The 144,179-nt window shown below is 35.8% G+C and overlaps 2 protein-coding genes across 6 annotated transcripts; one reads left to right on the forward strand and one right to left on the reverse strand.

Annotated features, from left to right (window-relative positions):
* Nucleotides 1-23,770: 23,770 nt before the first annotated feature.
* LOC145690759 (uncharacterized) lies at nucleotides 23,771-99,367 on the reverse strand. 5 transcript variants are annotated; one of them, XR_014132272.1, is made up of 5 exons: nucleotides 66,204-67,157; nucleotides 65,696-65,819; nucleotides 64,545-65,091; nucleotides 63,691-64,011; nucleotides 57,950-58,086 (listed from the first exon to the last, which is right to left on the reverse strand). XR_014132272.1 is itself a non-coding variant. In XM_081765977.1 (2 exons), the coding sequence occupies exons 1-2, from the start codon at nucleotides 99,204-99,206 to the stop codon at nucleotides 23,821-23,823; spliced, it is 1,014 nt and encodes a 337-aa protein (XP_081622103.1). In that variant the 5' UTR covers nucleotides 99,207-99,367; the 3' UTR covers nucleotides 23,771-23,820. The 5 variants fall into 5 exon arrangements, 3 of the variants coding, with proteins under 3 accessions (XP_081622103.1, XP_081622105.1, XP_081622106.1); XR_014132271.1 differs by lacking the exon at nucleotides 66,204-67,157 and having other exon boundaries at nucleotides 65,614-66,176; XM_081765977.1 differs by lacking the exons at nucleotides 57,950-58,086; nucleotides 63,691-64,011; nucleotides 64,545-65,091; nucleotides 65,696-65,819; nucleotides 66,204-67,157 and adding exons at nucleotides 23,771-24,674; nucleotides 99,047-99,367.
* A 6,198-nt stretch (nucleotides 99,368-105,565) lies between these two features.
* Nucleotides 105,566-106,207, forward strand: LOC145689605 (uncharacterized). Its single transcript, XM_081763788.1, has one exon. It carries the CDS (start codon nucleotides 105,566-105,568, stop codon nucleotides 106,205-106,207), a length of 642 nt encoding a protein of 213 aa, XP_081619914.1.
* The last annotated feature ends 37,972 nt before the right edge of the window (nucleotides 106,208-144,179 follow it).

Raw genomic sequence — 144,179 nt, forward strand, 5'->3', positions numbered from 1 at the left:
TTATTATTCTTGGTTACTATGATAAAATAAAATTGTCTTAGTTTTATACTTTTCAGTGCACTGTTTAGTTCCTTCTTAACTCTCCATTTTTCAGATCTTCATTGTTGAGTCTGCTCCCTATGCTGAATAACAGTTCATTGTTGTGCTTCACTCCTCCTCTCTTTTTTTATTAGAGGTCTTGGGCACGCTTTGTATAAGTTCACTATTATATAATTGTGATTCTTAAAATTCAGTTGCATACGGCGATATTTCTGAATTTTGACGTGTTTACCACGCAACTACTTCAGTTTCTTTTGTACACTTTAACTAGCTGCAGATATGTTGTGTATCTTTTTTAGTCTTTTCATTTTACAGCTGGACTTTCTTCATAGGTTTCGTTTACACTGACCACGGTTCTAATGACCACCCAAGCCATCGGCTTTGGTTTTTGTTCCCAAGGGACGCCACACTAGCGTTTATGGACTCGCACTATTTTTTACTGTTCTTCGAAACACTTGTTTATCTTTCACACAAACCTTTTGACTTTTGGATTCTCACCGTAATTATGTATTGTTATATTGTCCTTTTCATTAAACTAGTTGTTTTAATGTTATTTACAAATTTTCTAGCTAAACAAATGACAGCGCCGCCTGGTGACAGCGAGAGTATTTTGCTTCTGCTTTTCTTCTTTCTACAACCCTTAGTTTGAATTTCTTTTAAAGTTTATGTGATTTTAAACAAGTACACATTTGAATTCATTTACAACTATACTTTTACATATTTTTGCTGACATTACAAGTACTAACAATCGGATGACATTTAAAAGTTTAGCTACAAATACCTGTATTTCCAAAATCCGTCGTGGTTGTCTGCTCATCATGAGAGGCACTCACAACCCTCCCTCCAGGTACTGTTTAGAAGTAAATACAAACTTAGGAAGGCAATTTGGAAAAGGTTCCAAGAAAGGTTTATGTTAATTAGAATTTTCTAGAGATATCAGTACTTCCAAAAATAATTGTTGTGCTTATATTTAATTATTGTATATAAAACAAAGCAAGAAAGCGTCACTTTGGAAAGGCTGGCTGACTGGGCAGATCAACCAACGCTATCTTAGCGTCATGCGACGTTTTTTTTTTGTATTTTTTCTTTTTTTTTACTTTTGGACAGGGTTTCTGCAACGAAGTGGACACTGAAACTTGACACCTCGTTGAGACTGTGGCCAACTGTTAGAAATATAGCTAACAGGGGTGTGTTTTGTTCCCATACTAAAAGAGATGAGATCTTTTTTAAAATTTCTTGACCAAATGAATTTTAAATGGTTATAAACACTGCATAGCAGTGAGTTCAACAAACTCTAAGTTTGGCGTCTTTCTCTGCAATTTTGGGATTTCTGTAATTTTGTGGATATCTTTGTAGCTACATTCAGCCATAACCAGAAAAGCAATACCTTTTTTTATTATTATTTTCAAAAGAAAAGATAAATGTATCTTAATAACTATAAAGACTTCTACTAGAAAATGTAAAAGAATACAAAACTAAATTAATAAAATAAAATAAATCAGATATAAGCTAGCATCTATATAATTAAGGACTTAAGTACTTTTGTATATAAAGTAAATTTTAACATCTTCCTAATTGGTCCCTTACAATACCCCCCTTTTATATTTTGAATATCTTACACTTAAGAATTAAAAATATAAGCAAATTTACTTATTTAGGTATGTATGACAATGAAACAATTACCTACTTTAAGAAATACATTATGATGAATAAAAACATGGTCGTAAAAATATAAGTGCTAATATTGAATATATGTTACTCTAACTTTCATTATGATATCTACTATAAATTTACTCAAGTTATGTACAATTTAACTTCGTTACTCTTTCGTTTCTCTCTCTTTTTTTTTACTCTCTGCTATTATAAGGCTTTAGCAAATAAGTATACGGACCAGAATCGTGTACGGACCAGAATATAGTAGAAGGAACTTTTTACTAATTCCTGAGAGTGCATCTGACTTGGGAAAAGTTCTGCAAAGTACAAGATCTCCCTCCTTGTATTCTACAGTTTTATGCTTCTTGTTGAAATATTGTGCTCTGTTCTTTGCATTTTTCTTTAGGTTTTTCCTTGCTACTTCGACGTAATATTCTTTTGGTAAGCATTTCTCTAGTTCTGGTATGCCAAATAACTTTGCCACTTTTGATGGTGACACTCCCATGTGGACTTCGTACGGGGCTAGACCCGTACTCAAATGTTTTGACATATTTATACATCTCTCCACATGAGATATATACTTAGGCCATTGTTTTTGTTTCTCATGGCAATATTTTCGTAACATTCGTACAGTATTCTTTACTGCAGTTTCTGCTATCTCTCCCTGTGGGTAGTATGGTGTACTCATGACATGACGCAGATTTAAATTCTGCATTTCCCTTTTCCAGGTCGCCGAATTAAACTGTGAAGCACGATCTGATAACACTACCTCTGCATTTGGGCATAATTTTAAGAACTCCTTCAGCTTTCTGATTGCTGTATCGCTGGTGGCCTTCTTACAAGGATAAAGACCTACTAGTTTTGAGAAAGCATCAAGGACTACAACAATATATTGCATTCCCCCTATTCCTCGTACCACGGGCCCGCAAAAGTCAATTGCAATGAGGATCCCTGGCTGCTTTGGAATTATTGACTGCATTTCTCCAGTTGTATAACAGCTGGGTGCATTCGCTTTCTGACATATATCACAGCTCTTGCAATATTTCCGCACTGCTCGTTTCATTTTAGGCCAAACATAGTTTTCTACTAATAACGGATACAGTTTGCTAGCGCTAAAGTGACCACCTTGGTCATGATAGTACTCTAGTATAGGAGTTACAAGCACCTCGGGTATGCAAATCCTAGTTCCCATGTTATCCTTCTTACATAGTTTTCCATTAATCAAATGATATGAATGGAATTTACTGCTCACCTTTTGGGTTTGTGAGCCTTGTGAGAGCTGTGTCTTAATGTTCCCATAATACGGGTCTGATGTCTGAAGTTCTGGTAACACAGCTATCAGTTTTCGGAGTTCACATGGAACAGCATCAGTTAGCGTTGCTATGGTCTCCTGAAGTACAGGTTGTCTATCAATTTCCACATCAACGCTGCAGCTTTTCGGATAGCGGGAAAAATAATCCGCTAAATTATCTTTTGATCTGATATATTCGAATTCAAAACTGAAACATGACAAGGCGAGTGCCCATCTTATCAAACGCTCGCTGGTAAGCCTACACAGTAGGATAAACTTCAGTGAGTGGTGATCGGAACGTATTTTGAATTTCGATCCTAGAAGGTAGTGTCTAAATTTCGACACCCCATCAATAAGACTAAGAAATTCCCGTTCCGTTACTGTGTACCGACGTTGTACTTCATTGAATGTTTTTGATGTCATTGCTATTATTCTAATGTTCTTTTCGTCATCGAGTTGATACAATATCGAGGCCGAGCCGACCTTGCTAGCATCCACTTCTAAAATATAGGGTCGATCCAAAAGTGGCTTTTTAAGCACTACTTCATTTTGAAACACTTCTTGTATTTTTTCTAGTGCTCTTTGATGAATTGGCTCCCACTTAAATCTTACCCCTTTTTTCAACAACTGGAAAAGAGGGTGGAGAATTTCCGCGTACTTGTAACAGAACGCCCTATAAAAGTTCAAATATCCAAGCATTTGTCTGAGGTTTTTCACGTTCTTCGGGGGCTTTAATTCTAATACACGCTTTATTTTTGCTGGATCTTTGCTTATCCCTTCACTCGAAAGCTGGTAACCTAGAATTTTAACACTAGTTCTCGCAAATTTACATTTTCGAAGTCGCAATGTTAAGCCTCCGTTCTTAAAAATAGTTAGAATTTTATCTAAATGCCTTATATGATCTTCAAAAGTCATGCTATTTATTACAATATCATCAACATAAGTATTACAGAAACCTCTCGTTCCAGTGCCCAATAATTTGTCAAGTGCCCTTACACATGATGCCAAACTAGTTTTAGTACCATATGGTAATCTTGTGAAACAGTATGAAATACCTTCATACAAGAATCCTAAGAGTTTCTGTTGATCTTCTTTTACTAAAATTTGTACAAAACATTCAGTTGCATCAATGACAGAGAAAAAGTTCTTACCACTCATGTCTTGGAGGATTTGAAGGGGTGGGATTGGTTGATCGCTTTCTGCTTTTATTACAGTAGATAACCTCCTCGCATCCAAACAAAGACGTACCTTATTTGTGCCTGCCTTTTGAACAATTACAAGGGGATGGATCCAATCTGTAGCCTGTTTCCTTATTATACCCCATGTTTCCCATCTAGATATTTCACCTGCAACTTGATCTCTAAACCTGAGGGGAACTGGGTACATCTTACTTTTAAGGGGTGTGTCACTCACTAATTCAAATTCATGTATGTAGTTTTTGATTAAACCAGGCCGCTCATCAAGAATATCAATGTGCTTTAATAACACGTCCAACAGCATTTCTTTCTGCTCTCTATTTAGATCCTGATAGGAGTTAACATGTTGTCTTATATCCTCTTCCGTGGCTTTAGTAATAACACGTGACCAGTCAATTTGAACTGATGCACGTGAACTGTCACCGGCATTTCGACAAGAAGCTAGCGCACCTACGCCTTGATTCAGGATTGGCCTTCCATTTGCCCTCTCCTTACTTATGTCTACATTACATGCCTCTATTGTGACGTCATGCAAATCTGATAATGAGAACTCTCTATTCCTCATTGCAACAATGCTATCGCCTACAGTTTCCTGTTCTCTTTCTTCTTCTTCTAAGCTTCTTAAAACTAACTCTACTTGGTTTACCTCTATACTCCTAAAAGGTACCTCAGTATACACCGGTTTTCTAAATATCACCTGCTCATTATAATAGTCAATATTGGCACCACATTCTCGAAAGAACTGTGATCCTAGTATGATATTTCTGTTTAGATGTGAGATGATGAGCGCTACTGTGTTGTACACGTGAGTGTCTGTTCCTACCGTGATATCCAGCATCGTTTGACCTATCACATTGGCAGGTTTGCTTCCAAATGCAGCTGACACACGAATATTAGAGATCTTTAGAAATGGTGGTTCTCTTTCATTGCATTCTTTGATCTCTCTCCAAAAAGATTCGCTTAGTGCCGATACCGATGCTCCTGTGTCACACAATACTATTATTTCCCTGTTAAAAATATTTAGCATTATTTCTGGTAAAGTGATAATATTATTTGAAAGAGTAGGTTCATTACTCGTGTCAAGTAGGTTATCGAACATAGACTCTATATTACAAAGCTTATCTTTTCCCATAACAGATTTCCCATTTCTTAACAATAGGGTGTAATTTTCGCTTTTATTCTCTGCATGGCCTATGCTAAAGTATGTTTTTTCTTTTTATGTATTTACACTGGGCACACTCATTACTAACCTCTGATATATCTTTAACCATTGTTTCAGCTTCATTCTTTGGAATGTGTACACACTGGGCAATGGGATGAGACTTTCTGTAGTTTACTATCCTCACTTCCGGTGTTTCCCCAGTGTGTGTATACCGCTCTCAGGCGACACGTTCTGAGTTTGAAACACTGGAAGTTGTTGTACTTCCTGGATCATGCATATTGAGGTGGCCCTCTTCAAACTCTGTTTTGTATTTCGTGATCCCGTGACCTGTTTCTGGGTGGTGGTCTATTATTCGAACGACCTTGTCCTCTCCTGCCAAAACCTCGTCCCTGGCGACGGTACTGTCCTCTTTCCCTATTGTTATCACTTCGTGAACCGTTACCCCCACTCTCGTCCCTCTGTGAGGCCGGATTTCTTTCACTTCTTGCGTTTCTTCCTTCCCTATTTTCATAAGCATTTCTTGGGGAAGCAGAACTCTCACTTTCCAAAGTATTTATAAAACCTTTCTTATTGGAGGGATTGTTAACTTCCCTTTCTCTCTGGGTACTTTGTATTTCAGTAACCAACGCAAGCATATCATTTGTATTTTTCGGGCGTGCCGCAATTAAAACCCTACCTATCCAAACTGGGAGCTGTCTCGCTAAAATTTTAACTAAAACCGCGTCTTCAATTGGGGGTTCAAGCGTGGCATTCTGGTGCAAAACTTTCAACAAAAATTCAGTTGGTGATTTGTGTAACCTTGGGTCAAATCTCTGTGTCAAGATATTAGCTCTCAATGTTGCTAATCTGTCCTTGTTAAGGTATGTTTCCTTGAATTTTCTTATGAAATCCTGATATGAATTTATATCGTTCCGGATAACTTTGAACCACTGTAAACTGCTACTTCTTAACGACCGACCTATGAAAGCAAGCTTTTGGCTATCTGGTACTCCGGTCAACTCAAAGTATGAGTCAAGATCTGCCAAATAGCTTGACGTTTGGGATTCATCTTCACTCCCCGTGTATATGGGTAGAGTTAGATCTTTATGCAGGAAAGCAGATTTTATGGCATTTAGCTCAGCCAAACTACCACAATCACCTGTCTCATTGTGCGTGACACGAGTTGTCTGACAGGGTACGCTGCTAGCGTTCTCGCCACAATTTCCTGAGTCTCCGGGTTCGATTAAGACCATTTCGTGTGACTGACTGTTTTGTGCAGAATAGACCGATAATTTTTCAATAACCAATTTCTCAGTTTCCCGAGATAAACGAGATTGAATGCCGTTCAGTGAGGCCTCAACGTGCGTATAAAGCTTTTCAACAGAATTATCTGTTCGCTCCACTACAGACCGTAATTGGCGATCTACCTCACTATTACAATTTTCTAGCTGTTCCCTTACTTCATCCCTCAGTGTTTGAGTGCAATTCTTACTTTCGTGTACCTCCTCTCTCAAAGTATCTAGTTCAGCTTCTAGTTGTAATTGTACTTGTGACGTAACCTTTTCTTCTACCCGACCTACTTCACTGCAAATCTCATCTATTCGTGAATTTAAGGTAACGCATGCTTGTTCCAAACGATTATTTATTGCGTTATTTTCCCGCCTAAATTCCTCAACCAATTTAGTGTAACTTTGCTTTTGTGACTCTTGCAAGCTTTTAGTAACCTCGTCTAGTCTATTTTCAAGTTTAGTATTATTTACCTCTAGTTTTGCCTCCAGACTCTCTTTTAAACCTTGAGTGGTTGGCTCTAATTTAGCCTCGAATGACCGCTGGAATTCATTCATTACTCTAAGGATCTGTTCTAATCCGATATTTTGACTATTTCCGTCAACATTTTGCGTAACTGTCCTATTTTCTGCGCTCTCTTCTACGTTAAGGTCCTGTCCCCTAAAGTTATTTTCTACAAATTCGTCCATCATTTCTCTTTTTAGCATTAATCTAGTTTTTACCATAACAAGTAAATAGTTCCACTTTGATTTCACTAATAGCTATGTTGAAGATTCTCTTAATACTCTCACTAATGCTAAATTTGGTTTGGTGAGTTCTTCATTCCCCCCTTCTATCTCGATCCCTCTTCTATTTCAAACACCTAGTAACTTTATACAAAGTTAGCTACAAGAAACACACACACCTAAAAAAAAATAACGTACTAAACTTATTTTCCCTACCATCCAGAGAAAGATTTTTGTATAGCTTTCTGAATTTTCATTCCCCCCTTATTTTCTTGCTGCCTGTGTAAGACTGATCAGAGCATGTAAAACAAAACACACAAACTATATGGCCACTATAAAACACAAGGAAAACTAGCACTGTAACCAAAAAATGTATCAAAACAGAACAATTATCTATTGGAAGTTGGACTGGGACTGAAAGCTATAGCGCCTCAATATATATATCCACTCAGTCTAACGCACTTTTTTTTTTTTTTTTTTTTGAGGGGGGGTCCAATGTTCTCCGAAATTAAGATACGCTGTAGCTCAGAAACAATAACTGTTGCCGTTAGTTATAATTTTTTTTTCAAGAAACGCATCTATGCATCAAATTTTACCTTGAGCAAGTTTAGAGTATGTGCTGAGAAAGAAGAAACAGTTAGCCTCATACTCTGGGCGGTATTTTGTCTAAATAACTCTTTGCATACTTCTAAACAAGCCAAAGGTGTTTTGCATCACGCTATGGGCGCCAAAGTTGTATAGTTGCAGGACTATCTCCAGAAGAGGGGGTGCTATTACAGCGTAGGAACCATTTGCTTTGCCCACTACCTGCAAACAATGGGTTCATTAATTTGAGTCTGCTACCCCTCACAGACTTGCTTGGTTGGTACCAGGCCTCGAACCCATGACCCGTGAACCAAGCTATGATACATAGATGCTAGTTAAACAATACCTGCAAGGAAACAACAGGAGATCCTCCCCGACAAACATATATATGCAAACATATAAAACATAAGAAAAGTTTGGACTTACCATACAGCTTTGTTGGAAACACAGGTGTATGTAAGTTGAACACAAATTAATAATACTTATTATTTAGGTAGACCATTTTAATATGCATTTAGCCTTCTCACTAGAAACACCACACTAGAAACACTACACATTGCAATAACACTTTTATCCAACAACTACCACTTTTATTATTCTTGGTTACTATGATAAAATAAAATTGTCTTAGTTTTATACTTTTCAGTGCACTGTTTAGTTCCTTCTTAACTCTCCATTTTTCAGATCTTCATTGTTGAGTCTGCTCCCTATGCTGAATAACAGTTCATTGTTGTGCTTCATTCCTCCTCTCTTTTTTTATTAGAGGTCTTGGGCACGCTTTGTATAAGTTCACTATTATATAATTGTGATTCTTAAAATTATCAGTTGCATACGGCGATATTTCTGAATTTTGACGTGTTTACCACGCAACTACTTCAGTTTCTTTTGTACACTTTAACTAGCTGCAGATATGTTGTGTATCTTTTTTAGTCTTTTCATTTTACAGCTGGACTTTCTTCATAGGTTTCGTTTACACTGACCACGGTTCTAATGACCACCCAAGCCATCGGCTTTGGTTTTTGTTCCCAAGGGACGCCACACTAGCGTTTATGGACTCGCACTATTTTTTACTGTTCTTCGAAACACTTGTTTATCTTTCACACAAACCTTTTGACTTTTGGATTCTCACCGTAATTATGTATTGTTATATTGTCCTTTTCATTAAACTAGTTGTTTTAATGTTATTTACAAATTTTCTAGCTAAACAAATGACAGCGCCGCCTGGTGACAGCGAGAGTATTTTGCTTCTGCTTTTCTTCTTTCTACAACCCTTAGTTTGAATTTCTTTTAAAGTTTATGTGATTTTAAACAAGTACACATTTGAATTCATTTACAACTATACTTTTACATATTTTTGCTGACATTACAAGTACTAACAATCGGATGACATTTAAAAGTTTAGCTACAAATACCTGTATTTCCAAAATCCGTCGTGGTTGTCTGCTCATCATGAGAGGCACTCACAACCCTCCCTCCAGGTACTGTTTAGAAGTAAATACAAACTTAGGAAGGCAATTTGGAAAAGGTTCCAAGAAAGGTTTATGTTAATTAGAATTTTCTAGAGATATCAGTACTTCCAAAAATAATTGTTGTGCTTATATTTAATTATTGTATATAAAACAAAGCAAGAAAGCGTCACTTTGGAAAGGCTGGCTGACTGGGCAGATCAACCAACGCTATCTTAGCGTCATGCGACGTTTTTTTTGTATTTTTTTCTTTTTTTTTTTTACTTTTGGACAGGGTTTCTGCAACGAAGTGGACACTGAAACTTGACACCTCGTTGAGACTGTGGCCAACTGTTAGAAATATAGCTAACAGGGGTGTGTTTTGTTCCCATACTAAAAGAGATGAGATCTTTTTTAAAATTTCTTGACCAAATGAATTTTAAATGGTTATAAACACTGCATAGCAGTGAGTTCAACAAACTCTAAGTTTGGCGTCTTTCTCTGCAATTTTGGGATTTCTGTAATTTTGTGGATATCTTTGTAGCTACATTCAGCCATAACCAGAAAAGCAATACCTTTTTTTATTATTATTTTCAAAAGAAAAGATAAATGTATCTTAATAACTATAAAGACTTCTACTAGAAAATGTAAAAGAATACAAAACTAAATTAATAAAATAAAATAAATCAGATATAAGCTAGCATCTATATAATTAAGGACTTAAGTACTTTTGTATATAAAGTAAATTTTAACATCTTCCTAATTGGTCCCTTACACATGGTATAATGCATTTCGAATGAATGAAGGAACAAAGTTACAAGAAATGGAAAATTTAACATTTTTTAAAGTCTTTACTTCGAAAACGTGCTCACATATCACGTCTCATCATGTAGATGCTTCGAAAAGACTTAAATGATCATATTGCCATTTATAACAATTGTTATTTCAAACCGTTTTAGGGATACCAAACACATGAATAGTAATTGTTATACTGCTTAAAATAACTTCTCAGTAACACTAGTTGTACCCCTTAGCCTTAGGCCTGATGTACACAAAACCACGCTTAATTAAAAGTTCTAATTAAACCGTAGTTACATTTCACTTGTTTCAGTTTGACCACCGGCCACCTCAAACTTGATCCATACCATATAGCTATATGCAATTATTCAAGGACTTACGGTACAGTTAGTAATATACATCGTGTTGATTTTTGGTTTCTTTTAGTTTAACGTTCCACGGATATGCTAGGGCGGCAAAGGAGATGCGGAGCTACTGATTATAGTAGAATTCGAACCACTTAGGTCGTTCAACTATAGCCCCACCGGAAATCGAATTCGGGACCACGTGAACCGAAGTCAAGCATGCTAACCGCTAGACCAAATGGAAGTCCTCACATTGTGTTGATTTAAATCATTGAGTAAGATTCGAAGATTAAAAAGTAGTGTGTGTGCGCTCCGAAAGTGGCGGATTTGAACTATCTGTAGCCCAAATATATATAGAAATGAATTCTTTGGCAACTTATGACTGATACTAATGAAATAAAGTTAACATGGACTGGAAAATGTGCTGGACATATTGCAAGAAATTATGATTGATGGACGAAAACAATTCTAGACTGGATACCGCGGGATAAAAGTAGCCTAGGAAACGTCCTTATACAAGAAGGTTTGACGAAATCAATAATAACTGGCGAGTAACCTGAACAAGAATTGCTCAAGATAGATAGTTCAGAAACAGAATGGAGAAGACTTGGAAAGACCTTGATTGATAATGGTTGATTATGATTTTATCAGTGGCGGACGGTGGTTTGTGGTTTCGGGTGTTACAGTACGAACGATCGGAGACAGAAGATATAAAGTTGACTCATTGACTAATCAGCATAAATTTAGATGCAAATGCCATGTGACATGTTAAATTAAATAAAAATCTGTTTTTAAAAAATAAAAAATGCAGAACATTTAATCCGATTAATCATCTTATTTGATTAGTAAGTTCATTCTTCTCTCTTTGATTGGAACAAATCTGCCTAATACATGCTGTTTGAACTCTAGTATTCTTATTGTCGGGTCTTTTTCGATGGAAAACATAACCAATGGTGATAACCTTTCTTGGGACATTCAATTTCTTGAAAGTGTCAATTCTTTTTGATGTGAAAAAGAACTTTTCTTCTTTTACTGACGCCATAGGTACAGTTAGTATTAATTGCAGAAGCTTTGTAGATTCACTAAATATTTTTTCTAGATTTTTGTGAACAATTCATTCTAGCAAACTCAGTCCCTGGCAGTGATCCGAATTCCTCTTCAGTGTAGACTGAAGAGAGTTCGTAGCAAAGATTAATGTTATTAAAAAAATGTACATTGAACACGCTTTATTAACAATTTAGCTAGGAAAATTTCAAATAAATTGTGGAAATGCACCTAGTGCATACAACATTACTGCCATAAGATGTCCTGTAAACTTAAACCGTTTTTTTTTTTTCGAACACTCTCCTGAATTGCACTTTGCTTGTTTTGTCTAAGCCTTAATTGTGTTTTTCCTCAGTTGAAAGCTGGGCATTTTTTTTTTTTTTTTTTTTGTAAGTTATTTACAGAAGTCATGATATGCAGTTCATTCAGAATTTGTAGGTTATGTACAGAATTAAAGCACACACACTGAAATTAAATCTAATAACTAATAACCAAAACAGCTGATACAAAAGAGATACTGGTATATGAATTGCGAATATCATATATTCATCCATAGGGCTGTCAACTGACCGGCTTTTCATTGGCCTGGCCGGAAAAATTGACGTTATTTTGATTAAAGAAGGTGACGGGTACAAACTTCTCACCAGCCCCTTTATAACCGTTTTTTTTTTTTTTTTTTTTTCAAATTTGTATCTAGTTCGAAGTATAGATATTGAAAGTAGCTGTCATTCTGTAAACTCAAAACTGTTATCTTTCACCATGTATCAACGATTAATATATTTTGTTCACCTGTTGAGAAAATTTTAGAGAGATGACAGGGACTGTATCAGGGAAATTTTGAAATTTACTTTCAAGGAATTTTATACATTTATTAAGAGTGGAAAAGGACTTCTTAAAGCAATTTCCTATATTTGAAGTAGAGACTATATGTTTAAAGAGTGAATTTCATTTTCCAAATCCAAAATTGTCACGTAAAGATTATTATACTTTTGTTCATCTGTTTCGATAATTTTAAAGGAATGGCAGTTACTGGTAAATACAATAAATTGATCAATGCCGATTGATCAATTTCAGTTTCTCATTTATAGCACAGTGTATCTATTAAGGTTATTAGTGAATGTTCTAAGGACATACAGAATATATGTGTTAATGCACTTTCGTTCACGATAGTACATTTCCTTTCCATGGATAGGTCCGAACAGAGATACTTCACGCTGAGACCTATATCACAGAGAATTTTGAGGAAGTGTCGGTTCTTTTTATTTTACAGAGTTGGCAACCCTATTCATATATATAAACACACACACACACACACACACAAACACACACACACTTGTGCGTAAAAGAAAAAAAAACTACATTCCAAATCATCCCTCTTGGTTGTTACGCAATGCACGATGACCACAATATACTTCCACATGAGGCGAAACAATGTTTATAAATGTCATACGTTCTGGAAAGCAACCTTGAAACCCGCCAGACATAGGAACAACATGTTAGCTGGGACGGGTCCAAAGTATTTGAGGAAGGTCCAATACGTCTACGTAATAACGAACCTGTCTTTTACTGTACCCGAAAAGATAAGTAATTCTTAATTACTGTCACCTATATTTTTAGAAAAAATGATAGAACGATTATTTCTATAAGAAAAGAAAGAGTACATGATGAGGCGTAAAGTAAAATATTTAGCTTACATCAATCATTTCTCTGTTAAACAAGTATAGTTAGTTAAGAAAGTCTACAAATGCTAGTCGAGTTTCGAAATTTTGAGGAGGTCCGGACCTGGTGGACCCTCCTCGTGGCTACGCCTCTGAGCATTGCTAACTAGTCCCAAATTCAATGTGGCGTTCCCAACCATACAGTTCTATCAAGAGTATAAAATATACTTATTTTATAAAAGAAATATGTATATACTAAAATACTATCCACAGCGGGGGGGGGGGAGATTCTGCATATTGACTTATTAATATTTGGTTCACAAATTACTGTAGAAGAAATTTTCATTATTTATATAAGCTAAGAATTAACTTCTAAATGCGGATCTACTTTCATTTGATTTCTGCTCTACTATATATTTTCTTTTTTATTTTGTAATTCTGCTATCACTTTTTTTAAATTGTCATTATATTGATTTGCTTCAGTATTAGTACCGTAATATAAAATATGAATGCATAAAAACAAAATCCATTTGTTAACTGCTAGTGAAATAAAATTTAGAAATCTTATTTAGCGCGAAAAACCTTCTCGTTCACTGAAAACCGTGCTGTGTTGCAGAAGCACTGCAACGACCAGACCCTTTAACTTCTGAGATAGGGCAAAGGAGACTTAACATTTGCTCCAATTCCCGCGCTGAAGGAATCTGGTCGTTGCATGCTCGCTGCAACACAATATAAATTACAGACTCTGTGACGGATTATTTTTCGCTTTTTAAAACGGATTAACGAAACGGACAGTTAGAAAAGTAAAAAAAATATGTTATTTAAAGTATATATGGGAGTATTAGAAAGTATTTTTTCTGTTCTTTACTACTATTGCTAATAATATTTTTTTTCGTGAAATATTTCGGTCGTTGCGCAACGCTGCAACACTAACATTAGCCGCCACTGGATTTTATTATATCTGGACCTCAGAGCTAAATTAAACAAAGTAATAATTTCGTAATTTTACAGAAGCGAAAAACCGGTTCCTTAAGTAAGACCTATAGTACTGTTTCTCAAACTATACTAAGTAGCAGGGTTGGCTGGTTTAAACCAAGGTGGTTTAAACCATGGTTTAAACCAGCTGGTTTTTTTTTTAAAAAAACCAACTGGTTTAAACCAAAAAAAAAAAAAAAATGTTCGTAAAAGTGTAAGTGTTTGTAAAATCTTGATGAACACACATTTGTGGGTTATCACGTTTCACTCCCGTATATTATTCGTATTATATTCAGACCTAAATTCCCCATTCATTACTCAAAAAGATTATACTACAAAAGCAACTTTTTTTTTTTTTTTTTTTACAAGTTTATAAATGTTTATTTTGTGATTTTTTTTTTGTAGTTGTTATTATTGTTATGTAATTGCAATCGAAGAAAAATTCTAAATATTGTTTCGTTTCAATGTTTACTATTGATAAAATACATCGAAAATGCCGTACTTTTTGTGTGTTTGGGGGGGTGTCATACAGACCCCACGAGAGGCATTTAGTGAAATAAGTATCTTTGATATCTATTTATGTATAAATGAGTCTGAGCCAAAGTGGACTCAAATAATTCGTATCTTTATTCACTTTTCTTATTGATATGCAGATTAAGTCGGTATATTTCTTTAATTTGGACCAATAAAAGTCGTTGTTAACTAACTCGAACTAAATTAGTTCTTCTGTACTCCGTCGTACTTTGAAATTGTTCATATGTAATTCTGTGTAATGGTTTCACTTGTGCAACTGTTTATCTTTTTGTCCTTCTGAAATGACTCTTGACAGTTATATTAAGAAGCATGTAAAGATCAGTACAACGTATTTTTTTTATCAGGATTCCTTCGTGAGTGAGTCGGCAGACGTATCGCATTTGTGGCCAATAAGTCCTGGTTCCGAGTTCAAATGGAGGACAATTTCTCTCGGATGTAACTCGAGAAGCGATTTTTGTTCCGCTTTAAGCTTATGTGACCCCTTCCAGCATAACCCGGTTGTTGCATAATAACATCAAGGCGAAACAAACTTATTTATGTCCATATATGATATGAATATATAGAGCAAATCATTTAAACCATAAAAACCTGGTTTAAACCAAAAAAACCTGGTTTAAACAAAAAAAACGGTTTTTTGGTTTTTTTAATAAAAACCATGGTTTTTGCCAACCCTGCTAAGTAGTTACAAAGTAATAGGATGCCTTTAGACTTACATTATTACACAACTCAGTAAGTACGCCAGAAATTTTTACTTGGGGGGATGTTCAAAATAAAAGGGGGGGTGCTCTCAGAATAGTGATCTACATTTTTAAACAAACTCAAATAAAACAGTATGTTTTGTTACGCAACTATTGCAATACTACTATTACTACTACTACTACTACTACTACTACTACTACTACTACTACTACTAATAATAATAATAATAATAATAATAATAATAATAATAATAATAATAATAATATTGAACCTACTCTTAGCAGTAGTAGGTTCAATAAAGGAAGTTCTCACATTTGAGCATTTATTATTAAACTAAGTAATACAGTGAAACCTCTCAAAACGGACATCGGTGGAACACGATTATTTGTCCGTAAATGAGAGTGTCCCTAAAAGAAAGGGTTCTCTCTTATGACACCACACCACATATATTTATGGCATGGAAGAATATTGAGTGCGTCTAAGAATAGTGTGTCCACTATTGAGAGATGCCCGTTAAGAGAGGTTTCACTGTACTAGGAATTAACCACCACTAATTACATACGAATTGATTACATACTAATTATTGTAATCATTTTGCGAAATTCTGCCATTATTTCAATTTATTCACTCTCAGCAAGTTTTAATGGGCGATTTTTTTTTAATACGAGGCGCATCCAGAAAGTAAGATTCCCACGCGTCCCATAGCTAGGAAACCGTATGTTGCGCGAAGCGACAGCATGTATGTGAGAGAGTAAGGTCCTAACATGGCGCATGCGCCAGCAGAACTTCCCTAATCCTCTCAGTAGCTACGTGGCAGTGATTGAAGTTTGGCGTTCCTATTCCAGCTCCCGCCGCGTGTAAACTGCGAGCAGTGATCAAGTTTTTGAATGCACAGGGCATAGCACCGATTGAAATCCATCGTCAGCTGTATCGTTGCAAAAATGTCAATGCTGACCCTGTGCGCCTTGCTTTGTGCTCTATAGTCAGTTGATTCAACACAAAACTTCTTGATCAACAGGCACTCCGTAACAGTGGTGTGCAATAAGGAGCGGTAAATCTGCAGGAACTGCTTGCTCATGTCGTTAGGCCCATGAACCTGGCACAGCTAACGATGGATTTCGGTTGGTGCTATGTCAAGTGCATTCAAAAACTTTATCACTGCTCGCACTTCACACGCTGCGGGAGCTGGAATAGGAACGTCCACCTTCAACCACTGCCACGATGCTACTGAGAGCACTAGGGAAGTTCTGCTAGTGCATGTGTCATTATAGGACCTTAATCTCTCACGTACACGTAGTCGCTTCGCGCAACATACCGTTTCCTAGCTATGGGACGCGTGGGAAACTTACTTTCTGGATGCGTCACGTATTAATTGGGAACAAATTCCCTTGTCCCATGCTGAAATCACATTCGTTTAGTAATTAGTACTGTACATAGTTGCAATTTCATTATTATAATGTTCTAACCCTGTTATTAACGTTAATTGTTGTGATATTATTTGATCTCTTAATCTTCGCTACTGCCCCTTCCTGGCTACGTTATTGGCTCTGAATATATTTCATAATAAAATTATTCATTGATTTAATTGTTTTCCAGAAATCCAGTTTTTCAATTTACAAATATTTTGAATCTTTCTGTTTCGTCTTTTTTTTTTAATGCATCGTAATTTTAATAATCCGCTCAATGAATTGACGTGATTAAAAATGTACTTTACAAAAAATTAAGCTAGCGACAAATGCATTCCTAAATAACACTAGACTCAGTCTACAATATAATATAATTCTTACTTCGATCGATCTCTTCATTTCTAAAAATGATCTCTTCATTTCAATCCGAATAATTCAATGTACCAGACTAGTTTTCAGGAAGAGAAAGGTATGTACACATATTAAACATACTATAATAATATTTTCTAGTACTGTATATTTTTATGATTACTCTATATGCATTATTTATAAGTAGCTGTCATGCCACTGCTTATTAAAATTTTACAATCAAGTAATACTAGAAATCCTATTCTAAAAATACACCAATCACACATGTTTTCTGTTAAGTTGGCCACTTTTCGATGGAACTGATGGTGGCCAACATAGACAGGTTTCACTGTATCAGTAAATAATGAGTTAAATGCATGCAACTACTAGACCTAAATATTCATAATGGAAAAAGATTTGTCATACATATAGTTTATTCACTAAGCTTCACAATGGAAAATGGACTTACTTCTTTGCAGTCAGTGACGTCAGTCTTCATGAAGAGAAGCAGGAATTACTTGAATGGTTTTCTTCTTGCTTTCCTGTTAGCAAAATCCTTTACTAACTCCCATACATCCATTTTTTTAGCTTCGTCCTCATTCATTGAGAGCAGTGCTAGATTATTTAGATTATTTTCATATATATAAAAGTGAAAGACACTACCTTTCTGACTGAATAACCCTTGAACCACCCGATCGATCTCAATCAAATTTTCAACATGGATGAGGTTCGGACCTGAGATGGTTTTATAATTTCACTTTGACGGTGCAACTTAGGGGATGGGTGAGAGATTTAAATATGATCAAAAATGACCGATATTAGTGTAGAATACAGTTTTCGGGTTCGCTGAGATGAACAGTGACACTTCCAATGCCGTTTAAATCGAAATTCAGCCCCGCAACTTGAGGGAAAGGGGAGATTATATATATATAACCTAGTAACTTTTGAACCACGAAATCAATCTCAATCAGACTTTCAACATGAGGTTCAGCCCTGGGATGATTTTTATAATTTTACTTTGATGTATAACTTAGGGGAGAGGAGGGGAAGATATTTAAAAATGATAAAAGATGACCGATATTAATGTCGAATCCAAAGTTGTCGGGGTCATTGAGACGAACAGTGACATTTCCGATGCCGTTTAAATCCGAATTCAGCTCTTTATGTGCAAAATGAAAGTATTCTCCACGTGCGAAAAACAGGTATTCTGCCAGTGAACAATAAAACCAGCTTAAATCATTCATTTAACAAATTAGCCCTATATTTTACGTCAATATTTTCTTCACTTTAAAATTGTATGTATCAGTAGCATCTTCTCTGGATGTGCAAGTCGTGTGTTAACGCCCAACTAAACATAAAGAAAAGAGCATTTTAATTTAATTAAATGGATCGTCAGAACTAGGTTCTTTTTATTTTCATCGAGACAAAATCAACTGCTGAAGTGTGGAAAACATACAAGTGCAACGCGATTTCCGGCGTGTTTCGAGGAGGCACCTCTGCGAGTAACTCGTTGGTAACGCTTTGGCTGCGTTTCCACTGCTTTACAAGGTTCATATTGCGCATGCGCTTCGTGTTTCTCACCTCGTGCTTCTGTGATCCAAGGCGTTGTTTAGAAAGTCAACGTGTTTAGAAGCGTTGCCAAGTCTGTAGATTTATCTGTGGATATAAAGATTTTTTCATAACAATACGGAATACATTCTTCTTTGGGGGGAGGGGATATGATCTATGCACTTTTTTTATTGTTAAACACATCGTTCAATTCATAAGTTAAGAGTACAATCAACTTCTTGCTAAAAATGCATGCAAAGAACACGGTGAAAAGAAACATTTTTTCTCTCGATCCAATAAAGTTGTGTTCGAAGAGTCAGTGGACGCAAAAAATAATAAATAAATAAATAAATAAAAGCCTGAACGTTGAGCTACAGAATGGTTTTCCATTCTGCCTTTTTCTTTCCCTAATTTTCATTTACTTTCTCGTTAGTGGGTCATCCTCAAGATTTACAGTTTTCGGCCCCCTATTACTGCTTTCGAGTGCTTTAAAATCCTAATTTTATAAAGAAGTAATCGAGAGGTTTCTACGCAAAAAAGAAAAAAAAAAAAAGACACGAGCTGGAATTCAAGTAATTTTAAGTAAACAATTGCTTGTTTTTGATTTTCATTTTCATATTTTGAGGGTATATTTACTTATATAATTATTGTAATTAAATGTATTCCTTACGTAATAACATCCACCTTGATTCATCTTTAAAATTTGCAGACTAAATTGTTAGAAGAAAATTGCTATTTATAGGTTGGCGGAACTAGGACATTTTGCTGGGGATGGACATGGCCCATTACTTCCGAAAATTGCGAGAACTTCCAGATAAAGACTATATTCAAGAAATCGATAGGTGGGCAAAGTATAGTCACTATTAAATACTCGTATGACGAATGTAAATGCCAATAGAATAGTTATGTGTAAATTGAGGTAAACTTATCACACTATTTTCAATCAGTAAAAAAAATGTAGGTGGGCCCATCTTTGCTTCTGGGGAGAGGGGGTCTCCTCTGGTTTCGCCTATGGTTGTGAGAAGTAATATATTTCTCCCTTCTTTGGCAACGCCCTAACATCCACGTCAGAAGACGCCACTGGTATGTATGTATAGTGTATCCTATTCTATGTTTCCTAAAATAAAATTAGACATTATAAAATACATCTTAAAATGTGTACAATATTCTTATTCCTGAACTTCTTTCAATTTTTAAAACGTACGTATAATATAATACAAATTTTTAAAGTACTGGCCTGTACTAAAAGGTAAGAAAATATTAATAAGAGTGGGTTTTAGTATAAAAAGTTTTTTTATTTTTTTTATTTAAAGATGTAGGTAGGGCAAGAAGTGAGTATTCATGGAACTCCGACCTATCCAGCTTTTTTGTTATCTCGGCTGCCCTTCCACTACATTAGTCCGGAGTCCACTGTAATATAATAATAATATAAATACTAAGTCATCTTATTATACTAATCATTTAGAGTATGCGCCTTTGGCGTGGAAGACCCAAGTTCGATTCTCGATGGAGCTCATGTGGTTTGAGACCCACGTTAAGTTTTACATACCCTTGGTGCTGAAGAGACGCTATTCAAATCTATCACCAACTATATTGAAAATGAACTATTTCAGTTTTATGTCTCAGGTTATGCTATGAAGGCAAAAAGGAGACGGTAATAATAAGAATGAATTGATCTGATTTTCTGTTTGGCGTTCCTTTCAGCAGCGAGGCTATATGAGACGTGAACCTACTGCTTACCTAGGATCTCAACGACACGAACTTCCACCAGCAATCGAAGCTGGGTCTTCCGTGAGAATGAGTGAAATGAAGAAAGTAGAAGGAAACGGGAAAAACCCGAGAAAACTCACGCACACGGTGTTTGCTCACCATAAAGCCCAGTTAACATAAACTGGGTTTGAACCAGGGGCCCTAAGCAGCAGTGGTGAACGCTCTACCACTGAACCACCCTGCCCCCTTCAACTATGTTAATCACAGAAACGGTTGTTAAATGATTAAATGACACTAGAGCTCCTCGTGGCTATATGGACAGCATACGCGCCTCTTTGGCGTAGGTAACCTGGATTCGATTCTGCGCGGGAACACATGTAGTTCGGATCCCATACTAAGCTGTAGGTCCACATCTCACAGCCTCGCTACTGAACAGGACGCTACACTCAATTCCATTTACTCAATATACCACGTTCCAAGTTATTTTGGAACGCTTCTGGTGTATTAAGACAATTATATAGAAGAATAAGAAAATCTAGAGGTAAAAGCAACTAGTCGTAAGTCTAAAAACTCCTTCAAATGTAGTAATTGATTTCACACAGAGAGCGTGTTATAGTTCTTCAGTAATCAGTGCTTGAAACAGAGCTGCGAACATCTAAAGCATTGGTACGCTTCCTACAATAAATGAAAGCATCTATCATCGGGATCCTATCAGTTCTTGCCTTCTATCCCCATTTAAATGAGATTCTTAGTTGTTGTTGTAAAAAACTTACTTCAATACAATTATTGGAATTTACATAAAACTATACTTTCTTTATGACATTACCTTTTTAACATCTTTTAAATATTATGAAAGGTCCAAGATTGGTTAGTACTACTTGTATGTCTATTCAGTGCTGCTTTAATTCTAACAGATATATTTCTTTCGTTGCATGCTATTATACACACATACTCGCACGAACACAGAGATCTGTTATATTCCACTGTTTAGCAAATTGTGTATAAAGGAACTGAACTTTTATAGACTGTTCTGAAAAGCCTATATTGCGAATAACTTTTTGTCTTTTATTTCAGTGAATAACTTAGCCATGAAGAACATTGCAAATTTAGAAGTTATGACAGATACTATTGTTACATAAGTGTGTCACATCAAAAAAAGAAGAAAAAAAAGTATATATGGACCTGTGCTCGAAACTGGATAATTTCGGACTTACAGAATTCCGAATATATGAAATAAGTGAACTTTAAAAAAGTTCATTGCTCCACTACTATGGGACCTATCGCAGTCAGGTCAAGACATCATTGAGGAACTGCCATGTAAACTATCCAAATATTCATCTTTCAGAACCTCCGGTATTTGCAGAATCAGTTTTTAGAGAGGCTGTTTGGGAGTACTTGATCACTCTCCACCTACCTCTCTAAATATTGGTGTGCAAGTACTGGAGCATTCTTAAACATTGATATTTGGATAGTTCACATACCAGTTACTCAGTGATGTCTTGACCCGACTACGATAGGCCCCATAGTAGTGCAGCTATGAACTTTCACGTATTATTTCATTATTTCACGTATTCGGAATCCTATAACTCCGAAACTATCCACTTTTGAGCACGGGTCCATATAAACTTTTTTTCTCATTTTGGTGTGAGGAAAATGTTTCCAAATATAATGTGACACATTTATGTAACACTCTGTATATAAAATGCTATTAAACTAATAATGGTTTTCGGACCTTTTCTTACAGCGTATAAACCAGAAATAGAAATACAGTTTATGAAGTCACTCAGGTTTTTATCAAGCAGTCGAATTTTTAAGTATAAGTTCATTTATTAGCATTCTGCAGACACTACTATCTGACTGACTTTCTAAAATTTCAGTTTTATTCATTTTCTTTAACTTTTAAAAATAAATAAAATAAAATGGCGGGTGAAAGTACCGAAGATCCATATATATTTCTTTTTCGTTTTATCGTTATACTAGAATGGGCAACCACTTCCGATTTTCATTAGAAGTCTGATATCGTGCAAGTCGTGCCTCGTCGACTTCTCCCACCATTTTTAAGTATTACATAACAATTCCTTTTCCCGATTTCAATACCACAATTTATTTCTTCTTTTTCTATATATGCATATGTTGTTGGATTACTATAAATCCCTGCATTGAATTAGTTTTTAAGGTGTATTAATAAAAATAAGCAACTAAACCGGTTATTTTTCAAACTTACCGTGATTTCTCATGAATGTTAATAAATAATTTTTTCAAAACATAAAAGTTGATTCTATATATACAGCATCTCCATATATCCTGTAAATTTTTGAGTAAAGTCCTTTAGAAACGTGGATTTAAACTGATGGAGTATATTATTATTAGCAAAGAACAGAGACACTGGATTCCTCACCGCAATCCACCACCATTTTTAGAACACCCGATATATATGTATATATCGCTGGTGACGATCTTAAAAAAAATATTAAAATACACTAAAAATTATATTCAAAAATATACTTAATGTTCAAGATCATAGTTTCTATCTCCTACTAGATACTTAAAATTCTTTTAAATCCGCACAATAATTAAAATCAACTCATTTCCTGAAAAATTCCTTTAGTAATATCCATCAAAAATCAAGACTAACCTTCAGTAAGATAAATACTAACTTATTATTACTATCTTTTTGAACTCGGAAAAGAAATGGTTATCCGATACTCTACTCCCAAAAATGGTGGACGAAATCAAAGGAACACGATCTCCTCGGAATGGGACTCTAATGACAGACAGGAGTGAATTCGATTACTTGGCCTTAAACCGAGTAATTAACTTACGACATTTGAAAGATAGGAGTTAAACGTAACGATACAACCCAGAAGGAATACTGAAGAAGATTATATAGGCTATAAAAGTTACATTAAAGATAATTTGCAAAGTAGTGGGGTATATAAGATTTCTGTCCATAACAGGAAATTCATACAGGAAATTCATCAGCATTTAGAAGAGAACACAAACTGAATTCCGATCATAGTTCTCTTTTCTCGAAATGTAGGAGTCATGACAACGATTTAGATATAGCAATACCAAAAATCGAACATAAATGTATAACTATTGTGCGCACCATAGGTGTATTTATTGCATACTATTTCAAGGATTTTTTATTCTTAAGATTAAGAGTGCTTTTACTTATAGTGTCTCTTACACCTCTATATGCTGTTTTTATCCCACCAGAAGAAGAATTCTCAAAGAACAGGAAACGTAGTTTGGGAAACTTTGAAGAAAGGGATAGTAAGAGATGTTTCTGCTTATTTACTTCTTGTAAAGGCTTAAGGTAACTTTCAATAATAATGATATGGTAAAACGATTACCTATTTATTACGTCATGCTTGTATACATAGAACGCAAGTCACTCAGTACTAGTCGCGCTCTCGTTTCGCCTTCGTTTTCTTCGACTTCCCTCGTTTTCAATAGATGTCTGTAGTATTGCTAGAAGCATTTCACGTTGTTTATTTTGCACTTCAAGCACATTTAGTAACTTCTGCTCGAAACTGTCCAATTTGGCACTGTTTTTCTCTAAAAACGACATTATTGCATTAAAAGTTCGGCTAGGTTTATACAATGATTCACTACCAATTGTTATAGGTCCTGTGTCACTAGATGGTGCGACATCATCATTGACACAAGTATCCGACTTCGTTGTGCACACTGCAACCGACAGAGGCTGATCTGTTACTGGTGGAACACTACGAATAGGTTCACACGTGATTGGGTTCGTAATAGGCAAGGGGATTGGATTGACAGCAAATAACAAAAACGGTGCCGGAGCATTTGTCGTTTGTTTTTCTAATACACTGGGTGTTGGGGATATATTTGATTTATGTTTCGCAGACAACATTAGCACTTCATTCATGGAGTCATAGTACTTTGGAGGCCGCCGGATTTTAGCTCCTTTTCTGCCTTGCTCTTGCAAGAATCTTACGTATGAACTCTCAAGTGTTCGCCATCTTTGATAACACTGTTTGCCAGCTTCCTTTATGTTAGAACATGGTAACGGAGTCCCCAGATTACACATTTCTTCTGCTACCATTTCCCATAATTTGATCTTTGGTCTATTTTTACTGTTCAGCAATTTCTGAAATTTATCTTGTTTCACCACATCGATCAGTACATCCGTGGAATCTTTACCATTCCTAGCTGTTTGTTCCCAAAATTTCTCTAACACCAAAGCTGTTGCTTCATCAAAGGAGTCAGAGATAGATCCTGCAGAAGAATAAATAAATGAATAAATTAGTCTGAACTATTTACGATTTGAATTTCATATTTATTACAATAAAATTGTTAACGACGGTACATTGACTTACCGTGTTATCAATAACTAAAATAACAAAGACAAATAGATCAGTCAGAAGAAAGAACGTTACGATAGAGATTCGAAACAATCCAGGATTTATCAATAAACAACTTTGCCATCATGTACAGTGATAAATTAAGGTCTATTCAATTTTGTATCAAACTATTCGATCTTAAAAAAAAATGTATGTGTACCAGAAATGGTCATATTAAGGACTATTCTTGTATCTTTTATACAATGACTGTTAGCTTGTATGAGAGCACTATGGAAGTTCAATTGTTTGATAGCCCGTTCCTTGTTTTGTATAGGGATGACCAGAACCGGTTCCTGGCGGAACCGGTTTTCGGGTCTGAACGGATCCGGTTCTGGAACCGGTTTTTCGGATCCAGGTCTAGAACCGGTTTTTCGGATCCAGGTCTGGAACTGGTTCTGAAAACAAAACCGGTTCCGCTGGAACCGAAACTTTGTGACCATCCCTACGCTAAACCCGAGCTGCTGGCAAGCTGTGAACAGTATGCCACATGAAATGGTGGAAGCGACAGACAGGCGCCCAGGCGGCGGCAGCTTGTCTCATTTGGCTAAATAAACTGGGTAACTGGCAAACTCATTGGTTAAACAGGCAAACTGGCCAACTCATTTGGCTAAACACCCACTGGTGGACCAATTTTTTTTTTCTGGGGGCACAAGCGGGTCTGGGCGGGGAAGGCACAAGCGCATGGTCCTCTTTGCATTATTTTTGAAGGTGAACTTTATGCCTCATTTACGGGTATTTGGGGCTTTTGGATCCAGGTCTGGAACCGGTTCCTAAGATCCGGTTCTAGAACCGGGTTTTCAGATCCAGATCTGGAACCGGTTCTTAAGATCCGGTTCTGGAACCGGGTTTTCGGATCCAGGTCTGGAACCGGTTCTGAAAACCGGATCTCCGACCGCCGGAACCGGAACTTTGTGGCCATCCCTAGTTTTGTAGGCTTCTTGAGCAGAGTCAGCTGTGAATTAATTGAAAACTCGATATTATTTTGTATTCGAGAGATCCGCAACTGCACCAGTAAAGGACACTTGATTCTGACAAGAGGAAGTCCAATATTCATAGAAAACAAGCCAATCACAGTCAGGGCCGGATCTACCATATGTGCAACACGTGCATTTGCACGAGGCGGCAAACTCTGTCATAACTATATTGTTTAAAACAAATATTTCTTGTTGGAAACAGACTTCATCAAGTTGGTATTTAAATTTACTAAGCTGACCTAATATTTGGATACTACATTCATAAATCACGTTTCAGTCGCATTAGTCACATGGACAGTGCTAAGGCAAATGGCCAAACAATTCCCAGCATGAATTTCATGAATTGCATGATTGTTGTCAAATTCAAGTACTTCTTTCCTGCTGATATACGTGCTGTCAGCGACGAACAGATAGAAAGATTCGACCAAGACATAATGGCAATGGACAAAAGGTACCAGGGACGATGAGATCCTTCAATAGTTTTTTTTTTTAATTTCTTTTTTAAGAGAAAGCAATAATTCTTACAAAAGAAGGAAGTAGTGTACGTAGGTGTTCGTAAAATCTTGAACACATTTGTGGGTTATCACGTTTCACTCCCGTATATTATTCGTATTATATTCAGACCTAAATTCCCCATTCAGTACTCAAAGAGATTATGCTACAAAAAGCAAAATTTGTTCTTTTTATAACTTTATGAATATTTCTTTTGTGATTTTTTTATAGTTTGTTATTATTGTTATGCAATTGCAATCAAAGAAAAATTCTAAATATTGTTTCGTTTAATTAATGTTTACTGTTGGTAAAATACATCGAAGTGCCGTACTTTTTGGGGGGAGGACGAGAGGGTCAAACAAAACCCCATTAGAGGCATTTATTGAAATCAGAACTATCTTTGGTATCTATTTATGTATAAATGGGTCTGAATCAAAGTGAATTCAAATAATTCGTATTTTTATTCACTTTCCTTACTGATATGCAAATTAAGTCGTTGTGTTTCTTTAACTTGACAAATAAAAGTCGTAGTGAAATAACTTGGACTAAATTAGTTCTTCTGCACTCTGCAGTATTTTGAAATTGTCCATATGTAATTCTGTATAATGGTTTCACTTGTGCAACTGTTTATTTTTTTGTCCTTCTGAAATGGCTCTTGACAATTATATTAACAAGTATGTAAAGATCAGTACGATGTATTTTTATCAGGAGTCCTTCGTGAGTGAGTCGGCAGACGTATCGCCAGTTAATCCTGGTTTCGAGTTCAAATAGAGGACAATTTCTCTCGAATGTAAGCCGAGAAGAGGTTTGGATTTCGCTTTAAGCTTATGTAATCCCTTCCAGCGTAACTCGATTGTTGTATAATATCAAGGCGAAACAAACTTATTTCTGTCCATACGTGATGTAAATACATATAACAGTTAGCAAATCATTTAAACAACAACAACAACAACAAAAAACCTGGTTTAAACCAAACACCGGATTTAAACCAAAAAAATCTGTTTTTTTTTTCAATAAAAACCATGCTTTTTGCCAACCCTGATTTGTATTATTGTTTATTGTAAATTGTATTGTATTCTATTCTATGTCCGTGCTTGTGGTAATGAAGCATTTTTTTTTAAAGCATAGATATATAAATATATTTATTTCTCTTAAAATAATAGTGCGATTTTTCTGAAATTTTTATTGAGTATTAATCAAGCTTTCTTTGGTTTAATTCTTCTTATTATTATTCGTAAGGGAACAAAAGCTAGGGTTATGAAATACGCGAGAAAGGGAAATTTTCCGAAAGTCTCTCTGTAGCAGGAAAACTATAGGTGATGGAGAAAAACTGAATGCATATTCGAATTTAGCGCACACAGTTCCTTCAAGATCAAGTTTTTTCTCTTATGTTACAAAAACCTTGTTAACTAGTGTTATTATTTATTAAAAAAAAAAAAAAAAGAAAGAAAGAAAGAAAAAAGACATAACGAGATTGTATTTGTAGTGTTTAGCCTTTTCTGTGTGCTGTGAGAAGTCAACATGGGGCTGTAGGTCAACTTCATTTCTTTTTGATTTCAATTTGCAGTGTCGGCGAGAAATTGATACGGTACGTTTGACATAACAACATTCTCATGTGTTTTTATTATTTCACTTTGTATCGTGATGCATAAAGAAGTCCAGTAATATATATATATATTATGTGTGTATAAGTGTTTATATGTGTGGGTGTATGAGGTTCAAACTTATTTCCCTACAAACATGAGGCATTTTATACGTTTTCGTCGACGCTATAACTCGTTTTATTAATAGTTTATTATTATTATTATTCAGTGAAATACATTTTCATTAAATAAAATTATGATGAGGTAGCATATTTAAAGTTGTGGCTTTTAAGACCTGTTCTTTCTGGAGAAAAGGGAATGGGGCGGCAAATGACGCCATTGCACGGGGCGACAAATTACCGAGGGCCAGCCCTGATCACAATTTATTAACGAGTAAATCATTGCCCCATACATCTAAGTAATTGTAAATAAGAAACTTGTACAAAATAATCTTATATAAGGACACTGAACAACAATATCGGATTAACGAAATGAAAACTATTCCTACATGAAAATTACATGAATTGCTACCTTTGCATTAACTTCGATATCACAATAGGAATTTGAAACTGTACATCATTTCTCTATTTATTTTCCTTCTCATAGTATTCCGACGTTATTTGGATGTAAGGACACTAGGTAATACATACTTCTTTGGCCACCGTCTATCCTTTAGCTTACTCGGTTTTGGCCACATTAAAGTCTACTTAAACATGTTAAGGATTTTTTAAAATCTTTTTTCATTTTATTGGCCTGTGGAGGACTGAGTTCTTGATTTTCAGCTGAGTAGATTGGTTAAACTAACATTTCTTCCCCCAGGGATACCAGATGCATACAATTATCTTAATTTTGTTCAGAGTTTCCACCAGGGCGTCATTTGGGAAGAACAGGGGGCAATATATATTGTCGTATATTTCACATACATTTATACATATATTGAAACTAAATAATTTTAATCAACTGTTTAGTAATATACTAATGAAAATTGTGAATTGGGTGTGAATATACTAATGAAAAATTGTGAAATTTTCATTTTGAGAGCTTTGAAAAAGTAAACTGTGCTAAGCAATTGCAAAACAAGTAATAATTCATTATGAATTAATGAATATTAATTTAAACACTTGTCTTTATTTAACATATGCCTGTTTCACTTTTTAGAAAATACTTGTAAAATGTCAGATGAATTTCGAAACTATAAATAAAACCAACTTTGTGCTTGAAAAAAGTATTTGCAAGCCAATAACGTATTAAATGAAATAAAATTGTTCTGAAGATCCATGCCTCAATTTGACAGAATTTTATATTATCTTCCTTTACTTAAATGACGCCAATATTAAGACGAACCTAATAGTAGCTATCTGTCTTTCAGTTTATAATGAATCTGTACCTTATGTTCGTTAATGAACACCAGAAATGCTTGAAAAATATTTGCAGAAAAACAGTTTTTCTTATTAATTTCTCGATTAAGTCTTATTCTGTATTGATGAAACTTTTTTTTTAATCGAATACTGAATCTGATTGACAAATAGTAATACCGGTACGTATATAAATGGGGTATCCGCCAGAATGTGTGCGGAAAATATAAAATTTAAGTAAGCAGAGTAATCAAAATTCCATAATGTATTTAAACATGTTATTTCAATATTTATTTTGCAGAGTTGACAAAAAAAAAAAACTATGGAAACATTCATTCATATATTGGACATGAGATTCGAACTTGGAACCTCTCTGCTAAGAAGCATGTCTATTAGTGGTTACGTCGTTACTTTCGGTGCTAACATTTATTACAGTGTTTTATTACGAGACTAATGAAGAAATAATCCCAAATTCCAGTAAGCAACTGATAAATACTGGTAACTGTATATGTGTGTAAAACTGACGTCAGAGGACATAATTAATTATTCTGATCTTATCAATCAAATCTTAGTCCTTACAACTCCTTACTCATAAACTCAGCAAGAACTTGCTTAGACCTTTAACACCGAGAATAATAAGTCATAACAACAACAACAACAACAATAATAATAATAATAATAATAATAATAATAATAATAATAATAATAATAATAATACACCCTCCATTCCAAAAGAAACCGAAATTTTGAAAACAAATAGTACCACTAGTGCCATCTGTTGTAATATTTTACCGGTAGATGGCGTAGTCCCTCATTGACAACTGGTATAAATGTCATGACATTTGGATGCACGGCAACAAAGTTATTGCGTTTCAACTGTCAGTGTGTTGTGTACATCGGTCGGAAAATGAGTTTCAAACAACGAGCTGCAATTGAGTTTTGTGTTAAACTGGGTAAAACCTTTAGTGAAACGCACCAAATGTTACAAAATGCATATGGTGATGAGTGTCTATCCCGTACGCAAGTTTACGAGTGGTTCAGGCGATTCAAATCGGGTAGAGAGACGCTGGATGATGACGAAAGATCAGGCCGTCCCAGAACCGGATTATCGGAAGAAAACATCGAAAAAGTGCGTGAATTCATCAAACATAACAAACATAACATAACTTGGGCGTCATGAAGCGTTTGCTGGCAAGAATTCGTCGTATTCGGCCCGAATATTGCGAAATCGGCAGTTGGACTCTTTTGGACGATAATGCACCATCACATCGTTCGCGACTTGTAACTGAATTTTTGGTCAAAAATCACATTATTCGGTTGCATCATCCGCCCTATTCACCAGATCTCGCTCCGTGCGATTTCTATCTGTTCCCGAAACTGCATTTGGCGATGAAAGGAAAGTGGCACGCATCGATTGATGCCATTGAGAAGGCGACGACCGCCGTCCTAAAGACCATTCCAATAAAGGACATGGAGAAGTCGTTTGACAACTTGTTGGTGCGTGCAAATATGTGTATCGATGCAGAAGGGGAATACATTGATTAATAAAAATGATTTGCTCCAAAATGTACATTGCTTTTTGTTTTTTTAAAACGTTCGGTTTCTTTTGGAATGGAGGGTGTAATAATAATAATAAAATCTTTTATATAATAACTGATACTATGTGTCAGGTATAAGCGTCTTTCGAGTATGTTTCCATATTAGATCTAGAATAAAAACTTTTCTAAACCCAACTTAAATTTTGCCAGAAGGCAGTAGGAAAATTAATTATTAGCTTTGCCCTGCTTGAATCTAAATCGGAAACAGTTTCAATGTTATTATTTAAAATATTTTCCTGCAAAATATTTACCTGCAAATTACTTGTAGCCATAACGGTCATGTACCCTAAAGTAACCCTCCACCGTGGCGTATAAACAAGTACTTTTTTAGGTACCAAGAGTCGATTGTCAAAGAAACAGGGTTGAGTTGATTTTGAGTTTAACGTCTTTCAGCAGCGAGGTTATATGAGACAGGGCCTACTGGTTAACGTGAAATCCGAACCACATAAGCTCACGCCGGGAATCGAACCCACGTCTCCACACGAAAGACACGTACGCTAACAGCTTAGCCAGGAAGGAGCTCCAAATATACATGGTATATGAAAGGATTTTTAATGGGACCCCTATTGCACACGCACCACAAATGAGTACTTAAACATTACTCTTTTTGTGAAGTAATAGATTTTACCAATAAAATTTCAATTTTTACGCACGACTCATTTCAATCTATTCCCAAAATTTTGCAACTAGGTGAGGAATTATAACGAGCACATTAAGAATATGGATGCATATTGGTACGAAACTTCAACATTACGTTTGCTTGTGGAAATAGTATACTGTTTCTTTGAAAAATGATTAAATCCCTCTTGTATATATTAGATGGTAACTACAAATATATAAAGTAATAAGCAAATAAAATAATTTCATACATATATTATTGTTATACAGATTGTAGAATTGGTTTAGCCTATATATATTTTCACAAGTTGTTAAAGAAGAGCATTGTATACTATTTGATCTAAATATTCTATCTATTATATACTGAGTTTTATACAATTTTGTACAAATGTACATGTAATATGGTCTACAGAGTGATTAATCAATCTAATCTAATCCTCACTTTTATTTTATTGACGACTGCCTACCAAGCCAAAGGACAAAAAGCCCAACCACAGAATTACGTTTCGATGGACTATTGTGAGCGTATTCCTGCCTTTTTGCAATGCATTTTGAACAACTATGAACTCAAAATTCGATTTGGATCACCGTCTCTAGGAATTACGCTTCATCAAGCCAAAAAACCTCAACAAATTATCTCATCTCTAAGTTTTGATTCAAATTTACAAATGGTGAGACCAACTAAAATACAATAGCTGAATAGTCAACTTCCATCACCTTCTTATAAGTTGACTATATTACACGCTCCAATTAGTATACCCACGCAAACACAAAAAGTAGGTCTCTTTCAGATGTGCTATGGAACGTATGGCGCGTTGTTGTATCTTCACATATAAACAATCTGTAATTGTGAGAAAAATATCCACCAACCCGTGCTAGGTGGTAAATACAAGCTGTCATTCGATCTACCGCGCGTCTGGATAGGGCAACGCAGGAGGTTGCATGCGATAGCGCGAGTGTATGGTCCATGGGGAGCAGGAATGTTACCAAGGCTGGGTATGCGTACAAAGGGAGATTTCTCAGTTTCAATATATGCAAATACGGGTATTGTTCCCATGGTAAAAAGTAGTACCAGTGTTTTTGTCCGAGTAAGGTACTAACTGGAACATTTGTGAACTTCCCTTTTTTTCTTTAAAAATCAAAATCTTTCTTTTCGGTATAAAAATTACTGACCATGCGAACAATGCAATCTTTTGAGCTTCAATGTATCCTTTAAATTTCTTTTTCTAACGGGTCATTCCATATAAATTCAACACTGATTTAAACTCACCATCTCAGATTTTAATGAAATTTGGTACATAGATGCCCTCGAGATAGACTAAGAAATATACCAAATTTCAGCTTCATATATCGAGCGTTATTGAAGATAGGGCTATGTAAAGTTTGGAAAAAATGCCCAAAAAAGCATGTTCAATGTATTTTAAAATTGGAATTGCAGCTCTTCTAATTGAGCTAGCGAGCTGGTTGAGGTGTCATTTTACAGCATTTTCCATGCCCTTTCCTGTGATAAACACCCATATAGGCTAATCTAAATTTTTATTATCAAAATCAAAATTTTACTTCAAATTTTTTTTTTAAAAAGTACATATTTTAAAATTTTGAAATTAATTCCATGAATAGATACTATTGTTGTAAAGCACCTAGCAAAATATGAATTTGGGATGATAATGGGTTCATTGTTTAAAAATTTAAAACTAATACTTATTTTTCAAAAATACTCTGTACGTAGGGTAATAACACAAGAATACCAACTAGGGATGATTCCATACCGGGACCAAGTATCCGGGGAGTATCTCATCGCACGGAATCTGTTTTACAATTTCTTATTTTTATACTTGGTTGGCAACACTCACAAACTGGGGTTCTTGGAAGAGGAATATGTCCGAAGTATATTTTCTCTAGTGACGAATTATGTTTATGCCACGTTTCATGGATATACATCCAGTGGTACAGAAACCGCCAGCCTCGTTGTATTTACAATTCGTTGGTAACACTGACGAAATGGGTAGGTTTGGGTACAAAGTGATATTATCAAACCCTTGCCCGAGTCACGTTCTAGCAATGAGCCAAACAGGAACATGATGGGCTCAGGGCCTTACGCGTCATGCATTGTAACATTTATTTTTACTTCTGTTGAATATACCATACACAGGGTCACAAACAGCAACAAACAGGCCCCTTATAGGGTCAGGTTGCGGGTTTGCCCGTTATTTGAAAACGGTTTCGTATTTCTCAAGGCAAGAGCTTTCAGACGATATATAGATTTTCCCCAGGTACTTGGTCCCGGCATGGAATCATCCCTAGTAAGTTTTACACTTTTGTGAAAATAAAAATGACCACTAATCTGAAGAAAGAGTACAGATGATTTCATAGTAAAACTTTTCAATAAATAATAGGACATGCTTATCACTTGAAATTTGAAAAAGCCATATTTGTTCGACATACATCACTTTCAAGGAGAACACAACTTCTTCCATCGGGAGCTATAGGATTCACATTTGTCAGAACGTCCACTACAGACATCCACAGAACAACAGCGTGGAATGATGGAAATGGCCAGGTGGATGAAGGAAAGTTATTTTTACTTCATCAAGTTCTTTATTTTTCTGTAAAACATATCCGAACCACCAATTTCCCTCATAGAAAGCGGTAGCATAGGCTGATATGTCTTCTAATCAGGGTTGGCAAAAACCATGGTTTTTATTGAAAAAAAAACAAAAAACCTGTTTTTTTGTTTAAACCCGTTTTTTTTTTTTTTTGGTTTAAACCTGTTTTTTTTATTATTATTATTATTTAATTTGCTGTCTGTATTTATACTACATATGGACAGAAATAAGTTTATTTCGCCTTGGTGTTATTATGCAACAACCGGGTTATTCAGGAAGGGGTCACATAAGCTTAAAGTGGAATCCAAACCGCTTCTCGGCTTACATCCGAGACAAATTCTCCTCCATTTGAACTCGAAACCGGGACTAATTGACCACAAATGCGATACGTCTGCCGACTCATTTACGAAGGATTCCTGATAAATATACGTTGTACTGATCTTTAGATATAATTGTCAAGAGTCATTTCAGAAAATCAAAAAGAATAACCATTGCAGAAGTGAAACCATTACATATGAAAAATTTCAAACAATTTCAAAGTACCGCAGAGTACAAAAGAACTAATTTAGTCCAAGTTAGTTCACTACGACTTTTATTAGTCCAAGTTAAAGGAAAAAAATGAAATCTTTAAGTTTTACGTCCCACGATTATGCCGGTTAGGCTAAAGGAGACGGATGAGAAATGAGTGAAATGGTGGAATGAAGAAAGTGGGAGGAAACGGGAGAACCCCGAGAAAACCCACGAGCATGACATTTGTCCACCACAAAGTCCACACGGCGCGAGCTGGGATCGAATCAGGGACCCCAAGCACCGGAGGTGAACGCTCTACCACGAAAATCATAAACCAACATGTGTTGCATGTAGTCACTAAAAAGTACGAACGCTATCTAACCGAGTTAGGTCACAGCATAGCTGCTAGGCAGACACGGTCCGGAGGAAGCAAGCACGTCAGCGAAGGTGGGTAAACGCGTAAGCGTAGAAAATGAAAATATATACTTTTGAATTCCTATAACATTTGTAATGATCTGAGACTAGTTACGCAACACCTATAAATATTGCTTCCTAAAAAAAGAGCAGACTTTAGGAAGATGAGATGCCGGTACTTACATTTTCTGGAGCGTTTCCACCTTTACTTTGTTTTGAGAGGCACTGTGGCATAAAAAATATTCTTCATAGTTATAATAGATCTCGATGAGAGGAACACAACCAGAGAAGAAAAAATCCGATTTTTGGAATTTGAAATAATCTCAATATTCGGTAATTACAGTGCTACTTGAGAAGCGATTACTTGATGTTCCAAAATTCAGATCACGAAAAAGGTTTTGAACTGTTTCATTCCTCTCGAGATCTATAATAATTATCGAAAACATGCCATAACGCTTCACTCCGACCGAAATTCGTTCCGTAAATTTTACAAAAGGTTGTGTGCCTAAACTTCAGCAGGTTACTCTCTTTATTTTACTAGATTTTATCTATATACAAAGTTATCACGAAAGGGAATCCGAATATTTAATGTAAGTTAAATCTTACGTGCCGGAGAGTAGACCCAGCGACATGGAACCTACTCAAAATTAAACTACCATAACTAAACCTAAATTAAATTAATCCAATCTAATCAAACCTGATCCACATTACACTACCTTAAGATAGCCTAACACTGAATATTCTGAACGTACTCTACAGCATAGGAAAGGGTTACCTTCCGCATGTGGCGGCACCGAAATACAAAATTTAAGGGAAAATGAACAGAATAAGACGAAATGTCAACATGAGAATAAGAAAAAAGTGAAAGATGTCATTTAGAATCTCCCCCAACTGTTTTCATGGCTCCAAAGCCGAGTACCTTCTTACTGTCTACATTGTTCAAAACAACGAGCCTTGGGGGGCTTCTAACTCTCCTTGGTGGTTGCCGCTTATTCAACTATATCTTGTGCAACACTATACACTAGAGACCTGCACGGGCCGGGCTTGGGCAGGCCGACACTGTTATTTCTTTGGGCCGGGCCGGGCTTGGGCTTGCCGGCACTGATTTCTCTTCAGGTCGGGCCGGGCTGGGGCCGATCAATTGCAATTCTTTAATAATTATTGACTTTCGTTAAAGAGTAAAGCCAAACGTTGAAGAAGCGTGTCCGTGAAAAATGTTACAACGAATGCAATAGCTATTTACAGTTTGTGTTGCTTAGCGGCTCTACTTTCACTATAGAGGATTGCAGGCATTATGCGGTAAATTGAGCTCTGATCTTGACCTTCATTGAACTCAAAATATAACAAGAAGGGTTGGGAATGTTTTGCCTGTCGCTAAACAATATTACCATTTTCACTTTATGCTAAAAATCAATTAAGTTAGATTTCTGTTACAGGGAATGGAGTTTTTGGTCTCTCGGTGACAGGTAAAGTTCTAGGAGGCAATGGTACCATTCGGGAGACAAGCGTCAGGTTGTGAACCAGAGTTTAGAAAATGTTTCTGAGGGTTAGGTCAAATTTAGTACTAAATTTTGAAAAAGATTCGGGCTCGAGCTAATTTTTTTAAAAAAATTATCGGGCCGGGGCCGGGCCAAAAACTTTTAAAATTTATCGGGCCTGGGCCGGGCTTGGGCCAAGAATTTTGAAAAACTTACCGGGCCGGGCCGGGCTCGGGCCGAAAGGTCTCTACTATACACTACGTATGTGCCAAATGAGGAGAAACTAAGATACCCAAAGTGAATGATCATTAAAGAAAGAACAAATAAGGGGTTCGAGCAGACGGTTTTACCAAATAGAAAATTTACAGGTACCGTAAAAGACGATGTGAAACATCTTTCGTGAAAGAGTGACAGTGCAAACATAAGTAATTACTGTCAGTGCACAATATATTGAAATGTATTTTGAGTGATGGTGAAAGTATTGTATGTGTAAGTGCGCTTTTCCACTATCCAGCTTTATGTGTAGACTCTATACCCCCCGTCGGTAACTCGCCTGCTCCCTACGGACGCACCCCCTCGCTACAGCTTGGGCCCTCTGCTATGTTCCTTTTCTGACTCGGTTAGGTAGCATTCGTGCTTTTTAGTGGCCACCTAGCACAAGTTAGATCGTGCTTCATATACTGTAGTTTTTATGCCATACGGCCACATTGTATTTATACTGAGCCCTCCTCAAGTCAATCTCAAATTAGCAGTGGAGCTAATGGAGTATGTTTAGCACAAGGGCTCCACAAGCACGTAAAAAACACTACAGGAGAAATGAATGAGGCAAGTACTTAGATGTAACATAACGTAACCAAATCTAACCTAATGTTAGTAGAATTAAGCGAAATTCTATTATTTTTGGAAAATTATGCGGGACCCCTGCACTAATATAACAAACTAAACTAAACCAACCTACCCTAAGCTAACCGAATGGGAACAGAAATTACCAAAAGTTTTTTTTTTTTTTTGTTTTTTTTTTTAAGAAAGGAGATGGACCCCTTCTGCTAAACATAGAGCGAGCAAATGCATGCTCTACTAAACGAAATGCAAAGCCCTAATCTAAACTGAAAATGTAAATGTGTCGAAATTTGGTAGAAACGTCTGCTCGAGTAATGCCCAAATGAGTAGTAATACATTGAAAAGAGGCTCATTTGTGTTTTATCTGGGGCCGCCATCTGCGGCAGTTTAGCCCATAAAAGTAGTTTTTATTCATGAATGATTGTTCCTTGTGTGTTCTTAGCTGTAACCTGCACAAAGCAATAGTTCCCACCCCTGTTCTTGATGTGATTAGTTTTATCCAACAGAAAACGTTTTCGAATGATCATGCTTAAGCATGTAAACCATACTATGGAACTTTATGTCCTTTCCTGCTAACTGACATGACTTACTTTTTCTATTGTTAGAGATTATCGAATCTTTGCTGCATGTTCCACCACACACAACAGTTTCCGTTGATTCGAGACATTCAACATCAGCAAAATCATCATCGCCTTCTTGTTCTCTATAATCTACACTTAATACAGGATTATCTAAATCCATTAGCATATCTCATACATTCTAAAAGTAAAATATGTCTTGTCTTGTCTTCTTCACCTTTAATGGTGATAAATATTCCCGCACCCCAATAAGAAAAATCTGAAGTTAATGTAAACAAATCATTTACTCCTTCAACACAGTGTTCGCAGATGCTCTCAGGAAATTTTCCCTCTGATGACGGAAAAATTTCCCTTTTCTTATCTTTTTCCCCAGTTTGCTGGGAGTCCAATTCCTATAACAGAAGTTATTCATAAGAATTATTTAGCTAAGAATATAACAGAGGAATTCCTAACTACATTGCTTTTTGCTTCTATTTTTTACATTTCCTTCATTGTTTTTAAACAAAATACTACATACAAATACACCCAGTAAACAACTGGTGCAAATTATGATACTTTGAACATACATACTGTCCCACAATTCATGTGTAAAATTTAATTTCATAGTACTCAGAACTATAAAAGCTAGAACTTTGAAATTTGCAGGCAGTTTAGAGGAAGGCCAGAAGATTTGTTTGATAGCAAAACGAGATCACGGGTGTTATCGTTTGCGGAGTTACAGGGTCAAAGGTCAAAGTGCGATTTTTTTCCTTATGGGATTTCAATGTTTAAATAGTAGTCTCACATGCCATTTTTTGAATATCCATCTCCGGCAGCAAAAATTGATATATCGACATCAATTCTGATCCGAAACAATGTGATAATGAGAAATATGGGCAATCGTGACCCGGTGACCTCTACCAGGTCATCTGTGACTCTTGAAGAAAAAGCTCCCTTTTCAACAGCTTATTGTACACAACTAATTCAGTTGAAGATAATGTTAAGAAAACATATGCACAAAGGATCTACCGAACATCCTTTTTACCAAAACGAAGAGGTCAGCAATATGATCAGAGGTCAAAGGTCACGTAGTTAAAATGTCATATTTGATGTGTCAGCAAATAAGAAACTGTGACATTGGAAGCAATGCTTTGAAGTGCAATAGAACACATGCATAAAGATCCTTCCAACGAGTGTGTATGGGTATAGGGAAAAGGTCCTCATAAGAGGTCAAAGGTCACGCAGTTAAAATTTCATGTTTGATGTGTTAGCAATTATGAAACTGAGACGTTTGAAAAATGATTTGAGCTACCATTGAACACATGCATAAAGAAAGGTCCTTCGGATTGGTGTGTATGGGCATAGCAAAAAGGTCAACAATGTCATAAAAGGTCAAAGGTCACGCAGTTAAAATCTCATGTTTGATGTGTTAGCAAGTATGAAACTGTGACGTTTTAAATAAGGATTTGAGCTTCCACACACATGCAGAAAGATTCTTCCAAGGGGTGCACATGACCATACTGTAAAGTCAATATTGCCTTAAGGTGAAGAAGCTAATTTTGTAATTAAGGTACTGTAGGCAATGATATGTATCTGTTTCTGTGATGTTTAAAACAATTGAATAGAAAATAGTGTGAGTTTCACCTTTTGTTAATTACTTAGCTTTGCTAAACTGCATTTAAAATGTCTTTTTCTTATTGAAACGTATAAATAGCTATTTACTAGAAAGAAATATTTGAAATATATTGTCTTACCTGTACAACAAACACTCGTCCTTGTAGACTGTAAATATTTTTAGTATATTCCAATTTATTCCACGTGACCTCCGTGATGTGCTAAACGTAAGTTCACTCTGTTTACAAGGGTCTTTGTGAAGATTTTTTCAAGTGTGTCTGGAGTTATCTGTTCAACGGCACGCTGTATCGATCGTCGAAGTTCAAGTGTTGTTGAAGGAGTTTTATAAATTTCTTAAGAAAGCCCCTTAGAAAGAAGTCGCATGGTGTTAGATCAGGACTCCTAGCTGGCCACTCAACATCAGAAATCATACTTATTAAACGGTTTGCAAACCTTCCTCTTAGAATTTGTAATGTTGCAATAGTACGATGTGCTGGAGTCACATATCATTGTGTGGATCAAGATTTAAGCGATCAAGTTTAGGGAAAAGAAATTCTCGCAACATATTTTGACACGTAAGTTTATTAACGTTTCCTTTGAAGAAAAACGGCCGTTTTACACCAGTTGCTGTTAGTCCCATCCACACCATAATGCTCCTTTGATCTGCACAGCGTTCAATTCTTTCCGCCGGTGGACTGGGTCCCAAGAACCGTTCATGTGACGAAGACACTGTTCCATTTATTTTATGTACAAAACTCATCATCATGTAGCTTATGTAAAATCTTCATACTGTACGCCTTAACCTCAAGCACAAGCAATATCTTACTCAGCGAAATTTTTTTAACGTTGGGTGCAGTATTCCGGCGACGGATTGATTTTCTTGGTGAACTAAGCACAGAACGGACCACTTTGCGTTTAGTATCCTCTGTAGAGATCCTTACAGGTGGTCCTGGCTTTCGTTGTCGCTGAGGAAGATGTTCCTAGCTAAAACAGTTATTTCGAAACTGTTTGTACAGGTAAAGAATTTGGTTATTGCTTATTTTCACACCACAATGTGCAAACGCCTTTCTCTCCGTTTTTGTTACCTACTTCCTACTAAGAACTGTAGGCGGCACGTTGTTCATTTGTTAGAGTATCCATTGTGACTTACACAATTACACACATACACACTTCCAAACACGTAGGCCTATGAGTATAGGGAAAATAAGAAATACAACAGTTTTTATTTTCTTACACACTCACAAGACATACAAGATTCACGAACTCATTTAATTTTAAGCTCAATTCCACACTCTACTGTCATTCTGTCTGTGTGCAACCAGATTATCATTATAGTAACACCAAACCATCCTTGTGAACGAAACAGACTGATTATTTGACGTGAGCCCAAAACATAAACAGATTGGGCCATATGCAGAGTCCTTCTGACGTGTGATTAGTGCCATACTAAAGCGTTCGACTTACATATGCTTCCTGCAGAAGTCGGACGTTTAGCATGTTGCTAATCATTTGTCAAAACGACTCTGCACAAGGCGGATTGTGTTTATGCCTCAGTTGCGAAAGGATATAAATAAACGGTAAGAGTGTGTCTCTCCCTAGATATGGGGAAGCAATTTATTTCCAGTAGCTATTTTTATTTTCTTAATTTCCTGGGAAAGCATCAAGGAAATATTAAGGCTGCCATCTTTATTTTTCATGAGAATACGGGACATCTTTGTTCTCCCCTCAAACTTCACAACGCAATGCATTGCTTGGAAACAGTTTATTTTCAATGCATTATCCTTTTTGATATGGATACAAAGAAATAAAGAACACTGTAGTACAGCCTGTTCTCAGGATTTTTTTTTAAGAACACCTGAGTGATTTGCATTTACATGTGATATTTTCATTGGAAAATACTACCTACGAAAATTGTGCACCCACTATGCCCTAGAATGTCCTGCACACAATAGTACACATTCTATAATGACTTCCTAAAACTAAGTATTTTTGTTATTTAAAAGAAAAGATTTCCGAGAGCCCAAATAAACATTCTTAATTTTAAATTCCATACCAACTAAATTAGTTCTCAAACATTGCCGTCTCATACTTGCCAATATACGAACTATGAACTTCTTATTTCGTGACCTTTGACCTTTTATGACATTGTTGACCATTAATTATGCATGTATTTCATGGCACCCTTTCTGCATGTATTCTATGGCAGGTCAAATCATTTTTCAAACGTCACAGTTTCATACTTGCTAATACATCAAACATGAAATTTTAACTGCGTGACCTTTGACCTTTTATGACATTGTTGACCTTTTTGCTATGCCCAAACACACCAATTGGAAAGACCTTTATGCATATTTTCTATGGCAGCTCAAATCCTTATTTCCAACATCACAGTTTCATACTTGCTAATACATCAAACATGAAATTTTAACTGCGTAACCTTTGACCTTTTATGATATTGTTGACCTTTTTGCTATGCCCAAACACACCAATTGGAAAGACCTTTATGCATATTTTCTATGGCAGCTCAAATCCTTATTTCCAACATCACAGTTTCATACTTGCTAATACATCAAACATGAAATTTTAACTCCGTGACCTTTGACCTTTTATGACATTGTTGACCTTTTTGCTATGCCCAAACACACCAATTGGAAAGACCTTTATGCATATTTTCTATGGCAGCTCAAATCCTTATTTCCAACATCACAGTTTCATACTTGCTAATACATCAAACATGAAATTTTAACTCCGTGACCTTTGACCTTTAAGAACATTCTTGAACTTTTTCCTGTGCCCATACACATCCGTTGGAAGGACCTTTCTGCATGTGTTCTGTGCCAAGTCAAATCATTTTTCAACCGTCGCCGTTCCATATTTTCTAACACATCAAACATGATATTTTAACTATGTGACCTTTGAACTTTTATGACATTGTTGACCTTTTTCCTATTTCCATACACACCAATTCGAAGGACCTGTGTCCTGTGCAGCATGCATGTGTCCATTGGCAGCTCAAATCATTCTAACGTCACAGTTTCATACTTGCTAACACATCAAACATGACATTTTAACTGCGTGACCTTTGATCTTTTATGACATTGTTGACCTTTTTGCTATGCCCATACCAATCCGAAGGACCTTTCTTTATGCATGTGCTCAATGGTAGCTCAAATCATTTTTCCAACGTCTCAGTTTCATAATTGCTAACACATCAAACATGAAATTTTAACTGCGTGACCTTTGACCTCTTATGAGGACCTTTTCCCTATACCCATACACACTCGTTGGAAGGATCTTTATGCATGTGTTCTATTGCACTTCAAAGCATTGCTTCCAATGTCACAGTTTCTTATTTGCTAACACATCAAATATGACATTTTAACTACTTGATCTTTGACCTCTAATGATATTGCTGACCTCTTCGTTTTGGTAAAAAGGATGTTCGGTAGATCCTTTGTGCATATGTTTTCTTAACATTACCTTCAACTGAATTAGTTGTGTACAATAAGCTGTTGAAAAGGGAGCTTTTTCTTCAAGAGTCACAGATGACCTGGTAGAGGTCACCGGGTCACGATTGCCCATATTTCTCATTATCACATTGTTTCGGATCAGAATTTATGTCGATATATCAATTTTTGCTGCCGGAGATGGATATTCAAAAAATGGCATGTGAGACTACTATTTAACATTGAAATCCCATAAGGAAAAAAATCGCACTTTGACCTTTGACCCTGTAACTCCGCAAACGATAACACCCGTGATCTCGTTTTGCTATCAAACAAATCTTCTGGCCTTCCTCTAAACTGCCTGCAAATTTCACAGTTCTAGCTTTTATAGTTCTGAGTACAATTAAATTAAAGTTTACACACGAATTATGGGACAGTCTGTATTAGTGTAGAGCGTTGCCGACAACACACTGGACATTGTTGATAAAAAGACCGATAAATGCTATTCACTAACTCATTGACCATGGACTGGACTGCAAGACATGAAAATATTTCTTCTTACTAATGTGGCTGCCAAAGAGAAATGCTGTTATTCTATATAATTTGATTTTCTAATGTGATCTGACAAACAAACAAACAAAAACAAACTTCTATTGCGATAAAGAAAACATTTTGCTTCAGCGGGAATGGAGCTGAAGAATAATCGATCCTCAGTTCTTATTTATCATCGCAAGAAGACACTGCTTAGATTGAAAATTAAATCTTTAAGTTTTACGTCCCACGGTTATGCCGGTTAGGATAAAGGAGGCGGTGATGATGACAGATGAATGAAATGGTGGAATGAAGAAAGTGGAAACGGGAGAATACGGGACATCTTTGTTCTCCCCTCAAACTTCACAACACAATGCATTGCTTAGAAACAGTTTATTTTCAATGCATTATCCGAAAGCCCACGAGCACGGTGTTTGTCCACCACAAAGTCCACACGGCGCGAGCTAGGATCGAACCAGGGACCCCGAGTACCGGAGGTGAGAGCTCTACCACTGAGCCACCGCGCCCCCACTGCTTAGATTGAGAATGATACATTGAGTGATTCGCCCGAGAGAAACAAAGCACATTAAATCGAATTTGTTCCGTTTTTATTGTGTTCATTTTATTTTTCGTACAATGCATGAAAAAACATTTTTCATATGGTGTCCATGAATACTGTTTTAACTTATTAGAAAACCAGAATCTGCCGGTGAAGTGATATGGGATAGTGTGTGATATTTTATTTTTAAACCATCAACAGCAGCAAGGGGTAGACGATACTTCTATATTTGATAGTGCTTTCCAAAGAGGATGCAGTATTTCAGTTAGAGATAGTGAGCTTTTACATTTTAATCATAATCAACATATAAGTACAAATTAGACATAATTGCAGCATAGAAACTTTAAGTGGTATTAAAGGAGTTCAAGTCAGGCCCGGATCTTCAATCCTGCGAGGCGCCAGGTGAAGAGGGTGCCTAACTAGAAAATGAATTTCATGTTTTAAATGTAAATATTCATTAGAGGAAATGTGTGATGAAAACATTTCCAAATAGCTTCAAATAAATATTGTACAGACTTAGATAAAGTAAATCAAAAGGACAATAAAGTCGAACATTTAAAATTGAAATGGACTCGCACATCAATTGGGGCAATTAGAACACACGTCCCCCTTCCCATTTAGGTGTAATAAGGACAGAAAACAACGTGCCCTGCGAGGCTCTAACCCGCCTTCATTCACTAACGCTCGCTCGGCAATACTATATGAATTAAAGGGAACCGGTCAAAACCCCCACACTCAAGAAATGTCAAAACGCCCACACAAACGGTCATAACCCCCACACAAATGGACAAATCTCCCAAACGCACGAACGGTCAAAACCCCCACAGCCAAAACCCCCACACTCAAGAAATGTCAAAACGCCCACACGATCGGTCATAACCCCCACACAAATGGACAAATCTCCCAAATACACGAACGGTCATAACCCCCACAGCCAAAACCCCCACACTGGTAGTCGGTCATAACCTCCAACGGTCATAACCCACACAAATGGACAAAACAGCCACACATAGCAAAGGTCACAATCCCCACATAAATGGACAAAACCCCCACACAAATGGACAAAACTCCCACATGCAGAAATAGTCACAACTGCCACACAAATTGACAAAGCCCCCATACTCATGAATTGCCCTTGTACTTTTTAATAACATTTTTTATTCCACTTAAACTGATGATGCAACTATTCTTCTTGGGCGTCATAAAGAGCTGCAACAAAGACGTGAAATGACGATCATTTCAGAGTGTGGGGGATTTGTCCGATTTTGTGGGAGTTTTGTCCATTTATGTGGGGATTATGACCGTTGCTATGTGTGGCTGTTTTGTCCATTTGTGTGGGGGCTATGACCGATTGTGTGGGCGTTTTGACATTTCTTGAGTGTGGGGGTTTTGACCGTTCGTGCGTTTGGGAGATTTGTCCATTTGTGTGGGGGTTATGACCGATCGTGTGGGCGTTTTGACATTTCTTGAGTGTGGGGGTTTTGACCGTTCGTGCGTTTGGGAGATTTGTCCATTTCTGTGGGGGTTATGACCGTTTGTGTGGGTGTTTTGACATTTCTTGAGTGTGGGGGTTTTGACCTAGACCCGAATTAAATATTAAACTTTGGTACAGAAATGAACCAACCTATAGAGCGTCTCACCCTTAGATTGCAGTATAGGAGTAAATGGCAATGCTTTTCCTTATGCCCATTGTTGCCAAACTTAGCCTGAATTTTAGAAATAGTTTTATTTACTAGATATGGATAGATTTTTGTAGAACATTATATTCTCTATCAAATAATGGTTTTTCTCATATCAAGAAGAATTTTCAAGTATTGAAATAAATTGAAATAGTGAAATCTTGTTAATGACAAATTCTAACGTCACGTTAAACATATCACGTCATAAGTTCGGAACTATAAGAGATAGAACGTTGAAACTTATACAGCTATTAACAACATATATGATGCCAATGTTGGAACAGTTGGCATTCAAAAAAGCTTCTTGAATTTTAAAATAAAAAATAAAATGTAAGAGAAAGTGCATATACTATTTGAATGCAATATCTAAAAAGTTGACTAGTGATAAACTTTTTTTTTATTTTTGAGGTTAGTGTTAAGGTGTTAACAACTTTTAAATAAATTTAATCCTAAATAATATTTAATCCCATTTTAGGTTAAGTTCTCTAATTCACACAACTGTTAGGTCAAGTTCCCGCTAATTTATTATCTCCTGAGATAGTTTTCAAACATATCTCTCATAGCATACGAGCGCCCAAGCCTGCATATGTTTCTTGACTTCAGCTATTTATTGTCACTTTTACACAAGAACAATTACAGATCTTACGAACTCCTTACTTCACTTCTATCAATCATTTCTCATTTCTGCTAATTTTCTTTTATCTAATTCCTCTCTACATCTAACTTCCTTCAAGTTCCATTTACTACTCATCAATTAACTAAACTTCAATCTGTCTAAACTCTTGTTCTTGTTCTTGTAACCTCATATAGAAGTTATACATAGGAGGAGATGCAGCACCGTAGTAGTTAAGTCCGCTATGGCCCTGGAATTGCTGAAAAAATTTTAAAATGATAAATCTCTACTAAAGTCATTGCTTAATGTACATTTTTAACTCGTTGCGTCCAGTAAAAACCTTGAAGAAGATACATGTTGCGTGCACTGAAGACCAGACCTCAAGAGAATAGTTGAACTTAGATAACTATGTTAGTAATGATCTTGAAAATTATCCTAGTGGGAAGATGAAAAATTTCAAATGGATTTCGGACAGTTCTCTGGTGATGAGAGTGATGTATAACAGGACATATATATCATGAAGATTGTCAAGCAATATCATGTTTCCACTGAGGATTGAGCCAGTTTATTATTATCATTATCACCACCACTACTACCACTATTATTATTATTATTCACTACTGTTCTTGCCTTTTGTATTTTGATAAGCTTTAAAAGTCAAATTGAAAAAAAAATCACAGGTGAAGTCGATAGTAGAACTTTCGCCAGATACATTATCAAATGCCTTGAAGTTATTCCTTTTTTTATTATTTATTTAATTTTTTTTTTCATATTTTTAAGTTACCCATATAAAAATGAAGAATATATTTGCATCAGGTTTAGTAGTTTTAGAGCGGGATACCATTTATCTGTAAAAATTCAATCAATAATTGGATGAGAGTCCAAGAGGTCGTAGCTAAAATTTGTTCAACAGAAAAAGGTCCATAACCAAGTGCTCTGTGAAGTTTATTGATCATATAAGATCTGCCCTTAGTAAATTGTTCACAAACAAAAATTAAATGATTCAAAGATCCAATATCACGCTGACACCAACATAAAGGTGTAGTCAATTTATGTATTTGATATAATTTATAAGGCGTTAAGGCGGTGTCAAAAGGAAGGCGATATAATAGAATTACTCTGTATCTAGACCAATTATGTATAGTAAGCCATGGTTTGGGCTGAGAGATAGACATGATTTGCCAATAATGTCGCCCTGGTCCAAGCCTATTTTCAGATTTCCAAGCATGTAACATCTGGACTTGATTTCGTTTGATGATAGGAATAAAGTTTAAGTGACTAACTTTAATAAAAGCTGATTGACCATCATTACATGCAAACTTTGCAGCTAGGTCTGTATCATCATGGAATTTTATATTAGAATGTGATTTCGTGTGTAAAAAATGTATAATATATCCTTGTTCTTGAAGTTGATAGTATAAAAATTTTATATTTAAAAGAAGCCAAGTTGTTTTCACATTCCAATGGGTGTGTCTTAAAGCGTTAAGAACACTGAGAGCATCAGAGCAGATACAGGCATCAGAAAGTTGTAACTTTTTTATTAATAAAATAGCTTGCCGAATGGCAAAAGTCTCATCTTCAAAAATGGTAAAATATTGAGGAAGTTTGAATTTTTTGATAATATGAAGAGTAGGAACAACAACTGCTGCACCGACATTTTGATGAATGTATTTAGATGCATCTGTAAAAACAAGTGTACAATTTGAAGATAGCTGATCCACACAAGAGTGCCAAATGTAATTATTGATATTTGGTAAATGTCCTGAAGTCGAAGAAGAGACGTAGTGGGGAAGAATTGTCTTTATTTGTACCAAACTCGTTGTATAGTGAAATATGTAGCACGGCAGTGATGGAGATTGTAGGATCATTCCTTCATACATGTGAACTTTAAAAAACGCTTTGACTATCCATGGTGATTTATTTCTATACGGCACCTTCTGATGTCTATTTTCCAATATGTTTAATCTGATGAAGCTGTGCTATAAGAGGATTATTCCTTTTCGCCATTCGTGACAAAAGAAAAGTTTCTGCTAATTTGGAAATTTGTAAGTCAATAGGAATCATACCAGTTTCCTCAAAGAGAGCATTTTTCGGGCAGAAGGTAGGCTGAGAAAGGATGATCTTAAGTGCATCATATAAAAGTTTGTTTATTCGCTGGTAAAAATAGTTCATCTTCTCCTCATAAAATATGCTTCCATAAAGAGTTTTTGCCATCATACAATGTGTAATAATTTTGTATAGACAAGTTGGATTGAGTCCCCAACGTTTTGCACTTAAGCTTTTGAGAATAATGTTGTATGAATCCAATGCGGTTGATAACAGAGCTAAGTGAGGTTTCCAAGTCATTTTTGTGTCCAAATAAAGCCCAAGGTATTTGAAGTGTCAAACATAGCGTAACGTACGATTTTCGATATGAATGGTAGGGCGTGTATAACAACGTCTTCGCGTGAAGACGGAATATACAGTTTTCTCCCAGTTGCTGTCGATACCATTGTTTATAGACCAACGTAATAGTTTCTGTAAGATTTGTTCAATAAGAATTGTCCCTCGGTGAAAATCATCCGTAGTCAGTATGAATATAATGTCATCAGCATACAAATACAGTTTTACTTCATGGTTAAGTTCTGTTATGAGGTCCAATATATAGAGATTGAATAGAGTAGGACTTAACTTACTACCCTAGAGTAAGCCAACCGATGTAGTTCTAGGTTTATTGTAATGTTTGTTAAGTTTGATAAAAATCTTTCTGTTGATAAGTAAGTTATGAATGATTCTAATAAATTTGGAAGGTATCTGTAACAGATATAGCTTTTGAATGAGAAGATCTAAGATAATTGAGTCATATGCTTTTCTCAAGTCAACGCTAACTGCAATAACAAATTGTCTTTCAAGATAAGCCTGATAAATGTCAAGAATAAGAGGCCCAAGTGCGTCGTATGTTGAGGTGGCTTTTCGAAAGCCGGTGATAGTAGGAGGAAAAATTTGATTATGTTCCAAAAACAACTGTAATCTGGATAAAAGTAAGTCTTCAAATATCTTGAGAGAGCAAGGAAGTAACGCTATTCGTCTATAGTTGTCCGCTTTGCCAATATGTTGTTTGGAAGAACTTTTTTCCATTGAGATGGAATATGGGCAGTGTCCCAAATTTTATTATATATTTGTAAACACTTGAATCAGTAAACACTTGAATCAGGATAGTAATTCAGTTAGCAATAACATTAATCACAAAAATGCAGTTGGTACTCAAACAAAACTAACTGTTTCTTCAGGAGATCAATATCTATGGAAGGGGAAAAAGCAGACCAATATCTGTTAATAATAAAACTTCTCACTCCTGGTGATAAAAAGTTATTTGTTTTTGTAATTGATTCACTTACAGTTCGCACGTGGTCCCTAATGTTGTTTCGAATGCTGACAATTTGGACACTATAAATGTATGTTTCGTTTGTAATTCCACTTCCTTATTTACTTTGAATCAAGGTTCGTATATACACTACAGGTTGCGCCAGCCCAATCGTTGGATGTGTGACGTCACCGGGTAAGCAGACGCGAGTATTTTCTTGCAGCAAAATTCCCGTCCAAAGCCACAAAATTTCCCGCTAACCTAAATAGATATAGTTTACATCTAGTAGTTAACAATTTTAAAAAATACCGCTTTAAACAGACTATGATGTACAATGGAATTCATTCTCGTAGTATAAAAAGGTATTATTTATAGTTATGCATGATAAGGTAATTTTTTTTTTTTTTTTTTTTAATACTGTGTACACCTTTTTGTAACGAACACTATGTCGTTCTTTATGGTTTGGAAGGGAATGTTATGTGTATCACTTTTCAGTGTGTATATCACTTGTCTTCTTTCTTCTTTTAGGAATTGCAGTTTAATTTAAGGTGCAGATATCTGTCCCTGTCGTCTGTCACCAATTATCTAAACGATATCAATCAATGAAAATGATCATAATTTAAACATAAATAAATGATTTAAAACAATAAACATTTCTGCTTTTCGAATATTTTTACTAGTTTTGAAGATATTATAGAAAAACTAAAATTAGCGGTAGTTGAATTTCGCTGAAGTGAAGACCCTTAAAGAAAGTCCTCGTAAAGTGAATCTGCACTCATGAATGCAACTCCTACCCTGAGAAACAATTTTTAAGGCATTAAATTAATTTCGTGAAGAAATAACTACATATAATAAGATAGCACATGATCGTTCCATACACATCATATACAGGCATATTGTCAATCTGTACGCAATAATCTGAGCATGCGCCAAAGTAATAACATGCCAGAACGTCTTAAGAAATCTTTTAAATCAAGAAAAGTGAAAAAAATGTTTGCTTTTCTTTAAAAAAAAATCACGGAATATTCTCAATCTACGCCAATTTTGGGAAGTCGCCTGTAGTACTTAGCACTAATATTCTTTAATTTTATAGTTATACAAAACAGATTACTGCTAGTATGCATCAAAATAATGCCAATTGCTTTCCGTGTCCACATACTCAATTTTAGTGCCACCGCATAGCGATTTTCGTTTGTTTTATTTGATATAATGTTGGATAGAAATAGAACAAGTTCTAATTTAGAGCAGTTGTGTCAAATGTTGTAACCAACCAAAAGTTGCATACAACTTGGTATCATAAATGTTCAAATTCCACTTTGATGAAATATTTGATACAATATATGATGGAATATTTGTTTGTCTACAGCGTATTTAAAAAAATTGAGAATGTCTCCATTTCCCGTTTCCAGCCTATTTTAAAGAAAAATTCCCGCATTCCCGCCAGTGCTCAGAATTTCACATTTTACGGGAAATTTCCCGCAAACTGGCATGGCTGTGCTTACCACATGACGTCACACGTGTTCGGCATAGTTCGTAATCTCAGTTTGTGGCGCCCCCCTGCTTTGAATACGCAGATGACGATGAGAAAAATACTAACAAATACATTCATGAGCTCACAAAACAGAATGAAAAGGCTCGTTGTTATTTTCCCCGATGTTTCTTTAGGAAGCATGAAAGAAACAAAATGAATTTTCGGAGGGTTTCATAATTCTGTTTAGTTTCGTTTTCTCGTCCAACGATCTGTACCTTGTTGGCTGTCACTATACGTGATTTAAAGTCACAACTTGTGCGTTTATTTAGAACAGATATAATAGGGTTTCTTTTCATTCTTCTTCTGTTTCCAGACTGACATTGTGTGTCTGAGGTGTCAGAAGTGAGTATACAAGCTAGGGAGGTTCAGTGTCTATTCACCATTACATTTTGTCATAATAATAATAATAATAATAATCATCATCATAGGTGTTCTGCCATTTTTGGCAGGTCACTTGCTGCCACTGAGAAGCATCCATGATCCACGGTCTTAAGTTAACCTCTTCGTCTTCACATGTGATTCTTCTATTTTGATATCGTCCAGTAGTTGTAGTTTACTTTGTCCCCTCCCTCTTTTACCTGTCACCATAGTTATTCTTAAACAATGTCCCAATCAGTTTCTCCTCCTTTTCTTAATTATACCTAAAATTGTTCTTTCCACCATTTCTAATACTCTCATTCGTTTTTCTTTCGACCCAGCTAATTCTCTCCATTCTTCTCCACACTCACATTCCGAAAGCTTCCAGTCGTTTTAAACCATTTTTTGAATAATGACCATGTTTCTGACCCTTACAATACATTACTTCACACAAAACATTTTATGAGTCTTTTTCTCAACTCTTTATTCAAGGTCGCACAAAACAGACTTTCTTTCCTCCTAAAGACTTCTTTCGCTATTCCAATCCTTGCTTTTATTTCACGTTTACATTTCGGGTTTATTCCATACATGTTCTTCGGGTTTTCAACTACAGACTGATTACATGGAAGGAATTTCACCTTTAAGCGGAAGCAGCGGAAGTGATTAAAAGCTATTTAGTATGCGTTCTTTTCTTCTTTTTTAAATTTTAAATTTGCAAATATTTCGTTAATATTCACAAATGCATTTATAATTTCTATTATAGTGCGATGTCCCATTTAGACCTCCTGGTATTTGTTAAATATCATACTGTTGTTCAGTGGGGAAAATCAGATCTAAACCATCGGAAGTGGGGAGCAGCCGCCTTCACAGTACACTTTACAATGTAAATTTTGTTTGACAAACGAAATTAGTTTTGCAGATATTTTGCGTACACAGACATGTGAGCGTTTTCGTACGTCATATTTTCTCCTCACATATTACGATCACCCCTACTCCAACACTCTTTTATCCAAGTTCAGTAGCAGTATCTTACCCATTGCTATTTCTTAGCTTGCCGCACAATCGGTACAGGAAATTTCTGTGTGAAACAGTTTAGCCTGCCATTTATTTCAATCATATGTTTTCTATTCGTTTCATATATTCTCTCGATTTCGTATTGCTCCCATTAAAATTTTATTGCAACGATTTATATACCATCATAAAAGGAAACCCCTTACTTAACACACAATTATTAGACTGTTTCGTACCCTCCAATTCGACGTTCCAAATGAATTTGCGCAAATGGAATGGCAAAAGCGATGAAAATATATGAATTTGAGAAAGGCTTTATTTACAGTCAGGCACTCTTTCAGTCTTTCTTGTTCTTTCTTCAGAAGAAAACATACGGCGGAAGAAATGTGGCAATAGCGCGCTCCATTTACTCTGTACTGCAATCTAAGAGTGAAACGCGCTATAGCTACTAACCTATATGGGGGAGGATCTGTGTTCTAGAACCTTCCCATCAATTGGCGCCAATGTCACACTTACAAGTGATGCTAGTTTGATGAAAATTTCCCGCGGCGCAGGGATATTAACGAAAGATATTTTTAAAAAAATTACAAATATGATATAAAATTTAGAAAAATTCAGTTATATAAAACACCACGACAGTACGACAAAATACAGTGGTATTCCTTCCACAATCCCACCACATTCACAAAATACAAATAGATATGAACAGAGTCTTCACTTCCTTATTAGAGAATATCATCGTCAAATATGTCTTTGAAATGGAAAGGTTCAACAAAAAAGAAAGTCAACTGCGGTTGTTTATGGATTAGGTGGCACTATCACAATAGAAAGAAATGTCTTCAAGAGTCCATCGGTTCAATGACCACAGTTAAGGTCAGGGGTAAAAGTGAATCTGAAAAGGTAGGGGGACGGTGGGTAGCGGCATGACGTCACGCCGTCCCCCTACCTGTCTTTGTATTTTTTTAGGAAATGGGGGGACGCCGTACACATTGTAACCGGCCAGTTATAAACTTTTTATTTCCGTTGTACTTTTGTTTCAAATTTAACTTTAATTTTAATGATGATGAACAAAACAAAGAAAAGATTCCTTTACATAATTTCAGACCAAAAATCTATTATAAAATGTTAAGAATTGTTATGTAATTTACCTGCGAATTCGTTTTGTATGCTGAAGACAGTTTGACTCTCATAATGAACTTCCTCATTATGTAAATCTTGCGTTGACAGATTTCTTCGTCTAAACCAAATTCCGACTTGTGCATGAACCCGATTTTCTGGGTCATGGCGTGGTTCTACGTCACTCTGGGTAACTACCTCAGCAAAAGAAATACTATATAACTTCACGATATTTCCGGGATAGGGAAGTGTGACCAGACATTATATCGTTGACTGTCTCGATGTAACTGGAAAATTGGAAACATATTTTGTCTTCAGACTCCGAACATCATAGTCTACATCAGATAAAGTTTGGAAAAGATACTGTTTTGTCAAATAACATACTTCTCTCTGGATCCCGACCAAATTAAGGACTTGTGCTGAGATTGGACCTCGAGTGACTGTCGTGTGACAATATCTTCAACAAGAAACTCAGGTATGTGCTTAAGAACTCTGTCAACTGCCAAAAATGTCTCTACGCATAAACCGATTCACAAACACCACAACTAAACTGAAAGCATTAAAATCTATCACACATTTGAGGCTTGTATCTTTTATTCACGCCTAGAATTTCCAAGTTTAATTAATGTTGAATAACTCTTCTAACAGGAGTATAGGAGGGAGTTGGTTGTTTAAGATACAAAACCTCTTGCAATGTACCCCAATTAGGATATTTTTTTAAGGCAGGAGATGGCACACCCTGCGTTCTCCCTTACTTTTACCCCTGGTTAAGGGTTGAGAAAGGTCAGCGTAAGTGAAATGCACATTATCCAAGTTCAAGCCACTAGGCTGTTGTGTCCATCGATCCAGGGAGAGAGTGGGGGCGAATACTTAAAAAAAAAAAGGCAAAAAAGACGGGCGGCACAAATGAATTTATCATTTCTTAGGAGAATTTTAATTAAAATTCCTAATATCAGTGGCTCACAATCGCTGCCACTGCTTAAATCTCACTTTGTTAATGTCTATTAGTCCAGTTATCATTCGTCAACATTTTAGTTTCTATCTTTTTTTTAATAATAATAATAATAATAATTCGTAATGATGTATGTTTCACTTTTGAGTAGTACTTTGTATTTCATGTAACAATAATGGTCAACGATCAAGAAAAAAACGTGAGCATTTTATCAGAAAAGAAAGATACAAAACTTAAAAGAAGATGAAAGACAGCGAAGGCTCTAGAAAGTTTCTTTCAACTTGTGGACAAAATTTCGAAAATGATCATACAAATGTTGAGGTGGGGAAGTTGTCAATACCAGTCACAGTTAACGAAGAATTTACAAATCGACAAACTTATTGTAACTGTAATCGAGAGGTCATTAGGATTATAAATAATATTTTTTTTCAGAACTCTCACTGTTAATCACAGCTGCATACACATAGTCGTAAGTTCTGTCCTTTATTCAAATAGGCGAATCGAAACCAAATTTTGTAACACACTAAATCATTTATAGCTACGTGTACTTTAGTACCAAAGGAACGTAAAAAACACTAGTCTATTCAAAATGTCCTCCATTAGCCTTCACACACATCTTCAATCGTTGAGGCCACTCGACCTTGGCTGCAAGCACATCTTGGGGGTATGGAAGCGGCTGCTTTTACTAAATAGGCCTTAAGCGACTCAATATTGCGGTGAGATTTCTTGCAGGTCTTCTCTAAGTAGTCCCACAGGCGGTAGTCCAACGGGTTGAGACACAGGCTTCCAGAAGGTCAATCCTCAGTGGCTATGATATTGGGAATATTGGCTAACCAGTGCTGATTCATCTTGGCTTTATGTGCCGGTGCAGAGTATTGCTGGAATCTCTATTCTGAAACAGAAAAAAAGAATATAATTGAATGGTTTCACTACCTTCTCCAATTCATCGTTCTGGTAATTTGCTGCATTGGTCTTGACTCCCTGTCCGCAAGTGCAGCTGGGTGACACCGTCGTAAGACACGCCCCACCAAACCATACGGGAGCTGGCTGGTAGCCTCTTTGGACCCTAGGAATTTGTTCGGCAGTTTCCCGAGAATTGTGGGCATAAATTCTGTAATTTTGCCGGTTCAAGTTTTCTTGTGCGATGAATATTTCTTTCACGGTGAACAGGATTGGCCTGTTTCCCGTTCGCGTACCGCTGGAGTAACTTCTTGGCTCTTACGGCTCGTAACTTTAAAGCTGGTGTCAACAGCTGTAGTTCTTCTGTAAGCCCCAACTTTAAGGTCCTGTTTGATGATGTGGGACATCGTTCTCTTCGGTATATCCATCTTCCGTGTCATGATTTTCTGTTTTCGAAGAATTCGCGCAGCTATTGCTTTCGCAGCTGCTGATGTCCTTAAAGTGCGCGGGCTTCCATTTCTTGCTCTTGTTATCGACCGAGGAGGTCTTGTTGAACCTTTTGATGCCTGTTACACAAATATTTGCATAATTTGCAAAGGTTTTAGAAGACTGAAAATCTCTACTGGCGACTTGTTGCACTTATGCAACGCGATCACATCGATACGATTCTCTTTGATGACCCATTCCATGTTAACTGGACGAGTGAACGACACAACTGTCGCATCTCTCCATTTTAGGGAATATAGTACTGTATGGTATTGATCAAGAAAAAAAAATCAAAATTTTTGGGATTAGCATCCTTGAATTTTCTCTCTCTCTCTCTCTCTCTCTCTCTCTCTCTCTCTCTCTATATATATATATATATATATATATATATATATATATATATATATATATATATATATACAGTAGGAAGTCGAAAATCCAACTAATTGGGACTATAAGTGGTTCGGATTTTCAAATTGTTGGGATTTTCGAAAATGGCCAAGAAAATGCCATTTAGGCTTAAATACTGTACTTAAGCCTGTTAGTGCTCTTTTATCGATACAGTGGTTATACAATACATACACTAATTACAATACCGTATGTAAAGCTACTTACATTTAATGATTCTGAAGAGCCTGCTCGTACACTAAATTATACTGTTCTTGTAACTCACACTTAAAACAACTTGTACAGGCCTAAGGGAACATAAAAATAAAAGTATATATAATTAACAATTGCATATGAATGAACTTTTGTAAAAACACTGACTTCCCACAACGTTAATGGACAACCCTATTATTTGTTTATCGCTAGCGCTGACAAAATGTAAAAAGCTTCCAGGGACCACGTTCGGATTTTTGACGTTCAGATTATCGACATCCTACTGCATTTTATTTTTCATAAAGAAATTCAGAAGGCAGACTCTGACTTCAGAAGGCAGACATTTCCAAATGGAGAATATAATATTAATCAGTAAATCAATGTTTCAAATAACACAAAATACCTCGAATCGTATTAATATTAAAAATTTTAATATTTTGCTGAAAAGTGCACATGAGAAATGACGCCCAAGCTGCCATCTCGGCCCAGGATTTTTTTTTTTTAAGTCAAAACAAACCAGTTGAGAATTAAGTTTCGCCTCGAATAACAGAACAGACTTATAATATCAAAATTTACCTTTGGAACTAGGACTTTTGTACACATTTCGCATAACAGAAAATTATGAAATGTCTTGTTTGAAGATGTTCTATTACATCGAGGAACACTCTGTATACGTATACAAACGAAAAATAAACGGTATACTCTCCTACAAGTTGAAAATAAATAAATAATTATCTTTGACCCAAATTTTGTATTTGGATATAAATAAATAAAATTGTGGCTCCATTCACACAGTACATTCCTACACGCACTCCTTTATATACACATACAGTAATAAGCAAATGAACTTCATCACTCATTCACTACTACTGTCATCGCTCTCACGTTTTCTTTTGTTGCTCGTTGATTCTATACACGATTTTAATACTGTCAATAAATCTGCTCGCTGTTTGTTCTGCACTTCTAATAAACTGAGCAATCTATTTTCAAACATATCCGTTTTTTCACTCTCTTTTTGCAGGAATTCTATTAGAGCACCAAGTTCACTGTTAGAACGAGACTGTGAGTTACTATTAGGAACTGCACTAGACGATGCACCTTGAGATGATTCAGATTCGTCCCCCTTATCTAACACTGTCGATGATGAGTTCGCTTTTCGTTTCACTGATAAAATTTCATCCATTTCTTCGTAGTATCTTGGTGGTTTTCTTCGTTTATCGCCAAATGATCCTTTCTGTTTATACTTTAAATACGTGTATTCAAGGTTTCTCCACTTTTGATGGCATTTCGCGGCAGCTTCCCTTTTGCTTGAACTTGGCACAGGGTAACCTTCCTTTGCCAATTCCTGTGCAATAATTTCCCATACCTTCACTCTCTGCACAGCTTTATTAGTCAGTAATTCTTGAAACTTGTCTCTTTTAACAATGTCTATAAATAGCTTCGTCACATCTTTCCCATCTTTTATTTCTCGTTGCCAAAACTTATCTACTAGCAAAACTTCGAATTCTTCAGTACTTGCTGTTTCTGTAAAAATTAAAAAAAAAAAAAAGTCAACATCTTTGACTAGGAATAAGACACTTATCACTTTTATAATATAACCTAGTTAAATATTTCATTGGTAAACTCCAAAATACATGTACAAATTTTTAAATTACTAAGTGTTCAGAAATGCCACTGATATATACTGCTTCATACAATCGGACGCATAAGAACTAACTTCTTGCTCACATTTTTCGAAGGCTGAAAGATGGAATCTGAAAAGAAGAGTTAATGTCAACTTCGAGTGCTTTTTTTGGATCAAAAGATCCAATAAATTTCAGGCAAGAATTCCGGAGAACTATATACAGTGTAGCCAAACCCAAACTATCACTTAATTCAATATGATGTGCTTATTCCGTAAAAAAATACGAAATTCGATTTAGGAGCCCCTGATCCAAAAACAATCGAAGTATAAAGCAGTTCTCCCAAGGGAGAGAAAAGTTTTACAATTTCCAAGTTCCCCACCGACCTATGGTTGAGGTGAACAAGAAGATGATAAAAAAAAACTAATTATTGGCCAAGATCGCAATCTTTTGATCCATTTCTGGGATCATTCCTAAAATACTTGTTTATTTTTGTATTTTATAGATCATTACATAACAAAAATAAAAATTAGCTTACCCAGAAAGACAGATTATTATGATTATTCGTGTTATTAAACACAGCACTCATTTATGGTCCAACAGGAAGAACAGCGCTCTAAATATTTTATGTCCAACATCCATATCTCCAACTTGAAACTTTTTTTCAAGAAGCTCTGCTTACCACAATTTTTGAAGCGCGGATAAAATTTACCTTTTTCTTTTAAAAAGAATCCGCAGAAATAAAGATTTACAAGTTTAGCAGCAAATTTATAATTAAGAAACTTGACAGAGAGCAACGAAATGCTCTGGAAAAGTTGTTGCTTTTTCCAGATACGAGGTAGGATATATTTATTTCTAAGTTATTTGATTCTTTGACTTCCCATGGATCGAAAATCTGTCATCCGCTTTCCCCTTACGGAAATATTTCTTTTATAATTAATATTTACAAACTTAGTTTGTGTTCATCGTTGCAGTTGCAGCTTATATAATTTGGGCTACTTGCGCTAAAGGAAATTCCCCTACCTTATTGTAATAAATCTCTCTAAACATTAAACACCAACAGATTTTATCTTTCCTTCACCTTTCCGTAGTCTTAAATTACCATGTCTTTATCAATATCATCAAACATCAGAAGCTAATAGTACAGAACATACCGAAATACTATATTACCTCTGTTAGTGCTAAAACATAAGACTGGAAATGAAATGAAATGACATCTTTAAGTTTTACGTCCAACGGATATGTCGACTACGCTAAAGCAGACGGTGATGTTGAGAAATGAATCAAACGGTGAAATGAAGAAAGTGTGAGGAAACAAAAGAACCCCAAGGAAAACCACGCACACGGTGTTTGTCCACCACAAAGTTCACTTGGTGCGTACTGGGATCGAACCAAGGAAGCCATGCACCAGAGGTGAACGATCTACCACAGCCACCGCGGCCAAAAACAGACTGGAAACACCAACTAGAAATATTTATTTTTGTTAACAACGCTATTTATAATGATTCCCAATCTATTTAAATTTCCTTCGTTTGTGTTAAGATCTGGAGCTTTAAGGCATATAAAAAGGGATTTAATCTGACACGCTAACTTATACCAAATGTAAATATCTTTACATGGTTTTGCTGAAATAATATTTGATTAAACCAGATATGGATAAATTTTCTGCCTTAGAACCTCTAATGTGCTCTTTAATACTAGTTCCTACGTTAAGTTCCATGGCTATAATATACCTTTTGTTACATTCACATTGTTCATAAAGGTCATGGTAATTTATCTAATTAACGATATAATAACGTTAAAGTTTTCTTAATGTTAATTTGGATGTTCGAAACACGATTTTCTTTAGTAAGTCTGGAATCCACGCGAACACGGGAATCGCCCATTTCTATCCTGTTTGAAATTTCAATCAGGTTTTGTCAGATAGTGTAAATTTTTGTCGACTTTTAAGTGCTACAACGTTTCATTTCCCCAATGCAATTTATGAACTTTTCTCAACTGCGGACTCCTTTTATTAGCCCGAATGTTTTATGGATCACCGCACTCTTGTTCCCTTTGAAACCAAATTTACCATTTACTTTTAGTTTTATTATGACCTCATAGACCAAAATTTGAGAAATGCTGTTATAACATATTTGTCTTATATCTATTGTCTTTATCTAATTATTTATTTTGAGCTTTGCATTCCACGGTTGTGCCTTGTGGACTACAGGAAACGATGAAAAATGAATGATAGTGAAATTAAATTAAAACGAAACACATAAAACCCATTATCCTGAGCGGAATTCAAAAATCGCGATTTAGAGGCTTGCGATCGGTCATAGTGCATTACGACGCTGTCCTATGGCTCAAAATGTGGTTGATTTCATTTTTTAAAATCATCATTCCCGAAGCTATAAGCCTGTATGCTCCATTGAAGGAATTCATCCATATATTACAAGCTTCGTTTATTTTATTTTTATTTATTTACTTTTTTAATAGCTAGATGGTGGCTTACTCTGAGGAAAGAACGAAGAATAAAAGTATTTGAGAACAAGATTCTGAGACGAATATTCGGACCCAAAAGGAAAGAGAATGGAGAATGGTAGCAACTTTATAACGAGGAACTACATAATTTATATCGTTTACCAAAGATTGTTAGGGTCATCAAATCTAGGAGGCTCAGGTGAGCAGGCCATGCAGCCAGAATGGAAGCAAGTAGGGATGCTTTAAAATTTTTAGCTGGAAATAGAATTTTAAAAACGACCATTAGGAAGAGTTAGACGCATATAGGAGGACAATATTAAGAGGGATCTCGCAGAAATAGGAATAAAAAGTAGAAATTGAATACAGTCGACTAAGGATAGAAGTCAACGGAGAGCTTTTGTAAATGCGGCATTGAACCTCCGGGTTCGATAGGCTATAGAGTTAGTTAGATGGTGGCTTCTTATAGCTCGTAGAGACAAACTTGTTTTCTGTTTTCTGTGGAAGATTATATTTACATAATTTACGGAAATACTATATTTACAGCCTAATAACTCCTAATAGACAGAAAACACAAAACACGTATGCTTAGATTCGCGAACAATATCGTGACGTTGGCAGAAGAGAGAACAAACTAAGAGGCAAGTCTTTAAGAATGAAACATTTTAGTTTTATGTCCAACGGTTAGCCAAATCTAAACGGAATGCGGCAGGTGCTCAGCAGCTAATTCAATATGAACTACAAGTGCAAAACACAAGTAATGAGACGCTCTACAAGAGAAAAAAAGAGAAATGAAGATTAAAATACAAGATCATCTGGTGGCTGAGGTGCAGGAATTACGCTATTCAGCGTGTTTTACATTCCAAAGTTTAATGTACTCAACAATTCAATCTACAACACCTTGCTATGGCTTTGCTTATTCCAATTAAGAGCAATCAAACCTAGAAAATACTCAAACTTGTTGCTTCCTGATGCAGCCGTTTTGGCACGAAGCAGGTGTTCCTTGGTGTAGATTATGTCATTATAAAGAATAACTTTCCTAGACGAGCGACAATAGGTGCAAACAGCATGCAAAATCAAGAATAGCTCACGCAAAGAAGATATTTGAAACAAAACAAAAAAAAAAAAAAAAAAAAAAAAGCAGCTTCGAGTAGGACGCATCGAGGAAAGAAAGAAAGAAAAAAAATAGCTGATTCAATGTGAGTCAAGAATACTACGGAGAACGAAGTCTTAAAATGTGGGATTAGAGAAAGATGTTACAAAATAGATGGGTGCATAAGGTGTCAAATGAAAGACTACTGGAAATGATAGGGGAAGAAAGAAATATACTGATGCTGAGAAGCCAGACGCCTAGATCCTCGGGACCTTGGTCTCGTACATCGTCCAGCTTCGATCCAGAGACTCTGTGCTGTTGGAGCTGACGGTTATTCGCCTCATGGAGTGCGTTGCGACCTGAAGGATATTATCTGCTTTCGCCACAGCTGAAGTGTTAATACCATTACAATCATTCGAAAGAACTGTTTACTGCAATGCATTAACACACCGCTTAATTGTAAATTAAGAGAAATAAATGCATGGTTCGCAGCGACAAATAACTGCCGACCGATATTTTTTTCCCTGTTTGGTTTCTTCAAAAGTCTGCTATTCTCTTCCCGTAAATTGAGCTTCTTAAAATAGAGTGGCAACGAAATTTGCCGGAAATAACTCCCTGACTTTTCTCGGTTTTTAGAACACTTTTTTTGAAATTTTCTGATTTGTAATTACCCACACAGACTTTCTCAAGTTCATGGAAAAACAAGACTAAAAAAACATGACAACGATGATGCATAAGTAATACCTTTTTTTCATAAGCATCCAGAAAAATGAATAACATACACACAAATACAACGTGTTTCATTATTATTTCACTTGTTTACTAAAAATTCCTGCACAAAGCAAGAAATTGAACATTTTCCCTGAAACTTCAGTCACATGAAAGGAAAAGGTCACAGTGAGACACTCACTGAAAAAGGGTGGATGTATGTACATAAAACTGGCTGTTCTATATTAATGACATACATTTAGGAAAAAAGATCAATATTATTATGTAATTCACTCCCTGGAAGTCTTCAACTGGTATGGCTTTTAACTGGTCGGTCACAGTCTCTTGAATGTTCTCCAGTTTCAAGATGACGTCCTTTTAAGACATGTTTCAACTTCGGGAAAAGGAAAAAGTCACAAGGTCTCAAATCAGGTGAATAGGGGGGTTGAGGAATGCGTTTTGAGGTCAAAAATGCACTGATGGAAATGGTCGTGTGACACGGGGCATTGTCATGATGAAGCATCCACTTGTTTGCAATGTCTGGTCTCACACGAATCACTCTTTTCCTGTGCCTTTCACGGACACTTTTATAAAACGATTCATTCCCGTTGTGCCTACAGGCCCTCCAGCACTTTGTAGAAAATATTTTTAATAATCTTATCCCGTTCTGCCTAATCTTTCGAGACGGGGAATTCTGTGCAGGGAGGAATTTTTGTAGCGAATATTTCTTTAGTAATCTTAAAAGGTTCTGTAAGAACAACAACTATCTCTACAAGTTTCATCATACATGGAAAATTGATTGAGTCAGTTGCAAGAAAGCCGTTAGACATTGTATCTGAAACGAACATTAAAAAAAAAAAAAAAAAAAAAAAAAAAAAAAAAAAAAAAAAAAAAAAAAACTTCGATCTAATATCAAGTCATTTCAAAACAAAATTTCATTTGCGTTTCCAGTAGTTTATTTCCAGCATGCTAAGGCTTGCAGTTCTAAAAAATACCACAGTTCACATCACCGAGACATGTTCGGCCATACATTAAACAAACAATGCAAGAGGATGGATAAGGCGGCCCTTTTGAAAAAAAGAGCCTTTGTCTTCTACATCACAGCTCCTTCTTCGGCATTACCTTAACAGATGATTTGTCTTCTCACACAATTCTACACTACATGCAATGTTACATATACTTATATTGTCAATGTAAATACTACGTATCGTCAATATAGCCAATATATTTAAAACATCTCACCATCACTGTTCTAAATGCAAACAGTATGCAACTGCATCTGTGTAAGCCACCAAGTCTATTACATGTGATTCCAGACGTCTTTTCAATTATTTTATTTTCTGTTCAATTCGCCTATATTTCAGCTTTGGTTCCTTCGGCTTTTTTCCTACCTCCAACATTAGCATACAAGCTTCCTTCTCACTTTGTTCTTGTTGCAACAGCTGTACAAATGTAAAAATATTCGAATGTTCTCTTGTCAGTTTTCTATTTAATTTAGAGTGCCACCCCTCTACAACATTAGTTGTTCTTCCCACAACATTATCATAATGGTTCCATATATCTCTGGAAAAGAGAGAAACATTAATTACATAAAACAAATCAAAGCTTGACAATAGGCATTCAACAGCGATTGGAAGTTTGACTAAGAATAATGTCTGTTATTTGTTGTTAGTAACACGGTAAATTTATAAGTATTTAGTTTTGTAATCATTACACTAGTATGGAGTTAATTTCAGATCTCTGAGCAGATTAAAATTTCGTATTGACATGCAGATCTCAGAAATGATTTTTTATGGAATGAGAATAATAATTACGCTTACCGCACTCCATTAAAGACACTATGCACCATTTCATATCCAAAAAACGTCTGAGCTCACAATTGTAGAACACATAGGCAATACAATAATGCCAAACGAAACTAATGAAAAAATATAAAGGACTAAAATGACCGAATGAGTACATATGAAATACTAATCATTGCTAACGTAGATTTCGTTTCCCAAACGAAAACAGCATATATTTGCAAAAAACATTTCAAACGAAAAACAGATAGTAAAATAGCGTTGAAAATAAGGTAACTACTATATCGTACTTACTTTGTGAAGATGGCGTCTGCATCATCCAGCCATGTTTCGACTAAATAGTCATGAAACTTTTCTGAGTTTTGTACTTCTGGGGCATTTTCTTGAAGGTGCAGGAACATGTCACTCACTTGCTCCATTGGCACAAGTGGTAGTGCAGCAGCACGTCGTGTCCACTTCCTGATCTCTTTGTCTTCATAAAAAGTGGACAACCCCAATGAGAGAACTTTTCTCCACAAACATTGGGTGCAATGGAAGAAACATCCACGAATGGCTGCATCCGGAAAATCACCAGTAACGGCATTGATAACCGCTCTTTCGGAGTCTATAATCACTGTAGTAGGGTTAAAGTTGAGACCACTTGCAGAAGCCGCATCCTAATATAGTCTTCCTCTTTCTTGGTAGGCAATAAACCAAATAGGAACGGAAAAGTCTGCCCGAAATAAGTCCCATGTATGGTGTAAAGCTGCTGAAATAAGCGGGGAGCTGTTTTAAAGGTACCATCCATCCAAATTGTCTTCGTGGTTGCAAGCTTCCGTAAGTTTCCAGTTGTCCCAAAGACCTGCAGAATATAATATTAATATTTAGCTCCCCTAATATATTAATAATTATTAGTGAATTAGCTAACTAATATATTAATAAATTTATTAAATTTAAACAAAATACATATTTAATATTGAATTTTCAAACATGCTGCAAGCTTGAAGTGTGATAACCAGCATGCATGATTCTAGCTAAAAATTGAGGATACATACTTGAATGTTAAAGTTGTTTAAAGCTCATGCACTTAAAATTTCAACCTTGTTTCGCACATTATTCAAGTTATTCTTGCTTTCTTGGTCAAATATATCCCAGAATATAATACAATTGAAATCCCTTATTTGAATTTATTAGTAATTTTATTTTATTAGTACAGTTAATTTTATTAGTACAAATCTGGTTCCAAAACTAAACTTTGAGGATCCTATTAAGTAAATTCAAACTAGATTATATTAATCAATGTCTGTAAACTTAACGCTGCTAAAATTAAATACTTTACGAAAGTTATTGTAAATTAAAATTGAAATAATAATTAATCAGTTACTAGTAATCGATCAGAATCAACACCATCATCAATTAAGAGAAATTCTTCTCCTGTTAATGTCTGTCTTCACCTGCCCTCTAACCTAATACAATTTCTTGTCGTGAGAAACTCAGGCCTTTCTGCGCGTCGACAGTTGTTGAATTCCCTCAAATGTTGGCAAAGCGGCTGCAACCGTTTCCTGTATCCCTTCCTTTGCAATCACTTCTCTGAAGAAACAAATGAAATAAAAAAAAAATACATGAATGGTTTCGTTAAAATTTACTTGCAAAATACATTCACCTGACTAGTAAGTTTCTTCACATGACTAGTGCAATAAGCTTGAAGTCAAAACTTGTAAACTTTTTTGTAAACTGAGATTATTTGTATTGCTAACTTGAAACTTGTATCACACGACTAGCAAGATACTAGGCAACTACCTCCAAGAAACTGGCTCCAGTTTACCCAGCTCAACTATTTGTTGTCTCTTAACGTGACGTTAAAAAAACGAAAGAAAAAAGTAGTTAATTTTTAACTAGAAGGTAGAAGTAACCAATAAAATAACTACTCATTAAAAAAAAAAAAAAAAAAAAAAAAAAAAAAAACAGTCTTACCTGTAAACTTTTGAACTGCATCTACAGGATTCTCGGACACTTTACACTTCATCCTGTCTATTAAGCATCTTGCTTCCATTGTGCTCCTTTCTGTTTTATGAGAGTGTACTCCACTCTTTGATAAAACATCGTCACCAAAAACAACTGTCGCTTTGCACTCACGTGTACATTTCCAATATGTCTTCTCTTTAACACGTCTACTAATCCTGTATAAGAACCCTTTGTACGCGAACATTTTCCCCCCGTATTTCGAACTAACAAATTCTGCCATTCTGTGCTGCTTACTATTCCTGTTGATACGTATAAAGTGACAGATTAAAAATTTGAATTGCATTTTATACAGATTACTGCCTCGGTCTCAGAACTTTCAATTTTCGAAGCCGTCAGGTGTTCTGAACCCTGATTGGCTACCGGTGAACCCAGTAGCCAATCACCTTCAAATGTACAAAACTGAAACAAAATCTTATAAATCCCTTTCCCTCCCCGATTATCTGACCTTTTGATTTGATTGAAACTCTACAAAAACATTCAAGTACGTGGCATTTATATTTTGAATTGCTGCTATTTATATTGACAATATAAATATGAAAATAGAAGTATATATGATATTGTTGCAAATAGTATAGAATCACATATAGAAGACAAATCAGCTGATAAGGTGATGCCGGAAAAGTAATTGTAATGTAGAAGCCTAAGACCCTTCTTAAGGGTCCCCTTATACATACTCTTGCTTTATTTGTTTAATATATGGCCATCAAACATGTCTTGAGGATGTGAACCGTAGCACTATTTTACGTACTATGAGCCTTAGCACGTTGGAGATGAAATACTGAAAAACCGAATAAAATTTTGTTGTGAAATGACTTGATATTAGACCGAAGAAACTTCGTTTCATGTTCGTTCTTGTTTTTTAGTTACAATGTCAAACTACCTTTTCTTTTTTTTCTTTTCTTTCAACTGAGTCAATCAATTTTCCATTTTCCTGTAGGAATTAAAAAGAAATAACATTCATCTTTACTAAAGTAGATGCGAACAACACTGCCAATAACGGAACTATATCCCAGAAATTTTTCCCAGACGAAAAAGTAGAATAACATCTCAAATTTTTAATGATACTTGAAATAGTTATTCTTCTTACATAATTTCTTAGAATTACTAAACAGATTATTGCGAATGCAGGACAAAATCCAAAAGGACAAAACCCAGTGAAAATTCTGATAAAACTGACAAAATTCAAGGAATAGAATCATAGTTGCAGCCTAATAGAGAGATTGTTTTTCTTTCCTCAGCGGCCATGCATCTAAAATGTATGTAATTCTTCATTTTATTGAAATAACATTTTCTAAATACTGAAAAACCAATGAAACACATAAGACTGTTATAGTAATCAGCGGCGTAGCTAGAGGGGAGCGAGCGGGGCGGTTGCCCCGGGCGCTAATAGCAGGGGTCGCCGAACGAGCAAGAAGAAAGAAAAAAATATTGGAAGTCAGTAAACGACGCGTCGCCCTGAAAACGTATTGGCGTCCTATTAAATCAATATTGTTGTTAGTTTGCAAAGAAATAGACTTGATAAAAATTTTCTTGCTTGCTCCGCTCGCAACATAAACGTTTCAATAAGAATCACAGCAAGCTTTTACTTATTATGTTAAAATGTTATTATATATAAGTTGTTAATGTCAGTGTGATATGCAAGGTGCCGAGTAATGACTTATAGTTTACGCAGGAGTGTTTTCAAAATCAGAAACGGTCAAAGTCTGAAATACGTGTTCGGTGTATTGTTGGTGATGAGTTTGCTTAGATAATCACGCTTCTTTATCCAATCGGATTACTCACGACGGTGAGAATGAAGGCTTTGAGAAATTCGCAAAGAAGGCTCCTTCTGAATTTCCAGAATATTTTTACCGTAAAAGAATCGAAATTAAAATGCTATTTGTGTGGTTACATACAGAATAAAATCACAGATATTTACGATTATTAGGAAGGCTGGAACCACATGTAATAGGCTTGGTGGCTTACATAGATATGGTTGCATACTGTTTACATTTTGAACAGTGATGATGAGATCTTTATTTAAATTGTATTGGCTATATTGACGATATGTGGTATTTAGTATTGTTAGTATAAATGAAATGAAATGAAATTTTTAAGTTTTACGTCCTACGGTAATGCTGGCTAGGCTAAAGGAGACGGTGATAAGAAATAAATGAAATGGTGGAAAGTGGGAGGAAACGGTAGAACACCGAGAAAACCAACGCACACGGTGTTTGTCCATCACAAAGCTCACCTGGCTCGAGCTGGGATCGAACCATGGACCCCATGCACCAGAGGTGAACGCTCTATCGCTGAGCCATTGCGCCCCCATTTTTTTTATTAGTTCTTTTTACAATATATTGCGTGTAGTACAGAATCATGTATAGAGGACAAAGCACCTGATCATGTATAGAGGTGACGCCGGAAAAAGAGTTGTGATGTAAAAGACAAAGGCTCGTTTTAGAAAAAGAAAACAGACCCAATTACGCATCTTCTTGCATTGTTTGTTTAATATATGACCAAACATATCTTGAGGATGTGAACTGTAGCACCTTTTACGTACTGCGAGCCTTAGGATGGTGGAGATGAACTACTGGAAAATTGAAAAAAATTTTGTTGTGAAATGACTTGATATTAAACCGAAATAAGTTTATTTTATGTTCGTTTCAGTTACATTGTCAAACGACTATCTTGTAACTGAATCAATTAATTTTCCATTTCTCTGTATTAAAAATTCATATCTTTACTAAAGTAGACGTAAATAACGCTGCTAATAACAGAACTGTACCTAGTCATTTTTCCGAGAAGAACACGTAGAATAACATCTAAAATATATGATGAAACTTGAAGAAATAATTATTATTCTTACAGAATCTATTAGAATTACTACAGAAAACTTTCCTAGAAAAGATCCCTCACTGCACAGAATTCCCCGTCTCGAAAGATTAGGCAGAACGGGAAGTAGGAATTATCGTTCTGCCTAAAGATACGATCATTAAAAATATATTCTACAAAATGCTGGACGGCCTGTAGGCAGAACGGGAATTAGGTAGAACGAGAAGACACCTATAAAACACTTGGTTGACAGTTTGTTCTGGTGGAACAAATTCTTTGTGCACAATACCCTTACTGTCAAAAAAACAAATCAGCATCGTCTTGATCTTAATTTGCTCATCGACATTTCTTCGGCCGAGGAGATGACGGAGTGTGCCACTCTTCGCTTTGCCACTTTGTTTCTCAAATATCCAAGATTCGTCACCTGTGATCACACAATTGAAAAATTCTTGGTCATTGGCAATCCTCTCAAGATCATCGCACACGTTTTTGTCGATTGTCCTTCTGCTCAGTTGTGAGGTTTTTCGGCACAAATCTTTCGCATGTTCAAATCGTCTGTCAAAATTTGATGTACGGTGAAAGTTTTTAAATTTAACTTTTCACTCATCATCCTTATTGTTAAACGACGGTCTGATCTCTCAAGAGCCCTCACACGTTCAACGTTTTCGTCAGTTTTCGAAGTTGAAGGTCTCCCTGAGCGAGGTTCATCTTCAACGTGTTCTCGACCTTCCAAAAATGATTTATGCCAGCGGAAAACCTGTGCTCTTGATAAGCAATGGTCCCCATAGGCCTGTTTCAACTCTTCAAAATTTACACTCGCGGATTCACCAAGTTTAACACGAAACTTATTGCACAACGTTGCTCTAAATTCCGATGCTCCATTTCTGTAACACACAAATGATAAAAGCATGGCGGCGCTTGCAGTGGTGGGTGTAACAGACGGTCCTCAAAACAACAAAAATTTTGTAGAAATTCAACAAGTTAGTAATGGTAAAATATCTGATGGTGAGTCAAGAAACAGTTCTCTAAGTAGAAACTGTAAATACAGTAATAGTATACCCGAAATTGATAACATTACATTAGCAAAGTGTAGTTACGGCAAAACTAGAATCAGTGAGGTGAAAACAAATGACGATCAAACGTGCTGGGAGAAATCTTCGCAGAGTAAACTAATAACTGAACTAATTGAAGAGATACATTCGCTGCGTGAGATTATTTCAGTGTTAACAGGTGAAAAATGTGAAGATATTCCTAGACAAAAGCAACAAGATGGATTACTGGTAGTTAGTGCAAGAAATGGTTCACCGCTTTATAGTGAGGTAATAGTGCACAATAACAAAATAAGTGCACAACTTACAAATTGCAGCAAACGAATCTGTTACAAGCATAAAGAAACATTGAAGAGTGATCTTCCAATTAGTAACAAGAAAATAAATTTTCAGAAACACAGTAACAACAATACCAGTCAGCATGGTGTATTACAGGAAATACCCACACAAAACAGGTTCACAGTTCTACCCGATCTAGCAGATGTGAATAGTGAAAGTGCAGTCAGTGAAAATTGTACAAGCAATGTACACAAAAGTTCAGGTAATGTCAGTGTAAATGGAAACTTAGATGCTACAAGCAGGTGCAAGAAACTAAATAAAAGGTCTACAAATAGTAGTAATCACACAAGCGTTCATGATGGAAGCAGTGGCAAAACTGAGAGCGCAAAGCTGCATAGTTTGAGAGCAAGTAGTGAAGTAACGACAAGAAATGAAAGTATAAAATTTGGCAGTAATAATTTGAGGGGGAAGTTGAAAGTAAGTTCAACAGAAATAAACAAGCGGAAAGTGGTGATATATGGTGACAGCCATGCAAAGGGATTGGCCGGTATTTTAAACTTCAAATTGGTAGATAAACAAATTACTAGTTTAGTTAAACCGGGAGCAAGAATAGGTAACGTAGTTGAGCCAGTGGCTTTAAATAGTAATAATCTAACCAAGAACGATGTACTTGTTATTATCGGAGGGACCAACGATATTGCTAGAAATGAAGCTGATGTGGGTATAAGAAATCTGTGCTCTTTATTACCAAATCTAGCTCATACAAATGTGATAGTTGTATCATCCGCATCTCAGGAGGTTGCAAGTCTACGGAATTCGATCTTCGCGACCCTTCCAGCTGAGTTTCTCCACCCACTCCCAGCTGTGAAGATTTTTTTTCAGGGTGGCCAGTCTTATATATACAAACACACGACTAACTCTATTTCTTGAAATGGAAGGGTCTTGGAGAAAACGAAGCAAAGGAAGGGCAGATAGTGTTAGGTGTGTGCATTGTCCATTCTCAACATGGCACTTGACACAATCTGTTTCACATTTATCACATGGCTACTGGTTCACATTTGTAAAGAATACTCTCATTTCACGATAATTTAGAACTCGTTTTAAGTCCTCCTAGTGAACTTTTTTAACTGTGTATCCATTCGTGCTTCAAGATAAAGGATTATCTTCTCACTTATTGACAATTCATCCATAGAAAGTATCCTACAATATAGAAAAAACTAAGAATACTAACTCCAACTTTTTCGTTTCATTTGACCGAGATCTCGCCTCTATATTGGGTACCAAATGCCCAAACTCTTCCTGTTTTCCTTTGCATATCAGACAAATACTGGGACCGACACTTAGAAAAGCTTGAACCACTTTCTTCCTCATTTTATGTCATAAAATGTAAGCAGGTATTTGGACTTGAGATAAAAGTATACGTGCAAGATGCCAACAAAGGAAACAATGTGAAGTTTAGTCTAGTGGCATTTTGATGTCCAACAATCGCAAGTTTTCTCACCTTTCTACATATGAACTTATACATAAGAATATTAATTAATAATAATGTCCTCAGCTAAATCTATTATCCATAAAAGCATTATGACGTAAATGAAATAGATAAATGCAAAACATTTTCTAACCCCCCTCCCAAAAAAAAGTATGTCTTGATCCCGGTCGTGTGGTAAGAAAGTTCTTTAGAGAACTCTTTTTATTGCACTTATTAGACATAGCTGTCCGTCAGATCGTTGCACGGGTTTTGCTCTATCGTAAGTTCCTCTTAGTTATTTTACACTTATCCAAGGGGGTCTAGGAGGGCCGGACCCCTAAAATGTTCACGGTAGGTTTGCAAATGAACTATAATATGTAGATGAACTATAATATGGTTGGATCGGGCCTCCGTAATTTCTACCGCCCCACCCCCCCTACATTTTTGGTCTGGCTACCGGCCTGGCCTTTCCCTTTAGTTATGATTTAGCCTAGAGTTGAAGAACTCTTTGGTTTTATGTAAGCCGCAAACTGAAACAACATAACCTAAAAAGATGAACTCCAAAAAGTTTTCTAATTACTTTTCGTTATTCATCAACAAAGCACCACTCCATAATCGAAAAAAGTAGTGTATATTATATTTAAGATAAAAAGGCATATATTTAAGATATGATGGCTGAAATAAAAGAAAGATTTTTTTATTGCTGCGGGTGGGATGGTTATAATGTATGTAATTGCTTGCATTGTATTCCATTCTTAATCCTTCTTTGTTCATCCTTTAAAAAGTGAGCATTTTTAAAAAGTACTCTTAATTTGTAATTTATTTCTTATATCCGAATGTTAGTAAATATATAGTTTGTACGTTAAAGGGCATATATTTAGAGTATGAACAGAAATATCATTTGATTGTTACCTTTCTGTTTCTGCTCGAGTTTTTTAATTTCTGTTTTTCACTAATCTTTCAGAATGTCTCATTCCGTTTATTACTAAATTCTACTGCTTGTTTGTATGCCTGATAAGTATTTCTATTAATATGTATATAATTTTAATCAGTGTGAAATTTGTTCAGATTCCGAGTCAAATCTGATCAAGTGCCTCTAAATTTGCCCTTATTAGCCAAGCATAACTGCAACTGAAATGGATAATTTTGGATCAAATCGCTCACGTTGGTAAGTTGTTGGATAGTTGTTTCAAACCGTAATTACAAGTATCTCGATACGATACTAAAAAAGGAAGGAAGTTATATTTTGAGTAACCATTGACAATTAGTTATTGAAATTTTGTTAACAAAATTAAAACTATTTAAAAAAATGTTTGGAAAAACTTCCTTTAAAAACTGTAGGCAGCTGTTACACCGACAAGATAAACATTTGTTGACAATTTCCTGTTTTGACCAATCAAAAGCAAACATTTGCATTCATGTTTCAACTACATATTATATGTATCCCAGTAACTATCCTTCAGTTTTGTATAAATTATCCCGATTTGCATTTCCATCATTAATGTTCGTAAGTGCTGTAAGAAAGTTTTGGGAACTGTAAGAATAACAGCTAGTTCCTTTAGGTAATAAACCATGATGATATTCTTCTTCAGGAAGAAAGCTACGAAATTAACAAACAGGTAAACACCAAGAAGGACAGTAATCACAGATCCTGTCAAATTTTTAAGTTTAAAACTACTTTAAACCAAAATATGAGAATAATAATAATAATAATAATAATAATAATAATAATAATAATAATAATAATAATAAAGTTGTTCGAGTCGATAATGAATGCTAGCTGCAAGAAGTATAAATTCAATGGTGATGCAAGGTAAATTGATTTATAATTTTATTTTCTGACTATGGAAGTATCGAGACTGAAAAAAGTGTCAAATAATTTGTATTTATTTTTTCAAACAATCTCTCCAGACTCTCCCTGTACTCTAATAAATTAAACTAGCGAAATGAGTAGCATATTTAATCTCAAATACAATATATTCATTGATGTTTTTCAAACGCTTTTTTTTTTCTCCTTCAATTTAAAGACTAACAGGAAGACGGAATTTCTCTGCTCTTTAACTGCTGGCTAGCCATGTGTCAGGTGTCACTGAAGCTTGATTTACAGCATCTCCTCCCTCCAAATGATCAGAAGGGGACATTTCTTTGGATTTCTACACAAACATGGCATTCACCATATACCTGGCAACTCTGAAAAAAAGTTTGCTTTTGGAGATTAAACTATCGTAAAACTTTTTAGAGGGCAACAACTATACCCTCTGCTCCCCGCTTCCTCACCCCGCACTTGTATTCTCCTCTGAAGGGGACAGTAGGTGCTCCACATCGCCATGATCTTATTAGCTCTTCTTGTGTAAACCAAGCGGTAAAAAACTTCAATAAGAAACTTAATACATTAAGTAAACGTTATAGTCATGTGCGCCACCTAACTGTTGAGGATTTTCCTCGTAGATATTTCACAAGACATGGTATGCACTTAAGCAATACAGGTAAAAAAGAAATATGCGAGAAACTTAGCGTAATGATGGGAGAGCTTTCAACAAAAATTAGTGTAAATAAAACACCCATAATTATTGATACAAAAGGTACAGTACGCGAAAACTTTGACATAAATTGCAAAAGTAGTAAAATTCCATGTCAAGAAAATTGTTTCATATCATCTAATGAAGACGGTATCAGGGTAGAATCGAATATTGAAAATATGAACGTTTCAAATGGCATTGTCTCTCCTCAAGAAATTACGTCATATCAGGACAATGTATATAGGAAATCAGAAAGAGAAAGAAAGCCTCCAACACACCGTCCGGATTATTTTTTATGGTAGGATCATCAACCCAACATAAAGACATCCGTAAAGATAATTGGAGTTCTAATAAACGTCTAATTAACAATAAATTAAAACTAAGGTATATTGAGAGTAATGCTGTTAAAGTGCAGACATGTTATCAAAGTATACAGTCTGACAACTTAAGTTACAAACATAATAGAAATAATATAGTTATTTACCATCAAAATGTACAAGGGTTTTCCTTATATAAAAAAAGCATGTTGGAAGAACTACTTTTGAACAAATTGTTGGGAGTAAATTTAATATGTATAACAGAACACTGGTTACAATCAGGCTGCTTAGAATACCTAAGCATTCCTGAATTTCAGCTAAGAGCAGGATACTACAGAAGTAATAGAGATAGAGGGGGAGCCTGTATATATGCAAAGGGGGGTCTAAAAACGAAAGAATGCATTAGGTTTAAATATTTAAATGTAGAAAAACACTGAAAGTTGTGCATTAGAAATAGTAGATTATAGGCCTAACCTTGTAACTGTATGTGTATATAGAACTTCTGACAGTGATATAGATATTTTTATAAATAGGATGGATACGATACTAAATTATTTTGTGAAAATCAAGAAGACCGTCGTAATTGTTGGCGATATCAACATAGACTTTTTACAGCCTATAAAACACGAGGTAGAACTTCTTCTAGATTCATTTAATATGGACGCAATTGTTAAAGTTCCCACACGAATTACAAAATACTCTAAAAGTGCAATTGACCAGTTCATAGTGAGCAAACATCTTAACTACAACACAGTAGACGTCTTCAACAGTGGTTTTTCAGACCACCTTGCCCAAGTACTCGACATACATGTAATTCCTAATAAAAATTTTTGTAATGCAAAAGCAAGTAGTGTAACGTACAAAAGAAAATTTAATGACGAAAATATACAATATTTTAATCACCTTTTCAGGGAAGAAAATTGGAACGAGCTTTATATACATAATCAGGTTAATGAAGCTTTCAGTTATTTCATTGACACCATAACATTCTATTTCGATCTAGCATTCCCTGTTGTAAAAGGTGTAACTTCAACAAAACAATCAAAACCCTGGGTAACACAAGGTATCAGAATAGCAAGCAAAAAAATGAGACTTCTTAACAAAGCTAAAACACTAGGAAATCTATCACCACATACAAAGACATATTACAAAAGATACAAGAACATATACAAACGGGTTCTGAAAGCAGCAAAAAAATTACACAATGACAGAATCATTAAAAAATCAGATAATAAGTCGAAGGCGTTGTGGAAACTAGTGAAGAGCGAGTTAAGTTTAAACACTCGTAATGATGACGGTAATTTAGAGGTAATTAAAAATGGTAACATAATAAAAGACCCTCGTATAATTGCTGACCTATTTAATAACTATTACACCAACTTATCGCAAACGTACAATAATGATCCAGCATTGTTTACTTCGAATATATTCTCAAAAATTTGCAACAATACAATGTATCTACATCCAGCTACTAATGCAGAAATAATAAAAGTGGTAAAGAAAATGAAAAGTAAATGGTCAGCTGGCGTAGACGGTATACCGCCAAGTATTGTAAAGAAAAGCATTAAATATATTGCTGACCCTCTGTGTTTCCTCATAAATATGTCGTTTTCAAGTGGAGAATTCCCTAGTATATTAAAAATTGCAAAAGTAAAACCAATATATAAAAAAGGCGACAAATCAGCGCTTGAAAATTATGGGCCTATTTCGCTTCTCTCAATTTTCTCAAAAATCTTAGAAACCACAATGAGTGTCCGGCTAGCATCCTTTTTACTTAAACATGATCTAATAACACACGAGCAACATGGGTTCCTACAAGGGAAATCAACGGAAACCGCAATATATAACTTCGTGGAAAGTGTACATAAAAGTTTAGATAGTAAGGAGAAATGTATAGGTGTTTTTCTGGATCTTTCGAAAGCATTTGATTTAGTGTCACATAGAAATCTTCTCTCAAAGCTACAAGATTACGGAATAAGAGGCATTGCATCCAAATGGTTTGAATCGTATCTGAAAAATCGGCAGCAAGTAGTGGAAATTACATACAATAACAGGAATACAAACCAAGCTACAGACTACGTATCAGAGAAACAAGAAATAACATGTGGAGTGACACAAGGATCCGTATTAGGGCCGCTATTATTTTTTATATATATTAACGACCTACCAAGTAATATTGCTCCAGCAGAAGCATCCCTTTATGCAGATGACGCTAATATTATAGTAAAAGGTAAAACAAAGGAGGTTGTTGAAGGTAGTGCAAACGAAATCCTTTGTAAAATCTCTCACTGGGTTAAAGAAAATAAGCTTAAATTAAATATTGAAAAGACACAAGCAATCAATTTTCATCACATGCGCAACAAACATGCACAGCCTAGGAACATTGTAATTCAAAATAATGAAATAGAATATGTAAACTCAACTAAGTTCTTAGGAATTTGGATAGATAAAAATCTTTCCTGGGATGTGCAAATAACTAAGCTTAGCAAAAAATTAAACCAAATATATTTCACAATTAAAGTTCTTAAAAATGTTTTAAGAGAGTCTACTTTAAAAACAATTTACTTTGGATTATTCCAATCGAATTTAACATATGGTATTATATTTTGGGGAAATACACACAAGGCCAAAGTAATCTTTACGATACAGAAACGAATAATAAGAATGATGGCAACTGCTAAACTAAAAGATCATTGCAAACCAATATTTAAAAAACTTCGTATACTTCCAGTACCCTGTTTGTATATTTTAAATCTATTGATATTTGTAAAGAAACACCTACAAGATATCCTTACGCGAGTAGAACAGCAACATGATCATGATACAAGAAACAAAGAAAACTTTTCTATTGTAGAACACAGAACAGTATTATATGAAAAAGGATGTAAATACGCGGGTATCATGCTTTACAATAAACTTCCGAAAGAAATAAAAACTCAGGACTCTGTTGCTAAATTTAAAAAAGAACTCCAGGAATATTTATTACAACATTGCTTTTACTCGGTAGAGGAATACATGAACTGCTAAGTAAATACAAACGTATAGGTGTATTTGTACAGTAAATCAATATCATTACTTGCTTTTAGCATTACATATTTGTTGGAGGGTTTCTACATACACTGCAAGTAATAATTGCTAGTTTATTTTTAACAATGATGTCATGTAAAATGTAGTGTAATAAGATGTAAGAAGTAGGGCTTAATTACTAACCTAGTGTATGTAATTTTCACTATTATTGTTTCTTTTCTTTTGTATTCATATATAAATGACGTGTACGCTTCATATGCATTGTATTACAGTGCTAAATGTATGAAAATATGACGAAATAAATGCAATACAATACAATACAACAAAAACACAACTTCACTGATGGCGCTGTCAAAAATAATGTGTTAGCTGTACGGAGTTGTAACTCGGACTAAGGAAGTAAGGAATAAACAAACCGGTCTAGCACAGGCCGGTAGACACAAGATGCCAGATCGCCCGCAGTGTTGCCAGTCTCATTCCTTTTCTCACACACCTTGTACATAGCTATTCCGAGGGGAAATATAGGATTATAAAAAATTTAGGGGGGCAGGCCCCCCTAATTGGTGGCCTAGTGGAGCATACAGAAGCAAATGCGTGTATTACGTTAGAAGCCAAGAAGCAATTGTCTCAGCTCCTTCTTGCCACTACCGTTGTGACGAAAAATCTCGGCCCCACTGTTGTATGAACTATGTTTTCATTATAGTTCCCTTTATTTCTTTCTCGTGGGCAGTTTCTTTCTCCGTATACCATATTTCAATCTCGTTCTTTATTTAAAAAAAAAAAAAAAAAAAAGTCACCCTAGAAATTTGTTATCTTGGGTCCGGAATTCAGACGCCCGTTCGTGAATATGCGCCTGAGTGTATATATAAAATTTGAATATGCAAATATAAAGTACTTAAAACAACTCTGGGGCCTGTTTCTGTATGTCTATTTCGTTGTCAAATATCCAGATGCTGAAGGGCGCAAGCAATCTTTGCGAGGGGCGGGGAGTGCTGGCTCTCTTGGCCTACCAGATCGGTGACCGTGATTGTACAGAATGTTTTATAATTATGCTTGTGTGTGAGAGAGAGTTTCTGGCTACGTCACTGTATTTATGACGAAGATTAATAGTCTGCCTTTAATTACGATTACAATTACGATTAAAGCATAACTATTTTTATACTATCATTTTTACATAAGCGAAATGCTTCAAAAAGGCATTGAACTAGCCATTTCTGTTTTGTTCTATTTCCTTGACGTTAGCGCTCGTACGTTTTGTACAGAAACTATAGCTTAGTTCAAAATAGATAGAGTTGGAAATACTTGAGAATATACCAGCTTATATCTAAAACAAAATATAGAGTTGCAAGGGTTGAGGAGAGTAAGAAAGCAAGTAATTGGGCATGCGCATTCGACAGAAAGCAAACGAAAAAAACGATGCTTGCAGTAGGCCTGGAAGCCCAAGGAACATCACATACTACAAGAGGAAAAACAGAAAATGTGCATCTGAGTGACGGACATGCGTAGTTTCCGCTTGTCAAAGTAAGATGAGAGAGTGCAAAGAGCAGATTGCGGTGGAAATAATTGTGATAATTACAAGCAAACAATTTATATATATATAATGAAATAGGTACTTTTTCTTATTAACAGGTGATGCCGGGCATACCGGCATTCCCTTATACTATGCCGCTGCCTAGCTTCAAGCTCGATCAGAGTGATATTTATTTTCTTATCTTCACCTTCTTTTTGTTTCTTTTCCTCTTCCTCTCATTGTTGATTCGTTGCTTCTACAAAATCAGTACGAGCATTTCGTGCAAAAAGAATCCTGGATTTCTTTATGGATAGTTTCTCAATGTGATCATAAGAAGCTATTGTATCGTATACAAGTATGTGTGCTACTGAAGTTTCTTCTAAATAGTCTACTACACAATGCGCATTGGCTGAAAATCGTATTTTTAGATCTCAATCCTCATTAGAGAAATTAAGACAATTTTATTGGTATCCCGCTACAATAAATAAAATTATTAAGCGTCATCTGAATAGTGAAATAATGGTGATCTAATTATACCTCTAAAAGAAAATCTGAAAATTTAAAAGTAGAAAGAAAATAATATTATTACAAGGAAACGAACTACTTGCAAGTAGCGAAATACAAAAAGGTGTAATACGACAATGACGTAATCTTTCCATTTTCATCGATCTCTTTTCCAAAAATACAATCAAAATGCCACTATTTTAATATTTAAATAACCAACTGCAACTCATGGTCATTGCAAACGAAACACATAGGCCTACGTCAAAAAATAACTCACAATACGATAAAACATCATCTCGGACAAATCCAAAAGAAAAAAACACGTGCTAACCGTATCCTGTAACCGAGTAGCTCTCACAACCACCACACGGGCAACACTTTATATACATCGTACAACAACATTATAACACCAGCCAATTACAATGCTTAAAACCCAGGAATTATCACAGAAGTATGCTCAACAAAGACAAAACACACCATCTCTTAGTACGTATTAACTTCGGATCAAAACATTCTTTGTCAACACAAAATTAACCTTTATATTGAATTTCTTCTAACATGAACAACTTGCAAAAGGCAAACGAGTAAAAAGTTACTCTCACGAGGGTTGTATTCACTAAAGAACATGCGCACAAAATGTAAGAAGCAAATGAAACAGCAGACATTGATGACAAAACAAGGCGAGACTTAATACAAAATAAGTAGTTAAGATATTGAGGAGGCAAGTCTCACCCACCTCCCACTATAGACAAAATAACAATAGCATTACTATTATAATAAATATTTGACTATGTTTCGTGTTGGTCAAATTTTGACACGCCACATTTTGGAAAATTTACAAGTAAAATTCAATACTCTCCATGAAGAGATATTTATAAGGAAAATATTTCTGCAGGCGACAAAATGAAATAGAAAGTATTACAGCAGAAGCGCGTGAAATCCTGTTGCAGTGGGTGTCACAAACTCGCATTGGGACAGAATCCGGACCCAACAGTTGTATTGTGAGAAAACAAATAAAAACGAATGCAATAACTCTTTGGATGTTCAAAAACAGATCGAGACATAATACTAATTATTGTGGGATAACAATGCGAAACAAGTTGAACGTTTCCGATATTATGAGTGCAATGTTGACACGTGAAACTGAGTAGCAAATAATTTCACTAAATGAACTAATTAACAGATGTTACCTTTCAGTACCAAGACCATTAATCCTTTTAAATTATGGCTTCTTTTTTAGGTAAATTATAGACTTTCAGTCAAGCAGCTACAGCATCATCCCTATTTATCCTAGGATCATGGTTCGTACCTCATTCTCTTCAGAATAGAACAGCCGTTCAAACGATACCATTCACATTTCCCTATCGTGTCTATGAGACGGAAAGTTTTGAGGGAAATCGGGATATTTTGTGAATTAAAAAAAAAAAAAAAATTCGATCCTTTCTGGATCCCCCTGTGTTAATGCACACGTCTCAAAATCAGCTGAAAAATACTAAGGGTGTACTAAAATATGTACAAAATTTGAAGCTTCTATCTTGAATAGTAAGGACGGGAAAAATATCACCAATGACCCGAATGTAATTTTAAAATTTCTCCTAGGATCATGGTTCGTACATCACTCTCTTTAGAATAGAACATACTTTCAAACGGTACCATTTGCATGTCTCCATCATGTATCTGAGGCGAAAAAAGGGATTTTTTGTTTAAAAAATATATCTTTTTTCAACATTTTTGTTCCTCTGGACCCCCTGTGAAAACGCAGAGATCTGAAAAATACTGAGGGGTACATTGGATGTGTGTGTAAAACTTCAATCATCTAGGTGCAAAAGTAAGCCCGCCAAAAAAAATATAAAAATTAACTGATTGATTGATTTTTAAGTTTAACGTCCCGTTCAGCAGCGAGGCTATATGAGACGTGGACCTACTGATTAACATGGAATCCGAACCACATGAGCTTCAGCCGGAAATAGAGCTGGGGTCTCCCATGCCAAAGGTGTGTATGATAACCGCTTAGCCACGAAGGAGCTCTATAAAAATTAAGTTAAGATGTCATCACACCTTATGTCTCGACGCAGAAAGGCATGAAAGCATGTATAACTTGTTCTACAATGCCTCCAGGCTTTAAAACACAAAGAAATAACCGAAGTAAAAAGCTTCATAGGTACTTTTTTAATCGAATAATGAAGATTCTACCCTACCATCTAAAAATAGGTGATATAATTTAGAAGGGTTAAAAGAGAATGCTGTTTTTCCAAATAATGGGAAAGGCTAGTACCTAGGTATACTCGAAACGAAGGGATCCAAACCGTATTTGGAGAACCGTAAAACAAAATACAACAGACAGAAATATTTTCCCCATACTTAGCCCACTCTACGTCAGGGTTTGCTTCAGTGGGCCCAGCCCGAAAAAAACTGCCTCAAAACTGCGAAAAAAAAAAAGTTCTCAATGCACAAAATGAATAAAAAATGTAGCTTGAGATAATTATAGAACAAATTAATGTATGGATTGTGTTTATAGTCTATTTGAAGTTAAATATGCAATTTTATATTTTAGAAAATACTTTCCGTGAATAGTGTCTCGACGACACCGAGGGACGTTATCCCTCATACGTTGACGGGTTTAAGGTCATAGGTACCTGTATCACCAATAAATATGTAAATACATTAGTAAAACTATTAGTATTATTTCATACATTTGATAACACAAGTATTCTTCAGTAACATTTGGTTTTCCAACAACAGTAGTTGGAAAAGTAAGTTCAGTCATTAGTCGCTACTCTTCAAATAAGCATTCTATAGATCAACATCAGCAATAGCGTAAAAATTCTTGTCAAATTTAAGAAGCTTAATGCTTGGAGTTCTGAAGACTATGTAACGCTATTTCAAGTGCTGAATTTAAACTTCCGTACTAGTGGAAGTGTCGATGTTAGTAAAGCTGCATTTTTGGGGAAAACCCGTCGTGAAAGAAGTGCTCGGAAAATTCCCGCAATTGAACGCACAAAGCATCGGAAGTGAACACTTCAACAATAAAACTATTTATTTTAAGCTGGAAGATACTTAATTTCATTTAAGACATTCTGAAATATTTACTTTATAAAATATGAATTATCTCTTTGTTAATTGTTTTAAATTCATTTTCAGTAAAGAATCGTCTTCCTAGTGCTAGGGAAATTCCCGTAATTGAACGCCTAAAATATCGGAAGTGAACTTCAACAATAAAAGCACTTATTTTACGCTGGGAAATATTTGACATATAAGACATTTTGAAACATTTATTTTATAATACATGAATTATACCTTTGTTTTTAATTAATACAATTGGTATTTATATTTGACGAACTAAGGCTCCTGGGATGACTCGATCTACATTTGTTTGTTTGTCTGCATGTACTACATACACATTACAGGGTACAACTTCGGTCTTTTAAGTTTAAATTTTCAGGGTACAAGCACGACACACACCAAATTTCGTATATAGATTTTGGTGGCACACCAACATAAAATTTCAAACTGGCGACCATTTTTTTTTTTTTTTTTTTCAAATAGCGGGTATTCTTTTATAAAGCCCAATTTTCGGTCTTTTAAATAGAAATTTTCAGAATAGAAACACGTGACAGTCTAAATTAACTGCATATATATTTTAGCGGCGATCCCACGTAAAATTTCAAAATGGCGGCCATTTTTGAAGGTATCCAACATAAAATTTCAAACTGGCGACCATTTTTTTTTTTTTTTTTTTTCAAATAGCGGGTATTCTTTTATAAAGCCCAATTTTCGGTCTTTTAAATAGAAATTTTCAGAATAGAAACACGTGACAGTCTAAATTAACTGCATATATATTTTAGCGGCGATCCCACGTAAAATTTCAAAATGGCGGCCATTTTTGAAGGTATCCACGCTGCACGGTGCAATTTTCGGACTTTTAAGTTCAGATTTTGAGGGTAAAAGCAAGAGACATTCTAAATTTGCTGTACAGATTTTCTCGCCGATCCAATGTAAAATTTCAAAATGGTGGTCATTTTTTCAAAACAGTAGTGAATAGAAAATTGTTGCAAGTTGCGACAATGATAATCTTGAAACATAAATCACATTTTAACACTTTTACCCCAAGGATATTGAAATATTTCGAAAAAAAAAAAAAACAATTAAACCAAAAATACCCGAAAAAAACCATACGGCCCCTGGTGGGTTGGGTTTTTCCAAACCCTGCTCTACGTTAAAACGGAAGCCGTAAACCAAAGAGGATACATCATGACCAAGTTTCTTAGCATCGTACGAGTCAAGAAGTGGTAGAAAGAAGCTGATATCCACCAAGAGAAGCAGTGATAAAATATACGGCAAATACATAATTGTTGTGGGGGTCTCCTGTGCTTTTCGCGTTATAAGTCGTTTTTACGTATGCCCACAATCGCTGACGCGCTTGCTCCCTGTGGATGCATTACCGCGCGCGGCCACCCGCTTCGCCTTGCCTTGACGGTTATTTTTACTGTATTTTTAGTGGTACTTATATTTCTTGTGGACCTCTTGAACTACTTCTATGTTAAGTGGGGTAGTGTCATGTCCAACCAGCGCAAGTATTATGGAAAACAATATGTGAAAGAAACAAGAAAATACGTGAAAGAATTATAATTATGAACAATTATTTCCGGTAGAACCCTTGAACATCTATGCCAATTGATATATTTTCATGTCGCCTAGCGCAAATCTTTTAGGGGACAATAAGAAGAAAATTAGTGAAAGAATTATAGCTTTTCAACAATTATTTCGAGTGGTACCGAAACTTGACCTAAACGCTATATTTAACAATTTAAAATTTGGCCTAAGAACGTAACACATCAACGTCACCGAACTAGTTTCACAAGAATTCGCCTCAGAATATCAGCTAACGACTGGACCCGCCTCACCAGGAAACACTTTTGACGTTAATTACGCTTGTATTACCTCCCTAAGCTTACATAATATGGATTTGTTTGGCTATAGTGATTTAGATATGAAATCCCTCTTACAGTAATTCGTGTTAGTAACTATGTTTGTTGTAAGATGCCAGTAAAACTTTAAGCCTTAAATCATGATATTCTCAATCTGAACTTACTTTTGCCTCACAGAGGGAACACCTCTTCATGCAGGTTTACTTTTAGCGCACCACTCAAAATAATTGTTGAAAAAGTATCTCTTTCACTAATTTTCTTTTTATTGTCCATTGAAAAATTTGCGGTGGGCGACATAAATATACCTGACTTGGCACAGATATAATTCAAGGGGGGCTACCACAATTATCTGTTGACAAATTACAATTTTTTTACGATTTGCTTATAAATACGGCTGCCGAACGTATAGCAGAAGAACTAGTGCAAAACACAAACCAACCCATGCTTGGTAACCACTATAAAACGAATGCCAACTGAACAAGTCAGCGCAGGGCGAAGCTGGTGGGCCCACTCCATAGCGCTGGGGTGTGTCCGTAGAGAGCAGGCGCGTCAACAATGGTGAGTATACGTATAAGCGAAGGTTGTAAACAGACGTAAACTAATGATACGAGTCTCAATAGCAATTTTCATGGTTTCATACGGCCTACGTTTAGCAGAAAGGGTCCAGTTCTCTTTTCAAAGAAATGGTACGATTTTGGTAATTTCTGTTCACAGATCAGTTTAGGTCAATTTAGGTTAGCTTAGGTTAGGTTGGGTCAGTTTATGCTAGATTATGTTAGTGTAGAGGTCCAGCATAATTTTCCAAAAAATTATAGGATTTCATTTACTTCTTCTAATATTAGGTTAGATTTGGTTACGTTATGCTACGTCTACGTACTTGCATCATCCATTTCTCCTGTAAACTTTGTGTTCTTTACGTGCTTCTGGATCCTACAGATTCTGTACATTGTGCAGAAATACACTGACGGTGGAAAATAGCATCTAAGAGTAATCTTTTTTATGTACTCACTTATTTTATCCATCGGAAAGCACTTGTAATGATTTTACACTAGTAAACTTGAAAACCTAAACAACAGCTGTATTAATTCCTATTTAATTCTGTCGCCTGCAGAAAATTGTTCATTACGAATATGTCTTTACATACAAAGTATTCAATTTTACCTGTATATATGCAAAATGTAGTGAGCCAAAACTACACCAGCACCTATGTGTTTTACTAAAACAAGCATGGAGGAACTAGAGGGGGACTTGGGAGGGCCGGACTCCCCTAGAAGCAAAGTTGGCCCTCCCCAGAATTTTTCAACCGGACGAAAATAATGTTATTAATTTACCTCAATATATGCATAACAATTTTAGTGATGCTTGCATTCGACATATTTAAATAGCGTCTATACTCCTCCGCCTATCGATTTCTCTTTTTGAAAATAATATGCCCTGGTGCCTGGATGTAATAAAATCCCTGGACCAATGTGATAGTCGGCAGTAAAGCGACCTCTCAACTTGCGCTACATGCATTTTTTTTTATTTTTTTTTATTTGATAGCTTTATTAATGTAAATTATTTTTGTAGTGTTTCAAATAATTGACATTATTGATGTAGTAATTTTTTCTCGTTTATATATGTATGATAGACCAGTCTTATTTTTATTTTATTTATAGTATAGTAATGTTAGAAAGGAAAGAAAGAAGCCGAATTCTTCAACTGCTAAACTCAAGCGATTGTCCCTTTCGGGAAGGTTATAGAACACACGTCCCCCTATATAGATTAGTAGCTAGGTTGGATCCTTTCTGTACCGAAGTTTAATATTTAACTCATATAGCATTGCCGAGCGAGCGTCAGTGAGTGAAGGCGGGTTAGAGCTCCGCAGGGCACGTTGTTTTCTGTCTTTATCACAGCTAAATGGGAAGGGGGACCTGTGTTCTAGAACCTAGCCGTCGTTTTCTACATACATACATATAATACCCATTCAAAATTCACTATTCAATATCGTTTGTTGCTTTTGCTTATTATTATTATTATGCAACCCTCATAGGAGTCTTTAAAGACAATGTGATAAGTTCCCTTTGTTTTTCTACTTTCTGCATTCTGGCGAGCGTATGAACACTTGATAACAATAGATTGTTACATTAACAGAGCGAACGTACAAGTATTAAGAACAACATGTTATTGTAATCTTTAAGGAACCTTTGTGAATTTTCACAACAAGTAAAGTAAGTATGAATGAAGTTTGTGCTTATATTCTTAAGGTATAAACTGTAACCTGGCGCGCACCCAGAAATTTTTGTGCAGGGGAAGCTGGAAGGGGTACAGTATTTGCAAGACACAGACACGACGTCATTCTGCACTAGAGATGCAAGGGGTGGGAAAAAACCGGCTTTTTTGGAAAAAACTAGGTATTTTCTGCTTCGCTTTTTTGCTTGGGAAATTTTGGACTTTTTACAAAATCCTGCTTTAAATTGATAAAGCAGACTTTGTTTCGCTTCTCTATAACACAAAAAGCCATTTAATTAGTCGTTGATGCTGATAATATAAGAACCTCCAAAATAAACCATGAATTTCGAAAAGATATTTCAAACAATTTTACTTCAACATATTTACATCATGAATTCCAAAGGATTAACCAATGTATATACTAAGAATTTTTTAACCTCCTATATACAAAAGTAAGCAGGGTCGGCAAAGTAAGCAGTGTTGTTTTTGGAAATGCCAAAAAAAAAAAAACGTTTTTTGGGGGGGGAAGTTTAAACTTTTTTTTTTTATACCAGGTTTTTTCATTTAGATATTTTGCTTTATGTATTTATATTACATATTCTCAGAAATAAGTTTGTTTCGCCTTGGTGTTATTATGCAACAACGGGATTATGTTGGAAGAGGTTCCATAAGATTAAAGAAGTCCGGTCAGTAAATTTCTTAAATTGAGAAATTCACACCCTAACCATCGGGAAAATCCCATCATTACTTTAAATGTAAAACAATAACGAGAAAATTCTGTTATTGCTTTGCATATAAAATTTAAAGGTCAACGTATCATAATCAGTATGCTAAAACTGAGGTATTAAATTCCAAATTTAGTATGTAGATACCATTGAAAGTCGAATCCAAGCTAATGTTGGAAGCTACGTAGGCAATCGATAAATTTTGCCAATTGCTATCAATATATTTAAGCAACGTTGGCTTCTTTATGAAACAACAGGCATTCACGCATGCAGAAATATACAATTTGGTTTCGTTTCGTATGTTTGGGCTTAACAGCCTTACATAATACCGAGGTTATCAACGAGAAGACTTTCGCTTAAAGTGACATAAGGACAGCTACTTGCTTTACGCATGAAAGAAGGGTTGTGGTTCCAATGAGAATTGAACATGGGACACCTTGATTAAAAGCTGAAAAGGAAATAAAACTAATGAAGATGGTTTGATATGTGGAAACGTCACCATGAAGTTCACACGATTCGCATTTTTCGTTCTTTTTATTTTTTGGTTTAAACCAATTTAAAAAAAAAAAAAAGCAATCCGTCAGTCAGTCAGCCCTAAAAGTAAACCAGTCAGCCCTAAAAGTACATTTCTTTTAAAAAATACACAAATAACTAACAAAATTGTATGTAGTATTTTTATTTCAAAATATTCCAAACCCTCTTTTTGAAACAAAATAAAATTAAAATAAAACATAAGAGAAATACTTAGATTTATATGATACACTTAAAGGCTGCACATCCAGAGCTTTTGGTTCTGTATATTCATAAAATTCTACAGTTAAGTTTTATATAGCCACCGTCACGGTTTACCCAATCCTTAATCTAAATTTTTGACAAGAGGGATTCAACATATTATTACGAGCTCTCCCCTCTCCCCCCGCCCAAAAAGGACTACGGAATATATTTGAGCTACGCTAAATACAACTGCACAAAAAACATGACTGAGTAGTTAGCTTTTGCGCTTCTATCAGGAAGTCCGGGATTCAACCCAGCATTCGACCATTCTGACAAAGCTTTTCTCCATTCCATCTGTGAATGTAGAAATAGTGCGTGTACTGTGAGTTGGCACTATTGTTTCTTATTGTTTTTAAATTGTTATTATTACTAATTACCTGCAGTGACGGTTTTGCGAAGGTTAGGGAGCTGTCTTTCGGACTGAAGCCTGTTCCCCAAAGTTACGGAATGTCTAAAACAAACGAAATATCTATTACTTATGCCTTTACTCAAACTTTAAGCTCCCGTCAAGTAAAAATTACGAATGTTTAGAAAAACTAAACATTAGTAAGAAAAACCCCTTCCAAAATACTTTTTTTCTAAATCTGCCACTGATTCTCAGTATAAAATGATCTTCAAGATTGTATCTGGAAGATTATTGCTAAACATATAAACGAAACGAAATATTAGTTATGCCTGTACTCATAAACTTCAAGCACCTCCCAAATAAAATTAGAACATTTTAGAAAATGAAACAATAAGAGAAACCCCTCCCAAAGTACTTTTCCAAATCCGCTACTGATTATTTGTGTAAATTGGTATTCAAGATTATATCCGGAAAATTATTGCTAAATCATTGCACAGCTATAGTATAACAGAAATGTGGAAGTACGGTTTGACAGATATATTCAAAACCGTCCGCTTTGACGGATATATAGAAAAACATAAGTTCACCTTTTGCGCTAGAAGCTAGAGTACTAAGCTGTTAGAAATGAGACACGGATGACAAACTAAAATGATCTAGAGAAGAAAAAAAATGTCGATAACTCAAAAGTTAAAATAAAGTTAAATTGCCTCTAAAATTGCCCTCAAATACTACATTCTCAATCTTAGTTTTAATTCATAAAACATGTGCTCCATCCATCTTGATGGTGAATTTCAGAGCGAAATATGGCATTTAGGTCATGGAATTCTTATCTAACTATAGAACATACTATAAAAAAGCTATTTAGATAGAGAAATCATGAAAATGAAAAAAGCCAAAATTTCCAAAATTCTCTTTTTTTTCCCACAAAAAGCCGGCTTTTTTGCATTTCTATTCTGCACCCGAGTAAACGATAAAAATTTCCAAGTATCGGAAGTTGTGCACCCCAAGAACACTTTTTACTTTGAAAAGGGAGTGTATTTGTGCTATGCTAAAGAAAAAAAAATACGTTTCTTATAACCTAATAATTTAGCTTCATACTGTAAAAGTTACATGGGTATAGCAGCAATAACAAGAACCAGAGCAATTTTAACGGAGTAAGCCATCTCATTTCTTGGTATGTGGGGGAGGGACATGTACAAAGGGACAAATTATTGTACCTAGGGACAACTATAAATCTGATAATAATCGATTACTGCCAACTAATTTGTTAAATTAAACATAAGTACAATAAAGAAATCATAGCTTGCTTCCACATTCTCAATAGAATGGTAATTTTTGCATTGTCATGTAACCTTCTAAATACAAGGAATATAATGCTATATAAAATAAATAATATTGCAGTTTTATCACATTGCATGCTGAAATAGCATGCAATAAGTATTTAACTAGGCATATTGGTTTTTAAAATATACAAAATTCTTAAGTTTATTCGGGCTACATCAAATAGCTATCATCATATGCAAAGTATTGTCCCTTGGTACTTGGATCGCCCTATTTATAAATTAAAGTATATTTAACGAAAGGAGTGTGTAATAAATTAAAGTGATCAGAATATAGAAGCAACACATAGGTATCTTAAATAAAGGATGGTCCAAAAGTAGGTATACAGTCCAGTCCCGTATTTTATGGTATTTCTTACTGTTATCAAATAGGTAGACCTATTTTTTTAATTTGTTCTTAACGTCTTTTTACTTATAACTTAAGCCCGGAACAGTCAAAGCAAATAAATCCAAAAACTAGAATATTATACTTCTTCAATGCAGGGGTGTATACCTACTTTTGGGCCACCTTTATGCTGGAGCATTTACTTGTTACTACCACTTATGCGCCAGCAAGAAAAACTTCAAATGTTAGCAAGAAAAAAATAAATACCCTGATATACGAAAAACATATAGTATTGCCTCCCAGTTCACTTGCTTCTCTCTATATGTAATTATTTTATGTTGCCCAAATAAAGAATAGAAACGAGCAAAATTGGTACGAAAGTCAGGAGAGCTGTAGGTGCTATGTCCCCTGGTACATTGTGTCCCTGGAAAGCACGACTTCCCCTACTTTACTTATATTCACAGAAAAGAAATTAAAGGACTAGATTCTTTTTATAAGAAAGGAAAAAATACAGCTAAAAGTGTAAGTTCAAATCTTCAAGCTAATTAATAATTTCACTGTTAAAGCAAGTATACTTTTATTAAGAAAGTGCACAAATGTCTGTCAAGTTACTAAGATTGCATGCGGTGCAGATCGGAAGAATTTTCCATGAGGGCGCTCTGGTACAGACAAAACACAGTCATGTAAAGAAAATAAGATATCTTTTGAGAATCTGTTGCCCCCCCCCCTCCCCATGAGTGCCCCCTGGCTGTAACCAAATTTTCCGACTTCCTCTACTTTATCACTAAATAACTACTAATGATGCAACTACAACAGTACGCTAAGATGCTCATATGTGATTAGGAATATACAAGAGTTGTCATATATGCTACAAAACGTTGAAAATATTGCTTATAAAATCCCAAAAAGGTGTAGCTAACTGAATTAAAGCAATTAGGATATATTAATATTTAAAAATATTCCAGTGTATGAATGCATAGCTTAGATTTTTGTAATCTTTTTTTATTTTAATTTGTAAGCAACACCAACTTAGAATCTTTAAGAGAACTAATATTAATCTTGACTTTATTTATATAAGACATGTAAATTTTTAGTGTATTGTAACTTAACTATACTTACTACTAATTAAATAAACGTGATGTTTTCACTACAAATTTAATTTGATTGCTATTGCTGCCCCTCAAGTCCGTCTACAAGTCTTCTATTCCCATATTATTGACCTACTTCTCTTCTAATTTTAAGTTGTACAGGAAATCAACCAACTATATTTCTCCGGTTCGGTAGTTTTACATTTTTTTTTTCTTCAGAAAACTGTTTCGTGTTTAAAGATGATTGTATTTCTTTGTTAGCAATGATTTATGTAATTAAGCTGCAACTCTAGTAAATGACAACGATTTACTGTAAAACATAAAATGAAAAGATTTTACACTTTACTTTAAATATAGAAATGAATAATATTAGCCCATGACTGACTTTTAAAAAGTTATATTAAATTGTCATTGCTTGTAAATTTATTTGCATTACTATTAGATGTAAGACTAAATTGAGAACATGATAATAAACGAATAATGTACTTTCGTTCAGAATTGAACGAGTAAAACAGTAATAGAAAATTATGATCTTTCATAATTAGAGTAGATTTTAGGTATTATTTAGTAGCAACTGAATATAGGAAATATACAATTTTAAGCAAATTTATGATGTAATAGATTATCACTGAACTGTTACATGACAAACTTTAAGAGGTGATTCCTCACATCAAAATAGAAAAAGTTCATATGTACGTATGGGGAAAAGTGCTTAACTTCAGAGCTAGGGCTGTCCAAAATCAAGAAAAAGCCAAATTTCAAGAGGTTCTATTTCGAATTCGAGAGATTATGGATGGTGGTCCTTATCAGCGTAAAGGAAGTCACGAATACGCAACCCAAAAATGTATATTTCATAATGTTCAATGGGTGTACGGATTATTCCCTGTAGGGTGAAATTCTCAAACATACCATCAACCGAAGTTTGAGATATGCTCTGACTTTATGATTGGTCCAAAGTACGCAAACGATAAGCCTTGATAACAATGAACACGGGATGCTTTAGCGCGATGTCGGAAGTGTTAAGCATCAGGGTTGGCTGGTTTAAACCAAGGTGGTGTAAATCATGGTTTAAACCAGCTGGTTTTTTCCAAAAAACCAACTGATTTAAACCAAAAAACGAAAAATGTTCGTAAAAGTGTAAGTGTTTGTAAAGTCTTGATGAACGCACATTTGTGGGTTATCACATTACACTCCCATATATTATTCGTATTATATTCATACCTAAGTCCCCCATTCATTACACAAAAAGATTATACTTTACAAAAGCAACTTTTTTATATAAGTTTATCAATGTTTGTTTTGTGATTTTTTTGTAGTTGTTATTATTAGGTAATTGCAACCAAAGAAAAATTCTAAATATTGTTTCGTTTCAATGTTTACTATTGATAAAATACATCGAAATGCCGTACTTTGTGTGTGTGTGTGGGGGGGGGGGGGTCATACAGACCCCATGAGAGGCATTTTGTGAAATGAGAAGTATCTTTGGTGTCTATTTATGTATAAATGAGTCTGAACCAAAGTGGACTCAAATAATCCGTATCTTTAATCACTTTTCTTACTGATATGCAAATTAAGTCGATTGGATTTCTTTAATTTGGACCATTAGAATTCGTTGTTAACGAACTTGAACTAAATTAGTTCTTCTGTACTACTACTTTGAAATTGTCCATATCCAATTCTGTATAATGGTTTCATTTGTGCAACTGTTTATCTTTTTGTCCTGAAATGACCCTGACAGTTATATTAAGAAGCATGTAAAGATCTAAAACTAACTAACTCTATGGCCTATGGAACCCGGAGGTTCAGTGCCGCGTTCACAAAAGCTCTCCATTGACTTCTATCCTTAGCTAATTGGATCCAGTTTCTACTTTGTATTCCTATCTCTGCGAGATCCATCTTAATATTATCCTACCATCTGCGCCTAGGTCTTCCTAATGGTCGTTTTCCTATGGGTCTACCAGTCAAGACTTTGAAAGCGTTTCTACTTTCTTCCATTCTAGCTACATGACCTGCCCACCTAAGCCTCCTAGACTTGACGACCCTAACAATGTTGGGTAAACCGTATAAACTATGTAGTTCCTCGTTATGAAGCTTTCGCCATTCCCCATTCTCGTTCCTCTTGGGTCCGAATATTCTTCTCAGGATCCTGTTCTCAAATACTTTCAGTCTATGTTCTTCCCTCAGAGTAAGCGACCATGTTTCGCAACCATACAGAACAACAGGCATGATTATCGTTTTATATATTTTAAGCTTCAAATTCCTCGACAGAATTCGCGACGACAAGAGATTTTGAACCGAATAGTAACACGAATTCCCTGCTTTTAGTCGACATTTAATTTCTTCGTGAATATGATTTTCGTCTGTTAATATTGATCCTAAATATTTGAAAGTATCCACTTTATCAAAAGTATTATTTAATATTTTAACGCCTCCACAATTTGCCGTATTACGGTTCCGACGCACTTCCATGTATTTAGTTTTCTCTGCATTTACTTCTAAACCCATATCCCTGCAAGCGTTTAATAAGATCTCTGCATTTATTTCTACTGTTCTCCTATCATCCCCTATTAAATTTACATCATCAGCATATGCCATGACCTGGTGAACGCCGTTCAACTCTAGGCCCTGGTTGCTATCTTTGATTTTCCTTATGGCGTATTCCAGCACAAAGTTAAATAATAATGGCGACAACGTATCTCCTTGTTTCAGGCCATTTTCGACGTGGAAGCTCGTGGACAAAAATTTTCCTACCCGGACTTTACTTTGGGATTCACTTAAACATATCTTAATTAATCTAATTAGCTTTCTCGGTATTCCAAGCTCTGTAAGAACGTTGTATAATGTTTCTCTCCTAACCGAGTCGTAAGCCTTTCTAAAATCAATAAATAGTTGATGTACCGGGGTATTGTATTCCCACTTTTTTTCGAGTATTTGGCGAATTGTAAATATTTGGTCAATAGTTGATCGATTTCGTCTAAATCCGCATTGATAATCTCCAATAATTTCATCTGCGTATGGGGTCAGTCTTGCTAACAGAATATTTGAAAGGATTTTATAGGATGTTGACAGAAGAGAAATGCCTCGATAATTATTACAGTCAGTTTTGTCGCCTTTCTTGTGAATTGGAACAATGATTGACTCTTTCCACTCTTGTGGCAATTCTTCCTTGTTCCAGATAAGGAGAATGAGTTTTTTGTATCTTGTTCCACAATTTTTCGCCTCCAGCTAAAATTAACTCAGCCGGAATTTCATCTACACCCGGAGATTTGTGTTTCTTTAATTTCTTTATAGCGGCTTCCACTTCTATTCGATTGGGTTCTGGAATATACGGTTCTGCGGTGTGTAACTCCTTTTCTCCACGCACATTAGTTTTTGGCTGCGTGTTCAGCAAATCGTCAAAGAAATCTTTCCATCTATTTAAGAGGCTATCCGTATCAGTGAGAACTGTCCCGTCAGATTTCTTTAATATATAAGCACGAGGTTGATAGCCTTTCTTAAATTCGCTGATCCCCTTATACATGTCCCGAATATTTTTATTTTTACTATTATCTTCAAGTTCCTTAATTTTAGCTTTCAAAAAATCCCGCTTCTTTGTTCTAAAAGTTTTGGAAGTTTCCCGCCTGATATCTGCGAAATTTTGTGTAGTTATTTCATTCGGATTTTGTAGCCACCGTAATTTTGTCTGTTTTCTCTTCTCTGCTAGTTTAATACATTCTTGGTCGAACCATGGTTTGATCCTACGTATTTCCGCGTGTCCCAATTTTTCTATTGCTGAACTTTTAATGCTATCTTTAATTTCAATCCAAGTATCCTCAACACTAGTGCACTCCAAGTCTTCTAAAACCGAGAATCTATTCGAAACTTCAATCTGGTATTCCTCTCTTACCTGGCTCTCTTCTAATTTCTTTAAATTAAATCTCTCCGTTTTCGGACATTGAGTATTACCTTTATTCAACGATAATCTCTCCCGTATTATCGCTGCTACCAGGTAGTGATCAGTGTCACAATCAGCCCCTCTAAACGACCGGACGTCAATTATGCTAGATTGTCTTCTTCTATCTACTAAAACGTGATCAATTTGATTATGTGTTTTTCCGTCTGGTGATGTCCAAGTGTATTTATGAACGTCGCGATATGGGAATTTTGTACTCTTCACGATTAGGTTTTTGGATGTTGCAAAGTTCACGAGTCTAACACCGTTGTCATTACTTTTCTTATGCAAACTTTCATTCCCTATAATCGGTTTGAAAATATCCTCTCGTCCTACCTTCGCATTGAAATCCCCTAATAGAATCTTCATATGGTATCGCGGGAGTTGGTCAAATATCCGTTCCACTTCTTCGTAAAAACTATCTTTTATATCGTCACCCTTATCTTCAGTTGGAGCATGTACATTTAAAACAATAATATCACACCACCGTCCGTTAAGAGTAATAAAAGAAAGTCTGTCAGTAACAAATTCAACCCGTTTAATTGCTGGTAATATTCGTTTGTGAACGAAAAACCCTGTTCCTAACTGGTGATTTTTATTTCCTTCCCCGTAAAAGAACGTAAAATTTCCGGAATTCTCAGATCCATTTCCTTCCCACCTAACTTCCTGAACTCCTACTAAGTCCATCCTGTATTTCTCTAACTCACTCGTTACAGATTTTAACGCGCCTGCCCTATAAAGACTTCTAATATTCCATGTTCCAAATCTCATGTCCATTTTCTTTTGCTGATGTCGTGCCAAGTTATCAGTCCTTGTCCGAGGCTTTTGTGAATGTTTCTGAACAAGTACCTTTTTTTACAGGATGAGGGTGTTAGCCTTACCCAAACCCCCAAGCTGGAGGACCACTCCTAGTCGTCTGTCCGCGACTGCTTATTCAGTATATTCGCAGCTAACCTCTATATCTAGAGGCCTTCTCCTCGATCCGCAACCTGAGGACGCGCCATGCCGTGGTGACAGGAACCCACGTTACACGGCTGTAAAGATCAGTACAAGTTTTTTTTTTATTATTATTATTATTATTATCAGGATTCGTTCGTGAGTGAGTCAGCAGACGTATCGCATTTGTGGCCAATTAGTCCTGGTTCCGAGTTCAAATGGAGGACAATTTCTCTCGGATGTAACTCGAGAAGCAGTTTTTATTCCGCTTTAAGCTTATGTGATCCCTTCCAGCATAACCTGGTTGTTTCATAATAACATCAAGGCGAAACAAACTTATTGCTGTCCATATATGATATGAATATATAGAGCAAATTATTTAAACCAAATAAACCTGGTTTAAACCAAAAAAAACGGTTTCTTTTTGTTTTTTTCAATAAAAACCATGGTTTTTGCCAACCCTGTTAAGCATTATCAGCAGCACAGTCTCTCGTACTCGGGAAAACGCATGGTGCGATGCATTCTTTCACGCTTATAAGTGAAGAAAACGTGAACTATACAGTGACGAAACACATATCACCACACGTTATTGCGAACACACACACACACACACACAAAAAAAAAAAAAAAAAAAAAAAAAAAAAAAACATGGAGCTGCCAATTCCTAGCATTTCCGCCTTTCCTCCGAAGCATTGGACGTCCATTGTTGTCGTTTACATCCTGCCTACTTTCGACCCTTCATGAAATTAGAGTATATCTGGAAACTCTATTGAAAACATATCCGAGAATTACACCTATTGACAATTGATGAAATAAGCACTTTTGGATTGTGTATGCCTAGCTTCCTTTACGCTGATAAGAACCACAGTCTCTAGAATTCGAAATAGGGCCTCTTGAAATTTGCTTTTCCACGATTTTGGACAGGGGTTAAGTTCCAAAGTTGGGCGTCCGTTTTCAGCAAAATTTTTAAAATTTACAAGAAAGATATGTATAATTTGATCGCTTGTGTGCTTGATAATATATAAGGGTCTCGAAAAATCTGTTTATTTGTTATATATAAGCGGTTATAAACATTTGACTATATTGCGAGCGGAGGGAACTACTTGGCGCAAGGTAACCAAACAGTTGCATTGTGGGAAAGTAACGAGCATTTATGTTATCAACATGGCGAATGTACAAGGGCAGTGAACTAATAGTTTTAACATTTGTGAAGCCATTCGTTGATAACGAGCAAAATCTTTTAAAAGTTTGTGAAGAGCACGGATTAATGAACCTAATAACAAATTGCAGAAAATGTGGAAAGGAGATGACAGCGAAAAAACGTGGCGAAAGCGGACGCCCAACTTCGGAATAAATGCCTTGGACAGCCCTAGCTCTGAAACTATGCACTTTCCGCCATAGGTCTATACGAACTTTTTTCGGCCTATGTTTAGCAGAAGGGGTCCAGCTCTTTTCTCTAAAAAATGTTACAATTTTGGTAATTTCTGCTCACATTCGGTTAGTTTGGGGTAGGGTTGGTTAGTTTAAGTTAGGTTAGGCTAGTTTAGGTTACGTTAGGTTAGTTTAGTTTATGTTATATTAGTGTAGAAGTCTCGCTTATTTTTCCAAAAAATGATAGAATTTCGCTTATTTCTACTAATATTACGTTAGTTTAGGTTAGTTCAGGTTAGCTTACGTTAGTTTATGATAGGTTAGGTTATATTTGGGGTTAAATTCCAAAGTTGGGAGTCCGTTTCCAGCGAAATTTTTAAAATTTACAGGAAAGATATGGATAATTTGATCGTTTGTGTGCTTGATAACATATAAGAGTCTCGAAAAACCTGTTTATTTGTTATATATAAGCGGTTATAAACATGGGACTATACGGCGAGCGGACGGAACTACTTGGCGCAAGGTAACCGAACACTTGCATTGTGGGAAAGAAGCGAGCATTTATGTTATCAACATGGCGAATGTACAAGGGCAATGAACTAGCAGTTTTAACATTTGTGAAGCAATACGTTGATAACGAGCAAAATCTTTTAAAAGTTTGTGAAGAGCACGGATTAATGAACCTAATAACAAATTGCAGAAAGTGTGGAAAGAAGATAACAGCGAAAAAAACTTGACGAAAGCGGACGCCCAACTTCGGAATATATGCCTATATTTGATTACGGTAATAGTTAAGAACAGCTACTTCTCATCTCCCGTGCACGAGGATACATCTTACTGTTGCACTACCTAAACACCCTAAGTACAAGGGCAAGAACTCAGTCTATTACCTACTTTTTAACATCCTAGATAGTCAATGAATAATTCCTGAAAGTATGGCGTTTCTCGTCCTTCCCTAAATGGGAAGTACGGCTCCTTAACTATAACCTTGATTACGTTATGTTACGTCTAAGTACTTGTATCACTCATTTCTCCTGTAAATTTTGCGTTTTTTACGTGCTTCTGGACCCCTTGTACTAAACATACCCCCTTTTTTCTTATTTTGATGTGAGGTATCACCTTTCTTGGTATATATATATAAACATTATTACAAGGTCATCTGAAAGATTCTTCCAATTTTCAAAACTAAAGGGCCATGCCTCCCCCCCTTGTAAAATATCCTAGTTACACCAATGAAAACAAGACTAGTGATAGGCTGCCCGGTTGAAGGAAACTTCCGTAATAAACCTTTTAACATTCGAATATTTGACTCAAACAATCATAAACTTACCATCCTTATTCGTCCGAGAATTACTCTTGCTCTTTTCGGGTGATTCAGTATCATTTCCAGATGAAACACCTTCATCTTCGGGAGATAAACCTAGTACAACTTCCACTTCTTCTGTTAGCTGGTCTTTCGTAACTGCACCTTTTAACTCAGCATTCGCCATTTCTCCCTCAACTTCCAGTACTGGATTCTAAATCTTTCTCTTGTGAAAAAGAATGTCTATTTAGTTTAAACAGTGAAATAATGAATATATGAAAATTAACAAAACACCCTCCACTCCACATTCATATTGCGAAGCAAGTATTGCCAGGTTAGGAACATAGAATGTGTTGAAAAATTGATCAATGGTATGGAGAAAAAAGTCAGGGACTTCAGATTACATATGAGTAAACTCAACGCAATATTTGCAAAACTATGTGACAAAACCTATGAAAAGTCATTTGCAATGTATTTAATTTCACACAACGTGTAATCGCAAACAAAAGGGGAAAATGCGTTACAAAGTATTGCAAAATTCCGAAACGATACTTTAATAACCCTTGATGTCTCATTTCGTATATGTTTATGTCAAATCCATGTCAAGATTAGACTTTTAGTTTGCGATAATCGATATAGCATTTACAACTTCTTGTTGGATGCATCCGTATGCAGCAGGCGTTTCGCGATGGGCTGTATACGTATTAACGAGGATAGTAAAAAACGGGACGCAGACAAGGTTGGACGACGACAAGCCTGGACACTTAATTTTGGTCGTTCCCGACAAGGTTGGACAACGACAAGGTTGGACGACGACAAGCCTGGACAACGACAAGCTTGGACACTTCTCAATTTATCCTCTTGCGCCAGACTCGATCGAATTCCTAAGGTGTCCAAGCTTGTCGTGGTCGATCCCGACAAGCCTGGACACATCTCATTTTGGGTCGCTGACGACAAGGTTGGACGACGACAAGCCTGGACACATTCCTGAGGTGTCCAGGCTTGTCGGGATCGATTTTGGGTCGCTGACGACAAGGTTGGCCAACGACAAGCCTGGACACAATCCAATTGGCCGATTTGGTGCATTAAAAGCTCGTAGCAATAAGTTTGTTCAGCGCTGAAAGAGCAGCATTGCGTGAATTTCGACAAGAAAAGTTTCGTTCCGTTTCCAGGTTCGGGAAATGGTAAATACCCCGGAAAGTAGCACCGCAGGCTCCATAAAGTTGGTTTGTTCTTTTTTACCAAAAATATTTCAATCCAAATATAAATTTTGTGAAAATGAATATATTTGTGGTTGTGTATGAAAAGGTACAAGTTCGCGAGTATTGAGCTATTGGTGTTTTCTTAATGTTTGCTAAAAGTAATAACCATATAAAATGCGGTTTGAATACAATTTCAGCATTAAAAATTACTTTCATAAAGTTAAAAAAAGGTATACACTTCTTATGTACAGGGTTTTTATGTACATTTCATTTGACAAATCAAAATATCTTTAGAACGAAGAACAATTTTCAAATTCGATTTACGCAAGAAGATAGTGTAGGGGGCACCGTGAGACGCTACAGAGTAGAATCTGTGAATCTAGTCTTCTTCTTCTTCCCGAGTATTATCGATATGCAAAATACTGATTCCCCATTTCATCCACGGTAGTTCGCAGTGGAACAACATAAACAGTCTCTTTAATGTATCCTACCCCACACAAAGTGAGAACAGGTGGATAATCCAGGGAGATCTTAAGTTGACAAAACCAGAGCACCACACAATATGACGTCACTAAATGCGATAGTAAGTTGAGCAGTGTTTGCAACTGATTTGGTGTCAACTTATTAATTTTATACTAGAGTAACAGACCGGTAAAAAAAAAATATGTTTAAAAATGATTATCTGTTAATGAAGTAATATACTTAAAGAGATATTTGTATATTTGAATGAAAACATAGCATTTCCACACGCGATAATTGATGATGTGCTCCGCGAAAGATTTGTTGCCACAAAAAATTTGGAGATCCACATTATATAATTGACATAAAAATTAATGATAGGTCTACATCATATTAATATGTGACAGGCTCTTATCCATGGGGTCTATGGGGGCGAGCCCCTCTAAATTTTTACGGTACTGATCCTCTAAAATTTTCACAGTACGCTTGCAAATGAACTATAACAGGGTGCAAAATTTCAAAGTCAGACGCACTCGCCAATCCAAAAATAATGGTCGCCAGTATCTCTCACGTACAAATTGAGATGCCCTCCCCCCCAAAAACAGTCTTTGGTTTGACAAAGAAAGACTTCACATTCCATGTTTTCTCTCACTCAGTGACAATTATTTTCTTACGAAACAGAAAATGCGCTGCTCTGTGAGTTAGGCAGAAACCATTCCTACTGAACACTGGTCGCCAGCTCTAAATTTCTAGTCGCCAATTTCTAGTCGAAAATGTTTACGCTGAGCTATAATATGATGATTAACTATAATACGTTTGGATCGGGACTCCCTCCCAAAATTCTACCGGGCTTCCCCTAGATTTTTGGGCTGGCTACCAGCCTAGTATGTGATAAGTGACAGGACCGTAACTTGAGGAGAGAGAGGGCAAATGCTTCCCCAAGGAAGCTCCCCGCCGTTCGAGGGGACCCATTTTAAGACAACATTTTCTTACTCCGTATACGATACGAACATGAAATTATAAATGAAGCATCGAATATGTCCACTATATTACATAAACAAAACAACACATAAAAGATAAATAAGACAAAAATGAGTCGTGGGCCCATTTCAATAAAAAAGTTTCTATTAGGGGCCCTAGAAGTAATGTTTATTCGTATGGCTTTGATATTTGTCAATTTTGCCCCCTTAATTCATTTGTCATGTATGGAACGGGATCAAAGGTGTAACTAACGACCCGGACCCATAAAGAGTAAGAGAAAGATGGAAAGAGGTAGTCCAAGATTAGAGAAACAACTTTTTTCTTGGAGCACCAAATACGCGTATTAATGCTTACCACCCTCCCAAGAAAACAATCTAAGTTACGGCGCTGGATAAATGGATGCAGGTGTAGAATACATAAACATAAAACAGTAATTTATGATTAAAATGAATGACTGCGTGTGAAAGAGGACTGTACTACTAATTTTTAAAAATTATATAACGTTTACTGTATGTAAAAAAACGATCGTGCTGTCCTATTTTATGAGTTTGAATTTGCAAAATTTACGAAAGAAGTATGTAATATATTTCTCGAGTCCTGTAGGATTACGGGGGACCAAAACTACGTAAAAACACAATGTTTATAGGTGGATTGAGTTCATGTTGCGGAAAGATAATTGATATTGATATGTGAATAAGTTGTGAACTGAGTAGACTGGAAATGCCGTGTGCTAAATGGAAAATTTTTGCAATTACTATTTGCTATTAATTAGAATGGACAAATATAACGTGCATTGCGGCGTTCTAACCAGACTTCGCTTGCTAGCGCTCGCTCGTCAATATTAATTAATTTATTTATTGATACAAGTCATGGCCATTACCGGCATCTATGGCCTTAAGCACGTCAGGTTGGAGGGATGACATCGTCGGCGAGCACTCAATCACGGTACGGGGGAGGGATATAAGGAACGGATAAGGAAAGAAGCGGCCTGAGGCCTGTAAATTAGATACCATCCCGGCATTTACCTGGTGTAAATGAGGAAATCCCAGGAAAAACCTCATTTAGGATAGCTAGCCTGAAAAAGCTGTTACACTTTTCGACCGACTGACCCTGCCGGAAATCGAGCCCAGGATCAAAGACGAGAGCATTAGCGACTACTCATGCTCAGCAATACTGTCTGAAACTATTTACTTAGTGGTATGTTTGGCTTTAGGTAGATTAACCTCAAAAACATTTAAGAAAACAGCAATGATTTTCAACAAAAAATGCTTTTTCCCAATAATCCGACATATGGCTAGTTTTCAAAGCACATACTGAGAAAAAAAATGTAGGTAGCGTACTCAAGACGGTAGGTTACATGCGTAATTCCTGTAGTTTTTGGCCTTAACGTACAGCAAACGTATAACTGAAAACGCATGTTTTATAATACTTACTTTCCGTAAAAGTGTTCCATCTATACGTACTTTCCGTATGAAATTATAGGCGGTCAGGATCTCACATACAAATCGATGCAGAATGTCCATAGTAGAATAGAATATAGCTGCAGAATGTAACATAGGTGATATACGAAAAACTTAGATGTCAGACATCCTGCAATGGCATGATCTAACATTTAAGAGCAGTGCGTATGTAGCATATGCTCCATAGTGATTTCTGTAGTAAGCAACAGGATTTTGTATATTTGTACAATATACCGCTGTCCGGAGAACGGATTTTTCTTAGTGTGCAGTTCATAAGCAAGGGCGCCCATGTTGGGGTTTCCAAGAGGGGCAAGTATGAGCGACGTTTCAAATATAGTTGCAAATTTTGCTGTAAGTAATGTATAAATTCTATTGGGTTTTCAGTATTCCCAAGTACAATTTCCTCTTAGGGGGTTAGCGCCCCACCTTGCCCCCCTTGATGAGCGCCCTTGTTCATAAGTAATGCAGTTATGTGGGTTCTGAACCTATGGGTTCAGTATTTCTTGATAAATCCATTAAATGTTGTGCGTGTAATCCACAACGCACACAGATATAGGCGGGAATTCATGTCACTTAAGGACCTCCCCATTTTATGGCAGTAATAAATGCAAAAATTGTCGATAAGTGATTCGCCTACTTTGATTTTGCGAATAGTTCGTACTATGTGCGACTTTGTCCATGCGGCGTCTAGGGTATGGTGACGTCGATAAGCTAATAAAACGAAATACTTCAAAAGTTGAAACGGTGGGTGCGTAAACGTAAACCTCGTGTAGCTTAGGTATAGGCTGCATAATTACTTTATTACATCAGTGTTAATGTGCATCCTTAAATTGGGATAGAGCAGTTTCCGCAGTTCAGATCAATAATACGTGGACAAATTCATATTAGTTCGAAACCCACATTTCTCGATGAAAATAGCGTCATCACGCTTTCTAAACTGTACATGTGCTGGCGCATGCCAGTGATCCACCAGGAACAGGTAAAATTCAGGGGCGCTATAAGAGATAATTGTTCAAAAATTACATTTTAAAAAAAAAAATTATGGGTGCACACTTAGTAGTAATAGTAGTAATGATAGTATAGTAGTAGTAGTAGAGTAGTAGTTTAGTAGTAGCCAGGCCCGCAACCAGAGGGGGGCCAGGTTTCTCTAAACTTTTTGTGGCCCCTCCAGACTTCAATACAAAATTTTATTATTAATACAAAAAACACAATTTAGATATTTAAGATAATTTTAAAGACTTGGCCCCCCGTAACATATTCACGGTCCTCCCAAACCTTTGTAGCTGGTTTCGGCCCTGGTAGTAGCAATGATAGTATAATAATAGGCTAGTAGCAGTAGTAGTATAGTAAGGCAGTAATGGTAGTAGTTGAGTAGTAGTAGTAATAATAGTATACTAGTAGTAGTAGAGTAGCAGTAGTTCGGGTTAGGTTAGGGTAGGTTCAGGCAGCGAAATAGTCATATTTCAAGTCCCTTGTACATTAGTTTGCAGCCCTGGAATAACGCCCTTATGGAGAGTTCCATAGAATTAAAGCAACATCTTATTGCCGTATCTATGTTCATAGATGACTTACATATTTTGCGCCTTCATAAATAAATTCCCTAAACATTTGTCTTTTGTTCTGAATTAACACGTTTTACCTGTAAATTGTAATTTTAAAAATGTCCACGTATTCTTAATCTTGTTTCTGCCACTCCAAAACACTTACTAAGCCTACAAGAGTTCATTTGGTGCTAAAATAAATTGATACATCATGAATGTCAGTACACTTATAAAATAGAACATAACTGAGGAAACCTGAAATTTCAATCTTGATACATGTATCAGTGCGCAGCACGAAATGAGATTTAAAAAAATCCCGGCGTTCTTCCCGCCTTTGATGGGACAAGCCGCAATTATTTACGCATTATTCAGTGCATTGTTTGTGTATAATCTTGTTCGTTTGTTGAATGTAAAACGCAACTCACACAACCGCTGTAACAACATAATGTGTTTTTTATTGTCCACCAGTATACGAACAAATTCCAGGTATGTCTTAAATTATAATCCACCTTGGCATATTATCTCAGCAGTAATACTGTCAACAGAGCTGCCTTGCTTATGGATACACTGCGCATTAAGTGATCCAGGGGAGTGACGACATTAAGTGACGTCATGTCCTGTTGCTGTGGTTATGTCAACTTAAGAACTCCCGGATAATCCACTATTAGAGATCCTCATGCCAGAAATTCAGAGTGACCGTCGTGGTGAAAAGACGTGTGTGTGTCTAGCTCCGAAGTGCAGCAGAGCGTAAAGCGAAAAATGGGTATCTCGCTCAGTGTTTGGAGGGCCGCTATCGGTCTATTCAATTGTATTAAATCAAGAAATGAATTTTCTGTAGAAATTGTTGGTGCGCGAAACGAAACCCAGAAATCATATTATGTATATGGAATAGTGATTCTCGTAATGCTTGTTATAGGAGGTGTTGAAACCAATCCGGGCCCCACTAGTTCAAACAAATCGGATATTGCTGAAATCAAGGCAATACTAAACGGAGTGAAAAGTCCCAATGAAGCTGTTGTCAGTGAAGTGCGTGGGTTGACAGAAACCGTGACAAAAATTATGGACAGACTTGACTTGATTGACAAGAAACTCGAGACCATAACAAACGACGTCAATGAACTACAAAAATACACTGAATTCCTGGAAGAACGGCTGGACGACCTCGAAAATAGGAGTAGAAGGCAAAACATTGTGCTGTATGGCGTTGAAGAGGGCGAAAGAGAGACATGGACAGAAACTGAAGAAAAAGTGTGCAAAGTAATTCAAGACAGATTAAAAATTCAGTTAAGAGACGACGAAATAATGCGAGCTCACAGAGTAGGAAAGATAACTGCGAATAAAAATCGACCTATTGTGTGTAAGTTTTTAAGAGACAAAACCAAAGATGTTCTTAAAAGCAGACGCAAACTTCGTGATAGTAACATTTACATTGAACAGGATTATTCTAACAAAGTGAGAAATGAACGCAAAAATTTACAAGTTTTCATGAAAGAGGCAAGGCAACGCGGTAGTTATGCTTATCTGCAGTTTCGTTATCTATATTGATGGGGAAAAATTCACTTTAAGTGCACTTGAAAATAGGAACAGACAGCATCCAAGCAAAACAAGAGACTCCACATTCCAGCTTACAGCCTCTGAACCCCTGTCAGTAGTAAGGGCCTGACTTGGCCTAACTCTCTGTACTAAAACCTCCGCGCAACGTTGACATTTCATTTTCTTTCAGTTCACCTGTCCATAGCGTGGATTTAAGGTGAAACTAATCTAATTTGGCCCAGTGTTCTTAGTCGCCACCGCAGCAATCGCTACGGAAAATTAAAAAATATGTTGTCCAGGAACTTGGTCGCGAAGATAATGCCGACAGTGAACATATTTGGATAGATAAACTTATCATATGTTATTTATTAGCTAATTAATTCAAAAGTAAACAGAAACATACAATTACTATTAAAATAATATATGACTGTGAATTTTATGAAATTTTATATTGTCCTCGATTATTCATGAACATAATAAAACATAAAACACAAGATTAATATAATTCCAACAAGGTAAGTATTGTAGTAAATAGCAGGTAAGTGAGATATTAACAGTCTTCTTGTAGCCTTTCAATTTTTTTTCACATCGAACAGTAGTTTAGAATTATAATGTAATAACACACAGGGAGTAAAACTCGTAGTATATATCAATTGTTTTAGAATTTAGACAGTTACTTAGGAATAATAGCTAACTTGTAAAATAATGTAGTGATTAGCGTAGGACAGATTGTGGGCTTATTGCACGCAGTAGCATTTTTCTTTATTTAATGTGCTTAGATTTAGCTATAGTATGTTAATGCATATTTGCACAGTAGCGTAGGATATTAAGTATATAGTAATGCTAGATGCTTCACGTAGTTTATGTACAATTAGTAGTAAATATAGTATCTTCTGTCGAATATTATATATTTGTAACCACATTTGTTATGTCTCATCTTCGTTTCAGGTATCCCATCCTCAACATACTATGCTGTTTAACCACGACTTGTAAGTATTCTTTTTATTTATTTACCATTTATATCCTTTCTTTTATTTATATTCTATTATTTTACTTTTATCAACTCATTTATTATTATCAATTGTATTTTATATATCTTCGCCGTACTTAATTACATATATGTATATATTCCTTTATTTATTTATTTATTTATATCTCGCCGTATCCTTTTATTAATTCAATTTCTTAATGTCGTGTTACAGGTTAACGCAGCTAACTCAGGTGATACGCTGAAGTAAGAATGATGTAACTACAGAAGACAGAAGAAAGAAGTCGACAGAAATGTACATAAGAAGCAGATATATTGATTATTATCGCTCTAATGCGTATTTAGATTGCAATTTCTACGTGCATATTATAGTAATCAAACAACAGAAATTAGCTAAATTTGTATGCCACAATCTTTGTCAGTGCCATCATTTTTTTAACTGCAGATTATACTAAACAGTAAGAATCAAATAAATGTGAATAAGTAACAGGATTGAACGAGGTATTCAGTCACAGCAAATTTAGTTGATCTGTTGATCGAGATAAGTATATAATTTACCTCATTTTACGAGTGGATAGCAGATAAGAGGAGGGAATGAAGATTCCACTCCCCGAACCGGTGACTCCTTTAATGATGCATCATTTTTGTTATCATCATTTCACTAGATATATAAATAAGAATGAGTAGCATTTACAATACCTTGAAGTCGATTTTACTTTATAAAGCTGTCTAATCTTTAGCCCTCTGAATATACATATACAATAGTAAATAGTCTTAATGGCAAAATAAATCTAAATTCCTCAGAAGTTTTGATTAAATTCTTACGTTGACTTTTCTTTTAAATTCAGTAACTAGATGATTTTTATTTTCGATGCTATATTATTTTTCTTCTTCTTCTTATGTCGCAATTTATTTCCATAGCGCCATTCGCTTTTGCAGTTCATGAAATCTTAATAAATAATGAAAAATATTGAAATAATAACATAAACATTGAATAAATTGAATAAAATGAAGAATTAACATTTTAGTAAGAGAAATTATATTGTAGAAAATTTTAGTTGTAGTGTAGGCAATGACGGATCACTACAACTTTGCCCGCCGTCGCAAATAAAATTTTATTTGCAATAAAATTTTATCACTGAATATATAACGGTAAGTATTTATAAGTCCATATCATCATCAGTCTCAGTATTTGGTACTTCATCATTAAAAAGATTGTTCACTTCATTAATAGTAAGATGCTGCGAAGATATATCCTCAGATTTAGGAGGATAACGACTAAGTGTATCAGCGACAAAATTTTCCTTTCCTGACACATGTTCAAATTTTAAATCATACCTTTGTAACTTAAGTACCATTCTTGTTGTTCGGGAATCAAGATTCTTTAACGAGAACGCGTAAGTCGCAGCATGATTATCACAATGAATAATAGTAGTTCTTCCTAAAATATAGGGCGAAAATCGTTCGCACAGGAATAATATCGACAGTAGTTCAAGCTGGAATATAGACATTGAAAATTCGTGCAGCTTTAGTCTCCTACTGGCATACGCGAGTACTGTTACTTCATCTTGTCCTTCAGGATATTGACATAAATAGCCGGCAAGATTCTCTTTGCAGGCGTCGCTGAATATGTGGAACGGCAAGGAAAAATTTGGTTGTCCTAGTGCAGGAGTAGTGGTAGCTAGCTTTACAAAATTTCCTTTACAGATCTAATATCTCGTTACGTGGTACAAAATCAATCCATGGTATATGTAGATAAATTAACATCCAATGAACAACCATTAACAGCAAACAGATAAACGATAATGAACAATTAATAACTCATTTCGAGAAACGTTCTTGTTGTTTTGATAATTGGTAAACAAGAAAACACCGTAAACTGGTCTGTATTTTTCCAGGTAATGTGTCGACCTATCTTCTTTCTCTTTCGTTTACGATGCATCAACCTTAATTTGTCTTTATTCACTCGTTCTTTTCTCAACTCGCACTCCAAACCATCTTCCAATTTCTGTCTTTCCGTCTCAGTAGGTAAGCAAACTTTCTTTTTCTTTCTTTTACGCATTCCTGTCTTTCGGATTTTATCCTCATCTTTTCTACGTAGTTTCTTTACTTGATCATTAGGTAAGTAGCTTTTCCTTTTCTTTCTTTTACGCATTTCTATCTGTCGGATTTTATCCTCATTTTTCTTCCGTACTTTCTTCACTTGATCACATCGTTTCATCTTGACTGGTAACACACTTCTTGTGATATAGCACCTCGCACTTTCTGTTTTCCATCTCTTCTTCTTCCTGTGTGATAGCAACCATAGCCAGGTCATTGTCTTAATACTATTACATTTCCTCTCTATTTTTTTCCTTCTCTTCTGTACTATGGATTTCTTTCTTGTTCTATACGAGGACTTTCTTTCCTTGTTTCCTTTTAGGTTATTTCTTGTTTTCCGGTTCATTATTCTCTTTTGTTTATTCTTTTTGTAAACATCTGTTTCCTTCGACTTATATTTTTCTGCTTCATCTGTTTTTGTTTCCTTTCGGGTGTCAACCTCTTTCTTTGTCAAGATGTCTTCTTCGTCAAAATTTGATTTCCTGTCATAATTTACTTCTTCAACACCTATGTCTTCTTTTGACTTACTATTAACCTTTTCATCAAATTCTGCTTCATCTAATGTAGTTTTGTTTAATTGTTTGTCTAAATGGTCATTGATTTGTTTACCAACGTCTCCCATATTTTTCTGGTTCTTCTGGGTTAGGGTCGTAAACATGACTGTGTCTTTCTCCGTTTCTCCATATTTCATTTTAAATTCACCTATAGAATTTTCCAGGTTTTCTAATTTGTAACTTTCACATGTGATTTCGGTCTTTTTGTCCAACCTATCTGTAACCAATTTCACGTCCTTCTTGACTTCTTGTTTTAGAGTTTCCATTTCTCGAGTCATATTATTTGCTAACGTCGTAATATCACTGGAAATTCTTTTCATGTCTTGATTCATGTTATCCATGTTTTTATTCATGTTTAACTCTAGTTGAGCTATTTGTTTTACTATCATCTGGATCATATCATTTGATATTCCTCCATTGTTACCACCCATTTCTTTTTCGGTGCCATTATTATTGTTAGTTGCCGTCTCAGTAGTTCCACTTGCGTTTGTTAATTCGGCATTCTTATTATTTCCAATATTACCTATATGTCCACCTATTTCACTCTGGGTTCCTTCATTGGTCACACTCTCCATCAATATACTAATTTCCTCTTCAGGATTCCGTCGATCTGTCTCATTTTCAGTTTCCAATGCTTCTTCCATTTGCTTTCCATTACCATGAGGTTCTACTTCCATCATCTGCTTAGGTTCTGTTTCCGTCTCCTGTACCGGAGTTTCAGGCACATCGTTTAACTCGCTTTCGTCGCCATTTTCGACGTCAATATACACTTCTTCTTCTGTCAAGTCTTGAATGTCACTATGTCTTGGGTTATTTTTCTCTTTTTGACACCTTGGGCACATCCAGTGTACTTTCTTCCCACTCAAATACGTGTACTGTTCATCTTCTAGTCCAATACATCTGAAATGGAACCATCCATTGCACAGATCACAAGCAATAATCCTTTCCCTTATATCAGTCTTTCGTTTGGCCGATTTTTCAGTCAGCACAACACTTTCATTACAACACTTACACTTAAATGTGTGTGCTTCAGTTCTGGACATTATATTTTCATTAAATTGATCCGGAGAGTTTCATCTTCCTTCGTCCTCAATGCCTACCACTCGACGTACACAATAATATAAATAAACCAAAGGTTGATTTTTTAAAGTTTATTAACACAAGTTAAATTTACTATTATTTTATTCGCTCCCAACACAATAACATGTTATCCTACATTCACAATCCACATATAATCTTCGGCAGCCCTGGCGTTTCTTCGAAATTTCTTACTTACAGAGTGTCATTCTATTCTTGTTCATGTATTTTATCTTTTTCGTAACTCTAAACAGCTAAAAGATATACAGAAATTGCGATTTCTATCTTTTAAGTTTTATCCGGTGCGGTCAGGTACGTGTGAACCCGTATTCTCATAAATACAATTTCTATGGAAATCGCATCGAAAGTTTTCCTTATTTCAGTTCATTATTCCTGTTTTCTCTTGATTTTACCATTCGGTTTCTTCTAAACAAAATGGTGGAACTTAAACTTGACACTTTATAATAATTTCGAAGTACCTTTCCCCAATTGGCTTCAACTTCATCCTGGCTGGTCGTCGCCATTTTGTACTAAAACCTCCGCGCAACGTTGACATTTCATTTTCTTTCAGTTCACCTGTCCATAGCGTGGATTTAAGGTGAAACTAATCTAATTTGGCCCAGTGTTCTTAGTCGCCACCGCAGCAATCGCTACGGAAAATTAAAAAATATGTTGTCCAGGAACTTGGTCGCGAAGATAATGCCGACAGTGAACATATTTGGATAGATAAACTTATCATATGTTATTTATTAGCTAATTAATTCAAAAGTAAACAGAAACATACAATTACTATTAAAATAATATATGACTGTGAATTTTATGAAATTTTATATTGTCCTCGATTATTCATGAACATAATAAAACATAAAACACAAGATTAATATAATTCCAACAAGGTAAGTATTGTAGTAAATAGCAGGTAAGTGAGATATTAACAGTCTTCTTGTAGCCTTTCAATTTTTTTTCACATCGAACAGTAGTTTAGAATTATAATGTAATAACACACACGGAGTAAAACTCGTAGTATATATCAATTGTTTTAGAATTTAGACAGTTACTTAGGAATAATAGCTAACTTGTAAAATAATGTAGTGATTAGCGTAGGACAGATTGTGGGCTTATTGCACGCAGTACCATTTTTCTTTATTTAATGTGCTTAGATTTAGCTATAGTATGTTAATGCATATTTGCACAGTAGCGTAGGATATTAAGTATATAGTAATGCTAGATGCTTCACGTAGTTTATGTACAATTAGTAGTAAATATAGTATCTTCTGTCGAATATTATATATTTGTAACCACATTTGTTATGTCTCATCTTCGTTTCAGGTATCCCATCCTCAACATACTATGCTGTTTAACCACGACTTGTAAGTATTCTTTTTATTTATTTACCATTTATATCCTTTCTTTTATTTATATTCTATTATTTTACTTTTATCAACTCATTTATTATTATCAATTGTATTTTATATATCTTCGCCGTACTTAATTACATATATGTATATATTCCTTTATTTATTTATTTATTTATATCTCGCCGTATCCTTTTATTAATTCAATTTCTTAATGTCGTGTTACAGGTTAACGCAGCTAACTCAGGTGATACGCTGAAGTAAGAATGATGTAACTACAGAAGACAGAAGAAAGAAGTCGACAGAAATGTACATAAGAAGCAGATATATTGATTATTATCGCTCTAATGCGTATTTAGATTGCAATTTCTACGTGCATATTATAGTAATCAAACAACAGAAATTAGCTAAATTTGTATGCCACAATCTTTGTCAGTGCCATCATTTTTTAACTGCAGATTATACTAAACAGTAAGAATCAAATAAATGTGAATAAGTAACAGGATTGAACGAGGTATTCAGTCACAGCAAATTTAGTTGATCTGTTGATCGAGATAAGTATATAATTTACCTCATTTTACGAGTGGATAGCAGATAAGAGGAGGGAATGAAGATTCCACTCCCCGAACCGGTGACTCCTTTAATGATGCATCATTTTTGTTATCATCATTTCACTAGATATATAAATAAGAATGAGTAGCATTTACAATACCTTGAAGTCGATTTTACTTTATAAAGCTGTCTAATCTTTAGCCCTCTGAATATACATATACAATAGTAAATAGTCTTAATGGCAAAATAAATCTAAATTCCTCAGAAGTTTTGATTAAATTCTTACGTTGACTTTTCTTTTAAATTCAGTAACTAGATGATTTTTATTTTCGATGCTATATTATTTTTCTTCTTCTTCTTATGTCGCAATTTATTTCCATAGCGCCATTCGCTTTTGCAGTTCATGAAATCTTAATAAATAATGAAAAATATTGAAATAATAACATAAACATTGAATAAATTGAATAAAATGAAGAATTAACATTTTAGTAAGAGAAATTATATTGTAGAAAATTTTAGTTGTAGTGTAGGCAATGACGGATCACTACATCTCGATTATCCAATTTTGGGTCTCCATGGACCATAACGAATGAATCAGGGATGCTTTGGCACCGGCATTGCGTCACCTATTGAAATTTTGCTTATGCTTATTCAGGAGCCGCACGTTGGTGTAAATGAATCAGAGGTACCTTGGCCCTGCTATGACGTCATTGAATTGGGAGTATTGGATCAGAGGTCATGATGATTCTTTAAAATTACTAAAAATATGGTCTTGATGATTCATTACGTTATGAAATAATATAGGTTTACGAATGCTTTCGTTCCCTTTTATGGCATAAAATTTGGAGATTGTTATATCTTTGATGAGATGGACTAACACGGGTGCAAATGAAGTTTTACGTCCCACGATTATGCCGGTTAGGCTAAAGGCCCATACAGCAGAAGTGAACGCTCTACCACTGAGCCACCGCACCTCTACTGGTATGAATGAATTAGAGGTAGTTGGTTCGAGCTAATATGTTCGTTTGACGTCACTGAACTGTGATTTTTAGCTTGGAGCTTATGATGGCTTGTTTCGTTCCCTTTTATGGGTATAAAATTACCAAAACAAGGTTTGATCTCTTTCTTGATGACCTATTACATTATGAATTAGTAGACCCCAGTAATAGTATAAATTAGTATTAATATGAAACTCGAAAACTTTGGAGTTCCTTTGTGGCTAACCGGTTAGCGTATGCGCCTTTAACGTGGGAGACCAGGGTTCGATTCCCGGCAGGAGCTCATGCGGTTCGGATTGTTATCCCTTTGATGAGATGGACTAACACTGGTGCAAATGAAATCTTTAGTTTACGTCCCACGATTAGGCTAAAGGAGACGGTGACGATGAGAAAGGAATGAAAGTGTGGGAGAAAAATGGAGCATAATGTTGTCCACCACAAAATTACTTTGAACCAGGACCCCATACAGCAGAAGTGAACGCTCTACCACTGAGCCACCACGTCCCTTACTGGTGAGAATGAAGTAGAGGTATTTGGTTTGAGCTAATGTGTTTGTTTGACCTCGGGTTGACCCTATTTCACTTTTGGGACCCACATGGACCATAACGAATGAGTTAGAGATGTTTTGGTTGGGGATTGCATTACCTATTGAAATTTTTACTTATGTTTACTCAGGGGCAGGGATCACTCAGGACACATAAGATCACATTGATTTACATCAGGAGTTGGGGGGAGGGGAGTATCGCACCTCGTACTCTTTGATGATTATTGATTTTGGAGCCTTATTACGTTATATGGAGGCGTATTTAAAATTATTTCCTTAAATTTGATAAGTACTTTGTGATCCACTTTGTTCCATTTCAGGGGTGAACATGGATACCTTGCAATCGTTCCGAGTTCGATTCTTGGTGCTAGTTTAGGAAATGTTGAATTTAACGTCCCCAGCGAAAACGATGGTGATGAGAAATGATAGGACGAAACAGGGGAAAACATGTTCCCTTTTAGGAGTACAAAATTGACAAAATATAAACGTAAGCAATACGTTGTACCACGTGTTTGGTCTTTTGGACCAATTTATCCTCTTGGATGAGGTCCTATTACCTTATATAGTTATATGGGCGTATACAGGGGTTCATTATCTTTCATAAGATATGGGTATATTTGTGCACCCCTTTAAAATTTGGGTGGAGTACTTTGGCCCACACCCTTCAATTTTGGAAATTGCCCAATTTAAACATTTGGTATAATAGTATAGGGCTCTAATATATATTATTATAAATTTGGGTGGTCCACCTCGTTCCTTTTAGGGGCACAAAATTACCAAATTTTACTGCAACCACGTGTTTGGTATTTTGGCTCATTTTATCACCTTGGATGAGGTCCTATTAACTTATATAGTTATATGGACGTATACAGATGTACATTTCCTATTATAAGACATAGGTACATTTGTGCACCCCTTTAAAATTTGGGAGGAGTACCATAGCCCACCCCTTAAAATTTGGAAATTTTTCAGTTTAAGCATTTGGTATTATACTACTGGACTCTAATATGTATCATGATAAATTTGGGTGGTTCACTTCGTTCCGTTTTAGGGGTACAAAATTGCCAAAATATAAACATAAGCAATATGATGTACCACGTGTTTGGTTTTTGATCCAATTTATCCTCTTGGATGAGGACCTATTACCTTATATGGTTATATGATCATGTATAGAGGTCTATTCCCTATTATAAGACATAGGTACATTTGTGCATCCCTTGAAATTTTTGGGAATGGTACCTTGGCCCACCCCTTAAATTTTAGAAATTGCCCAACCACGTGTTTGGTCTTTTGGCCTAATTTATTCTCTTGGATGATGTCCTATTACATTATATGTTTATATGGTTATATATAGGGGTCTATGCCCTATCATAAGACATTGGTACATTTGTGCACCCCTTTAAAATTTTGGGAGGGGCACCCTGGCCCACCCCTTAAATTTTGGAAATCACCCAATTTAAACATTTGGTATAATAGTATAGAACCCTAATATAGATCACTATAATACCCCTATGCACTCCTCTTAAGCTTTTTGGTCTTGGTATTAGTTCGTGTAATTTATATCTTAAATAACACTGACGGTTTAGTTAAAATCATCTCAAAATATTTTAGCCAAAATTTTTCAGTGAGTGCAAAGAGGAAATTGTTTCACGGTTAACCGCCAAACGTTATCCGGTTTTTAACTATTCGATTAAAAAATTATCGGTTTTTAACTATTTGATTAACAAATAAATGGTTTAACTATTCGATTAAATTTTGAGTCCACTAATTTCTAGTTATTACAAAAGTTCAAGTGAAAATTTGAAACTAAATTTTGTCGAACTCAAATTTTTCAAATCAAAAATATTCAAACTGAAATTTTCGAATTAAAAACATCAAACTAAACTTTTCGAACAAAAAAGTTGAAATCAATATTTTCGAATTCAAATTTTCAAACAAAAGAAATCAAACTGAAATTTTCGAATTATAAACATCGAACCAAAATTTGAAATAAAACTTTTCGAATTCAACTTTTTAAACCAAACAATTTCACACTGAAATATTTTAAACTAGAAATTCTAAACTAAAATTTTCGAATCAAAACATTTCAAACCAGTTTTAGAACTAGAAAGTTGAAACTAAAATTTTCGAACAAAAAAATTGAAATAAAACTTTTCGAATTCAATTTTTTTCAAACCACCCAATTTCACACTGAAATTTTTGAACTAGAAATTTTAAATTAAAATTTTCGAAAAATGAAATCAAAATTTTCGAAGAAAAACATTTCAGTCCAAATTTTTGAACTAGAAAGTTGAAACTAAAATTTTCGAATTCAAATTTTTTGAAACCAATCAGTTTCACACTGAAATTTTGAACTAGAAATTTTAAGCTAAAATTTTTCGAAAAATGAAATCAAAATTTTCGAACCAAAACATTTCAATCCAAATGTTAGAACTAGAAAGTGGAAACTAAAATTTTCGAATTAAAAGTTTCAACCTGTTTTCGAACTAAAAAATTTTTATAACGAAATTTTCAAATCAAATTTTTGGACCTAAAATTTTCAAACCAAAATTGTCGAACTGAAAGTTAAAGTTTCGAAGAAAAGAAATAATTCGAAATTTTCAAACAAACTTCTTGAAAATATTTAACCATAGCCGTTTACTGAATTTAAAATTTTAATTGTCTTGAAGAAATATTTGGGACTAAGTTTTGAGAGATGAACCGTTTGGTAAGCCATAGCCAGACCGAGACATTGATATTGCTTGAAATGAAGTTTAATCAAGCTTTATTTCATCAGACAGTATTAACTTACGATCCGTTTTAGTGCATTTTTGTTTCAGATCAACGGCCAGCCATAATCGGACTTTTTTTTCCGTAACATCATGAAAGCACGCAAAGCTTCTTCTGGTCATAGCCGCTACGCTACGTAAAAACCCGAATCTGTACCACAGAACAACCATAAACGCATATTTTTCAAGACCTTGAATCGAACCTGGGACCATTTTAAGAGAAGATTACTTACCACAGCGATTCTCCTCTGATGAGATCAAGACTTAAAATCAATCATGCTTGGTACTCCTTAGAACAAAAGAAAACAAAATGCTAAGATGTTCAACAGGTTGACATTAAACATCTACCGCTCTCTCTCTCCCTCTCCCTCTCTCTCTCCCTCTCCCTCTCTCCCTCTCTCCCTCTCCTGTAATGACAAAGTACAACTCAAGATAGGTTGAATGGTTGGATTTCGTAATGAAAACAAATGCGACTTCCTGTGGCAAGGTCGGTTAAGATGATTTCTGCAAGTGTCAGCATCAGCTGTACGATAACGTTTCATGGAAAGACTGACGAATGAAGTTTACGCACTGTTGTGAAACAGCGATCCTTAATAGTAGAACGGCACAATACTGGTATCGTATGTCAGGGAAGAAATCAAACTAAGAATATCTACATGCTTCATCACTAGCTATTGAAAACACGTTTTTAAGAAATCCTATTGCAGAATACGAAGCAAACTGAGCTTTGAATGATGTCGCAAAACAAATCTGCAAATGCTGCATTCTTTACCGGTGACAAAACTGAGTGATTACAAATGCAAAATCAAGATTTTTTTAAATTGAAAGTTGATTAGTTTACAGTATAATATTGTTTCAAGAGATTGGCTGGGTCGATTGATTTCATCAGAGGAGAATCGCTGTGGTAAGTAATCTTCTCTTAAAATGGTCCCAGGTTCGATTCAAGGTCTTGAAAAATATGCGTTTATGGTTGTTCTGTGGTACAGATTCGGGTTTTTACGTAGCGTAGCGGCTATGACCAGAAGAAGCTTTGCGTGCTTTCATGATGTTACGGAAAAAAAAAGTCCGATTATGGCTGGCCGTTGATCTGAAACAAAAATGCACTAAAACGGATCGTAAGTTAATACTGTCTGATGAAATAAAGCTTGATTAAACTTCATTTCAAGCAATATCAATGTCTCGGTCTGGCTATGGCTTACCAAACGGTTCATCTCTCAAAACTTAGTCCCAAATATTTCTTCAAGACAATTAAAATTTTAAATTCAGTAAACGGCTATGGTTAAATATTTTCAAGAAGTTTGTTTGAAAATTTCGAATTATTTCTTTTCTTCGAAACTTTAACTTTCAGTTCGACAATTTTGGTTTGAAAATTTTAGGTCCAAAAATTTGATTTGAAAATTTCGTTATAAAAATTTTTTAGTTCGAAAACAGGTTGAAACTTTTAATTCGAAAATTTTAGTTTCCACTTTCTAGTTCTAACATTTGGATTGAAATGTTTTGGTTCGAAAATTTTGATTCCATTTTTCGAAAAATTTTAGCTTAAAATTTCTAGTTCAAAATTTCAGTGTGAAACTGATTGGTTTCAAAAAATTTGAATTCGAAAATTTTAGTTTCAACTTTCTAGTTCGAAAATTTGGACTGAAATGTTTTTCTTCGAAAATTTTGATTTCATTTTTCGAAAATTTTAATTTAAAATTTCTAGTTCAAAAATTTCAGTGTGAAATTGTGTGGTTTGAAAAAAATTGAATTCGAAAAGTTTTATTTCAATTTTTTTGTTCGAAAATTTTAGTTCCAACTTTCTAGTTCTAAAACTGGTTTGAAATGTTTTGATTCGAAAATTTTAGTTTAGAATTTCTAGTTTAAAATATTTCAGTGTGAAATTGTTTGGTTTAAAAAGTTGAATTCGAAAAGTTTTATTTCAAATTTTGGTTCGATGTTTATAATTCGAAAATTTCAGTTTGATTTCTTTTGTTTGAAAATTTGAATTCGAAAATATTGATTTCAACTTTTTTGTTCGAAAAGTTTAGTTTGATGTTTTTAATTCGAAAATTTCAGTTTGAATATTTTTGATTTGAAAAATTTGAGTTCGACAAAATTTAGTTTCAAATTTTCACTTGAACTTTTGTAATAACTAGAAATTAGTGGACTCAAAATTTAATCGAATAGTTAAAAACCATTTATTTGTTAATCGAATAGTTAAAAACCGATAATTTTTTAATCGAATAGTTAAAAACCGGATAACGTTTGGCGGTTAACCGTGAAACAATTTCCTCTTTGCACTCACTGAAAAATTTTGGCTAAAATATTTTGAGATGATTTTAACTAAACCGTCAGTGTTATTTAAGATATAAATTACACGAACTAATACCAAGACCAAAAAGCTTAAGAGGAGTGCATAGGGGTATTATAGTGATCTATATTAGGGTTCTATACTATTATACCAAATGTTTAAATTGGGCGATTTCCAAAATTTAAGGGGTGGGCCAGGGTGCCCCTCCCAAAATTTTAAAGGGGTGCACAAATGTACCAATGTCTTATGATAGGGCATAGACCCCTATATATAACCATATAAACATATAATGTAATAGGACATCATCCAAGAGAATAAATTAGGCCAAAAGACCAAACACGTGGTTGGGCAATTTCTAAAATTTAAGGGGTGGGCCAAGGTACCATTCCCAAAAATTTCAAGGGATGCACAAATGTACCTATGTCTTATAATAGGGAATAGACCTCTATACATGATCATATAACCATATAAGGTAATAGGTCCTCATCCAAGAGGATAAATTGGATCAAAAACCAAACACGTGGTACATCATATTGCTTATGTTTATATTTTGGCAATTTTGTACCCCTAAAACGGAACGAAGTGAACCACCCAAATTTATCATGATACATATTAGAGTCCAGTAGTATAATACCAAATGCTTAAACTGAAAAATTTCCAAATTTTAAGGGGTGGGCTATGGTACTCCTCCCAAATTTTAAAGGGGTGCACAAATGTACCTATGTCTTATAATAGGAAATGTACATCTGTATACGTCTGTATAAATACTGCTACAATCTAAAAGCCTAGTTCAAGGGAAGTTTTGATTTTTTTTCCAATACGTAACGACCACCTCCCTTAAACTCACTTCTTGATCCCTAACTCGAAGTCCTAGCAACCTCGAAAGGAATCGAGAAGGGAATCTATCGCGCAACGGAAAAAATAATAATAATCGAAAACGGAAACAAACAGAATGAAGAACCAGAAACTTACCTCCGGTGGATGCAGATTAGAAGGGAGAGTAATAGCTCCACTCAACTCCTTTAATAAAGCTCAGCTTGAACATGTACGTATATATGAATATTTTACCTTAGTTATATTAAGTACTTTGAAAAAAAAATTCATTTCAGATACGATTTATTAACAATGCTTCAACTCAGACTGGTGTGGTAGTTAACCACACTTCTACAATTAACGTAAGGTGCCAGTATATTCATTATAGTATCATAACATTGTGAGAAAAAAAAACTTCAATAGAACACATCTAGAATTCTGTCTGTCAATCTCATATCCAATTTGTTTACAATATCAACCATTATCAGATTTTATTATTAACTTCATTTTTCTTACCAGAGAACTGTCCATAGACCAATAGTCGAAGTAGATTGTATTGTAACTGTTAGAAACTATTACCTGACACTTCGTCACACCACTTAAGAGGAACAACCATATTGCAGTCGCAGACAACTAAATAAAGTTAAGAGTTTCACATCACTCGTCATAGGTACGACATAATAACAGAACAAAGTGATTCTCGCTTGAGCGAGCGTCAGCTGAAAGCAGTGTTACCGCTTCCGGTTCAGTTCAAGTGCTAAATACAATCAATAAAGGAACGGAGGTAATATTTACTGACATCCTCGTTCGGCAGCTCCAACCATGGGCGCATTTTACTATCGATTATAATGTAATGCAATTTATACGAAGTCAAATATAGTACACTTGACGTCTTAATCACCACTTCAGCATGATAGAGTTTCCGTTCACACATTTCGCATAACTCAATATGCCGTAGCCACTCAAATAGTAATGTGTACAGCCGAACATCCACTGGGCAGACACAGCAACCAATGACTCAGACGTTTAGTAATAATAATATTCCCTTTCGGGCGGACAAGTCAGGTGGACAGTAATAATAGACAATACTAGACAATCTGGATTAGGTAGACAATGGACACGATAGTATATAACACTTCATAAAGGACAATTGGATGAGACTTTGTATATATATATATATATATTAACTAGACAAATATTGGACGAATGGACGAGATATGCTTATTTTTTTTTATAGACAGACAGTTACTGAACAAACAGCAATTCGACATAACGTAGTTCGAAACACCAGCAATCTAAGCAGAGGGACAACGTTCAACTTATTACTGTAACATATGATAACCGAAGATGGACAAACTTTGGAGAACTATAGATGCTATTCAGACAATCTTCGTCAAATGGCAACCTTACCCACGAAATCACTTGAACTTTAAACACATATAGCAAGAAGCACTGATAAATACCATCAATATATATATATTATATGAAATTTCACGTGGACTGAAGCTTTAATAGAAAATATTCAGATACATTTCTAATACGGTTAACTCAATACTTAATGAACTTCACAACAGAGAGAGAGAGAGAGAGATTTACGCTACGTACGACTTACATAATGAGAGGGCTGGCTAAGACTATTCGAGGCCGCGCACAGGCTGGGCCCCTTTGGGAGAAGGTTTCCCCCATAGGAACTCTTTACTCGGACATTGTGCCGTGTATAAGATACACTCGTGAACTATACATTTTCGTACTCACAAATAGTAATTTATACTTCTGAAGAACACCAGTGCTTTCGTTATCTTAACTCTAATAAACAACTGTAGATTTAATTTCTAACTCTGATAAACCACTGTAGCTAATACGACGAAAGAATAGTTTATTCAGTAGGTTCATGTTCCAAAATAATTCAACTGAACTAGATATAGATATATCCGTTGACCCTTGGCAGTTCGAGTTTTACTACCGACGGTTCCCATAAAACAAGATTAAGTTCACTTTACTTCAAGGCTCACATGCAGAATAGTCATTGTAGATAGACTTAAAGTTAGTCACGTTACCTGAAGTGCTGCTACTAGAAGAAGTAATTAGTTTTTTACGCCATTGTTCAGCTTACACAAAAGTCACCATGTGCGCGATCAACTTCCACCTCTATCTGTTAGAATTATCTCCCTTCCATCCAAAACCTTGGGAGAATATCGTTCTCACTATAATTTCACTCCTTGGAGATTATTATTATGCAGAGTAAAACGACGAACTCGCTCTAAGTCCATCACAAAATAAAATTTTTTCTAACAGAAGAAAGAAAATTACGACGCCACTCTTGTTCGGCTTTTGGTGAAGTACACAGTATATATAAAGACAGTCGTTTCACCGCTTCGCTTCTCTCTCATTCCCGCTGTTGGAAATTTTGATAAAACTTTTATTACAGCTTTATTAAACAAAATAAAGATAATTCGCATAGAATATAGATATTCATGAACAAAAGATATAGTAAGAAAGAATACTACAACCTTAATTTGAACTATAAATCAACGTTATAAACTGGCCTCATTCCGTAATGCTCCTAGCCTGTATATTCTCCTACTATGGACGACTCAATAGAAGAAGAAGAAGAACATTGATAACAATCTCAAGAGCAGTTTACTAAGAGAACCAGCGTCTAAACACAACAAAATCTGCATTTCAACGCAATGTTTGCAAAAGAATAATAAACATAAGGATACTTTAAATTGCCCTATTATAAAATTACGATAATAATATGAGTAATATAATTCAAAATTCACATTGAGCCTATTAACTTGTCTGTAACAAACAAGGTATGTTACAGTTCTCACCGAGCCTTGGAAAAGAAAAAAAATCTCTTTTTTTCTTTTGAATTTATGACTCGATACTTAAGAAATGAAGACTATATAAATATAATTACAAACAATATTTGTTTAAACTAAATCTTGATTAGGATGTTTAGATAATAATTCCCTCCGCTTATCCGGAGAACAATCAAATATCTTTAAGTTTTGAAAATTTTGAGTACCTACTGACTCACCAGACAAGTTATGCAAAACTGCACAATTCTTTAGGTGCTTATGAACCAAAAAGGGTCCAATAAAACAATTAAGATACTTAGAAGTTTCTTTCTTAACAGCTGAAGAAAGATAGTGTGTTTTAACCATCACTAAATCTCCTTCTTTTAATTTTACTTCCCTTCCAGTTCTCTTCATTTTCTGGCATTCTTTCTTAGGGTTACATATAGAAGTTACTATATGTTTCCGAGCTTCTGATTCTTCTTGTAGTTCAGGAGGCCACGGGAATGATCGCTTAAATGCTTCTGTAGCAGAATACGAAAGGAATAACTCCGCAGGAGTTTTCCCAGTACTACTGCAAATGGAATGATTCAGAAGATCTTGAGCCGTTTTGATGACCCTACTCCACTTGGTTTGTTGAGTATTACACTCCAACCGAAGAATTCGATTAATTTCCTTATGAGACCTTTCAGTTACTCCATTCGCATTTGGCGAATAGCTATACGTTTGAAGATGCTTTATATTATGTTGATGACAAAAAGAATTCCAGAGTCGTGAGGTAAATTGTGAACCTTTATCCGATATGATTACCCGAGGGTATGGAAAAGAATAGAAGTATTTTTGTTTGAGGACAGAAATAATTTCTTTAACATGTGCTGTGCGAAGAGGTAAATAGACAACAAATCTAGAATAAATGTCAATAATTGACAAAAGATAATAATATCCATTACTACAAGGTAATTTTCCGACCAAATCTATTCCTAACTTATCATGAGGAGCTTGAGCTTCTATTTGACATGCTTCCTTAGCAATGATCCGATTAGCGAACTTAGTCTCAGCACAACGAGTGCAATCTTTCACATATTTCTTTATAGAATTTCGCTGGTTACGCCAATAGAAAAGTTTACGACATACTGACAAGCATTTATACACTCCAAAATGGCCTCGCAGATGAACTGCTTCAACAATGTTATCAACCAGACATTGTGGAACAATGAGAACCCATTGATTTGTACGAACATTCTTACGATAAAGAAGACCTTTATGTTCTACGAAGTCAGAGACTTCAGATGGATTAACGAGAGATTCCCGAACTTTCTGACAAAATGGATCGTCAGATTGACCTTGAAGGAATTCCTCACGATTAAGAAAGGAAAAGTCAAGATTAGACAACAAATTAACCGAGAGATGGGTACTATCTCCAGGAAGTTCCGGAGGATATCTACTAAGTATATCAGCAATGAAATTGTCTTCTGATGACACATGTTGGAATTGTAGATCGTATCTTTGAAGTTTTAGAAGAATACGAGTAGTTCTAGGATCTAAACTTTTCATGGTAAACGCATGCGTAGCTGCTGCGTTATCGCAATGTACAACCGTCGGACGACCTAGAATATATTGCGAGAAATGGTCGCAAAGAAAGAGAATAGCTAATACTTCTAGTTGGAAAATGGACAAGGACAGCTCATGTGGCTTTACCCTTCTACTAGCATAAGCAATAATGACTGGGGACGATTCACCTTCAAGATATTGCGCAAGAAATCCTCCTAAATTTTCTCCACTGGCATCTGAGAAAATATGGAATGGAAGTGAAAAGTCAGGCTGGCTAAGAGCCGGTGGTTGACTTACCAGTTCTCTTAGTTTGTGAAATAACTCTAATAAATCAGGAGTGAACACAAACTTCCTATCCTTTTTCAACAAATCATATAGAGGAGATGTTAAAGCAGAGAAATTAGCTATGAATTTTCTTCTCCAATTTACTAAACCCAAAAATGCTCTTAATTGCCGTTTGGTTTTCGGAATTGGGAAACAACGAATGGGCTCATTATGTCGAGGATCAACCTTGATATTGTTTCCACTGATAATGTGTCCTAGAAAATGTATTTCGGGTTGGATGAACTGACACTTTCGAAAATTTAATGAAAAATTGGCACGAGCAAAAATTTCAAAGGCCTTTTCTAAATGTTCGAAGTGGTCTTCGAGGGAAAAACTAGAAATTAAAATGTCGTCGAGGTAGACCGTGGCAAAAGATTTAGTAGTCTGATCAAAGAAAGAGTACATGATATTCTGGAAAATTGAAGGTGCACTCTTAATACCCATCGGTAATACACACATTACATACTGATGACCTGCGTATACAAAACTAGTACATGGATATGATGTGGGATCTAACCCAATTCCATAGTATCCAGAGGAACAGTCGAAAGAACTAAAATATTTCGCCTTGGTTACACGGTTCAAAATTTCGCCTATGGGTTAGACCTGAATTTTCGGCGCCAAAACCTTCTGATTTAGAGCTCGGAGGTCCAAAACTGGAGTACTCCTCCTGACGCTTTGCGTACGCAGTGTATCGGATTACGATACGGTGAAGGTTGTTCCCGGGCTAACCCAAGCTTGATCCAGGTTTGAAGTTCTTTCTCAAAGCAGGTTGAAGTGCTTGGGGAACAGGATAGTACGGTCCTACTATCGGTTTCTCATCTATTAATTGAATTTTATAGAGTGGTGCACGCACCCGTCTAGGATACTCCGAAATTAAATATCGGTACTTCAAAAGAATACTGGCTAAACGTTGTTTCGAATTTTCATCTAAGTCGACTCTCGACTTAATGTAATCCTGAATTTCAACCTCAGAAACATTAGGCTCTGGATCCTCTGATGAATAATGTTCAACAGGATTCATCGGAAATTTCGTAGGCTGCTTCACTGACTGTTGAGGTTCCTCAATGGTTGAAGTCACTAAAGAAGTGTTCTTATCCGTCCGTTCAATAGCTCGAACTGGCCATGTGGGTGAAGAAACTTCCACACGATTCGACGAAATTCCAACAAATAATACTTCAGGCCTTATGGTCTGTAAGGAAATCTGAGTCCCAGACGAAGTTTGGAGTCTAACTTCATTTTTACCTCGATCAATAATACTATTGAATTTATCCAGGAAGGGACATCCTAAGATGATATCAGTTCGTAAGTATTTCATTACAAATATAGGAGTTTCAAAAAGGTGACCTTGAAAATTTAAATTAAAAGTTTGTAATCCCTGTACTTGGAATTTTTCTTTTCCTGCAAAGGCTCCTAAAGTGAGTCTAGTATACGGATGTAGCTTGGCGGCTGGGAAAGTTAATTTTAGACGTTTCCATACTTCCCAATCCATTAAATTCAGCTCAGCGCCGCTATCCACCGAACACCGCAGATCTATGCCCGCAATGTTCCCTTTTATCATGGGTGAAGGGGAAAAATAGTACTCAGACGAGGAACAGACATAATCGTCTTCAACTACAAAATTAACATGGAATTCTAGAAACGGATTTGTAGAATCAGAAGAGTTTGACGAGGTCACTGTGCAAATACTTCGAAAGGGGTCTTGTCCTTCGCAGCTTGCCTGCCCCTTTCTCATTGGCAGCTGCGAGTCATGTTTTCCGAACTGGTTACCTGTTCTCTCGAATTCGGAGACCCTTCACTGTTACTGTTAGACATCTGTCTAGATCCATCATTTTCTTCTACTCGATCGTTATTATAACTATTATTGTTATTGTAGTATCGATTTCCATTATTTCGATACCGATTTCCTCTTCCTCTAAATCGTCGATTGCGATTATTACCTCGAAACGAGTTCTGATTGTAATTATTATTATAATTATTAAAGTTCTGAGAATACTCCGGGTTCCTCTTTTCAGTCTGACAACTGCTATCAACCGTTTTATTCTGATTAAAGTTTTGCTTAGTTTTGATAACCTTCGCCTGTTTAATAAATGATCTCTTCCTAGAAGGAGTTTCAAACTCGGTACGGGGACCGGTAATCGAAGACAAATTCCCAATCTGAATCATCAGATCGACTAAGTTCTGACTTGGATTAACAGATAATAATCTTACATCATCGTAAGGTAAGCTTCCCAAAATTAATCCTGAAAGTTCCTGAAAGTTAGGATTTTCGGTAATGTTATAGTACATTTCAACCAAGAACCAAGAAAATTCTAGCAACGAGGAATATTTATTTTTATCATATTTTAAAGATTGGAAATATCTTTTCTGCATCAGCTCGGTTTTCTCATTACAATATTGACTTTTGAATAGCCGGATACAATCATCAAATGAACGGATTTCATGTAGGACAGACTGAATCCAGACTTCAGCTCCATCTCTCAAGCAACTTTGAAAAGCTCTAATCTTTTCAAAATCCGAAACGGAATATCGATCTATACAACGTTTGAAATTTCTGAGGAAAGCTCTAGATGCACCCGGACGAATTTCTCCACCAAAAGTAGGAAAATAAGTAAGATCCTTTAGTGAGATCTGTTTAGATTCATAATTATATTGCTGACCAGGAATCCTAGACCATATAGGACCATTGTCAAAAGGACTTAAGTTGGACACATTATAGAAAGGTGTAGAACACTGACTCAAAGGGTTGATTGGATTACTAATGGAACTACCCCAACTGGGTTGACTGAATGATGAGTATTTCGGAGTCAAGTGACTCGAATTCCAATTGGACATAGTATAGACCGGAGAACTACTATTGCCAAAGATAGGCACGGTATTTCTACCAGTACTTGGAAACGTATCTAAATTAAACGGGGACTTCATCGTCGGAACACTAGGGATAGGTTTAGAAAACCAGGAAGTATTAGTTGCTGTAGTAGCACCATTAAATAACATTCCATCCGAATGTGGAATCGGCTGATCACTATAATCAAACTTACTCTTTTCAGCAGACGTCCTATCCTTTCTGACATCTGTGAAACAAACTCTTTTAGGAGCAACACTATCGTCTCCCTCTTCAGTCTCAATATTTATTTCTTTCGAAACCGGAAACTTCGCTCTAGCTTCTTTAATTTCCTTCTGAAGCTGCTCATAACGAAGCTCGAGTTTTTGTTGCAAAACAGAGACTCTTTTAGTTAAGCTTCTCTGTTCATCACAAACCGATTCGAGAATAGTGGCAGTAGTTTCATATCCTTCTTTAATCGAAGTTATCTCCTTGCTATTAGTATCAACTAATTCAGGCAAATTTCGCAATTCACCTTGCAATTCTTCCGCTTTTTGATTTACTTTCAAGAGGTCACTCTCGACAATTTGCAGTCGAGCCTCTTGTTCTAACTGGGATCCAGTTATCACATTTATTTGTTCGCGTAGTTTGTTCGATTCCTCGACTATTTCTTTGTGTACTTCTAATTTGACTTCGTTAATTTTCTCAGCTAAGATCAAAATTTCGTCATGCTGCCTATCAAGCTTTTTATCAAGCTTCTCGTTTTGTTTGTGCATCTCTTCGCGTTGGTTATCCAGTTTCTCATTTTGTTCACCGAACTTTTCTTGTAAGAACGCAAATAAACGCATTTCCATTGAACTCTCTGATCCACAAATAGGGGACGAAGTAACTACAGGAAATTTTAGAACATCTTGTTCTTCATTTTGGTTGGACTTAACCAAGCCACCATTTTCAAAAGATTTTTCGATTTTCCCATTTCCATTTGAGGGTTGGCAACCCTGACAAATCCATTGGTATGAATCCCGACTTATTAATTCAAACATGCTATCGGATTCTTTTATCCCGACACAACGGAAGTGATACCATCGGGTACACTTTTCACACATGACTGAATCTTCCCGTTCAGCAGTTTCTGATATTACAGACTTATTACCTTGATTACAGCACGCGTATTCTCTATCCGAATCGGAGCTAGCAACACTGCCCCCAACTGAAATTCGCTCAGACGTTGACATATTATCAAGTACACAACAACACTATCACAAAATATATCACACAATATATATATATATATATATATATATATATATATATGTATATATCAATACAATAGAATACTTCCCTTGGGAGAAACCAACACCAGTAACCCTACCAGTGTACGTCACCGAACAGTCTGCCTCACTCTCATTTTCTTTCTCCTCTCTCTGTTTTTTTTTTCTTTACTCTCCTTCCATCCACAATCCTACCGTCAGAAAAATCCTTGGCTGGTTCGCCAAAAATTTGTATAAATACTGCTACAATCTAAAAGCCTAGTTCAAGGGAAGTTTTGATTTTTTTTCCAATACGTAACGACCACCTCCCTTGAACTCACTTCTTGATCCCTAACTCGAAGTCCTAGCAACCTCGAAAGGAATCGAGAAGGGAATCTATCGCGCAACGGAAAAAATAATAATAATCGAAAACGGAAACAAACAGAATGAAGAACCAGAAACTTACCTCCGGTGGATGCAGATTAGAAGGGAGAGTAATAGCTCCACTCAACTCCTTTAATAAAGCTCAGCTTGAACATGTACGTATATATGAATATTTTACCTTAGTTATATTAAGTACTTTGAAAAAAATTCATTTCAGATACGATTTATTAACAATGCTTCAACTCAGACTGGTGTGGTAGTTAACCACACTTCTACAATTAACGTAAGGTGCCAGTATATTCATTATAGTATCATAACATTGTGAGAAAAAAAAAACTTCAATAGAACACATCTAGAATTCTGTCTGTCAATCTCATATCCAATTTGTTTACAATATCAACCATTATCAGATTTTATTATTAACTTCATTTTTCTTACCAGAGAACTGTCCATAGACCAATAGTCGAAGTAGATTGTATTGTAACTGTTAGAAACTATTACCTGACACTTCGTCACACCACTTAAGAGGAACAACCATATTGCAGTCGCAGACAACTAAATAAAGTTAAGAGTTTCACATCACTCGTCATAGGTACGACATAATAACAGAACAAAGTGATTCTCGCTTGAGCGAGCGTCAGCTGAAAGCAGTGTTACCGCTTCCGGTTCAGTTCAAGTGCTAAATACAATCAATAAAGGAACGGAGGTAATATTTACTGACATCCTCGTTCGGCAGCTCCAACCATGGGCGCATTTTACTATCGATTATAATGTAATGCAATTTATACGAAGTCAAATATAGTACACTTGACGTCTTAATCACCACTTCAGCATGATAGAGTTTCCGTTCACACATTTCGCATAACTCAATATGCCGTAGCCACTCAAATAGTAATGTGTACAGCCGAACATCCACTGGGCAGACACAGCAACCAATGACTCAGACGTTTAGTAATAATAATATTCCCTTTCGGGCGGACAAGTCAGGTGGACAGTAATAATAGACAATACTAGACAATCTGGATTAGGTAGACAATGGACACGATAGTATATAACACTTCATAAAGGACAATTGGATGAGACTTTGTATATATATATATATTAACTAGACAAATATTGGACGAATGGACGAGATATGCTTAATTTTTTTTTTATAGACAGACAGTTACTGAACAAACAGCAATTCGACATAACGTAGTTAGAAACACCAGCAATCTAAGCAGAGGGACAACGTTCAACTTATTACTGTAACATATGATAACCGAAGGTGGACAAACTTTGGAGAACTATAGATGCTATTCAGACAATCTTCGTCAAATGGCAACCTTACCCACGAAATCACTTGAACTTTAAACACATATAGCAAGAAGCACTGATAAATACCATCAATATATATATATTATATGAAATTTCACGTGGACTGAAGCTTTAATAGAAAATATTCAGATACATTTCTAATACGGTTAACTCAATACTTAATGAACTTCACAACAGAGAGAGAGAGAGAGAGATTTACGCTACGTACGACTTACATAATGAGAGGGCTGGCTAAGACTATTCGAGGCCGCGCACAGGCTGGGCCCCTTTGGGAGAAGGTTTCCCCCATAGGAACTCTTTACTCGGACATTGTGCCGTGTATAAGATACACTCGTGAACTATACATTTTCGTACTCACAAATAGTAATTTATACTTCTGAAGAACACCAGTGCTTTCGTTATCTTAACTCTAATAAACAACTGTAGATTTAATTTCTAACTCTGATAAACCACTGTAGCTAATACGACGAAAGAATAGTTTATTCAGTAGGTTCGTGTTCCAAAATAATTCAACTGAACTAGATATAGATATATCCGTTGACCCTTGGCAGTTCGAGTTTTACTACCGACGGTTCCCATAAAACAAGATTAAGTTCACTTTACTTCAAGGCTCACATGCAGAATAGTCATTGTAGATAGACTTAAAGTTAGTCACGTTACCTGAAGTGCTGCTACTAGAAGAAGTAATTAGTTTTTTTACGCCATTGTTCAGCTTACACAAAAATCACCATGTGCGCGATCAACTTCCACCTCTATCTGTTAGAATTATCTCCCTTCCATCCAAAACCTTGGGAGAATATCGTTCTCACTATAATTTCACTCCTTGGAGATTATTATTATGCAGAGTAAAACGACGAACTCGCTCTAAGTCCATCACAAAATAAAATTTCTTCTAACAGAAGAAAGAAAATTACGACGCCACTCTTGTTCGGCTTTTGGTGAAGTACACAGTATATATAAAGACAGTCGTTTCACCGCTTCGCTTCTCTCTCATTCCCGCTGTTGGAAATTTTGATAAAACTTTTATTACAGCTTTATTAAACAAAATAAAGATAATTCGCATAGAATATAGATATTCATGAACAAAAGATATAGTAAGAAAGAATACTACAACCTTAATTTGAACTATAAATCAACGTTATAAACTGGCCTCATTCCGTAATGCTCCTAGCCTGTATATTCTCCTACTATGGACGACTCAATAGAAGAAGAAGAAGAACATTGATAACAATCTCAAGAGCAGTTTACTAAGAGAACCAGCGTCTAAACACAACAAAATCTGCATTTCAACGCAATGTTTGCAAAAGAATAATAAACATAAGGATACTTTAAATTGCCCTATTATAAAATTACGATAATAATATGAGTAATATAATTCAAAATTCACATTGAGCCTATTAACTTGTCTGTAACAAACAAGGTATGTTACACGTCCATATAACTATATAAGTTAATAGGACCTCATCCAAGGTGATAAAATGAGCCAAAATACCAAACACGTGGTTGCAGTAAAATTTGGTAATTTTGTGCCCCTAAAAGGAACGAGGTGGACCACCCAAATTTATAATAATATATATTAGAGCCCTATACTATTATACCAAATGTTTAAATTGGGCAATTTCCAAAATTGAAGGGTGTGGGCCAAAGTACTCCACCCAAATTTTAAAGGGGTGCACAAATATACCCATATCTTATGAAAGATAATGAACCCCTGTATACGCCCATATAACTATATAAGGTAATAGGACCTCATCCAAGAGGATAAATTGGTCCAAAAGACCAAACACGTGGTACAACGTATTGCTTACGTTTATATTTTGTCAATTTTGTACTCCTAAAAGGGAACATGTTTTCCCCTGTTTCGTCCTATCATTTCTCATCACCATCGTTTTCGCTGGGGACGTTAAATTCAACATTTCCTAAACTAGCACCAAGAATCGAACTCGGAACGATTGCAAGGTATCCATGTTCACCCCTGAAATGGAACAAAGTGGATCACAAAGTACTTATCAAATTTAAGGAAATAATTTTAAATACGCCTCCATATAACGTAATAAGGCTCCAAAATCAATAATCATCAAAGGGAACGAGGTCCGATAATCCCCTCCCGCCCCCCAACTCCTGATGTAAATCAATGTGATCTTATGTGTCCTGAGTGACCCCTGCCCCCTGAGTAAACATAAGCAAAATTTCAATAGGTAATGCAATCCCGAACCAAAACATCTCTAACTCATTCGCTATGGTCCATGTGGGTCCCAAAAGTGAAATAGGGTCAGCCCGACGTCAAACAAACACATTAGCTCAAACCAAATACCTCTACTTCATTCGCACCAGTAAGGGACGTGGTGGCTCAGTGGTAGAGCGTTCACCTCTGCTGTATGGGGTCCTGGTTCAAAGTAATTTTGTGGTGGACAACATTATGCTCCATTTTTCTCCCACACTTTCATTCCTTTCTCATCGTCACCGTCCCCTTTAGCATAATAGGCATAATCGTGGGACGTAAAACTAAATATTTTTCATTTGCACCAGTGTTAGTCCATCTCATCAAAAGGATAACAATCCGAACCGCATGAGCTTCTTCCGGGAATCGAACCCTGGTCTCCCACGTTAAAGACGTATACGCTAACCGGTTAGCCACGGAGGAACTCCAAAGTTTTCGAGTTTCATATTAATACTAATACTAATTTATACTAATACTGAGGTCTACTAATTCATAATGTAATAGGTCATCAAGAAAGAGATCAAACCTTGTTTTGGTAATTTTATACCCATAAAAGGGAACGAAACAAGCCATCATAAGCTCCAAGCTAAAAAATCCCAGTTCAGTGACGTCAAACGAACATATTAGCTCGAACCAACTACCTCTAATTCATTCATACCAGTAAAGGTGCGGTGGCTCAGTGGTAGAGCGTTCACTTCTGCTGTATGGGCCTTTAGCCTAACCGGCATAATCGTGGGACGTAAAACTAAAGATTTCATTTGCACCCCGTGTTAGTCCATCTCATCAAAGATATAACAATCTCCAAATTTTATGCCATAAAAGGGAACGAAAGCATTCGTAAACCTGTATTATTTAATAACGTAATGAATCATCAAGATCATACTTTTAGTAATTTTAAAGAATCATCATGACCTCTGATCCAATACTCCCAATTCAATGACGTCATAGCCTGGCCAAGGTACCTCTGATTCATTCGTACCATCGTGCATGGCCCCTGAATAAGCATAAGCAAAATTTCAATAGGTGACGCAATGCCGGTGCCAAAGCATCCCTGATTCATTCGTTATGGTCCATGCAGACCCAAAATTGGATAATCGAGAGTTAGGCCAAGTCAGGCCATTACTACTCCTGTCACCAAATCAGCCTAAGGCAGTTCAAAGTGAAAGTTTTAGTACTCTGAGTCTGAAGAATGTTAACCTTCCCTCTGTTCCATTCCCATTGTTAAGAAACCAACTACCCAGCCCTGAGTCAGTGAAGAGGAAATCGACCTGCAACCGATGAGAATTTTGCCCTCAGGAACTGCATCAATTAGTAAGTACACCAAAATTAGTAAATACCAAGTGTGTTAAAAGCAGAATTTCACCTTCAACTTTTAATGTATTGCCAAGCCCCGAGGCTCATTCATTGTCATGCTCTGTAGATAATAGCTGTGTATCCGAAAATATGCTTCAAAACCATACTTGTAAATTGTTTTCAGTGTTTTATCAAAATACTTTTGGCTTACGATCCAAAGCCCTAGAATTCTATACAAATGTCTTATCAAATAATTATGATGTAATCACAATCACCGAAAGTTTTTTTAACAAAATGTCATACTAATGGAGAATTTTTCGATAAAAGATACCAAGTTTTTCGTCAAGACAGGAACCTTGAACTATCAAAAAATTGTAAGGGAGGGGGTGTAATAATAGCAGTACATCAAAATTACAATGTCTGCTATATAAACTCTTGTGAACTAAATTTTGAATGTGTAATTGTCAAACTCTCCAGTCACTCACTAAAGGTGTTTATTTGTGCAGTATACATTCCTCCGGATTCAACTGTAACGACATATGAATTTTTTTATGAATTTATTGAGAGTAATGTTCCAATAGGAAGCACCGTTCTTTGCATAGGGGACTTTAATATAAGTCAAATAACGTGTTCTAATTTTGACCTTCTACTTTCAACGAATAAATGTGAAGACTTAGATAACTTCATGTCCCTGTATGACTTAATTTCCCATAATGACATTCAAAATAATAATGGCCGAACCTTAGACTTAGTACTCTCAAATCTTAATGACGTTTCCGTAATAAAAGAGTGTTCTCTTGTTACTAATGAAGACAGGCATTACCCAGCTTTACTTATCTCTTTCCCATTTCAACACCTGCAGAAATCTAAGAAAGAAATTAAGGAACCCGGTTTTAATTTTAGAAAAGCAGATTTCCAAAAGATGTACATAGAACTCTCTAAAGTAAACTGGGATTGCCTTTCGCAATCAGATGATGTAAATATAGCATTAACAAACTTTTATCAAATGATTAACAACATATTTTCTATATGTGTTCCACTTAAAAGACATATCAGCAGAAGTTATTCATGTTGGTTTACTTATAATATAATTAAGAAAATAAAATCCAAGACAAACCACCATAACAAGTGGAAAAATGGATCAACAAATATACTTTATCATCGCGATCAATTTGAGAGACTGCGTAAAGAAATAAAATCTGACATAAAATTAGCCTACAAAACTTTTATTTTAAACTCAGAATGCTCTATCGAGAAAGACCCAAACCAGATCTGGAGCTTTATTAAAAGCAAAACACAGCATTTGTCGTCAAACTCCCTTACATACAATGGTCATGATATCCAATATGTCAGTGAAATAGCACAGGCATTTGCACATTATTTCCATTCAGTGTACAACAATGTACCCGCCACATACGACGTTGACTCTTTTCTCGCTAATCGAACCGAATGTAATATATTAGACAACTTTCAATTAGATGAAATAAAACTCGAAGAAATAGAAAATGCTATACGAGCGTTGAAACCAAAAGCATCTTGTGGTCCTGATAACATTCCCCCTTATGTTGTGAAAGGTTGCAGTGATATATTTAAATATCCACTTCGCACTATATTTAACATTTTTATTAGAACAAACACTTTCCCAGATAAATGGAAAGAAAGTTTAGTCTGTCCATTACCAAAATCTGGAAAAAAAGAGAGAAATAGAAAATTTCAGGCCAATTGCTATTATATCGCCCTTTGCAAAGATTCTTGAAAGTATATTATGTCGGCGAATTTTAAATCACGTAGAACCTGTTTTTTCAACTTATCAACAGGGCTTCTTACGTAATAGGTCTACTTCGACAAACTTATCAATTTTAACAAATTTTATAGTAACAAAATTAGAGGCGGTCAAGTAGATGTCGTTTATACTGATTTTAGCAAGGCATTTGACGTCGTTGATCATGATGTCTTGCTACTGAAAGTAGCATCTCTGAACTTTTCGAAACAAGCAATGGAGTATCTTGTATCATATTTGCATAACCGAAAACAATATGTTTCATACAAAGGATTTGTTACTGAAAAATTTAATACTTCATCAGGAGTCCCTCAAGGATCTAATCTAGGTCCTCTGTTGTTTCTTCTTGTTATTAATGATATTCCTCTATGTATTAAAACTTCTCAAATTCTTCTTTTTGCCGACGATCTCAAATTGTACTCCAAAGTAAGTTCAAATGATGACTGCGTGAAACTTCAACAAGATCTAGACAGTATTCAAATGTGGTGTGATAAGAATAAATTAGTCCTGAATGTTTCCAAATGTAAATCTGTATCTTTCACGAAGAAAGAAAAGCAAATTAACTTTACGTATACAATAAATGGCACTTCCTTGTCTACCCCAAATACTATCAAAGATCTGGGAGTTATATTTGATAGCAAATTAACCTTTAATCAACACATTGACGCGATAACGAGTAATGCATATAGAAACCTAGGTCTAATTTATAGGATAGGACAGGATTTCTGCAAACAATCAACATTTATAAGGTTATATTTTTCATATGTGAGGTCAAAATTAGAATACTGTTGTACTGTTTGGACACCAAATGTCATTAAATACACTGATGCAATAGAAAATATACAATTTAAATTCTTAAAAATGCTTACATACAAGAAAACCGGTTTCTATCCAAAGTATGTCTCCTATGAAGACTTGGTAAGGAGTTTTAATTTTCAAACATTAGAAAAAAGGAGATGTGTTTTTGATTTGTTGTTCTTACATAAATTATTAAATGGTAAAATTGATTGTCCAGAATTAGTTTCAGAAGTATTATTACGTGTCCCAACAGGTAAGACTAGAACAGCAAACACTGGGACATTCTATTGTAGAAAAGCAAGAACAAAAATATTACATAAGTCTCCTCTGTGGAGAATGTGTGCTTCATATAATGAAATGATTAGACTTCATGTAATAGATGTGTTTAGTATGTCAGAGAACATGTTACCTTATGCTCAGCATAACGTAACATGGCCCGATGCTTTTGAGCACCTTGTATGTTGGTAGGAAAATTTTAAAATTTATTTAGAATGTTAAGAGAAACTTTTATTTTATAGTAGAAAACCGTAGATCGAGAATTTTGCGTAATTTTAGTAAAACAGAGCGTTTCAATAGATGTTATATGAAGATTACATGATTATTAATTATATTTTATATATTTTACGCATTTATTCATGAATATATTATTATTTTAGACAAATAAGTGTATATTTCAGCTTTTTCAATGGTTTTCAATTCATTTCTATTCATATTTCGGCATAGGGAATCTTCACAAGAAAGCTTGAAATTTTATTTCGTAAAATCTTCTTCAAAATTCCAAATTAAGAAAGTCAGCCATAATTTCTTCTTGGTGCATCTCTTTGTTTCGAATTAAAATTATCTGATTGGATAATCCACAATCACAGATGCGGCTGAGATTTCGGTTTTCTTTGATCTTCACACAGAAGCCTATCATCCGATCATTACGTCATGATTATCTTCCAATTAGGGATCATCTTCTTGTAACTCTTTGTCTTAGGGCGTCAGCCATTTCAAGAGTCAGACGTGCAGTGTTTAGCGTCTGCAGAAAAGTGGAATAATTTGTGATCACGTTAAATTGTGTTAAATTCTTCGTTTTGGCGAATATTGAAAATTGTCATAAGAGATAAACGTACGGTGTTTGGTGTTTCAACAGATTATTAATCCAGAAATAGTCCAATTGTGAAGTGATTTCGTATAACATAATGGATACTAGCCTGTAGATGTCTAGTGTTATGGAATGAGCTCCTTAGCAAATTTTGCGTTCTCGATCAGCCAGAGAACCTAAGAGAATCCAGAGGAGACGGTGAAGGAGAGAGAACGTTGAGTAGTGGTGCAGACATCGAGGAAGAAGAAGTCAAGCCACGCTCGATGCTTTTTTCTGGATAGGTGCTGTAGGAGTTAGTATCCTAAAACTGTTTTGAGACCACGTTTTACGAGTTTCCCAGGAATCTCGGGTGGAAAAGTCGTCAGGAACCTTTTTTTTGTTATTAATATATCCGTTCAGTCGCTGTGTAAGAAGAGGATTCAAGTAAGTAAGGAATAGTGAAAGTGAAACTCAATCCAGGTATTTGGCGTCAAAATTTCCTTGTTCTGACAAACATGTGTGAATATATTTTCTGGTGTACGTGTAATATTCGTAATATGAAGCATTAAGTTCGTAAAGTTTCCCTCAACGCCGCACACATGTAGATTCAGGCAATGTGACATCGTGTTTTCATTCGATGGGGGGGAAAAAGAAAGCTAGAATCTCAGCACAGAGCGATTGTTGTAATCTCAAGAAAATGTGTGTACCACACACACATTTTCCCCAGTGATGAAAAGATGTTTTTAGATTCCCCAAAATCTAGAAAATTATTCATTTTCGGTAACTCTGCTCAAAATTCAACCTTTATTTATTTTGGCATGTTTTCTTTGGTTTTTGAAATAGAATGATTATGAATGTTGAAGATGTAAACAAGTGTCAGATTCACGGCTACTGTCAAGTGCAAGGGTACATGCATTTTGCGTACCGGTAACTGAAAACTTTCATCAATAGGCTAAACCTACGTAATATTTTTAAAATTCTGATACCCATCAAGTTAGAAATTGCAAATTTTGTTAATTACTAGTAAATATCTTTTCCTTTTTTTTTAAGAAATTCAATATATTCAGAGCGACACTGATGCAAAACTAACCACTGCGTCTTCGGTAGGAATGTGGTAGCGAAACGAAACAAAATATAAATGCGAAATAAGTATGGTGCTTTATGAAATATATGTGTGATTTTTTTTTTAAGATATATATGCTTGTCTAGGTTAAGTTAGATTAGTTAGATTAGGGCTTTAGGTTTAAGTGTGATGTCGATTGTACATGAATGTTTAGCCTGTGCTAGATTGTCATGTGGGTCCGAGCTGAAAAGAGGTCGCGAAGAGCGTAAATCCTCTACGCCGGCCACAATCTCGATGCACAGAGGAGTGTAAGCACCAAAGAATATGTAAACAGAAGCAAAATAAGCTAACCACAACATGTAGGCAGTGAAGTTATTATTTTTCAGTAGTGTTTTGTATTTTCTATTGTGTCCTTTTGTTTGTTTTTGCGTGTCGATACAATGTCAATGCTCTAGAAGGCAAGAATATTAAATGAATATTAAAGAATATGAATATTTCGAGAATATGAGCAAAAGTAAAGAATGTTTCGGCTCTGAAAGGTATAGAAATCGATCATTTTAATTTTTATTTAGATGGGTATGTCAGTTCAATGTAAAGATTTTCCTGTTATCGAATATTTTGTCCAATAATACATTCATGAATATTTCGAAGAATAAAACTTACTAGCCGTGAACGCATCTTTCTTTTCGAATACGAAATCTAACTATCTTGTAATTTTAAGAAGTGATAGAAATATGTAGTTGATGTTTTTGGTATGCATGCGAAGCATGATCAAAACAAAGAGCAGTAAGTACAGAATAAGTTTACTGGGGAAATGAAATAGCTGTGAAATTCAGGGAAGAGACTTTCCTTAGTGTGACCGAGTTGAAAACAACCGAATCTGTAGAAAATTTCTCATTTTTATCAGTTTCTATCAAAATCTTAGTTTGGATTTTTTTTTTAATTACAAAATTCTGTTTCGAGATTTTTTTTTTTAAATTCAGATAGGGCTTTCACAGACAACATCAAGATCTTCTTTGTGCTCAGCGCCAGCTCCACTCGGAGGTCGGTGTCCTGTGTCTGTAGTCGTGGTTCACAACCTATTTCCGGATGGGATGTGGATGATGAACTGCAGGCCTGGATATCGGACTGTGAGTCGAGATGGAAGAGAGTTTGGAAGCTTTATATTTCGGGCCAAATTTGAGTTCTATTTTCCGTAGATGATTGGCTTGGTGAGTGTATCAGTGACTGTTGATGACGAGCCCATACGGGCCCAGTAGGTTCGGTGTCACTAGTCAATGATACATTCAACATAGCATGTAATCTCAAGGAAAGGGAACATCATACAAAAACACAATTCAATTACATTTATTATTCAAAAAAAAAATTATATTTTTTTTAAAGTAAAAATGGCGACCCTTATCCAGGATTTCTGTTGTTTCAATCCTACGCGAGCGCTAAGGAAAACAAACGATCACAGCAGAGTATTTGTAATGGGGATCATTATGACAATCGCTGCATTGAATGAAACATGGTCACTTCTGAATCTGTATGTGCGTGATGTTGTGGGAAACAACCTTCATGAAAGTGGAAATGTCTGTGGGTAGCAGATCAAGTAACGAATCTCGTCATCCGAGTGAATACATATGCTGTTCTGATGAAATTGCAGGGTTTAGTGTTTATTGTGACAGTTGTTTTAGATGGGTACATGCCCAGTGTTATGGTTTGTCAGAGGAACAAGTGCAGGAGTTAGACAAAAGTAGTGAGCCGTGGCTATGTAAGCCTTGCCTGGCGAAGCAGGTGACAGTGTTGCCACTGCCGAAATCTCCGGAAACTGAGAGTGATGAAGGCGAACGTGTAACGCGGGGTAGCCCGAATGATTCTGATAAGGAGGAAGGAAGTCGAGGAAACGTAGCTTCCGGTCCAAATGTGCAATTAACGGACTTTGCGGCCATGATGGAACGCTTCAGTCAAACTTTAACTGTAACCCTAAATGAAAAATTCGAAAAGGTTGACAGTAAATTCCAGGACATTAATAGTAACTTTCAGGCGATGAGCAATCAAGTCGACCGTAAATTTCAGGATATGAATGAGAAATTCGATAATGTTAAATTTGAATTGTTACAAACGATTAATGAAAAAGTAGCCCATGTGAACGAAGACGTAGAGGCTGTTAGGTCAGAAGTTCGCGATTTATATACCTCTGTTGGGAACTATCAGAATAAAATAGACGCGCGGGTAGATGCCGTTGAGGAAGGTCTCCGGTTATCGGTTGAAGCGCAGAATCGACGATGTGACGACTTGACTAAGGAGTTCTCACATCTCGAACTCAGTACCCAAAGGTCGTGTCAGGCACTTGAAGCCAGGATTCAAACGTTAGAGGGAAAACGAAACCAAAGAAAAGATAAACGGTGTAGTCGTAAACGAGCGCGAGACTTTGTTGTCGGTGATGGAATCGAGTCTGACGGGACCGAGTCAGACATCCAAGTGGATGTACCGGTCTCTTCGGTTGGGGAGACTCGTACTATTCCCACGATGACTGTCTCTGTCTGTCAGCCGACCGACATTCACGGCACAAATGTCCTTCCCTTTGAATTATCTACACGTACGTTGAACTTAAACAAGTCACATACGTCCTGTGTTGAGACAATAGGTTGTCAGGCGTTGTCCAGGAGGGCGAATCCATTGTTAGTTTCGCCTCAGGTGTCAGGATTTTCCAATCCTAGTTGTCGGTTGAACCATGTGGTGTCCTCTAGTAGTGTAGCAGACATGACTCCTTCGTGTGCTGGAGTTCAGGAGGGAATATGTGGTCACGCGGTGGTATCAATGCCAGACAACTTAATTTCTGGACAAAATTACCAACACTATTCCATTTTCGGTCAAAATCACTTGGGTGCGAAGAGCTCCGTCGTTGGCCACAATTCTCCCGTGAACCCCAGTAGAAGCGAGGAAGGCATTGGCAAGCGAACTCTAAATTTAAGACTTTCTGAACTAAATCACTTACCTACATTTTCTGGTGAATACGGTTTGGCTAGAACATTTCTAGAAAATTTGGAACAAACTTTTAAGGTAATTTCGGCATCAGAACACGAACGTCTAACCTTGGTACCTTGTTGCTTAACAGCTGGGGCCAAGACATGGTTCCAGACTGTATGTCAAGACATTAATAGTTATGCGGATTTTGTGCGGCTGTTCCGAGAGCACTATTTTTCGGCGAGAATGGAAAGGTTGCAAAAGAAGTTCATTCAGGGAATGAAATACGATCGAGCGAAGTACAGCCGATTAACGGACTTTGCGTGGAAAATTGTAGCAGAATATTATGCTGTGGCACAACACCCGGATGAAACCGAACTGATTGAGATAGTCTTGGATTGCTTACCAGCTGGTGATGCCAAGTTGCTGAGGGCTGTTGAGCCAAAGAACATTCAACACCTTATGGTGAAAATAGCTGAGATAGAGGGACATCCAGAGCCTAGTGAACCGGTCACGGATAAGAAGTTTAGACGCTTTCAGAAGCGTCAGGCGAAAGTCGTCAAAAAGACAGAAAGGTCAGGGAAACAAACCACCAAAGATATTTCGTCTCAGACGGAGGAAGACGAAAGCAAGAGGAAGGAAGGAAGTTCCAATGGCAAAGGAGATGACCGATTTTCCGGAAACCGGGGTCGAAGAAGGAACTTTCAGTCTCGAAGACCATGGCCCAATCAAGGAAGACCGAATTGGGTAAGAGATAGTAATGGAAATCGGAATGCTCCGTATGGGTACAACCAACGCTACTATCCAGCAGCGATGAGTTATGGGTATCCGCGGGGTACATCTCAGACATGCGCGCCAAACGCGATGAACTCAGCAGGAGCGCAAGCCTATCCGGGATACGCGCCGAATTTACTCCCTGGAGGGGGAGTGGCGGCTCCCACGTCCACTTCTTCCCCAGGAGTGAACATGGCGATGTCCACTGGATGGCCTCCGCAATATACGACATTCGTACCTACGATGGCTCAGCCACCAGAAACGAACGGGAATAGTTTGGGAAATGCATACCGCAGCCCTCATTAGGGGAGAGTGTGGACTGCGATGTGGATTCCTCAACTCCCCAGAAAGAACAAGATCGGTTCGCGAGTAGTCAAAATTCCAATTTGGTAACAACCTCGTTCGATTTTTATACTAACCTTCCAAATTCAAAATTCAATGTTTTGGCAGCTTCCGAAATTCGGGGATTTTAGAGAACTACATGCCATCTGGAAGGATTCTCAATTGTAGTGAGAATCAGTCCAAATGGAGTAATTTTCTAAAAGCGGCCCAAGATTTGTGCAATCACTCTTGGTGTGATGCTCTCGGATGTACTCCAGCGGAGCGTTTCTTAACGTATTCAGCATCCAAGAGCTTCAAAGAAAACTTCATTTGGCCCAAAGAGACGGTGCAAGTAAATGAAGACAAGAAATTTGTAGTTTCTGTTCCGGCAGCAGAACCGAAGAAGGAGAGAAAGCTGCGGAAACAGCAAGACATCGTCACAGAAGGTTCTTTGGTGATGGTGAAAACTCACCATGTGTCGTCAATACCCAAAAAGGTGTTTGCAAAATTTATGCACACATACGTCGGACCTTACCAAGTGGTATCTTTATCTCGAAATTCGGCGAGATTGCAAACTCTGAAGGGAGAAAACATAGGAGTTCAGAGTTTTGACAATCTGAAACTGTTTCGCTGCTCAGAAGAGAAAAGAAAAGAATTATTAGAAGGATGAAAAAAAAAAACTTAGTTTATAGGTTAAGGTTAGGTTAGGCTTGATTAGAATGTATAGTTGTAATTAGAATTGAGAGAGAAAAAAAAAGGATGTTTTATCTTGTATAGTCTAGTAATTTAGTAGTAACAGAAAAAAAAGTAACTTAAGAAGAACTCATAAGTTCAGATTTTTTTTTCTCCGAAGCTCCCGGAGGATGTTACCTTATGCTCAGCATAACGTAACATGGCCCGATGCTTTTGAGCACCTTGTATGTTGGTAGGAAAATTTTAAAATTTATTTAGAATGTTAAGAGAAACTTTTATTTTATAGTAGAAAACCGTAGATCGAGAATTTTGCGTAATTTTAGTAAAACAGAGCGTTTCAATAGATGTTATATGAAGATTACATGATTATTAATTATATTTTATATATTTTACGCATTTATTCATGAATATATTATTATTTTAGACAAATAAGTGTATATTTCAGCTTTTTCAATGGTTTTCAATTCATTTCTATTCATATTTCGGCATAGGGAATCTTCACAAGAAAGCTTGAAATTTTATTTCGTAAAATC

Source organism: Thermobia domestica, chromosome 7, assembly GCF_964235325.1.
Source record: "Thermobia domestica chromosome 7, izTheDome1.hap1.1, whole genome shotgun sequence".
NCBI lineage: Eukaryota > Metazoa > Arthropoda > Insecta > Zygentoma > Lepismatidae > Thermobia > Thermobia domestica.

What these genes read in the sequence shown, in the direction of transcription:
- LOC145690759 (XM_081765977.1), bottom strand. Translation starts at nt 99,206, where the DNA reads ATGGCGAATGCTGAGTTAAAAGGTGCAGTTACGAAAGACCAGCTAACA. An exon ending in TTCTCGGACGAATAAGGATG is followed by an intron (nt 24,675 to 99,046) that starts GTAAGTTTATGA and finishes ATTCTTCTGCAG; the next exon opens with GATCTATCTCTGACTCCTTT.
- LOC145689605 (XM_081763788.1), top strand. Translation starts at nt 105,566, where the DNA reads ATGCTTGTTATAGGAGGTGTTGAAACCAATCCGGGCCCCACTAGTTCA.